At 43.7% G+C, this 122439-nt stretch overlaps 5 protein-coding genes across 7 annotated transcripts in view; 2 read left to right on the forward strand and 3 right to left on the reverse strand.

Moving 5' to 3' along the window:
* The window catches only part of znrf2b (zinc and ring finger 2b), a 97649-nt gene extending 94592 nt beyond the window's left edge, over positions 1 to 3057 (forward strand). For both annotated transcript variants that reach the window (XM_062539220.1, XM_062539221.1), the window contains exon 5: positions 1 to 3057. This exon is cut by the window's left edge and continues 2103 nt beyond it. The gene's annotated coding sequence lies outside the window, so the exon portion shown is untranslated.
* Positions 2939 to 11414, reverse strand: nod1 (nucleotide-binding oligomerization domain containing 1). The gene is made up of 12 exons (XM_062539219.1): positions 11205 to 11414; positions 10603 to 10827; positions 10205 to 10379; positions 8247 to 10050; positions 7190 to 7273; positions 6990 to 7073; positions 6703 to 6786; positions 6354 to 6437; positions 5330 to 5413; positions 4809 to 4892; positions 4193 to 4276; positions 2939 to 3549 (listed from the first exon to the last, which is right to left on the reverse strand). Exons 2-12 carry the CDS (start codon positions 10795 to 10797, stop codon positions 3477 to 3479), a joined length of 2835 nt encoding a protein of 944 aa, XP_062395203.1. The 5' UTR covers positions 10798 to 10827; positions 11205 to 11414; the 3' UTR covers positions 2939 to 3476.
* A 1848-nt stretch (positions 11415 to 13262) lies between these two features.
* Positions 13263 to 77388, forward strand: cep162 (centrosomal protein 162). 2 transcript variants are annotated; one of them, XM_062539216.1, is made up of 27 exons: positions 13263 to 13658; positions 14099 to 14204; positions 14658 to 14802; positions 18584 to 18754; positions 21339 to 21528; positions 23542 to 23612; positions 26278 to 26351; positions 26874 to 26904; positions 27903 to 28046; positions 28269 to 28466; positions 36753 to 36834; positions 38725 to 38983; positions 40481 to 40706; positions 41955 to 42097; positions 47409 to 47633; positions 49080 to 49217; positions 52938 to 53050; positions 53723 to 53828; positions 54640 to 54766; positions 55349 to 55512; positions 59445 to 59549; positions 66086 to 66367; positions 67355 to 68079; positions 73355 to 73496; positions 74181 to 74279; positions 74725 to 74859; positions 76720 to 77388. In XM_062539216.1, exons 2-27 carry the CDS (start codon positions 14145 to 14147, stop codon positions 76921 to 76923), a joined length of 4359 nt encoding a protein of 1452 aa, XP_062395200.1. In that variant the 5' UTR covers positions 13263 to 13658; positions 14099 to 14144; the 3' UTR covers positions 76924 to 77388. The 2 variants fall into 2 exon arrangements, with proteins under 2 accessions (XP_062395200.1, XP_062395202.1); XM_062539218.1 differs by having other exon boundaries at positions 13263 to 14204; positions 41958 to 42097.
* Positions 77389 to 79615: 2227 nt separating this feature from the next.
* mrap2a (melanocortin 2 receptor accessory protein 2a) lies at positions 79616 to 84937 on the reverse strand. Its single transcript, XM_062539751.1, has 4 exons — positions 84817 to 84937; positions 84289 to 84388; positions 80031 to 80492; positions 79616 to 79739 (listed from the first exon to the last, which is right to left on the reverse strand). Exons 1-4 carry the CDS (start codon positions 84935 to 84937, stop codon positions 79616 to 79618), a joined length of 807 nt encoding a protein of 268 aa, XP_062395735.1.
* Positions 84938 to 88400: 3463 nt separating this feature from the next.
* Positions 88401 to 119274, reverse strand: LOC134083091 (cytochrome b5 reductase 4). Its single transcript, XM_062539222.1, has 17 exons — positions 119121 to 119274; positions 115986 to 116104; positions 114177 to 114330; positions 108802 to 108902; positions 106480 to 106564; positions 105870 to 105905; positions 104147 to 104252; positions 103115 to 103172; positions 102678 to 102771; positions 102558 to 102590; positions 102046 to 102168; positions 101209 to 101349; positions 100702 to 100854; positions 97203 to 97353; positions 94798 to 94884; positions 89382 to 89543; positions 88401 to 88878 (listed from the first exon to the last, which is right to left on the reverse strand). Exons 1-17 carry the CDS (start codon positions 119251 to 119253, stop codon positions 88824 to 88826), a joined length of 1791 nt encoding a protein of 596 aa, XP_062395206.1. The 5' UTR covers positions 119254 to 119274; the 3' UTR covers positions 88401 to 88823.
* Between the last annotated feature and the right edge of the window lie 3165 nt (positions 119275 to 122439).

Raw genomic sequence — 122439 nt, forward strand, 5'->3', positions numbered from 1 at the left:
TCTGCCTGAAGATGTAAAGGACGTGTCAGAATGTAGATTTTGTTTTGGAAGAAATGGTTAAATCAATAAACAAACAACTCAATAATTACATTTATGTCACAGTTCAGATAGAACATCTGTTTATTATATGTTTAGCCCTGTGGGCATTCCAGGACCTCTGAGTAAGTGGTAAACCCCCTAATATAGGAGGAAGAACTCATAGGGTCCTTCTTTTAGGAGCTTTACGGTTTAGTCTGGGTTACATTCATTTAGCTGATGTATTTAGTGGGTCAGCTGAGTAACCTTGTCCAGGCCACTAAATCTTGTGCTTGGGGAACGCCTCTGAACTACAGTACACCACCAGGAGTCAGTATGGACGTTGGAATAAACATGTTCCTGCCCAGAGAAGGACATGCTGTGTTACGGAAAATCCCAGAGAGCCGCTGTTGAAGCCATGGCTGGCCGATGGGGTTTTCACAGTTTAGCTAAGAGCCCTCCCCGTCTGTAACATAAACGAGACAAATGGAACGGAAAGAAACCACTAAACCGAACCTCCCACACACTTTCCCTACGTGATGTGAATTTGTGACAGCAGGACCTAGTGTGTATGGGTGGACTGTGTGTATGTGTCAGCAGCATGGCATAGGTCAGCTCCCAGAGAAAGGGCACTTGCCTGCTGGCGGGGTCGGCCTGACAGCCCAGTGGCCAAGTGCAAATGACGGTCAGCTCTTTTGGAGGTCTGAGTCAAGTTTTTGGTTGCATGTATAAATCCCAACCGAAGGTGACAAAACAGTGCTACAGGTTTTCCTTCTGGAGGGCCACTGTAGCCCTCTGCCCCTACAGAGGCTCTAAACTAAAGCTTGTCTTCTGTGATGTCAGGAGTCAGGACAGGTACACTGCCTTTACGCAATTAGCCACAGGTAGAGACATCACCGGTGACCTGTCTGTCAGTCTGTGCTCTCCCTACCATGTGACCTATCCTGTCCTACCATGTGACCTATCCTGACCTATCCTGTCCTACCATGTGACCTATCTTGTCCTACCATGTGACCTATCCTGTCCTACCATGTGACCTATCCTGTCCTACCATGTGACCTATCCTGTCCTACCATGTGATCTATCATGTCTTTACCATGTGACCTATCCTGTCCTACCATGTGACCTATCCTGTCCTACCATGTGACCTATCTTGTCCTACCATGTCCCCTATCCTGTCCTAACAATTGTCTAGATTTTTTTCTGACAACAGAAACCACATATTGGATCTTTGAATACAATGGAGTTGAGTTGAACTGTCAATAGAATGTACATGTGTCCTCTTCCATGTTTTCACACAAACTAAAGCTGTGTCATATGTAATGTCAGCTTTCAGTCCTGAATTTTCAATGTCTCCCATGTTGTGTGTCTGTGCATAAGAGGCCATGTCTACTTTGATTATTTTTCATCAATGTTTTGAATATGATTTAATGCAGCCCCTTCTCCTGCAATTTAATCATAGGCAAAAAGGGCTTGTGCATTTCCTCCAAAAGGGTGCGAGAGCTTTCTGAAGATTCGCTGCTAACTTCGGTAGAAATGATCCCTCTCCAACCGTTTCATTAAAGGGCAAATTATGAGTGGTCCAACCAGCTACTGAGGAAATCCAACAAGAGCTTTGAATAGAATGTGACACTCACAATCAACCTGTGCTTATAATAAGAGGCATGTTGTCATTTGATTGTTTTTCTTGAGATTGTTATCGAGTGTGTATGTTTCTGGCTAGTAATGCTGATGTGGTTTATTGCTGATAATCAGCTGATCAAGTGGCTACTGCTGACGGGTGTAACCAACAGCCAATTCAGCCTAGGCAAAGTGTTTTACAGCCCTTAGATATTAATAATTAATAGAAAATAAACATTTTAGTGCCATAATATAGCAGCTATAACAGCTGCATATAGGTTTCTCTATGGAGAGATGAGCCAGAGAGCTGTGCAGAAAGAAGCACAATCAGAGATCTCCTGCAATGAATGTTCTCTTTTGTCACTTTTGAGACCCCCTGGTGCTCAATTAGGCCCAGATTTACCAAATATGTGTGCCAAGTTTGAGGAGGAGTAACCATTTCTGTCCATTTGTTTGTCTTAAATCTCACACTGTTGCTCCTTCAGACATATTAATATAAATTCGAATGGGCTTAAAGAGTAGGCTCAGTAGGCTACTCGCATGTAAATCCTATTCACAAGTTTTAACTAACTTATCTTAAAGCTATTCTACAGGGATACCCACTTCAAGTGGCATCAGATTAAATGATTCACAAATTGCCAGTTTGGCCAGGGCTGTGAAGGCTCTTCTCCCTATAGCATCTTCTCTGAGGCCCGTGATATTAACAAAACACAGCCCCCCCCCCCATCCCACACAATGCTCTCATCCCCCTCCCCCAACCTCCCCTGTAACCCCATTCCATCCCATCCCATCCCATCCCATGACCAGCATACCCTAATGGCCTTTTGAAGCTCAGTTTAGATGAGAGCACCTTTGTGCTAGACGTGAACTGAATATGTGACTAGAGTCAAATTAAACCTTGCTTTTGTGTGCGTGTGTGTTTATGACTGTTCCATGTGTATGTTTATGCTCCCGCGGTTTGTCTGTGGAAGACTGTGCTGGATCTGAGCCCAATTCAATCCAGTAGGATTGATGACTATCTACCAGTCTACCTGTTCAGTGCAGTTATCATTGCAATTCCCCACATAACTTCAGGTGTGACGATACTTGATGTGGTCAAGCTTGTGAGACTGGAGCCAGGCCTAGCAGCGTTTCAGGTTATGTTCAGGTGCGTTTGAATCATGCAGTGACTCTTGGGTGTTAAGAGTGTGGTTTGTAATGTAAGAGAGATGGATATTATTAAGTTTCTACTGGATGCACATACCCACCCCAAGGTACTCCAGAGACATGCCAAGATTATCATGGTTTTTCTGTTTGTTTGTTGGTTGGTTTGTTTGTTTGTTTGTTTTTTAATATTCAGATTTTTTGTCATAACATTCCATTCGTGTATAAAATTATGTACAGATATATGAAATTAAAAGAGCAAAATCTTTTGAAGCACAATTTTGAATCCTTATTATATACTGTATATATGTCTGGGTGTGTTTATTTTCATGACTGACATTTTTCACAGAATACTGGCAGAATAGCAGGAAAAACATGCTCCACTGGTAAGAGTAACAGAAAGATATAAAGCTAAAAGTGCAAAGTGCACAACAATGACGCAAGCACAAATGCAACACATCACTGAAGGCATGTTTGATTCAATTACACATCCAATCAATCAAGCTTTTCACATGTGTATCCAATCATAAAGTACATATTTAGCCTAGGACTAGGCTTAATCCGTGTACAGGAAGCCGACCCTACGAGCATACAAAAGTGTTTTCTTCACAGCATGAACTGATACTGTGGGCGAGGTGTGGTCAGCCGGCCTGCCCCTTTGCCAGTTGATCTCCGTGTGCTGATGTGGTCTGTGGTACTCAGCTGAAGCGAAGCCTTGGTTCAGCGACAAACTCTTTCTCTTCCTCCTCCGAGACCAGGTTTCCCTTCAGGCTGCATGAGATTTACAGGAAACATAAATTATTCACTAGGACAACTATCTACTCAGTCTAATTCAACTACAAGTTACAAGTGTAGTTATTAGTAGTTAATTACACAACTATCGAAGTAGTAGGAAGATGAATAGACAATAGGGACAAGGTTTTCACAATGTCAAGTAGTTCTACAATAGACTGGCTAAATCCATCCCAATCTGCCGGCTACTTGATTTTGTCCTGCTGCTCAGGCTGGAAACCTGCACATTTATCTTCCCTGCCTCCTGTCCACGTTTGCTGGAACCAATTGCAAACTGGCTTATCCACCAGGCGCACCCAGATCATTGGTCTGATTGGCTGAAGGACTTTCCAAACGTACAGAGTAATTTGAACTATGCCCATTGATCATTCCTCTTGTGCAGAAGAAATACAGTGCAGACTCCCCAGACAAATGTTCAATCTCAAAAGATTGAGCTTAGTCTGGTGATAGCCAGGTCAGTTCTACAAGGCTCTACAGTTATTTTATTAGAGATAACAGTGATAACACACATAAACTACCACATGATATATGGAATACCATAAGGACAACCTATGTCTTAATTGGGGCAAAACTTGACTGGTGAGCATTTAGTCTGTCACTGAAGTGTCAGTCAGATACTCACTTGATCTCCTTTAGAGTTGTGTTATGAGACAGGCCCTCTGCCAAGAGTCTGGCTCCGCTCACAGTGAACTGGTTATCAATTAACCTGTGGAATTTAAAATATGTAGCATAGTTTTTACTGTGAAGACAGATCTGGGCAAGGTTACAAAACAATTCTGCAGCATTGAAAGTGCCCAAGAGCCCGGTAGCCTCCATCATTCTCAAATGTCTCACAGGTCTACAGGCAATTTTCTCAACCTTGTGGCTTGGTTTTCACTCTGACATACACTATCAACTATAAGACCTTATATAAAGAGATGTCTGCCTTTCCTAATATTGTCCAGGGAATTAATTTTAAGCACAGGTGGACTCCAGGTGGTCTGTATACTTCTGTAAATGGAATAGTCTTTTATGTTTTAGAAATTCACAAAACACTCCAAACACTTGATTTTTTTTTGTTGTTTTTGTGTTGGAGCATTTGTGTGTAGATTGATGAGAAAACAAAAAAATCACCATTTTTAAGTCTGAAACATAACAAAATGTGGAAAACGTGAAGGGGTCCGAAAACTTTGTGGTTGCACAGTAGTAGGCTATGATTGAAAAGGTAGTCTTGAGTAGGGGGCTGTGAGAGTTCTTACATGACGTGAGTGAGTCCTTTGTTCATCTTGATGGCCTCTGAAAGATCAGATGCTGCTTCATCTGAAATGTTGTTCCCAATCAGCCTAGAAACAGAGAAACTGCACTCATGAGTTACAGTAGCTCTTGAGTTTTCAGTTCCATGGTCACAAGAACAACTTGGATACTCCAGAGAATATTTCTGTGTGAAACAGAAATCACACATCGCATATACTGCAAAAGTTACATCCTCATCGTGATCTGAATTGATGGGAAAGAACAGAAAATCCACATTGTAGAAGATATCACTCGGTGAAACAGTGAAAATGTACACCTTAGTATTGGAATTATAAGTCATACTAGTGCAGTGCCCCTTCAAACATGCTGTTCTTGTAGAAAACAGGGACAATCATTCCAGCTGTAAGCATTCAATAATGAATACTGAATATTATATTAGGCTACAACAATATAATAAATGTGCAGTGAAACAGAACAGATTTGAACCCTTTGCGTACACACACAAAATGAAAATGAAATCCCCTACCAGAAGATGTGAAGGCTGGAGTTCTCTGCCAGCATTTTAGCGATGCACCTCCCTCCTTGCCCAGTGATTCCATTAGCAGAGAGGCTACGAGGTGGAAGAAACACATTCATCTGACTGGGCACCAGACTTGTGGTTTTAGCAGAATCTGTCTGTGATCTTGCATAAGGTTGCCTTATCCTCCTCTTATTTAATGTTAAATACTGTACAAAGACAGTTCTCAGGTACCAACTGCAGACTAAATAAACTTGAGGCTTTTATCCCACTCACATTGTGTAGCTCTTGAGCAATCTTTGTGCAAGTATGATTGCTCACATATTCATGATCTCTAGACACTAAATCTACCCTGCTGAAGAAAAAAACAGCACCAGCTAGCTACTGTAATGGTGGTAGATGGGTTTTAGCTGGTTTTAGCTGGTTTTTCCTAGTTTTCTTCCAGCTCTGGCTGGTCTTTGCTGGTGTACCTGACTGGACCACAAGGTTCACATGATGACGACGAGACCATCTGAGGAAGCTGGTCAAGCTGGTGTGACTAGCTTGTCATGTGGGATACAGCTGATGTAAGATGGTCATGCTGGTGACCAGCCTGCTAAGCTTGACATTGTTGGTGTAAAATGGTCATGCTGGTTTATTTGAATGACCAACATAAGCTGGCATGGCCAGTTATCCCAGCAATTTACTGTAAGACCAGGAACTTCAGCTAAAAACCAAACGCTGAATTACCATCGTAAGCTGGGTAAACCAGTTGAAGTTATGTTTTTGAAACAGTTTTGCTGTTTGCATCATAGGGTGGTCAAACAAGCTGGTTAACAAGCTGGTCAACCAGCAAACCACTTTAAACTGATCAGGCTATTTTTTCGGCAGGATACACACTATACAATCAGTTACCTAGAAGACTCTATACAATCAACATTGTGACATTAAAACATCTAGCAGGACTCAAAGGGGCATAATAGCAAGTGTACTGACCAAGTGTTGCTCAGAGACATCTGAAAGCTGAATGAGAGCTTGAGGGGACAGCACTCACCTGAGGTTGGTTAGGCTTGTGTGATTCTTCAAAGCCTCAGCGAAGGCCTCTGCTCCCTCATCCCCAATGGTGTTTCCCCACATGCTGAAAACCAGGACACACTTAATAAACATGCACAATACACACATACAATTACGACCAAATCTCTTCATTAACGTACTGTATATGGACATGCATTGTTAGGATTACATAAACATGCCTATGGCATTATGCTATGATTTATTCAAATGCTTCGTTATGGTATTTAAAAATATAACAGCTAAAACATAATCACTCATTCACCCATTATTCTCATTCCAGTGTGAGCAGTATAAAAATAATAATTCAGTGATTGACAAAGATGCCTTACCCTACGTCAAATATGGACTTGCTCTTTTTTATCGCAGAGGCTAGGTACTTTCCACCGATGCCAGTGATTTTGTTGAGGCCAAGCCTTTGAGAGGTCATAATACAGGTTAATCCTACCAATCTTTCCATGTGCTTTTTAAAATGTGGAAGTGCAAGGAATCACAAACACGATTAAACAATCAAGTCAATTCAAACACAGCCAAATAAGACTCTATTCCACAGCACTAACAGGAGCTACAACATAATGGTTAAGTCATGTCATGAAGTATAAATGGCTGAAAAACCTACTTTACTGTATGGATCCGAGGACACTCCTCAATGATCTGGGCAATCAGCTTGGCACCTTTATCGGTTATTTGGTTTTTGTACAACCTATTAACGAGGAAAAGTAAATGTAAACAATCAGTGTTGATGTAAGTGTTGGGTCATAACAATGTAGTGACCTCTATGTTACACTTTTTAGACTGGCTACGTTCACGACGTCTCACCCCAGAACTTTGACTACTTTGTACCGAATCAGCTCCTCTGCAAGAACCTCAATGCTGCTGTCTGTGATCTGATTGACACACAGCCTAAAAAGGAAAAGAAAATACAAGTTCAAAAGTCATTTTTAATATGATTAGCATGTAAAGCTGAATAAAATATGCAATCATGTACATACATATATTAAAAAGGCCTAAACACAACACAACAATGCTACACCATTACCAGCCAATGCAAGCTAAAATATAAGTTCTTGAAGTTGCATGCACAAGAAAAACTGTTTTCTGCGCTATGGGGTGGTATTGAGTGCTGATTAAAATAAGCCATGACCAATGAGCCAAGCCAAAACCTACCATCAATATCATGTAAAGGTTTGCCACCAATGTTTTAAAACATGACACCTACCCTTTATAAAGCAGCATTAAGAAAAAACTAATTGGGTGTGCAATGTACATCAGACTGACAACAAATCCCCATTGGGGCTGAAAGATGAATCACAATTTGAATGAATGCAATAAGCAATTCTCAAAGATTGCAATTGTCCAGCTAGCAACCAGCTGCTCTGCATGCTAACTAACTCATCAGACGTGGCTATATTTGAAAATAATTCATATACATGTATGGTAATTAATTTTCATCTTTGGACATATTTTATGTTATCTTAATTAGTCTCATCGTCACGTTTTAAACGTATTAAGTAATTTCTGTTCTCGTTCCTATGGCCGAATTACAGTGATATCCTTTACCAGCATCACTCAAACCACAATCGCAATATCAGTCGCAATAATAGACATTCTGGTCACACTTCACTTGGATAATCCGCCCACAGACTATCTACAGATGTTCATATTATCAACAAACTACCTATTGACACTCTGTTAACTTCATTTTTTGGTTAACATTAAGATTAGGAGTTGGATTAGGTTTGGTCATGGATTTGTTGCTCAACAACAATTTCACATACTGAATTTGAATCTTAACAGATGGTCTGTCTTCGGGCAGACTATTCAAGTACAGTGTTAACCGATATCTCTCACAAATAGTTCTGTCCTAGTTCCTCACCGCACCACCGTCATTTTTCTGAAGCTTGGCCTCAGCTGCTTCACTCCATAGTCACTGATGTTATTGTTGTCCATGTCCACTCCAAGGCCCTTGCGGTGATGATGCAGCACAAAGTTGAGAGCGCTGCAGTCGGCTGAGTAGATGTTACAGAAGGCCAGCTTGAGGTGGTCTGCCGATATCCCCTTGGCAGTCAGACGAGCCACGTCCTCACTGTTTGTCTCAAAGATGCAGCGCACCATCCACAGGAAGTTGGACATGCCGTGAATCTTGGTTCCCTCCTTCTCCGACTTGAAGCGGGGAAGACTGCGCAGGTGCAGCTTCACACTGTTGGACAGGTAGGACTTGAGCACGGCTCGCTTCTTCTTCAGGGACAGCGGCGGCGCCAGATGCTCCAGCAGAGCCGTGTTTCGCTTTGACAGGAGGCCGCACAGGAACAGGTTGATGAACTGCAGATGCTCGTTGTTCTGAAAGGGATCCTTGTCTCTCGGACGAGACTTGCCCAGACAGGACACACATGGGAAGCGGTAACTCTTTCTGTACTCACACTGGGCGAAAAACTTCAGAATCTCTGTGGGCTCAGAGTTCTTGTCCAGCACCAAAGAAAAAGCAGCCAGGAAGGACTGCAAGGTAACGTGGAGAAACTCGAAGGTAGCTGGACTTCCACAGGCATCGTAATGGCTGACCGGCCTGAGGTACCCAATCTGCAAATCATCCTCCTCCAATCCGCAAGACATCACGTCCTCCTGCTGGAACACAAATCTGTTCTCCACCATGCCCAAGAGGGCCAGGCGGGCAAAGGCTGCCAACATACTGCTGCCCGTCTGGAAGGTGTCAGCCGTGCACCTGGTGCTCCTCTTCAGCAGGCCCGGAGGTGAGGAGCGACTGAGGAAGACCTCCGACAGAAGGAGAAAGACACTGGTGAGGGTCAAGCAGGAACCCGGCAGCTCAAAGTCGTCATACACCGACTGGAGGTGCTTGAAGCTCTTGAAGATAATCCAGCAGAACAGGGGGACTGAACAGAGGCCGCCAAGATGGGGACTCGCATCCAGCTGCACGGTGACCAGAGCCAAGTGCTCTCGGTCAGGGAAGTGCAGAGCTGTGTACCTCTGCAGGTGATCTGGAGAGAAGCCTCTGAGGACGACCCTCTTACGGATAACTTTGTTCTGCACCTCTGTGCCAGTGCGGGCTGTCAGCACCTTCAGGGAGCCTTTGAGCAGTTTGCCACACAACAGGTTCATGAGAACCAGCAGTGGGTGGGTCCTTTCCTCAGGCGAGACCACCTCTGGGACGTTTGACAGGTCAAAGTCGCTGTGGATCTCATCGTAGCCATCAAAGGTGAATATGACCGTCTCTGGGAATCTCAGGATGTAACGGAAAACCTCGTTATCGTGGTCCATGTCCGGGTAGCAGTTGTGCTTGAAAATTAGATCCTTCAGAGAGATCTCGTCTGTCTCCTTAAAAGCGCTGAACATTCGGCAGCGGAACTTGAAGAAGAACTTTGCGGTGGTGTTCAGCTCCCTTTTGGACCAGAGGTTCTGGAGCTTCTGCAGCATCATGGACTTGCCCACACCGGCATCTCCCGTGACAAAGATGGTCTCTGCGTCCTCGTTGAACACGCCATTGTCCCCTAACAGCTCGTCCAGGCTGTCCAGGTATCCCAGGCTCTCGTTGCGGTCGTTGAGGATCTCCATCTGGGTGTCCGTGTAGAGGTCCTCCAGCAGAGTCTCCTCTCGTTGGGAGTACGAGGTGATGAAGCGGGTGTCACAGCCCAGGTCATGCCTCAGCTTCTCACAGTACTTGCTTACTGAAATTAAACATATCTGTTATTGCAGTGAAGAGAGTCACAAAGGTTAATAAGTGTGGTCAATTATTACATAATTCAAATATAAATTGTCATTTTTTGTGATGTGAAAAACATCATATATATATATTACATTTACAGGAATTCCTCAACTTACTCGGGTCTGTATTAACCACTGGTATTTGCTGAACAAATTCCGAAGGTTTGTATTCGATGTCCTTGAACCAGGGTCTGAGGTCAATGTATGCATCATAGGCTTCATGGAGAATGTGGATGAAATATGAAGAGGCCTCCTCCCCTTTGCTCTGTACCAATTCCAAAATGTGACGCACCTGTGCACATCATAGAAGTTAACTTGCATGCAGAAGTGTCAGATAAGATAAAGAAGGCATTTTTTCCTATGCTTATTCACTTTTAAGGTTATGGATGGATCCCTATGCTATTTTCAACAAGGCATAATAATGGAAATGGATCTGGAATATAGACTGTAATTTCAGTGTAGGCTATGACATTGCAAGATATCCAGCAGTTGGAATACCCCTCATATAAGCCTACCTGGTCTGTTTTAGTGGTGCACCGCTGTATGATTTCGACATCCTCATTACAAACGAACCCGCTAGACAGGAGGTTGTCCAAGATACACTGGGTGTTTTTCACCTGGTCCACGAGCAGCTCCCGGTGTACAGTCAGAATTTTCAGAGCAGAAGATCCCGTGGGAGCACCATCATCGGAGCCCCGCCCATCAAACATGTCCCTTGTAGACTAGACTACTTCCCCGACCTGGAAATACGATTTCAAAGACAACGGATTTTTTGATACCACTCATGTGACCTACCAGTTACCACATGTTGTGTGATGAATGCTTTAAAGGAAATACTTTTAAATCATTGGTGTGGAGGAAAACGAGCTAAGTATGTAAAGGTCTTTACGGCCACTTTATTCTGACCAAGCTGTGACACAGAGTGGCCTGTTGCAGCTGTGTCTGTACACAAGAGATAGCCTACACGCAATCAATCAGACAAATCCGTAAATCTGTGTCATAACATTAGATTTTAATTAAGAGAAAACTTTAATAAACTCTAACACATTGCAACAAACGCGACCCATGCCTTCCATTAGCGAAAGGCTGATATTTTAGCGATAAAGGCAGAACCTACCTCGCATAAAATCACCGCAACAACGCAGACATTTAACAGCACACCAATTCACTCATTGTGATAACGTTTTGCCGAGCTTCAGTCGAGTAAAACGTCCAACAGTCTTGAATAAAGTCGGGTCAGAATAATTAGTCCAACTCCGGTCGCCCCCCAAAGGAAACGAAACTACGATGTGAGGAAGAAACAGAAACATTGTGAAATGTTAGGGAGTTAGCTCATCTTTTTGCCGTCACTCACATTGGTGTCACGCCCACTTCAGCAAGCAGCATGGCTCTCTCTCTCTCTCTCTCTCTCTCTCTCTCTCTCTCTCTCTCTCTCTCTCTCTCTCTCTGTGTGTGTGTGTGTGTGTGTGTGTGTGTGTGTGTGTGTGTGTGTGTGTGTGTGTGTCTGTGTGTCTGTGTGTCTGTGTGTGTGTGTGTGTGTGTGTGTGTGTATGTGAAATTAATATATCATGCTAGGGGGAAGATACTGTAGCCTATATGGCTGTGTGTGCATGTCATTTAATAAAATACATAATTTATCAAACGATTCAACAATTGAGTCACTAAAATATCAAAACATAAAGAGGTCATAACAAGTCTGTGAAGAGTACCTGCGCGTTTACTGCCTAGACTGCTGTTCATTTGAATGTGCTTGGCAGGCGAATGTCTGTGTCATCTCGGAAAGGTTGTCAACACTGCCACTTGGCGGCAGAGAGTTGCCATTTTTAAGGTGTTGTATAGATTTGTTGTTGTTTGTTTTTTGTTTTTTTCAGTCTCTCCTTTCTCCTTTCCTCTGCCACCCAATTGATATAGTAACACCAGCTGCTCCTGTCAATGACTTCACGTTAATCCACAGGATTTGAGCTGCTGTGGCTGACTCTAACTTGAACCTTGACCCCAGGGCTGGGGTAACCCCGGTGGCCCTAGATACATACGCCTACTCAAATCTATGCTGGTGGTGTTGGAACTGAAGTTGCATACCGAATGCTTGTCTCCAGCCTTTGAGTCAGCTTCTGCCAATGGATGTAAAAAAAGTGATGGACAACAATGTGTCATGCACTTTTAGAGGTAATGGAAAAAAGCCTTGATCAGTCAAATTGGCAAAATGGAAGGCATAGTTTGCAAAGTAGCTTGTGCTTTGCCTTTGAGCATCCACAGCCGACAGGAAATTGTCCAACTCCATGAAGAATTGACCATATTTGATTAAGCTGGTTTTTTTTTTAGTTAGATTTTTTTAGGCTTTGGCTGTTAGAGAGTAGACCATCAGAGCCCTACTACAACTACTAGGCTACTACTACTACTACTACTACTACTACTAGGCTACTAGGCTACTACTAGGCTTATTCCTTCTCCTACTACTATCAATAGGCCTAATAATGATACTAATGTGTAATGTCGTTATAATACAACACATATTAATTAACAACATTATTACAAACTAAACAGACCTGTGCAGAGAGAGAAAGTCTCACAAAACATAAACGTTGACCACTTTGGTGATTGCCACATTATCACTTTATCCCTAATTCTCGGCCTCTATGATAGGCCTCTGTCATTATCGTTCTACGTTCATCACTGTATCTCTATCATAATCAGATTTCATCATCACTTTATCATCGTCACTCTTTCACTTTATCACTACATCAGCATCACATTATCATTCTGTCATTGTCATCATCATATCTTTCTACCATTACTTTGTAACACTAAGCAACCACACTGGCACTGCCATCATCAAAACGTTTAGTGACTACTGAAAGCGAAAGTTTAAAAAAAGTTTAAAAAGTGTAAGACAAAGATTCAGCTATAGTCATGAAAACCGAGGAAAAGCTGTGCATGTTTTCCATGTATTGTGCCTTTACAGACAGTAAAAAGGCCTCTAACCATAACAACATCAGATGACATGTAGGGAGGGAGTAGTATCTTTTACTGTCTATGGTAGGGACGGATGTTGTGTACTTTCCCGGCACAGCTGTGACTTCTACGCAATCCATCAACAGCCAATCACGCTCTTGTTCTCGCTGACGCAGTTCAACCAATAAACATTCAGCTGTGTCCCGCTTTATGTCGCGGGAAAGGGAAACGCGTTCTGAAAGTGCAGTTAGATATTCTAGTTGTATGATTTTAAGAAACTGATAAAAGAGTGTTCATATCGACTGGTTTCATGAAAATCGCGATGAATATTGATAGTCTTTTTCTTCATTACATATTCGTTTCTCTATAAAGTAAGTTCGTAATATTTTGAAGTTGCAAACTTAACGTTAATGCTTTCTGAAGTTGACAGGCGTCAACCTGTAAATTAGTTAACGTCAATTTGTCGAGACCATGAAACCTAGCCTGCAAAATCAGTAAACTTAACGTCGGCTATGTTTACAACAGTTTGCATCAATAACATGCTAACTGTCAACATTAACCTTGGGTAACGATAACGTTACTCGAGGAGGTGAGGAACATAGAAGTGCAGCCTGCTAATGTAAGTGACTATATTAGCATTTACTAGTTCCCTAGCCACATTCGGTTTTATGTATTGACAGTCAAAGGTTTTATGCCTCAAAGAAGTGTAACATTATCGATAGCTTCCTCTTTTTCCCTTAGCTTCATTGACTACCATGACAACCAGGCGGGTACCATATCTAGCTACATAGCTAAGTAGCGTTATGCTAGTTGTGCTAACCATACACAGATGGCCAGCTTCCTAGCTAGCAGTCAATGCTAGTCTAATCCCATTTTCTAAGGGTTGGCACGGGCAGTTTAAACTAGGTTCCTTCTAAATCCTCGCTGGTGGGGGTACACGTCTGTAGCTAACCTATCCTGTTACCTGTGCTGCATAGCAACTGGTAGGTTTGGGCAGGCTCAGAGAAGTCCAGTTGATGTCTTGACTGTTTGAATTTACAGTTGGATAACTTTCACCAGGTAGGCAGGCAGGTACATGTAGGCAGTCTGTTTTCATCGGATCATCATGTCTCGTCGCTTGACCAAAGAAGAGTTGGACCTTCAGTTTGAACAGTTTCTGAAGGAGGTATGGCTTGACACACAAGACACAACAGTTGTGCTGCTGAATATTTTCAGATGTACTACATTTAGAGTCTTTAGATTTCAGATGCTGATTTTAGAGACGTGCTGTCTTCAAATAACCTGAGCTCACATTTGTTCTATAGCTAGGGGTGATGCATCGATGTCACTAGCCTTGCATACAAACTGGATGTGAACAACTACATGAAAATTACACTCCTGAGTTTTTACCCTGTCCTATGTAAATGTCGAGTGTTATTCATGGGTTTCATCAGGTCCCTTTCCACAGGTGTATAAAATCAAGCACATAGATTATGAATGCAGACTGCACAGTGCTGGATTAACCCACCTGTGGAAAGGGACCCGATGAAACTCATGAATACCCCTGTAGATGACGCCAACACATAGGAAACGACATAACTGTCTTACACCTGTCCTCTGTTATCTTTTTTCTCACCAGTCTGTGTCTGATGACTCTGTGGAGTTGGGCTCTAAGGTCCCCAGCGTGCTAGACAGCCTGGGCAAAGCACCACCACCACGGGCAGAGAGGCAGAAGGCTGCTCCTGCTCGGCCCTGGTGGCAGGATGACGACAATGATGATTTTGGTGAGTGTTGGACAGGAAATTATCCTCTCTGCATTCTCCCCATGAGCAGATGTAGAGCATGTCAGCTAATCAGGTTTATATGCACATGTATGAATTGAATACAATTGCATTATTTGCTTCATTGTACGTTCATTGTTTTATTTATTTAGATTACTGTTTTGTGGTTTTAATTTAATTCTGATTCTCAGCTTTATTGCTCAGAGTACTTTTATAGGTCATTCTTTGGCACAAGCTGGCAGCATCACAGACAACTCTAAACTCTGGGCCGTGTTGTTCAAGGTGCACACAAAAAAAACAAAAAACAAAATCAAAGGTGCATCAACATGTTTGCAGAAAATGAATTTTGATATCAGTTGATGTGCACTGTTTTATCACTGGATTTTAGGATATATGTGTATATATTACATTCTGACCTCCAGCCAGTACTATAGCAGGCTATTGTAAATTGAAGCTTTGTGGACTGGAAGATAGGTTACAGATTGACTGACAAGGTTTTGGTTGATTGACCATCAGTTAACTTTGAAACCTTACTTTGGATAGACACCCTGCATATCAAATATTGAAATAGTACATATACATCACATTACAATTTATCCATACCATGGTTGGTAGGTTGTTTTATCGGTTCATGGGCAGGACAGATATACGTATTATTATACAAGCTGTTCTTTTATTATAGTAATAAAACATTGAGCCTGCTCGCATCTATTTTTTCTCAATGGCAAGGCACCTTTGATTTGCACATCAAACACCATGGTGCACCTTTTGCTGCCCTGAAATGCCCTTATATGTGTGCCAAAGAATATTTGTTTTTGCCCAGGAGTGTAGTGGGGTGTAGTCTGAGTGTTTCTCCACTTGAGGGCACCATCAGAGAGAGAGAGAGAGAGAGAGAGAGAGAGAGAGAGAGAGAGAGAGAGAGAGAGAGAGAGAGAGAGAGAGAGAGAGAGAGAGAGAGAGAGAGAGAGAGAGAGAGAGAGAGAGAGAGAGAGAGAGAGAGAGAGAGAGAGAGAGAGAGAGAGAGAGAGAGAGAGAGAGAGAGAGAGAGAGAGAGAGAGAGAGAGAGAGAGAGAGAGATTTAATTTGTACTTTATTTGCCTCTTTCTTTTTGGTGGGTGAATGTTGTTTACTCCGCTTCCTCTTTTTTTTGCTTTTGAAGTACTTTAAAAATGGTTACCTCAGCTTCCATTTGAGAGCTTTCCTCCCCTCCATTTCCCTTCAATTTCTGTGAAATGTGCTCTCTCTCTCAACAACTGTGTCAGCTTTAGCAGTATACCATCTACTTTCTGTAGCGATGCAATTTTCTGCCACACAGGAACATAAGAGCAAATACACTACACTCACACACTCACTCCTAGATGAGTCACAGCTTGACCTGTGGTGAGGATTGATTTCCCATGGAGAAAATCTGGGATGATGCCTACTTACTGTATATCTAGACCACACGCATGCGCACATACACACACACACATACATACATACTTCACTTAGTTAGAGCGGCTGGTTTTGCTTGGGAGGTGTATTACCCTTGAAGAGAGCCATGCCTGCAGCCTAGTCTTCCTCGTTAGGAAGAACATAATGGGTGCCACCAGACCCACTGTAGCATCTGTGGCTTCACAGCCAGTTTGATCACTGCAGGGGTCGTCTTGGCCATAATCTACCTTGTCCCTTTTTTTTAGTCATCACAAGACATTTTGTCTCTCTTTTTCTCTTCTCTCTGTATTTTTTTCCCTGTGTGTGTCATTTTCTCTGCGGTTGTTCATAATCTTCTTCCTTCTATTGTGTCTCTCTGTCCGCCCTGCCTGTCATCGTGTCTCAGAGAAGCCTGTGAAGCGCAGGTTTCTGAAAACTCAAAAGCCCAGCATGGGGGAGATTCAGCTCAAGAGGAACCCAGCAGAGGGTATCCCATCCACCAACCCTCTCCCTCTGCTCCCACTTGTGAACCAGCCCTGTCAGCTCCCACAGACTATCCCTATGCGCCACCACTCCCCCCTGGCACGTAGTTTAGTGTGAACCGTCAGCCATAGTCCCTGCAAAGTGCCGCTTCTCACAAAGAATGGCCCATTTGCCACCTTTGGGTTGATGCTTTTATGCCCTTTGCACAGTGAAGTGAAATCATTCCCCCACTGGGTTGACTGATGTTTGCTGGCCGATATGAATTCATGTAGATAGTAGTTTATCTGAATAAATTAGCTTATTGAGTCCTCCTTTATAACATTAATGTGTAGTATTAGGTGTATGTAGGAGATAAGTTCGGTAGTTTAGAACCATTTCAGCTTTGCTTATGTACTTAGTGTTACCTACAGCCTAGAGCTGTAGTAGGCAAGGAAGCAGCCTACTCAGAAGTCAATTTTAGTATTTCACCCACTCAGTAGTTTTGTCATGCACTCTACTGAGGTGTTGCTGCTCTTTCCTCCCCCACCCACACAGTCTCTCTAAAAGCTCATTGCTGCCTGCTCACTAAGATGCTTTCTAACGCTCTCTCTCCTCTCTGTTTTTCCTTCACCCTGTTTCTCTACGTCCTCCTGCACTGGTTATTGCTCTCTTTGAAAGTGCTCACTAAGCCTGTCCCCAAACCACGCACCAGAGCCATGCGTCAGAGCCCCGGCCCCCCAGTGGGAACCCCCAGCCCTCCTCCCGAGTCCTCCCAAGAAGGTCCAGACAGGCCGGAGGCACCGGTGCCGTCCCCCAGTGGCTCCCTTAGCTCATCACAGCCAGCCAAGCCTGCGCTAGCCTCAAACTACAATTCCCAGAATGCATCAGCAGCACTGGCGAGTTCAATGCCCTCGGAGCACCGTTCCCAAACTCCATCAGCAGTCTCCAGTCCTGTGTCCTCTGAGAATAGCTCCTATAGTGCACCAAGACGCAGAAGCCACCAGGCTTCCCATGATTCCTCTGACAGAACGCCAGGATCTACAAACAGTTCTCCCAGACATTATGCCTCCCACAATGCATCTGAACAGGAGGCCCCGCCCTCTATCGCAGACACCTCCCATGATGCACTTGTGGAGAGCGGTGGTAGTGAGGGCAGTGATGGTGAGGGATAAAAGCTAAATTACAGTAGAACAGTTACAGTTGTGTTTCGTAGCATCCACAAATAAACATCTAGTTAACTTGTAGTGTAGTATACAGTGGTGTGAGTTAATTTTGGTTACTGTTTAGTTAGCCTACTTTATCTCTATTGTTGTTGGCTTGATTAGCAGTCGTTTTAGAGTGTTTACTGTACGTGTCTGCAGTTGAACCCTTTTTTGTTCTTTCTATGGTTTGTAATGTCATCTCTTTTTGTTATGGTTGTGATATTGGGCATAGATGTTTCTCTGGGGCTGAAAACATTTCTTCCAGTTCACATCATTTGATCGTCTGGGGTCCTCTTTGGAAAAAAGACCAAACATTGTGCTGTCTCTGGGGCTTGCTTGGTTCCTTTTATGTTATGCTTTGCTTTGTTTTTTGCCCTCTAATGAGAAACCCTTAGAGTTTCCACAGATTTTGTCCTCTGTCGCCGTCAGCCATTTTATGTCAAAGCAGCATTGTATGCTCTTTGAAGTTGTTTAGCTCTGCCAGTCACAGGCTTCCGAGTCAGTGTGTTTTTCACAGATGGGACACACCACAGTCTCCCTGCTCAGACAGCCTCTTTGTTTCTATCCATTAGTCTCACGCTTTCCCTCTAGCTCTCTCTTGTTTTCATATCCGATCTCTACACTCTTCCATAGAGATGTTCTCTGTGATGCTATAGACCCGATATATGTTCTCTGCTCTGGTGAGATTGTGTTCTCTGTTTTCACAGGTTTGTTGGGCTCTGGTAGAACATTCCGGAAGTCTCTGAGGAAGTCCCAGCCTATCCAGGAGGAGGATGAGGAGAAGCCTTCGAGACGAGCATCTGGAGATGAAGAAGAACTGGGAGCAGCAGAGAGGTCCGCAATCGGCTTCTTCAGCAGGGACAGCCTGGAACCTGATGGTGAGACATCTGTCTGGTCGTTCATTGTCCGTCCATCCATCCATCCATCCACCCATCCATCCACCTATCCATCCATCCATCCATCCATCCATCCACCTATCCATCCATCCATCCATCCATCCATCCATCCATCCATCCATCCATCCATCCATCCATCCATCCATCCATCCATCCATCCATCCATCCATCCATCCATCCATCCATCCATCCATCCATCCATCCATCCATCCCACCTTCATCTCTTGGCCACAGGATAGAAAGACACTGACAAATGTCCTGACCTGTTATTACAAATCACATAGAATGCAGTGGGATCCAAGAACTCCATAATGTGAAGCAGAGTCTGAGATCAATACTTTCATATAATGTGACACTTCACACAAGCATCTAGGCATAGTCTAAAAAGAAACACTTGAACACAGAAGAAGCATTTGGTTCAGTTAAAAAAGAATGAAAACTGGTTTGTTGTACTACTTTCTTTGAGCATACAAGGATGATGTTGGATGGTTGGGTTGATCTTAATTGATCTCATTGTTGCTAAACCTGAATTGGTTTCTGATTCTTTGCTTGCTAGCTTGCCAGCTCTTAATCATGGAATTCATTATGTTTACATCACTTGGCAAAATGAGAGAGACATTTTGTTTGCTCCTTAGCTTGCCTGTGTTTGCTCATTATGGAGCTAAATTATGGTAAAACATGCAAATCTTGTAGCAGTCATAATGAAAAAAGAAGAACTCAAAACTTTTTTTTAAAATGTATTTTTCATCATTTTGGGGTTGTAAGAAAGCTTTTGCAAAAATGAGTATGATTTACTAGGAAGCAGTATGTTCGTTTGGTGGGCTGTAAGTGGAATGGTGTTTTCACCCCAGGCTTTCATAGACAACCTCAGTGGCTTGATTTGTGCCCCATTTGCCTCATTTATTTAGAGTAATGAAATAAATTTAGAATTTATTTAATTGTGTAGTCCTGGCTATTGCAAAAGTTGTGCACAGGTCCATTCAGGGGCCACCTGCACTCTCCCCTGCTGCTATAATTCAGCCTGACCTTGACTCAAATCGCCAAGATTAATAAAGAGCACATGATGCCCCGGGTACACTCATTTGTACATCCTTTGAGCAGACATTTCGACTGTAGCCTGCATTAAAACGAAAATAGAATTGCCCTTTCTACCCCGTGTCATTCAAATGCCTCATTTTACTGTAAAGGCGCTCATTAGTCTGTAGGTCTTGAATGACAGCCTACCCCCATAAGCCCAATAGGCATAATAGATACTGTAGACCAACACTGAATTGCAGCCTACCCCCATAAGCCCAATAGGCATAGAGGCGAGAGGCTGTAGACTACCACTGAATTGCAGCCTACTCCATTAAATCCCGCGTGACTTGTGTTTCTGGCCACCTTTACCTCGGCTACCGTAATTTCACAACTATTAGCCGCGGCTTGGACATAGATTTTGCAAAATGTCTTCAGCCATGAGGTTAATATACAGGGGCAGTTAATATGGCATTAATAGGGTTTGGTTTCTTATAGCTCTCACACTGCCCTGCAGCTTATACATAATGCTTCTAATTTACGGGAAATTACTGTACTTAATTGGTGTTTTAATTTAACCTATTTCTGGCTGACTGTGTTGTTAGCTTTGACTTAACAAAGCCATGATGCTGTTGAAGAAGAGCCTGTTTATCACAGTAAGCACAACAAGTCTTGTTCCCTAACTTCCACGTTGCCTATCTCCACTCTCCACTCATACAACCTGACACAGCTGTGGCAAGAAGCACACCCATGCTGCATCTTCGACTGGATAGGACTCAGACAGTGATGTTTTAGAAAAACGAATTACTTTCATTTAAGCCATTATGTATATGGCCCAGATATAATTTAAAATACTGACCAATGGCAACCGCAAGCACCTGCTTATGTGGGATAAGCCTGCACACCACTGCGTTGTAAGAGTGTGCTCTTGAGTGCATGATTAATGGCTTAATAAAATGCTTTTGCTTTTCATCATCTCCACCAGAGAGGATATTTTTTTGGGGGGGTTATTTTGTCTGTCTGTCTGTGTGCAGGATTATGCCAGCACTACCCGTCTGATTTCTCGTGAAACTTGGAGGAAGTGGCGAAGGACGAGACAATTAAATTTCAGAATGATTCCTACTGGCATGTCAGCTTGGCCGATTTGGTTCAACTTCTACTAAAGTTATTTAATGAACTGTTTGTACTTGGCCCAGCTGCTTGTGGTTCTGTTATTCATGGCATTGTTGGAAGTACATGCTTGTGCTTGCATATTGCTCATTGCATATTACATCATGCTTTATGTATTCATTTCATTAACTTCTCTCATCTGCTTGTAGTTAATTATGTATTAATTCCTCTCCCCTGGTGTGTGTGTGTGTGTGTGTGTGTGTGTGTGTGTGTGTGTGTGTGTGTGTGTGTGTGTGTGTGTGTGTGTGTGTGTGTGTGTGTGTGTGTGTGTGTGTGTGTGTGTGTGTGTGTGTGTGTGTGTGTGTGTGTGTGTGTGTGTGTGTGTGTGTGTGTGTGTGTGTGTGTGTGTGTGTGCACACTGTGCACTGCTGTGCGGCCCCAGACTCGGTGATGGCGTCAGGCCCCGTGGACGTGGCGTCCCGCTCAGGGCTGGACACTCTGGAGGAGGAAGAGGAGGAGGAGAGGCGCCGCTTCTTCGCCCGCCTGGAGGGCGGCGCCAACTCCACCATCGACTACTCTCGCCTCAACCGTGAGCTGGAGTCAACCGGCTCCACCCTCACCACCCTGCTCAGGTACCTGGACAACACACACACACACACATGTTTCTTGTTTCTGTGCTTCAGTTCGGGCTGCCATAATTCACCAGTGAATAGTTGAAATGGGTTGACAAGGTTAAATGCATTTTTATTTTCCCTGTTGTTGTACGCTCGTGATCTTGCTATTATCTCTTTCCCTGTATAGATCCCTTGAAATCCTCCCACAGTCAAGGGAAAATGTCACCCTTGAACAATAGATTATGTAAATCTACTGTATAATGAAGCCTTTTGTTACAGTTTTGAATAGAAATGAGCTTGTAATGAATTGAAAACAGTTTACTGTATATGTGTGTTTGTATCCTGTGTGTGTGTGCAGGGCTGCACAGTGCGAGCAGGTCGTTGCAAATGCGACTAAAAATATGTTTGAAAAATATGTTATGTTAGTGCGAGTAGAAAAAATAAAATGTGCGCACACGTGCGAGTACCGATTTCAACCATTTCATTCGCATTTTGCGCCTAAAATGAATCCACACCAATTGGATCAAAGTATAGCCTAATACAATTTTCGCGCATCTGTATAGGCCTACAAATTTCAGAGTTGACAACTCTTACGCACCTGGCTGGACACTCACGCTTTCAGGATCAACCTCGCACTCTCACACACACGCAAGAAATGTCACTCCAAATCCATTCTTCTTTTTTTTAAAAATCTGTTCGTTATCAGTTGGTGACTATGTAGCGATTAACGGTGAAACGGTAAACCATGATAACAATGTTGACTATAACAATTACCGTGTTCATTTCAAATATTATTATTATCACGGTTGATAAACACGTGTGGAAACCGTGTGTTAAATTCCTCCCAGCTTCACCCGAGCCTGCATTTGACATAGGCCTGGTAGACTTCTATGAAACAAAAATGGTATCCTACTGATTCTGTTCTCTAAATGATGGATTTAACCACGATTCGGTGTAGGCTACACCTGCTTTAAAAAGGCGGAACATTTTCATTGCAAATGTGCGCTGTATCATATAGCCACTCTGCGTCTTTTTATGTAGGCTACGTTCACATTAAATCTAGGCTATTCCACTAACGTTATCAGGAGAATACCGTAGCCTAGCGTTTTATTTTGAGCACTGGTTGTCACTCATTGGATATAACAGATAGATACCAAAACTCCAAGACAAGTCATGGTAGAGTAAGTTAAGCACCCAGCCAATTAAACATGACCAAGGAAAAAGTGAACGGGACAACTCACAATGCCATGCCACGGTAGGCTACCTAAATCATAGAAGTTAACATTGCTGGACACTCATCTTTTCTATTACACCAGAAATATTTGTCTTTACCTTTGCTAGTTTTTTGAACATTCATGTTATTTAATGAAAACATGTATCCTTGAACTATGCGTGACTATTTTCCTAAAACTGAATGAAACTAAATAATTATGTTCACGTAGGCCTACGGTACTTCTTAAAGTGACAGGCACTCAATTAGACCTACACACCACCCCTGTAATATCATTAAAGACAAGTGTAATCAATATGAAGTAATCAAATTACTGAATATTTTAAGCTATAAGTAATTATGCAGATCCTAAAATGCTAAAAATTGTTAACAAAATGTATACAAATTCTGAATTCAAAATATGAAATAGAAACAAGACAAGCCATTTTCTGTGTGTGTGGAGGGTTTGAGCAGAGACTAGGATTGCCACTGCTGTGAATGATCTGTATCCTGCTTAAGGCAATAAGGTTTTCAAGGAAATTTCATAGTGCTCCTAAAATGTTTTCTGTGCTCCTAAATTTTTTCATTTAGGAGCACCTGTGTACAGCCCTGTGTGTGTGTATGTACATGTGTGTATGTGCCTGTGTCTGTATGCATGTGTTTGTCTGTGTGTGACGCATGTATTTTCTATTGTAGGGTGTTAAATATGTCCGTCATATCATATGTGTTCATATCTGGGTGTTTGTGAATGGGCTGTGACCTCAAACACAATGAGCTGGAAGAATGAGTCATCTCTCACGGATGCCCTTCTCTTTCTGCAGGAGGACAGAGGTTCCTGAAGATGTGAAAGACAAGGAAAGTAAACCCTCTGAACCTGAGAAAGTCTCCCCAGGTGACGCTCATTTCCTTTTTTTTTCTTTTTCACTTTTTCAATTTACACGCTCACTTATTCCATTTATATCGCTCTTTCTCTCACAAGCACACTCTCTTTCTCGCTCCTCCTTTCCTTCACAATTAGGCCGTGCTCACACCTGACATTTGTTTGAAGCTGACGGCGTCTGTTTTAGTCAATGAAGTAGACCATTTTTGAAACGGCAATTTGCTGGGGTTTTTTTGACAGCTAAGCAATTACGAGCTGCGTGCTGAGTGCTGAGGCATTCACACAAAAGCCAAAAATGGAGACTTGATATGGTGGAGAAACATGAAACATGACATGACAGTTGAACTGTATCACTATCATAAAACTAGACGTGCCCCTAATGTTTGTGATCAGTGAATGTGGTAGTGTAGTGGTTAAGGAGCTGGACTAGAATGCAGTAGCCTGAAAAGTTGTGGGTTCAATTCCCGGCTTCCACCATTGTGCCCTTGATCAAGGCACTTAACCCCACATTCCTCCGTGGACAGTGTAGTCCCTTGTAATATAGTTCACACATGTAAGTCACTTTGGATCTCAGTGTCTGCCAAATGAGCAATTGTAATGTATGTATGTGTTTCTTGCAGTCACTTTAGAAGATAGCTTGTTTCCTAGCTTGTTCGCGATGCTTCCACCATCAAATTACCATCAAATTGGCTTTGTAAAGGTGAAAATCTTTGTGGGCGGCGGGATGAGCAATTCACCTGACCCCTCACTGCTCCCCAAGCGTCGCTGTGGCAGGCAGCCCACTGCAGCTCACCTCACTGTGTGCTGTGTGTGTTTCACGTTCACGGATTGGGATAAATGCACCATGAGACTAGCCTGGCACGCCCTCCCAGTGACGCAACGCCTTCAGGCTTTTGCTGCTGGTCTGGTCAACTGCTCATTGAGAAGGATTTCTGAGTTCCCGAAATCTGCGGAACTGCCCCCTTTGGTCGAGAACCAATCAACTTTGAGCAGCTCCAACGGCTCTGGGTAGAGGCGTGTTCAAGGCAGAGGAAGGAGTGTTGTTATTGGTTTAAACTCGGCAAACCGCTTTCTGACATCTACCAGTAGCAAATCGAGGCACTTAAAGGAGGCGGGTCAACCAGCGTTTGAAAGAAACCATGTTAGCACAGGCTGTTGGTCAGACTAAAGTCTCGCAGAGCCTTTGAAAGTCGATGGTAATCAGGCTACCATGAGACCAGATTTCCCTCACAGGATCAAAAGGGTATACTGTACTTACTTATATATACTTTGCATACTTACACTGTATACTATACTTAGCTGTTCTGGAGACTAATGAACTTTATCTCCATGGAAAGGGGGGAAAAGGCATGAGTTTGAATTTCCTGGGAATGACCAAGGGAAGCAGAGGCATGTGAGTGCCTGTACACACCCTAGACCTATACTGGAGTTGAACATGCACAGTGGTGTCTCGTGAGGATCCAGTGCAGCAGTTGTACTGATGCTTTGAGTCTGTTAAAAGGCACAAACAGTCTAAAACCTTCCCCCATTGCATAGCTTTTTTACAGTACTGGGGGACCTCAAACAACAGGGCCCCATGTTGAAAATACTGTAGAGTTCTCCTTCTAATCCAGACTAGCTCACGTTAGTACAGCAGTAAAGAACCTCCTCAGCTGCTTCTAATCCAGACTAGCTCACGTTGGTAAAGCAATAAAGGACTTGTCAAAAAGACGGGAACACGGCCATGGACACAGCGAGGCTCATTCTCTCTCCTCTGTTTTTTTGCATGCACTCCTTCCTTATTTAACACACACACACACACACACACACACACACACACACACACACACACGCACACAGATACACACACACACACAGGCACATACAGTACAGGCACACACAGGCTAGAGTACTGTTCGCTTTTGTGAACACTCTGTCTCCCATGAGGACGTTGTATTGTACATACAGAAAAGCACACATAAATGCATACACACGCAAGCACGCACTCTTGTCACTGCTCTGCCACCCATCTTGCTTGGTTTCCTGTTGCCTTGAGTGAGCATGATGATTCACCCTGTTTCAACATTTCCATCGTGTGCCTATTGTGTGTGATTGCAGTGGAAGAAATCTCCCATTTATGGAGTATTAGTGGAGTGCCTGTTCAAACGTACAAATCCTTTAGAAAAACCTCAGCCCAATTACATGGCCTCAGATACAGTAGGTCTGCTTCAAAAACAAGATGATGGGGGGGAAAAACATTATTTCAGCTAAGCACATAATGATGCAGCATACATATAAAGTCTGCAGTTAGCAGAATTTAAGTGACATTCAAATGACTTGAGCTTTAAGGCTATATATTTAGTCTATTGAATAACTTCATGATTGTGGAATGATGCATCATATAAAATTTGGGACTCAAACAGGCTCTGGAAGCGTATAAGTGACATCATGCTCTGCCACTCGAATGTGGGCTCATCTCCTAGATGCTAGATTAGCATGGACAATTAATCTGTGTGTGTCATAAAGGCTAGCTGCAGGCAGAAGTGTGCCTTACCAGAACACAGTACGTGGATTTCCTGCAGGTGTTTTCCCAATCTGAGCGGTTCTGAGTAAAGTGAGTAATTCAGCGAGGACAGTGAAAGGTCAAACATGGCTGTCCAAGCTCTCCATTCTCATGTCATTCCCTCCCACCCCACAGGCGGCTCTGCTGACTACAGCGAGGACTTCGATGAGGACGAGGCCAGCGAGAGACAGAAGGAGCCACAGGAGCAGGTACAGAGCTGGATGAGGCTGATTGCACATCAGAAAGAGCTGCTGCGTCTCAGCTGATAATGCCAGTGGCACATCAGTCAATGCACTGAACATTTTTCTCCATTTCTTCATTTATTTATTTATGACTGTATCTCTCCTATTATCTTAGTGACGTCTTCCCCTTCTGTATTGACGTGCTGTGAGGTTGTTTCATGTTGTGCGCAGTAGCAAAGATTAAACTCCAGCCATTGCTATTCACTGGCCCGTGGTGTTGAGCCTCTGGTGCAGTGCAGCCTGTTGGGCTTAATTACCACTGCCATTGAAACAGATTCTGTGAAAGGTCAACGTGGGAGACAGGGGGGCAGCACTGCATGTTTATGATGCTCTAAAGTGTGTGTGTGTGTGTGTGTGTGTGTGTGTGTTGAGGGGAAAAGTGGAGATTTTACTAGATGTGGTTTACATTCTCTCTCTCTCTCTCTTTCTCTCCCCCCTCTCTTTCTTTCTCTCTCTCTCTCTCTCTCTCTCTCTCTCTCTCTCTTTCAGAGACCAGATAGGCCTGGCATGCTGGCTAAAGGTACATGCTCCTGCTTCTACTCATAATTGTGTATGACATGGGTCTGGCTGTGTGTGTGGATGAGCCCAATTTTGTTACAACGTGTTTGTGCGTTTGGGGTGTGTGTGTTTAACACTCATGCACGATTTAGCCGAGCTTCAGTTATATCTCGGCTAGATTTTTGGACTGGACTGCAGGATTGTCACTCTTATGAAGCCAATTTGATGGTAAACAAATGTGTAATAGTCAAGTCGTCCACCTAGCATAGATATACAGCACAGACGTAGTCACTTCTGAGAAAACCAGCTATGCAACTTCAAGAATAGTGGCTTGACAAATCTCGTGAGAATCGTGAAATATGACCTTGTCAGTAGATATAGCCCTTTGGAAATAGTTATTGCCTGTTGTTAACCCTTCACCTTCATAACAAAAGTATTTTCATTGTGTACAGGTGGGATAAGTCACGAGGAGTTTGGTAATTCAAAATCCCCACTCCCCATATTCCCATGGGAAATATCACACCATATGTAAACATAGTGACCATGTCCTGTTCCCCCTCAGTGTCATGGTAACGTAGTGACCGTGTGCTGTCCCCCCCCAGTGTCATGGTAGCAATGTCATGGTAACGTAGTGACCGTGTGCTGTCCCCTCAGTGTCATGGTAACCGTGTCATGGTAACGTAGTGACCGTGTGCTGTCCCCTCAGTGTCATGGTAGCAGTGTCATGGTAACGTATTGACCGTGTCCTGTCCCCCCTCAGTGTCATGGTAGCAGTGTCATGGTAACGTAGTGACCGTGTGCTGTCCCCTCAGTGTCATGGTAGCAGTGTCATGGCAACGTAGTGACCGTGTGCTGTTCCCTCAGTGTCATGGTAGCAGTGTCATGGCAACGTAGTGACCGTGTGCTGTTCCCTCAGTGTCATGGTAGCAGTGTCATGGCAACGTAGTGACCGTGTGCTGTTCCCTCAGTGTCATGGTAGCAGTGTCATGGCAACGTAGTGACCGTGTGCTGTTCCCTCAGTGTCGCTGCATGACTCACTGAACTCCACTGATGGAGCGCTGGCCCCTGCGGAGGCGTCTTCTGGTAGCAGCGAGGAGGAGGAGGAGGAGGAAGAGCGGGGCAAGAAGGAGGACGGTGAAGCCCACACTACTGAGGCCCCAGCAGGTCTGACACACACACACACACACACACACAGACACACACACCACCCCCTCCCAGTGGCCCCTGTCTGATGCTTCCAACACCTATCAGATGGAGAGTAGCTTCAGCTGTACCCTGTCTTCATCGCTTTCTTATTATCTATATATTTCTTTATCGTTCTCTCTCTCTCTCTCTCTCTCTCTCTCTCTCTCTCTCTCTCTCTCTCTCTCTCTCTCTCTCTCTCAGGTCAGTCGTATGGTCAGAGTGGGGCCAGTGAGGTGGAGGCCTTGCAGGAGGCGTACAGGCAGCTGAGCCGCTCAGCGGAGGAGTCGGAGGTCAGAGAGCAGAGGTCATCGTTGGCAGCAGGAGGCATCACCAGCCAAACCCTGTCTCCTGCAGGCCCCCTCACCTCCACACTCAAGCCTGCCTCCACCACCGAGTCAGGTAAGAGTGCTAATTAGTTGGCCCCAGCCGTGGCGTGACTGGCTGGGGCACCTGCACCGCACGCCGGCGAACCGGGTTCGATTCCCGCCCCGTGGTCCTTTCCGGATCCCACCCCAACGCTCTCTCCCACTCACTTCCTGTCTCTCTCAACTGTCCTATCATTAAAGGCATAAAAGCCCAAAAAATATACTTATAAAAAAGAGTGCTAATTGGTCTTTAATATACCCCCGTTTTCCAAAAGAGTGCTAGTAGCCTTTAATACACCCCCGTTTTCCAAAAGAGTGCTAGTAGTCTTTAAACCCCCGTTTCCAAAAGAGTGCTAGTAGTCTTTAAACCCCCGTTTCCAAAAGAGTGCTAGTAGCCTTTATACCACTGCTTGGTCAAATTTCCTATTGTGATGCGCTATTTGGAACATGCATTATTAGTGTGCTTGCAAAAGCACACTATTGTTCTTCCTATTATTATTATCAAATTTATTTATCTTGCAGAACATTTTCGTCTCCCTATCTTGTCCTAGGGATTTGGAGCTAGAGACGCCGTTCCACTTCTCACGCGTGCGTCCTGATGCGAGGATGGTGGCTTGTATAAAGCTTTTCGATACGCCTTGTCGTTCTCCCGTTATTCCAGTTTTTCCGGTCGATTTTTCCCCATAGGAATGAATGGAAAAGCGACTTTTGAGCGCTGATGCCCACACATTTTTCCACCTGTAGCCCAAACCGTAAGACATAAAGTCATGAAATTTGGTATGCTGATAGAGGAGACTACCCTGATTGACACCACCAGGTGTCATGCTCGCCACTCTCACGCTCTAGCGCCACCAACTGGTCAAAGATGGAAAACATGTTCATGCCCGTAACTTTTGATCCGTATGGCCGATATTGATAAAACTTATACCATTGGAATCCTCTGACTCAGCTGATTCCAACGCACCATGTGATGTAATTTTCCGCCATGATGGATTTTCCGCCATTTTGAATTTTGTTCAAAGTCAAAGTAAAGCTACCCTGGCCGCATAGTTTATCCGATCGTCATGAAACTTGGCACGCGTGATCTACAGACCAAGGTGGATCAACCGCCTTGATTTAGTCTTCATACGTCCAAGCGTTCGCCTGTGATAACCAATTAAATTCAGCGAGCGAAGCCGCCAAACAGGAAGTGCGCCTATCTTGGATATGCTGTGACGTATGAAAGCCATATTTGGTGGGATGACTTGAGACCCCATTCAAAGCACCCCCAATAAATTTGGTGTTATTTGGTCTGTCGATGGCTCTATAATTAGCAAAAACGTGAGTGTTGGTGAATGTATACTATTAATCGGAATAGCTCATCTTAAATTGCTTTAGGTCATGCCAAAAGGACATTTCAGAGTGATTTAAGATACAATGTTGATATTTAAAAAAAAAAAATTATTTATTGCCATTCTTGTAATAGGTACAGATGTGTGCGCCACAGCACAGCATCGTTCCAAGTCTGACGCATACAGTTCAACGACATCATGATTTCAAACCCAATATTGCTCATTCCTCGATTAACTGACAGGGATGATCAGCAACGTCACATAAATGGTGTAATTCTAGGCTTATCCGCATCGTTATCTCACCTTGAGACTGGGTAATTCTTAGAGATGCCATGGTCCCGAGGGACAAGTACGGACTTACTCGCTGTTCATTATAATGTGTGTTCAGTTGTTATATATAGTAGACAATCACACGATGTTTCTCAGTGACGGTGTGTTTTGGATCATTTGTATTGACCTGAGCATTCTGGGTATTTCACTCAGAGGATCATATGACACCCCCACAAAGCAGGCGAAATACCGGAAGTAGAGTGGTGTGCGTGAGGCAACGAGGATTTTAATTAGAATGTAGTCCTATGGAAGTCGCAGTTACACTTTCAACAGTAAGTGTGTTTAGACTTCGAATTTCGTCACATAATTTATATCATAGCCACCTAAGAGTTTACCAAAGATAACGTCGTTGTCCATTTCAATTTAATAAATGTTTCTGAATTTGGGGAGGTCTCTTTATGGAGGTTATGGGGTTATGTTTTCCATGTATTCCTGTAGGAAAAGGTTGTGGCTTACACTTTCATAAAGTTTGTATATTTACACTTCAAATTTCGTTACACCATTTATATCATAGCCACCCTAAGGCTTAACAAAAATAACAACGTAGTCCAATGTTATTTTAATGCATTTTTCGGAATTTGAGAGGTCTAGTTATGAGGGTAGGTTAGCTAACTGCAGTTCAAATGCTAATCGCGACTAGCATCGCTAGTTGGTTTTAACTTTACCGAGGCTGTTTATACTGAATTGCAACTGCTGTTATGAAGACAGTTTGGAGCCTGGCAGACGTGAAGGCAGTGAAAGGTAATGAAATGCATGGTCCAAGTAGCCTGGGAAGCCGTCTAGTTATGAGGGTAGGTTACCTAACTGCAGTTCAAATGCTAATCGCGACTAGCATCGCTAGTTGGTTTTAACTTTACAGAGGCTGTTTATACTGAATTGCAACTGCTGTTATGAAGACAGTTTGGAGCCTGGCAGACGTGAAGGCAGTGAAAGGTAATTAAATGCATGGTCCAAGTAGCCTGGAAAGCCAAACTATGTTAACTGTAGCCTAAGTTTAATATGGAACGAGTACGTGTTGCTGATATCATTTCGCAACTCATCGAGCTAGCAAGTCAAGCTAGTCTACATCAGGCAGTGCATAGATAATATTATTACACTCTTTTACAGTCAATGAAGCACCAAGTGAAAGTCAATGTTTGCTTTATATCCAGTGGCAGTGGTGCTGATGTCGTTTGAATAAGTACAGTAAACTTAGTCAGAAGATCTAAAAATATTTGCATTCATGCTAGCTGTATGGTCTATGTGCCACCTATGAATCCCCCTGTTGCAAGCTGCTGCCAAGTAGGCTGGTCATGTCTAAAGCGTGATTATTTTCAATAACTACTCCTCCTGATTGATTGTCATTGACACCGTCAGGGTATGGCTTACCAAGACAGGGAGAAAGTAAGCTGTGTATGGCAGGTGCGTGTGGTAGGCTAGGCAAGGCAGTGCTATTCCATGTAAACTGCAGTGGTGGACTGCGTGATCGCTGGTCAGGCCACCCCCAACCAGCAAAATGTGACGTGATATATATCTATATGTCTATATACTGTATCTATCTAGGATATCTGTATATATCTATGTATCTATCTATAATCTGCACTTTTTACTGCTGAACAGTGTCTTGCCCGTTTCTCTTTACTCCTCTCTCATGTCAATCTCAAGGGGGCTTGTTCAGTGGTCCCCAACGTGACGCAATAGAGTACATTGAGGGGGAAAGAAGAATCATTGCAAACCTCAAATCATTGCAACATCAAATAGGCCTACAATGGATAACAGTTTAGATGAGTAGTACCTAATGCAAATTTGTTTAATAATGCAAACCTTGCAATACGGCCTTTAACATATGTGATATTTTGGATACCCATTTCATTGCAGAGGATAGGGTAATTGTGTTTGAAGGGGACGTGACTTAACATAGGCTATAATTAACTATTTTTACGACTTGATTCAAAGCAAGGTCGGGGGCATATATTTTTTTTTTACAGTTAAGAGTTTTCCGACACTCAATGTGTCGCTACCATGGCAGGATTTTTCTGCTTGGCTTTCGTTATGAAGCTTGACTTGACCTGTCATCGATGCTGCCCCGTCAGTGCAAACTACGCATATCCCTGCTAACTTAACTGGAAAGCTATACTGGACGCGTAACTGAAGCGTTCCGTTCGCGACTCGTACAATTCATTTTAGATGACTGGTCCATCTCCCACATCTGTTATAGCTACTTTAATAGTGGAAGCTAATTCAACACTTCAGTTCTGCACCGGATGTAGCTCCCCTGTACGCTCATGATTTGTAAAGCAGGCAACAATTCTGTTACCCTGAACATCTAATCTCCGGTAGCATTGTCCAGTTCTTTGCCAAATAAAATGATCTGAAATCTCATCATCCACGTATCTCACGTTAGCGATCAACTGGCAAGGCCAACTGGTCAGTGGAGTTTTTCCATTTCTTATGCAGCATCTGGCCCTAGCATCACTTTAACCATTTGCAGGCTAGAATGAGCGACTCTGTTAAATTGTGTGGCTTTTTTAAATTTAGCAAACAAATCTGATAAACGAGCCACACGCACGATAGAAAGCATAGCATTCAGTGTCTTTGTTCTGGTGCAGCACATTCCGAGGTTCATGTGGAAGCGAATGCACTCTCTTTAAAAACATATCCATTGCGTGCACCTGCATTCTACCGTCTGCTGTCAATACAGAACAACAAACAAACAAACTTAATGTTAACGAAGTTGTTAACATTACGCCCTAAAGTAAAGTAAACTGTAGCCTATTGTTGTTTGTGCTGCAAAGAAAACTTGAATTGATATAATTGCAATATAATTATTATGGCCAATTTTTTTTTTTATGAAATGATATATCAAAGCAGGTAGAAGTAACTGTAGTCACTTGACATTTCTGAGGATTTACATATTTCCATCAGGGCAGTGGTATAGAAATTCTTCAGTGGAGGGACCACACTAGTTAATCACGCCATCAACACCTTCTTACCTTTTCTTCTGTTATTACTATTCTTTAACTTTATGGTAGAAAGTGAGTCCAGCAAATTGAGAACCTAGGATCCTGTTTATGTTTATGAATGTGACTCCAGTATATGTTGAGACATAAGAGTGGAAAAGGGGGTTACATTTATATAATGCAAATGATTATGTTAACAATGTCATCGAATATGTTGTACAAACAAGAAGAGCGAAATGGTAAACTTTTAAGAAATCATCATCCACATCATAGTATGATGCTGTGTGGGGTTATGGACTTGACAGTTTTGCATGGAATTGCCCATGCAGTATATACATATTTAAGCAATATAGCACGAGTGGGAGTGGGTTGTTGCTAGATATTCCCACGGGTGTTGTTCGGCCGTAGCCTCCGGCCTCGAGGCTACGGCCGAACAACACCCGTGGGAATATCCAACAACAACCCACGATCACGAGTGCTATATTGCTTTTATACAACAATTCTACCACTTCTTTTTTGCGCTAATTTCCCATTATCATGTAAACGTTTAAATCGCTAAAACTGTCTTGTTTGTAGAACTAACTTCTCTCCGCCACAAATTTCTACTTCATGCAGGACAAACTGCCGTTACTAGTTCTAAATGGATGGTTGCTATGGCCAAAGGCCAGTCGTTAGTTCTAAAAGCACGTTGCTATGGCCAAAAGCCAGTCGTTAGTTCTATCTCTCCCGTTGTCAAGCAATGTAGAATCTAGCCTAATAAACGTTAGCTCGCATTGCGTCTGGTTAGGACATGCTTTTAGCTTTGAAACATCACTATTTTACTTAGCCTACATGCCATCCAACTAGCTAATATCCACCTCCGTCATATTCTATGTTCTGAGCGTCTGTATTTCAGCTTGGATGCAACGTGACAGTTCGGTTTACACTTGACAATTTGACATTGTATCGCGGAGTGATTTATTATTAGCTGTGAAAAGTCCGAGTGGATTATCGTGGGATATCTCAACTCATGGAACGTCTCTCGGCCAATCAGAAACAAAGAAACCTCTTCATAGAACCCAATTGTTGTATAATAAGATTTGACACATTGCAGTTTTTTAATGGTGGGGTTATTTATAAATCAAAGAATTGTGGGTAGATGTGGGTGAACTGTGCAACATGCAATTTGTGGACATGAGGCAGACGTAACAGACAGATATTTGTGTTTGAGGGGGTGATGTGTATGTGTGTGTGTAAGTGTGTGTGTGTGTGTGTGTGTGTGTGTTTATGTGAAAGTCTTCGTTGCTGGTCAACTCAGCGACATGCAGTTTGTGGACAAGAGGCAGATGTAACGGACTGACGTTTCTCTTTGAAAGAGTTGTTTGTGTGTGTGTGTGTCTTTGTTGCCGGTGTACAGTATTTCTGAATATGAATGCTGTCTGGACAGGAAATGGCACAGCTTTTATCACATGCAACCAATCCAAAATCGATTTCATATTCAGAAACGTTAACCAGTAACAGCCTGGTTGCTTTGACATATCAAAACCAAATTTTATCCTATTACATCATTTGAACAGGTGAGTCGTCCTGTTTATTTTACCATCCATTTGAGGCTATAACACATTGCAACTTATTCAACAGTGAGTAAACTGCGGATGTTCCCGCATAACAGAATAGCTATAACATTAGGCTACTCGTATTTGTTCTAGAAACATGCCTAGTTCCTTAGGCTCCCTCCTTCCTTCAGTGGTTACGTGTTTCATGCTGGCTACACGTGAACAACTCATACTTAATTCAACACAAGGTCTACAGACCTTAGATTTCATTTTCATACATCAAAGCGTTAGCCCTTGACAGCCAATCAAATTCTATGTTGAAGCGTCCAAACAGGAAGTGAGGTCAAATCTCGGAGACGCTTTGAGGTATTGAGACCATATTTGGCGGCATGATTTTGGACACCATCCAAAGTAGCCTCAGTAAATGTGTTGTAATTTGGCCACTAGGGGGCGCCGCAATTAGCAAAAATGCATTTTGGCTCATATCTCTTTACGTCTTTGGGATGACATCTACATTTTTACATTGGAGGTGCTCTGGGCCATACCACTGATGAATCTAGGCAACTTGTCAGGTCAGTGTAAGAATTCGGCAATCGAGGGCAACGCCGCCAAACTCGAAGCAGCTTCGCGTCTTGGCCAAACTTTGTCGCTTTGACCTGAGGACAAGCGGTCGTGTCTCCTACCGGGCGCTGTCGTGGCGCGTCTGAGCAAGCACACTTCGCACTTTCCCACCGGGAAATGCATTCTAGTTTTTCTTTATTCCACTGCTCGGTTGAGTTCTCCATTGTCCTGCGTTCTATAAGGGTGTGCATTAACTTTAGATATATGCACGGCTATGAAGTAGTTCCATTGTTTTTGACCTTATCGCACTTGAATATTAATTCGCCAAACTCGTTGTGAAGTTTAAATGCACTGTCACGTTACATACAAGCTGTAAAATACAGACGTTCAGATCATAGTAACGTTTAGCATATGACAGAGGTGTCATTTAGCTAGTTAGGTGGCAGTAGGCTAAGAAAAATGGCAATCTTTCAAAGTTAACGTTCATCAGAATCCTGGGATGTGCCAGCTTGACAACGGGAGATTAGAACTAACGACTGGCTTTTGGCCATAGCAACCATCCATTTAGAACTAGTAACCGCAGTTTGAGAAATGAGTTGAAATGTGTCTGGGAAAAGTAGTTCTACAAACAATACAGTTCTAGCGATTAAAACATTTAAATTAGCACCGGAAACGAACACAACGCAATGGCAACAGTGGAATAAGCGGGATAATGGACTTCACGCCGTGCGGTTATTCAAAGTTAATGCACTTTTCTAGACGGAACGTCCCTCCGCTTCGCGTCGGGCCGTATCACCGTCTAGAACGTGCATTAACTTTGAATAACCGCACGGCGTGTCGTCCATTATCCCGTACATATACCGCACGGCTATGAAGTAGTTCCCTTCTTTTGGGCTTATTACACTTGAATATTAATTCGCCAATGTGAATATAACGGTAAAAACAGCAACGTTGTATCTAAGACAGCGGCAATATAAACGAAAATGATAGTAGCAGTGGTATAAGCGGGATAATCAACTCCGCGCCCTGTGCGTTTCTAGGAAAATAATGCACTTATCGAAGTGTAAAGTCCCCTCCGCCTGCGGCATCGGGTCCTTATTACCACTTCAAACGTGCATTATTTTCCTATAAACACACGGCACGTCGTTGATTATCCCTTACTTAATACACCCCCGTTTCCAAAAGAGTGCTAGTAGTCTTTAAACCCCCGTTTCCAAAAGAGTGCTAGTAGTCTTTAATACGCCCCGGTTTCCTAAAGAGTGCTAGTAGTCTTTAATACGCCCCGGTTTCCTAAAGAGTGCTAGTAGTCTTTAAACCCCCGGTTTCCAAAAGAGTGCTAGTAGTCTTTAATACTCCCCCGTTTCCAAAAGAGTTGGAACACTGTGGGAAATGTTAATAAAAATGCATTGCTATGATTCCAAATCTTGTAAACCCTACAGTATAATTGATTGCCAATAAGTGTCAGGTACACACACACACACACACACACACACACACACACACACACACACACACACACACACACACACACACACACACACACACGTATATGTTGTTGTAACCTACATTGGTAGAGTGAAGAGTAGAATGATGTCTTGATGTGATTGGCTATCCTGGGTTTCAGACCTGCCCACTGCTGAGGAGCTCATGCGCCCCATTGGTCCAGACTCCAGCTTCACCCGCGGCTTCTCTCTTCACCCAGTCAGGTACGACCTCCCCCTCAGGGCTGGATAGAGTGGCTCATTACACACTGAGAACTGAGGTGCATTCAAATGCGCAAAAACATAGGCCAACGTTTGCAAACAGTTTTCCGTTAGCCTGGAGTTTTCGGCGAATGTTTGCGAACAATCGATCTGAGGAGGTCGTTCTCCGGCGCAAACATACAGTGGAATTGGACGAAGGCAGCAATGCAATTGCCGTTAGAATGTTCAAAACCAAATCGTTCAAATATCACTGTTCGAAGAAAGCATGTTCACCACGAACGTTGGCCACTGTTGGCCAAGTTTGAATGCACCTCTGGTTGGAAAGGAATGGACTAATGGAAATGCTGTCCATTAGTAATCGGTAAAATCACTTCCATTTGAGACCGTAACAACACCATGTTGTGCTATGAAAGGTTGCCAAGTCTGTCCATTTCTGTCAATTACTGCTTAAAAAAAACCCATCAGTAGCAGTCATCTTTGCCAGGACATCTTGTTATTCTTTTGTTTTTAAATGTGATAGCTGGAAGCGTTTGCTGGAAGTAGAGGTCATATATGCTGCATTTCTTCACCATTCTAATGAGTAGTGTTCATTTATAGACACACACACACACACACACACACACACACACACACACACACACACACAACCCACACACACACACACACACACACACACACACACACACACATATATATTATAGCGCCATAAGCAGGATGTTGTCAATCAATGCTACATATCACCTTAAAAAAAATGTATTACCATTGGGACCAAGCTTTCTATATTTCTGCTGATTGTCAGTAATCATGTTATCTTGGTGTTGAGGGGAATATATTCCAAATGTTCAGAGTATCCATGATTTTGTATAGTACATTTTGGTTCTTGCTGTATCTGAGAGTATGTCTAAGTATGTTAGCTAGTGTTTTAGAGCTACCACTCAAGGTACGGTATTTGCTCAATTATTAAGTGAACTCCCTTGTTCTATTATTCCATTATTGTATTTATTTATTTATACAACAATTGGGTTCTATGAAGCTGTTTCTTTGTTTCTGATTGGCCGAGAGACGTTCCATGAGTTGAAATATCCCACGATAATCCACTCGGACTTTTCACAGCTAATAATAAATCACTCCGCGATACAATGTGAAGTTGTGAAGTGTAAAACGAACTGTGACGTTGCATCCAAGCTGAAATACAGACGCTCAGAACATAGAATATGACGGAGGTGGATATTAGCTAGTTGGATGGCATGTAGGCTAAGTAAAATAGTGATGTTTCAAAGCTAAAAGCATGTCCTAACCAGACGCAATGCGAGCTAACGTTTATTATCATTGCTTGACAACGGGAGAGATAGAACTAACGACTGGCTTTTGGCCATAGCAACGTGCTTTTAGAACTAACGACTGGCCTTTGGCCATAGCAACCATTTAGAACTAGTAATGGCAGTTTTTGTGGCGGAGAGAAGTAGTTCTACAAACAAGACAGTTTTAGCGATTTAAACGTTTACATTATAATGGGAAATTAGCGCAAAAAAACAAGTGGTAGAATTGTTGTATAAAAGCAATATAGCACTCGTGGTCGTGGGTTGTTGCTGGATATTCCCACGGGTGTTGTTGCCTGCGCCACTCGGCCTCCGGCCTCGAGGCTACGGCCGAACAACACCCGTGGGAATATCCAGCAACAACCCACTCCCACTCGTGCTATATTGCTTAATTATTTAGTGTAATGTCATTTTTCATTAAATGTACTGACTGTCTTGTCTTGTCTTGTTGTCTTGGCTATGTACTGTTTGTAATGTCTTGTCTTTGTTGTGTTCTTGGTGAAATCGAAGAACATTTTTCACTCATCTGTGGAAAATAAAGTTTTCGTATTGGTATTCCTCTGTTGTGCTGTAGTGAGGAGCAGCAGCAGCAGCAGGAGGAGGTGGTGAGGGAGCCACGAGAGAAGAGCCCAGCCAGGGGACGACCGCAGGACGAGGAGAAGGACGAGGAGGAGGAGGAGGAGGAGAAGGAGGAGGAGCGGCCGGTCTCGGCGACGTCACACCACAGGGGCATCGCCGAGGAGGTGCGCAGACTCATGGAGGAGCAGGAGGAGGAAAGGAAGACCTCCATACGACAACTCCCCAGCAGCAAGGCGAAGGCCCGGAAACGACAAGTACGAGACATATTAGAGAAATGGGAGCACTGGCGCAGAGAGAAGTGGAGAGGACGTGAACTGAATAAATTAATGATGAGAGATGCCCAAGGCAGTAGAGAGAGACCGTATGTGTGTCACACACACACACACACACACACACACACACACACACACACACACACACACACACACACACACACAGAATGACAATATGGCGGGGCTCATTCTTGTCAGGTCTAATGGGTCTGTTCATAATTCTTGTCTGAGGCGGCCCTCTGTAATTGCAGTGGGCAGACGGAGAGGATGGAGCGTGCTGTGCGGGGGCACCTGGAGGGGTCTCGGGGAGGGTGGTGGGGGGGGCACCTAATGAGGTGGTCTTTGTTCAGCGGAAATGAAAACCCAGGTGTCAGCGCTGACTGGAATACTGTAACAGGGGGTCCTTGAGGACCTCCTCTCTCTCCGTATGTGCTCCTGACTGCAGAGTCTGACTGCACACACACACACACACACACACACACACACAGAGAGAACTGCTACCCCCACCGCCGCGCACACACACACACACACACACACAGAGAACTGCTACTGTACCCCCACCACCGCACACACACACAGAGAGAACTGCTACCCCCCCCTCCGCACACACACACACACACACAGAGGTGACTGTGGACTCAGAAGGCTGGGTAACTGTGCCTGAGGGGGTGAGACTCAGACTGACTGCAACTAATGCTTTGCGTTTGACTTTCATTTCTTCTCCTCTGTGCACTTTGTGGGAGCGAGATTGAGCAGGCCTGTTTAATCTAGGCTTTAAACTGAGACTCCTTTGCTTCAGTCATTAAAGGGCTCAACAAGCCAACAGGCATTTTCTAGCCCCTGGCAACGCCCCCACAGCTTATCATTGGCCACCTCAGTCCTGGGTTTTTAAATTCAGCTTGAAAGTGTGCAGTCTTTGAAGAGAGTTGCTAATGCCCCCCCCCCCCCACATATACACACACACAAGCAGACTAAAACAATCTGTCATAGAAAGAGTTGTTTTTATGCCCGTTTGAAGTTCAGCAGCATGGCACAGGGTTTGCGGGTGGCAGGAGACGGTTTCATCTTTGAACGGATATGTTTAGTTTCTCTGAACTCTGTCTCTTCCACCCCTGATAATTGGCTTGCCTAGCCCGAATCAGATATTTACAGTACATTTATTGTATTACATTTACATATAGTTTATATTTTGGACCAGTTAGGTTTTGCACAGCAAAGTAAAGCGGTTCAGTACTCTCTTGATGTTAGATGTCTCTTATGTTTAAATTGATATCATGAAGGTTTGGTAGATGACCCACTCTCATTCGTTTTTCTTTCTTCGTGCCAATGTCTTCTCAGTGTGAATGTGTTTTCGTCATCCGTGTTGGAAGATTTGCAAAAAAGAGAGAGGACAACTATGAGCCTCTAACTACATAAATATGATATCCAGACTCCACTTCCGGTCACTAACTGATGTTTCAATTCCATGCTCATTCGCAGCCTGCTTGGCGGCCGACCATCTTCGCCCCCACCTCCGCCTCTGCACACAAGGCTCAGGTCCCAGCTGCCAAGCCCAGTCCGGCCCAGCCCGCCGCAAAGACCCCTGGGACGGTCCGCGTCGGACACGCGGCTAAACCTCCGTCTCCGCTTGTCCACAGGAAGCACCAGAATCAGGAGCAGCCTCCGAGCAGAATCCCCATTCTGGGACAAACGCAGACAATCACAGGTGCAGTTTGAACGGAACAGACGACGAGGGGGAGACCACGAGTACTGACGCAAACAAAGGTTGTGTCTGTCAGAAATAGATAATAATGGTGAGGCAGAGAGAGAGGGGGACAGATGCAGACAATCAAAGGTAGTTAATGAAGTTACTAAGGGTAATTATTACTGATTTCTACTATATATTTTCTACTAAGATTTTTTGTGAATGAAAGTATGAGAACTTTTTCAAAGGGGATAGACAAGTTCTGCTTTTGTTTTATTTATTTTTTTCTAATTTATTTATATACAGTATTTATTTGGGGGTTGTACATGTTCACTCACACACGAGAAAAAGTGTTTGTTATGGAAATGAATGATTGAACTATTTTCAAATGATGAAATGAAATGACACAATGAATTATATATTTTAAAAAAATATATGGTGAGGCAGAGAGAGAGAGAGGGAGACAGACACAAATAATCAAAGGTAGAGAAAGGCGAGAGCGAGGTACGAGAGAAGTGATCAGTGAGAGAGAATCGGGTAGAAAGGACAGGTGGTGTATGGTACTGGCTAGCATCAATAGAGCATGCGAGAGAAGTGATCAGTGAGAGAGAATCGGGGAGAAAGGACAGGTGGTGTATGGTACTGGCTAGCATCAATAGAGCATGCGAGAGAAGTGATCAGTGAGAGAGAATCGGGGAGAAAGGACAGGTGGTGTATGGTACTGGCTAGCATCAATAGAGCATGCGAGAGAAGTGATCAGTGAGAGAGAATCGGGGAGAAAGGACAGGTGGTGTATGGTACTGGCTAGCATCAATAGAGCATGCGAGAGAAGTGATCAGTGAGAGAGAATCGGGGAGAAAGGACAGGTGGTCTATGGTACTGGCTAGCATCAATAGAGCATGCGAGAGGAGTCATCAGTGAGAGAGCATCAGGGAGAAAAGACAGGTGGTGTACGGTACTGGCTCGCATCAATAGAGCATGCGAGAGGAGACGCACTTAGCAACAATCACCGACACAGCGATCTGATTAAAGGGCAGTAATGGAAGAGGCAGCCAGAGAGGTGTTTTCATTTAGCAGACCCATTATTGTACTTGCTAAAGGACGCTATTTTTGTGGTTGTGCTGTGAGGCTTTGACTGTTGAGCATGTGTCCAGAAGAAAGGCATGCATGCCCCTCGTATTACTCCACTCAGCTTCAAAGCATAGCCACTTAGCCATAGGTCATGTTTTGTTCAGGATGATGAACTGAAACGCTGTTTTTGTGTGTTAGCAGCAGACTCGGGGGCCAGCCTGCGTGTGAGCAGTGACCTGGTGGCCTCCGTGCAGTCGTTTGCATCCTTCCTCCAGCAGCAGATGGAGGCCAGCAGCAACAGCCTCAACGTGGACACTGGCCACACCCCAGCACTCCCAAAGGTAGCCACCGTCACACCCCAGCACTCCCAAAGGTAGCCACCGTCACACCCCAGCACTCCCAAAGGTAGCCACCGTCACACCCCAGCACTCCCAAAGGTAGCCACCGTCACACCCCCAGCACTTAAAATAGCACCTTCAAACAGAGACTTATTGGATTTCTTATCTTGTCGATATTACAACCCTTTTTAAAAAAAAATAATTTGTGCTGCATAGATAGATTGTACAGTAATGGAAGCCACATTTCTGATCTCCTGAGTACTATTGTCATGTGTAAAACGTTGTAGTCTGTAAAATGTTGTACAGTCTGACTGTAGTCTGTAGACGGGTACCATTATGTTGAAATGGTACCTGTGTAAAATGGGTTTTTCCACTGCATGATTTCAGCTCAACTCGACTCTATTCGCTTTTTTTGGTTTTCCATTTCCAGCGAAAACTAGTACCTGGTATCTGGTACCTGGTACTATTTTGGTATCACCTCCGTTGAAGTTCCGAGTGAGCTTAGTCTGTACCAAATGGTGACGTTAATGACATCACAGTTGTTTTCTTCAGTATTGCTATGGCAATCGGCTAGCTTATCTGGGTGCTTTGTTGCACTGGAAAACGAACAACCGGTATCAACATCGAGTAGAGTAGAGTGGAGTTGGGTCAAGCTGATGCCATGCACTGGAAAAGCTCCGTTGTCTGTATTAGTGACGGGTACTATTATCATGTGTAAAACTTTGTAGTCTGTATTTTTGATCAGTTAATATAGTTCACAGCCACATCAGAAGTGCACAAACTCAAAGGCATTGCTTTTTTTTTTGCTGTTTTCAAACCCAAAGGCATTTCATTTTTCTGTCCTCCTTTTTTTACATTTCTATTAGCTTTTGAAGCCTCCCGTCGCATCAGCAGCCTGATGAGAGCTAGCGCACTCGTGCATCCTCTGAGCCCTGAGGTTTTCTGTAAATGGCAGGTATTGGAAACCCATTCCCCAGCATGGCTGCAGGGGTGCTCATGTGGAAACGGGCATATAAATTACCATGAATCCCCTGACAGCGGACCGGCAGGCAGTCATCCGTATAGCAGGGTTTAGTCAAGGCATATTGGTATTTAATGCAGTCATCCGTATGGGTTTAGTCAAGGCATATGGGTATTTAATGCAGTCTGCTGCTCTCATCATGTACTGTATGTATCGGCTTGTTTAAAACACTTCGATTCGATGGAGACCAAATTACAGCTCCATCCCAGAGGTCATATCAGGATGCACCCAGCTGACTGAAAGCTGAGTTGGCATCAGCTTAAGTCATATTACATCAATAGCAACAGATTTAGTCATATTATGCAAATATGAATTGTAAGAAAAACACATGGTGTGGAAAAAGGATGATTCTTCGGTGAATGCAACTTCAATTTTTATTCCAATGAAGAGCAATCATGAAAGCAGGTGGGGTGTTTTTCCGGGCACCAATCTTGTAGAAGGAACCTGGAGCTTCTCAAATTGATGCCATAGCATAGAAGAACCTTTTTCAGTGCTTCAAAGGACCATCAAGGCAACAGTTCTTTAAAGAACCATTTAATGAATGGCATAATGGCATGCCATAATAGGCCTGGCCCATTATGATCTCACGCTCTGAAGAACCATTTCCAATTGATTTTGATTATCCATGGAGCGATCCAGAGATTTAAAGAGCTTTATTTTCTAGAATGTAGATCATGTTCCAAAGTGAAGTCCCTCCTACCCTCTAAATGTTGAGGAGTTCGGTTGCTCATACCAATCAGGTGTGGTCACCTTTTATTGTTCTTTAATTAAAACTCCCCTCTTGCCTGGTATGGGATGGTTCTTAGAGGCCTAGGCCCCAAACCAATTCTACACACGTTTGTGTTCCTTACACCACACAGTTTCTGGCCCCATGTTGTCTGAATGCCAGAGCAGCAAGAATAAGAGCACATTGGCCCGCAATTGTACTGTACATCATATCACCCTGAGGAATTGCATCTGACAGGATGAAATCTTACAGAATATAGTGGGCTAATCCCATCCCCCTCTAGCAAATTGAGTGTTTGTGCCTGTTAGCAGATGTGGCGCGATGATTAGCACTTTTCAGTCAGGATTTCTCGCTCAAACAATCAAATGTGGATTGCAAAGTTGGATAGAAAACCAGCTACTGTGTCCCTGCGGTGGTGACTGACAGCTGGACGAGCTGTACAGCTTTAAATAGAGCCGCTCTGGTAGGATATGCCTAAATAAAAAGAAATGGGGAAGTTTCTAAAGTTGGATGACCTTCAGAAGCCAATTTGTGTGTGACTTTAAGAGACTGCCCATGGATGTTGATGGAGGCAGCTGAGTAAGGAAGAAGGAGGAAGAGTAAACAACAATTAGTGGTGTTGGAGGGAGTCCTGCAGGGTGTGCAATTGCCTTTGAGATCGCTGGAAGCCAATCTAGTGAAATAATAGCCCTGGTTTACACTGACGACAAACAAACAAGTTCCAACCATGATATTTTGTTCTTGTACTTTAAGATGTTAAGACTTAGAAGTCTGGCATTCAGGACTGCAGTTGGATTGCTTTTGTAAATTCTGTAACCCTTTAGTTTTCAGTTTTTTTACAACCAGCCACCATCCTCTTTGCCAATAGCTGTTACTTAGCTATTGTATGTGGTAAAGTAAATCAGGCTATGGTATGCCATCGACGATACATCTGCCATGTGTGACTATGACTCAACCTGCCCAGGTTTTTATTTTTTATTTTCATTAGCTAGCTTGGCAAACCCCAAGTACTGCAGTCAGGGATACACAATCATGGCAGTGGTTATCAACTTATTGAATCAACTCATGGCGCCATCACAAACACAGAGAAGTCTGATCTGTCTGGGAGTCTTCTTATCCTTATGTTTGTCAAGGACTAAGATAAGACTTTCAAATCTACGATGCAGGCAGTAGGAACACAGTTGCAGTGGTCAAAGTCATAAAGGAAAGTTGATGTGACAAAACATGTGTTTGTGTCCTACAATGTTGGCACCTTAAATAAACTTCACATCTGAGTTGCTCCGGTGAACCTTTTTTCTTTACTACAGTTTGTCCTCTCCCGTTGACGCACCAGATCGTGATTTCAGGAGCGCGGGGGACTTTTGTTTTTTTCTACAGTATGTGTTTGTGTCCGTTACAAGGCTGATCAATATTGTGGCGAAACATGTGTATGTGTGCGTTATACAAGGCTTATCAATATCATGACCTATACATTGTAGAAAATGATCACAACTCTGTACTCCGTTCATTTAATGGGTTGCCTAGGTGTATCCCTATGGCTTATAAATCAATATCAGAGTGATTGTAAACCTCTTCCCTGCACAAGTCCTAGCAGGAATGGGGATGTCAGGGGCATTTTCCAAGATAATTGATTTATCAATAGGCAGTAGAGTGTGGATCGGGCCGATTTTTTTTTGTCCGCGACCGACCCGAGCCCGACAGCGCAGTGATCGAATCCGACCCGAACCCGACAAGCATTAAGATATTTGTGTCCGAGTCCGACCGGGCCCGACACAGTTCAATTCACACTATTTTCACAGTCATAGCCTACTATGACACACGTGGATATTGCTTGTGTGGAAAGTCTGATTCATTGTATCAATCAATTGAAAGACATTCGGAAACGTCGGCACATATAAGGGGAGCCATGAGCATGAAGTGCACACGTTTAACAAGAGGCCGGGCACAGTCCATCCAGTCTTCCATCTTAGCACGGCTCACAACTGCACTTACTGTAGCCTACGTGTTTCGTTGTCACATGCAATAGAAAAATCTTGCGCACAGGAGGAAATATGTTATGCTGTTAGGATCAGGAATCAGGATAATCTATTACAAACCTATCACAAAAACGAACATCAAGTGAAATAAGTTGTTTCTCATTTTACATTTCAAATGTCTTATCGCGCTGATGTGTCCGGGTCCGACCCGAGCCCGAACATAAATTCTAAATATTTGTCCGACTCTGACCGAACCCGTCGGGTTCCGACGGCTCCCGTCGGGCTTCGGTCGGGTTTCCATGCTCTAATAGGCAGCCCTCTCAACTCTACATCCACCACGAATAGACCCCCTCAGCAGTCATCTATTAATGGCATAAAAGCAGACAGTTACATCCGTTACTAACCTTTCCATGGCAACTCAAAGTTTCTACTTAGTAGTGCAGGCCCCCCCATTTCGCATTAAGTGTGACTGCAGAGCAAAAAGCCCTCGTTTCTATTTGAAGCAATGGAATTTTAGCTCAAGGCAAGGCTCTTAGCAGAAGTTTGATTAAGCCTAAGCAGAAGGGGTTTGATTCGGGAGCGGGATCTTGAGTAGTGCCGGCAGTAATCAGCTGGAATGGCTGTGTTAATTGCAGGATCATCCTCAGCGCTCTTGTAATGTCGATTGTGGCGGCTCTCCAAGAATCACAGCTGCCAGATGGTTGACACTGTGGAAACTGCCCTGAAATAAATCTGACGAAAAAATACTGTATAAAAACTAACTCCACTTCCCCATCGCCCATCCAGCATTGTACCATTATTATTATTACATTAAATTGCATGACGTTATTTGTCATGTAGCTAATGGTCTTATCCAGAGTGGCTTACAGCTAATTGCGGTTAGCCTTCCTCGGGGGGACAATGGTGGCATGTCCACTGTGTGTGCTGTTCACTGATAAGTCCTCATGTGTCTGCGCTGTGACACAAATTGCTTCTTGAGGACAAGATACAGTAGTTTTAATTAGCCTAGAAATGGTGGCATGTCCACTGTGTGTGCTGTTCACTGATAAGTCCTCATGTGTCTGCGCTGTGACACAAATTGCTTCTTGAGGACAAGATACAGTAGTTTTAATTAGCCTAGAAATCTAGATGCCCGGGGTAGTCTAGCAACTCTCTGTTTGACTTGGGAGCTGGGCTCAGGCAGAAACCACCTAACCAATCACATCGTGTATAGAGTCGTTGGGCGGGCTTAACATAATAATGACTGACATGCGATCAGAAGTTGCGACCGTTAAGCATCCTGCTACTTGAAAACAAGAAGATGATTAGTTTAGCCCTATCCTATTGCGTGAAGAGGGAACTTGAAAGACAACTGTTTATCCCACCCCTCCGATTGAGCCCTGCCTACGGTGAGTTCCCAGACCCTACATCTTTGATGTGGATCTGGCTGGTCAGGCTTTAACAATGTCTAAAGTCTAAAGTAAAGCCCCGAGTTTGAACTCCCAACCTTCTGTTCTGAAGTTCCACTTGGAAGGCCAGATCCCTAACCACCACCACTAGACCACCACCTACCCATCATCCTCACCTCTCTTCTCATCTTCTCATCTCTAGCCTTCAGGAGAGGCAGTGGATGGAGGCGGAGGAGGGGCTGGTGCCGGGGAGTCGGGGCCCGCCCTCGCGATGCCCACCGCTGGGGAGAGGAGCTCCGTGGAGCGGCTGAGGCTCCAGCTGGCCCAGAGGGAGAGGGAGCTGTACCTGAGGGAGCAGGAGCTGCTGGAGGAGCACGCCCGCCAGATCAGCAGCCTCAAGCAGGAGAACTACCTGCTGCACAGCAAGGTGAGACACACACACACACACACATGTGTATACACACACATACACACACACGCACATGTGCATACATGTACACATGCATGCACACGTGCATGCACATACACACAAACACACACACACACACACACACACACACACACACACACACACACACACACACACACACACACACACAGAGAGCACAGCGTTAGTTCAGGCAGGTCACGGAGTCTCGCTAGCTTCCCTGGATGGCCCAGCTGACTGTCAGTCTAACAGCTCAGCTGATTGGCCAGCTGAGTGCCAGCTGCTGCCATCCACCTCCTCCCCTTAACCCCCTCATACCTCTGACTTATCAATGTCTTGTCATTGCTGTTTGTGCTGTTCTCTACCCCATGGGGGGTCTATTGCTGCTCTCCCTGCCTTGGGCTCTCCATGTTTGCCACATCCATTACACATCCATTTTAAAGAGGTTTACTTGCTCTCTTACTCTGTACTGCCATTAAAGGCAAAGTCTTGATTCAGTTTAGCAGAAAATAATTGGAAATAGAGCTCCGTAGCCAAATTGCAAATGTCTCTCAAGTAATGTGTTGATTTGGCTGGGATTGTTTATGCTTTGGTCTGTCCTAATACGCTTGTGTTTGATGTGTTTTGCTCTTGCTGTGACAACAATATCTCCACCATACTAATGGGTTACACAAACACACACACACTCTCTCTTTTCCTTTCTTTCTCTTTCTCTCTCTTGTCTATCTCTCTACTAATCATGTCAGATGAACAAGTTGTGACGGTCTCTAATGCAGTTAATGACAACAGCAGCAGTTCATAGGCAGGGCATAGGATTATTAACAGATCTGTGTTTATACTGTCTTGGAGTCAGGGAATTTGTGTGAATGTGTGCTTATGTATTGCTTGTTTACTTGATTATTCAGCTTGTCATTTCAATCCATGGTTGTTTTTGTTTGGATTAGAAACTAAATAAATATTTAGTTATCTTGTTGTTCAAAGAACAAACCACGTTTCTGTTTAGATTCGCATACAGAACTCCACTATTGTTAGATCTTATGTGGATTGACACTGTTGAATGACTTATGTGGATTAACACTGTTAACTGCTATGCTCAGGTCAACACAGCTGATGCTTCAATATAGAAATAAGGGGTTAAGTGATCTGCCATTGATTGAATGAATACAATATATTATTTTGAGCCATCAGCAGTGAAAATTATCACCATGATTATTTGTGTGTCGGGGTTGGTAAAGACAGAAAGCCCACGCTGGCCTTTGATCTGGACTGCTTATCATTGTTGTTGTTGATGTTGATTATTGATTATTGTCTTTTATTCCAGGCTGTACCGTATTATTAAAGCATACCTCTTCTCTCTTTTTCTCTCTTGACCCCTTCTGTAACACTCTCTCCGACCCCTAGTTATTGCTCGTCTCTTCTTGTTAAACATCTGTGTTTCTCCCTCAGCTTCGACAAGCAGAGGAGGCGAGCCAGCCAGGAGTGCAGAGTCCAGGCCAGGCGGGGGACCGGGTGACCGAGGAGAAGCTTCGGCACCTGGAGAAGGAAGTGAGGGAGCAAGAGACCCTACTGCAAGGTTACCATCAGGTGACTGCATTTACAGACATTTTACATTACATTACATTTGGCTGACACTTTTTAACCAAAGCCACTTACAACATGATAAAACATTTTAGCTTTTAAGAGCACGTCTAACGACAAATAAAAAGACCACAATAAATGCATCAATGAGTGTAATAAGTGCATCAATGAGTGCAATTAGCTGTTTAGCTGACTGTTTAATTTAACTGTTTAAAAGCTACTCACAAACATAGGCTATGTAAGCTTATAAATGCAAATAGCATTTAAGCTGCAGTGCAAGATAGGAGACTTGAGTGAAACAGTAAATGCGTTTTTTATTGAAAAGGATTCTAGATCCTCACTTTGAACAGACAGGATATATGAAGGATGAGGGTTTATTATACAGTTGAAATTCAGTGAGGCTTTGCCCTCAACGAAGGGAATAGCACAGCCCTGTCAGAGTAGCCATATGTCAAAGTTTAATTGGTAATGCAAAAACACACTGTTCAGAGACTGGCATGGGCGTGATTCATGAATAAGAATGGGACCTGTTAGAAGCGCCGCTGACTCACCCGAAGACAGCGTGCGGCCATGAGAAGCAAACAGATGGAGGGTTTGTGTGTGTGTGTGTGTGTTTGTGTGTGTGTGTGTTTGTGTGTGTGTGTGTTTGTGTGTGTGTGTGCGTGTGTGCGTGTGTGCGTGTGTGCGTGCGTGCGTGCGTGCGTGCGTGCGTGCGTGCGTGCGTGCGTGCGTGCGTGCGTGCGTGCGTGCGAGAGAGTGCATGTGAGTGCACCCACTTCCAAATTCAATTAGGCTAACATTGGGATGTGTTGGACTGGGTTATTACACGGCGGCACGCACAGAAAAGAACAGGCTATGTACTAATTTATCTAACTCTAGGATATAAGGCAGTATAGCTACTTTTCCAAAAGGCAGCATATGTTTCTAAGAGACTTGACTAGCTAGCATCCATGGGTTTTAGCCTCCTTGCTAGGATGTGTTGGACTGGGTTATTACACGGCAGCACGCACAGAAAAGAACAGGCTATGTACTACTTTATCTAACTCTAGGATATAAGGCAGTATAGCTACTTTTCCAAAAGGCAGCATATGTTTCTAAGAGACTTGACTAGCTAGCATCCATGGGTTTTAGCCTCCTTGCTAGCATGCCAGCCTCTTGGGGGCAAATTAGAAGGGTTGAACCCGGCAAGTGCAAGGCTTAGTCGCCCAGTCAAAACTTTATGCATAGCCTAAATGCACCACAGTTTTTAAAAATAATGTCAGAATGTATGGTTTACTGCCTAAAAATCCAACATGGCTGCCATTTCAGTTATGCATACAGTAATTATCACATTATGTATTTCATTATGCTGAAAGATGCCCAATGTGTCACCCTTTTCAGCACCTCTGAGTTTGGAGGTATTAGTGTGTGTGTGTGTGTGTGTGTGTGTGTGTGTGTGTGTGTGTGTGTGTGTGTGTGTGTGTGTGTGTGTGTGTGTGTGTGTGTGTGTGTGTGTGTGTGTGTGTGTGTGTGTGTGTGTGTGTGTGTGTGTGTGTGTGTGTGTGTGTGTGTGTGTGTGTGTGTGTGTGTGTGTGTGTGTGTGTGTGTGTGTGTGTGTGTGTGTGTGTGTGTGTGGTATCGGGGGGGCGGAGTGCGACGCATTGCGCAGGAGGCCGTGAGATGAGCCTGGTGGACTCTCTGAGCTGTCAGCAGCTCTGCTGGAGCTGCACATGCCAGGGCCACGTGCTGCCAGCAGCATCTCCACCCTCCTCTCCTCTCCTCTCTCCACCCTCCTCTCCTCTCCTCTCCTCTCCTGTCCTCTCCTCTGCTGTCCTCTCCTCTCCACCCTCCTCTCCTCTCCTCTCCACCCTCCTCTCCTCTCCTCTGCTGTCCTCTCCTCTCCACCCTCCTCTCCTCTCCTCTCCTCTCCTCTCCTCTCCTCTCCTCTCCTCTCCTCTCCTCTCCTCTCCACCCTCCTCTCCTCTCCTCTCCTCTGCTGTCCTCTCCTCTCCACCCTCCGCTCCTCTCCTCTCCTCTGCTGTCCTCTCCTCTCCTCTCCTCTCCTCTCCACCCTCCTCTCCTCTCTCTGCTATGCTCTCCTATGCTCTCCTCTCCCCTCCTCTCCTCTCTTCTCTCCTCTTCTCCTCTCTGCTATGCTCTCCTTCCCTCTCTGTCCTCTCCTCTCCTGTCCTCTCTGCTCTGCTCTCTGCATCAGCCTTCTAATGGAGTCTCTCTCTCTCTCTCTCTCTCTCTCTCTCTCTCTCTCTCTCTCTCTCTCTAGATGTAGATGTGCCCGCTCATAGACACACTCTCTTTGCTTTCCTTCATCAACAGCTGTGTGGTGAAAGCTATCTTCTCTTTCTCTTTCTTTCCCACTATCGTCTTGTCTTCCTCTGTGTTTCTTTCTTTGTCTAATCTCTCTTTGCTTCTTTGTTTGCCTGTCATTCATGCGAGTCGTTCTTGCTGTTTTTCCCGGAGTAGCTCTCTCTTTTTGTTTTTCTATCCATTTGTCTCCCTCTAATAGTGTGCTGTCTCGCTCTCCCTCCCTTTCTATCACTCTCTCTGATATTCACACAGTAAATACCCCTGATATCTCGGAGCAGATAGATGAACTGAAGTTTTGTTTTTTCTCTCCTCTCCGCTCCGCCTGCAGTAGTAATTAATGAAAGCAGCCACGCTAAGGGGAATGTCAGCTGCTGGATCGAACTCACCGGGGATGCACTAACCAAGCAAACATGGGGTGACAGGAATGGAGATGGGGCTGCAGCTGCACTAACCATGCCAATATAGGGTGACAGGGATGGAAATTGATGTTGGCCCTGGCTTTCTGCCGTTGTCTATTTGTGTATCTGCTGCACCACTGAAGCCTGTCAACAGAGCCTGCACAGCAGTTGGTCACAGCAGATGAGTTTGCCTGGAAAAATAAAATACCTAATACAGTATATTGAATGTAGCTCTGTTAAAATGTTCAATTAATTACAGGGTTCAGACTTTTGCTTTTCATGTTTTTGTCTGCCCTCTTTTTCAAACCACCAAATATAATCCACTAAATTATGTGTCATTATCAATGATTTTCTCAGAAATAAAAGGATTGCTCTCATGGCAATGGAGCTTACTGGAAGTTGAGCTATGAGGACATATTCTTCATTGAAATCTAAAGTTTGAATCCAGTCCACAACAACATACTCTTCATGCTCATAAGGACGAAGATCGATGTACTGATCAGAGCCATGGCATGAATCACAAGTCCATCTAGCATAAACTCTTTGTGAATACTTCACTATCATCACACTCATTCCTAATGACGAGACTGGGTCTTCCACTGATAAACAGCAAAAAATCATATTGAAATAGATACAAACACAAATACAAACATTTATCTTTACACTGATGGCAAGATACAGATATCTGATATCCATTCAGATATGCCCTCCAACATAGTTTCTGTATGAGTCACAGTTGTCACAGAGTCACAGTTGTCTACAGTATGAATGGAAATGAGCACAGTGTAATGCTATTGCTACTTGTCTTATGGGCTCTCATTAGTGTGCTTAGTTCTGCTTTCTTACTCACTTCCCATTCTCAGCATGATAACTGACACTGTCTTCATGCTTAATTTCTGCACAAAGTCCACAAAGTGAAAATGAGTGTATTTGACTTCTCTCTCTCTGTGTGTGTGTGTGTGTGGCCGTGTGTGTGTGTGGCCGTGTGTGTGTGTGTGTGTGTGTGTGTGTGTGTGCTACGTAGGAAAATGAGAAGCTCTATCTGCAGGTGAAGGGCCTTCAGGCGCAGAACAAGCGTAATGAAGAGGCCATGTTCACAGAGAACCAGAGACTCCACCATGAGCTGGCCATTGCTAGGTGGGTGATGATGGAGTGCTGTTATAGATCTGGGCTGCTGAGTGGAAGCCAGAGTTGTGGGTTTAAGATAAATAAATAGATACATATAAAATATGAAATTAATTTGCTTTGGACAAAAGCCTGGGAACACCCATACAAACTTCTGGCAAGCTTGTGATTTGCTCTGCAGGTCCATCTGTCAAAGAAAGCATTGACAGGCAAATGTAATCGCTAATCTTCCTGATTGCTACACTTTTTAGACAGTCTGGTGAGAGTTTAATCTGCCAATGTAATTCCATCGCTAGTTACGCCCCTGTGGATGTACGTAGTCAGTCAATGAATCTTTTCCAGATCCACTTCCAATTACAATTGAGAAGTTCTGTGTGTTCCCAGTCTACAAAAGCGATGCTAAGAACTATAGACATAAATAGATACTGTATATCCCTCTCTCTCTCTGTCTCTCTCTCTCTTCAAATCACTTCACATTTGAACATACTGTATTACTGACACATTTTCCAAATGTCAATGATAAACCTGTAACATTGTATCATAATAATATGTATTCTAATATGAGTTTACCTTTTTCAGACATAAAGGCTGCTGACTCTGGCTGAAACAAGTTGACTTTGTTGTTTTTCAGTAAACAGTTGTGCTATGATTTGTGTAACACCCTCTCTGTGCTGTTTTTGAAAGGGATAAGCTGAGCAGGAGCAGTGTGCACAGGACGGTGGGAGTTGTAGGCACAAGTGAAGAAAACTACAATGTGGCAGAGCTGCTGGCACAAGTGAAAGCACTAGAGGTGGGTTGAACTGTATTCGGTTTTCAAGTCAATGCAATAATGGGCAGATAGTTCTCTTTGCAGGTCCAAACGGCTTTCAGACTCACTTGTCTTTTTTCCATAGACCGTAAAATAAGCTATTTTTTTCTGCTATTCTGAGTAGCCTTTAAGAAAATTGTCATCTTACTGCTCACTTGTTGCCTCAACCTAAGCTAATCCTATTTTTTGCGGAAGCCTGGACGTTACCCTTGAATATATCATCTGGCTGCACAGCTACAGTTACTTTGTTAAAGTTTATCAATTTTGTTTTACACTCGCTAAAGCGGAGATGATGATGGACCAGTTTTACAAGGTGCAAAAACCGTCTGGCTGCGCTAGTAAACGTCTTTTGACGAAAAAGGCTGTTGGGCCCGTGACGTCAGACTTCACAACCGAATAGGAGAGAGATGCTCTTTGTTGGATGTTGGTGGCTTCTACTTCCAGTCTGCCTTAAGGAGGTGGGATGCTGCTTCATGCACATTTGTGCATGTGTGTGGGACACAGATGAAGGATTATACTAGTAGGCCTCTTAAGCCCAATTCACACCAAAGATTCCCGACGCGACGAGACCCAGTTGCAGCGGTGTGAATTAGCAGAGCATTCAACATGTTTAATCACAGTTGCAAGGTTTTAGAACGTTGCGACTCGTCTCGTCTCGGCGCGCTCTGGAAAGAATTAATCACTATGCATGCATTTCTATACAGTCTAAAAACTTTGGGGTGTTTGTTTGTTTGTTTGTCTGTTTGTATGTATGTATGTATGTATGTGTGTGTGTGTCGGTGTATGTGTATAGAGAGCAGAAGCCAGACTTCAGGAGGAGGCTCGCAGACTGAGGCAGGAGAAGCAAGCCTTGCAGGTTGACCTGGATATGATGAAGAAGGAGAGAGACCTGGCCAAGATCCAGACTCTACACACTTCAGGTGAGATGGTGTTTGTGCGTGAAATAGTTTGTTTCAGTAAACAATGTTGGTTAAAAAATGTTGGTAAGACTACATTAATGTGTAACTCCGGCGAAAATACCTCAGGCTGTTTTTCTGAAGACATCTAATGAGCCGTATTTTTCATTGATCAAGCACTACAGAGCTTGCATTGGTATATGCTAGAGGCCAAAATCGCAAACAGTCGATTAGCTAAGGGCAATTTTTTAACCAGTGATATTGTTCAAAACAGCACCAAACGTTGTCAGTAGCTTGATCAGGGTCCCTACACATAAATCAAAGCACCAGCCTAGTTAGCGAACCCGTACTTAGTGAACGAAGTCGAGATCTGACATGACATAATCACCTTTCCTTTGAGAGGAACGGGTAGGGGGACAGTTGGTAAGTCTTTTGTTATAAACTGTTATAAACCAGCAATTCATTGAAGTGTGCGTGTGCGCGTGTGTGTGTGTGTGCGTGTGTGTGTGTGTGTGTGTGTGTGTGTGTGTGTGTTTCTTCCTTCCAACCACTGAATAAATTTGTAATTGTGTTTATATGTTTTGTGTGTGTGTGTGTGTATGGCAGGTGACCTTGGCTTTGAGATGAAGGTCCAGGAGCAGAGGCGTCAGGAGGAGGTGGCTGCCCTGAAGAAGCGGCTGCAGTGGTACGCTGAGAACCAGGAGCTGCTGGACCGAGACGCCGGCCGCCTGAGGGCAGCCACTGCCGAGGTCAAGGTCCTCACTGAACAGGTGAGCTGCAGCACTGTGCACAAGCCTCAAGGCACCTTGCAGGTTTTGTTTCAGCAGTGCTATATTAAGGACCATATTTGTTTATTTCTCACTTTCTTATTTGGAATGTGACCAGAGACCACAGGAAATGTGTAGATAGTAGGGCATTTAAATACACATAAAATGTAGTTTTGTTCTGATTCCAGTCCAATTTCAGTATCAATCTACCACTACTTATACCAATGTGTCAGTGTCCGAGTCAGAACCAGTACCAGTACCAGTAGCAACTGGCTCCAGCTACCCCCTTATGAGATAAGTCTTTATAAAACAGCAAAAACAACCAATTGAATTCGGTTAAGTCCGACGTCATGGGCCCAACTGCTTTTTTTGTGAAGACGTTTACTAGCGCAGCCAGATGGTTTTTGCAACTTGTAAACCTTGTTTCATCACCTCCGTTTTAGTGAGCGTAAAACAAAATCGCTGTGCACCTAGATGACATATTCGAGTGTAACATCCAGGCTTCCGCAAAAAAAAAAAAATGATTTGATGAGGTTGAGGCAACAAAGTGAGTAAGATGATAATTTTCTTAACGGCTACTCAGAATAGCGGGAAAAATTTGTTTAATTTAATGTCTATGGAGGCAGGAGTCTATGCAGAAAAACAAGCGAGTCTGAAAGCCGTTGGACCCGGAGAGAGATTTATTATGCCGTTATTACATCATCACTACAGAATAGATGTAGGAGATTAGAGCCTGAACTAGAAATGCACCTTTTTTGTTGTTGTTTATATTCCCTATGTCTTCTGGGTGGATTCTAATAAAGACAATGAGAAATAAACATAGTATATGAAGGATTAAGCAAAATATGTACAGTACGTCTGAACACGTTTCTTTTAAATGAGCATTTTGTGTTGGGCTTCTGCAGTATAGGGGATTGCCTACAAATCAGTATTTCAGATCAGGAAGGAGCTGGTATTTAGCCGTTTTTTTGAAGCGATATTATTTAATTAACGTGTGCTATGTGTGGAGAGCATTCACTCACCATCCTCATTTTCAACAGAAGTGGCTTTTAGAGGCTTTTGCATCTGGGCCATATGGTCATATGGTCATCATAACAAATCTAGTGGGTGCCTAACACTTGAACACAGTACTGTATAATAGAACCTCTCCATGCAGGGGAGAGCCAATAGAACCTCAGGCCTCGATAATGATGGTGGTGGAGATTATTATTATGGTGATTGTGGCGATGATGAGGTATAATTTATTAATTTAATTCAACAGTTGGGGCAGGTCAAACTTGATTAATTTCTGATTGGACAGGAGTCATGTAATGAGTGTGGGATTATCCTTGCACAACCTCACTGGGACTTTTCACAGCTAGTAATCTCCCTGCTAGAAGGTCAGCACTCCATTCCTTCACAGTGAGAGAGCAAAATTAGAGACAGTAACGTCATTTGACTGTTATAAACAATAGAGTGAGAGTAAATATTAACAGGTGAGTGAAAAAATGATATGCACAAATAGCAGCTCAGTTTGGCTGCAGAATGAGAGTATCTGTTGCTTGGCAATGCCTGTCTGAAAACGGAGGTTGGAACAATATCTTTGGGACAGAGAATGACTGAACAAAAATTGAATGAAATGGTCGAAAACCTATAACGACGTCTTCAAAATTAAGTTGATCAGTAGCAGTGTTTTTAGCAGTATGGGACATGTAGTCTTGGGGCTGTGCCTCAGCATTATGGGACATGTAGTCTTGGGGTTGTGCCTCAGCATTATGGGACATGTAGTCTTGGGGTTGTGCCTCTGGCTTTGTGCTAAATCACAGCCGTGGGCACGTCCTTTAGCAGTCCCTTTCTCACTTGATGTTGCTCAATTAGTGTTTTATTGTCTTGGTTATGAGGATGAGAGATGTTGTCAGTAGTGATGACCGAGATGAGATCTTTTTGCTCAACATACTAAAGGGTGGTGGTAGTGTTAGTGGCTAGGGGCTTGAGGGTTGTGGGTTCGATTTCCAACTGCCACCGTTGTGCCCTTGAGCAAGGCACTGAACCGCAACCCATAGTTGCTCCAGGGAGTCTGGGCCCTGCAGTTGTTATCTGTAAATCGTTTGGATAAAAGCATCAGCTCAGTTCTTAAACATAAACATAGGGGGAGCAAAGGAAAAAGAGGGAAAACATCAGAGCTACCAAACTAGGTTCATGTACTGGTCTCCTTCTACATTGAAAATAACACTTCCACAACAAGGTAAAGAAGGTTGACATCAAAATTCGTAAGTGCATATACCTCAAAATTAGTTAGGTAAGGGATAAGGGACGACACACCGTTCCGGTTATACAAAGTTAATGCACGTTCTAGACGGTAATACGGCCTGATGCCAAGCAGTAAAGTTTATGAAAGTTTATTTATTTTATGCAAATGTGTTCCGTGGGTAGCCCTAGTAACATATATATGGGTTGCTCCTAGTAGGCGTCCAGGAGGGGAAGAGTTAAACATACTGTACACATAAACGAAAGAGAAAGATTAAAAAATAACACTTCCAGAAGGTCAAGAGAGGTTGACATCAAAAGAAACATACACCGACCACTGCCATTACAGGGAAAGCAAACACATGATCTTTTTGCACTAATATACTGTAATGAGTGCTGTCCTTTGCCCTCTGTTGAGTTTGTGTTTGACCTGCATGTCAGATTGCTTTGATTGACAGAAGCATGTCCTGTATTTCCCTGCCTACTCGCCCTCTATGCTGAAATAACAGAGTTTGTTCGCTGCTCTGCCATGCCCCTGTGTTTTATCCTCAGTTAGCAGTCTCTGGGTACTCATGTGCATGTACACATGCTGCTGTCTGGTGGCAGAGTATGCCACTTGAGAATCAGAGATTTCTACCGAGAGCACAGAGCCAGTTGTTGTTTATGGTTGACCAGTTTGCTGCTATTTCACAATGTAGAGATTTTGAGATTTTGAAAGATGAACGAAAACAGCATTGTCTGAATGAAGAAGCAGTTGAATATAATATAAATGAAAAACTGCATGCGCTCAAACAGCAGCATATCTAAGTAATGTAACACTATGTTCTAGTGGAGAAACTGTAGGCGTTATTGGACTCGGTGTACACAATATCCTCTCAATGTAGAAATCCTATGCGTTAATGGACTCAGTGTACAATATCCTCTTGATATAGGAACCCTATGCGTTATTGGCTTTGTGCACCATATCCTCACATCCTCTTAATGGAGAAGCTATGCATTACTGGCTTTGTGTACCATATCCTCATCACACCCACACACACACACACTCACATTAGCATACTCAAGACACTCAAACATTGACACACAAACAACGTGTGCCTTCACACATGCACACACACATTTTCCTGTGGTTCCTGGTTAGTTTGTATAGCGTGCCTCAAAGGCGTTTCTTTCCACATTTAAACACTTGCTTGAAGTCCACAAAATGCAGTGTGGAGTTAGAGCTGTTCACTGAAGGCACACTGCAGATGGCTGGAATTTACCATGTAACCTAGCAACAGCATAATGCATACATCGAACCCAGAATTTGGAACAGTGGCTCGATACAACGGCATCAACCAGAAATGTAAATGAATAAATAGCAGAATTCTAGCTCTCAAGGTTTATTGTACTGTTGACTGCCCGCAGAGATATCCCCCTGGAATTAGGACCCTTTCTCTGTATCCGGCATCTCAACCAGCGTGCTCATAGAAACTGCTTTTTATGTCTTGACAGAAGTGATCTCATTCAGAGAGAGAGAGAGAGACACACTTAGCTGGTCTCAAGCACTTCTCAACTGTGACTCCTCAGTGATTTTTGTTTTTATTTACTGGAGGTATTTCAAAGACAATTGAGGAATGTCAATCAGAGAATCACATTCAGAAGGTGTGTGTGTGTGTGTGTGTGTTTAGGCCCGAGCTGATTAATTTACTTTTGTGTGTGTGTGTCAGGTGGACAGGCTGAAGACTCAGGTGGACAGCAGAGCCAGCCAGCAGCAGAGGAGGATTAAGGAGAGGGCGGCTGACGCCAGGAGGATCCTGGACCTGGAGCGACAGGTACACAGACTCGTCTCAGCGTTAGTTTAGACCTGGAGCGACAGGTACACAGACTCGTCTCAGCGTTAGTTCAGACCTGGAGCGACAGGTACACAGACTCATCTCAGCGTTAGTTTAGACCTGGAGCGACAGGTACACAGACTCGTCTCAGCGTTAGTTTAGACCTGGAGCGACAGGTACACAGACTCATCTCAGCGTTAGTTTAGACCTGGAGCGACAGGTATACCGACTTATCTCGGCGTTAGTTCGTTTTGAATTCTAGGGAACTTACTCGAAAGTTTAATCAAGCTCTCCAGTCGAGTTTTCCGAACTCCCAATGGAAGTTCATCCAAAGTCGGAGTCCCTGCTCGTATACTCCGGGTCAGTCTATCGATCCCGTCGTGAAAGTCATAGCTAACGTCCATCCTCCAACGTCAGAGTTGTACTGAAGCTGTGGACTCATTTGCAAAGTCCTCATTACTTTGTATTTATGTGAGGAGTCTCTTTTGTCATTATGGTGATTTAATATCACTTGACTGATTTGTTTCCCCCTTGAGTGGTGCTGTTTGCTGAGAGCTGATTTGAATCCAAATGAGGCTGGCGAAACCGCCTGCAGCATTGCCGCCACTGCCTTAATGCCTCATGGTTGCATCATCCAGTGTGGTGATCAGAGTTTAGTTACACTAACGTCATTCTTTTTTTTTGTACTTTTTTTTGTAAGTATGTTTTTGGCTTTTTACATGACAGGACCGTACTGAGTGACAGGAAGTGAGTGGGAAAGAGAGCAGGGTGGGATATGGAAAGTACCACGGGGCGGGAATCGAACCCGATGCAGTGCAGGTGCCCCAGCCAGTTGCACCACAGTTGGGGCCTAGCCCCAGGCTTGAGTATTCAGCCTTCTACTACCAAGCTAGCCTGGTGCTCCAGCCGCTAGCCTCAAACCATCTGAACTGCGACTTCCTTGGTACTACCAGGGTTACCAGAGGTACACTGGATCTGGCTGAGCAGATAAGTGAGCTTGAGAACTTTATAGTGTATCACTACGACAACATGAGTATATCACAGATGAGTGCTGCAAGGCCTCACAAACAGAAGAAGAAACAAGGTACCAAGTCACTGAAGATCACGGACAATGTTAAGCCGTCTCCACGTAAAAGGATACGCTCTGATGCTGAGAGGGATGAGGACTATCCAACAGATGTTAGACAATTAGTTTCACTGGCAATTAGTGAGGGGGACAGCACGATAACATTACAGTCCATCAACAAGAAACTTGACAAACTGGATATGTTGAACTCAATGATGGAGGAGATAAAGAGCCTCAAAGAGAGCTTAGAGTTCAGTCAAGAACAGATTTCAGAGTTGGTTAAAGATAATGCAGAGCTAAAGGGCAAGATGGAACTCATGGAAGCCAGGGTTGACACTATTGAAACAGAACACAAGAAATTAAAGGAATCACGTCTGCATGAACAGTGTCACTCTATGAGAGAAAACATTGTGTTTACTGGGATACCAGAGATGGAGGGTAAGGACTGCGAAACAGTCATTAGGGAGTTTATGTCAGACCAGCTTAACATGCCTAGTGAAACGGTTCAGGATATTACATTCTCACATGTGCACAGAATGGGTAGAACCTCAAAGGACAGACCCCGTGTAATACTGGCTCGTTTCGAATACTATCAGCATAAGGAGCTTGTCAAGAGGAGGGGCAGAGAGCTGAGGAACACCACCTTTGGCATGAATGACCAATTCCCTCCTGAGATACATGACAGGCGTAAAGTATTGTTCCCAATCATGAAAGAACATCGGAACCAAAACAGACACGTTGCCCTGGTAGTTGACAAATTATACATCAATAACCAACTGTTCAGAGACTCCAGCATTACTCCCTGGTTATTTTAATGTCATAATTCCAGTAAGCCTGTGTATTGGCATGCTTGACTTTAATGGCTAGTTCAAGCATTAATGGGTCTTGCTCCAAGCTGGATCTTCCTAAGGGCCTGGCATTGGCTCATTTAAACATCTGCAGCTTGAGGAATAAAACACATGAACTTTCAGCTCTAATGGACAATGGAATTCATGTCATGGCTATAACTGAAACTCATCTGGATAGCACGTTTGATGATTCATTGGTATCAATTGAAGGTTTTTCCATGTTCAGAAAAGACAGAAATAGATTTGGTGGGGGTGTGGCAATTTACGTGAAACATAATGTACCAGTAAAACTAAGATCTGATTTGATGAACGACAACATTGAGGCGTTGTGGTTGCAGGTGCATTTACCCCAAACCAGCCCAATACTGATTGGTTGTTGCTATAAACCACCCAACTCTAGAATAGAATATCTTAATGTAATTTGTGACATGTTTGACAGAGTTGCAGATGAAAATAGAGAAATGTACTGTCTAGGTGATTTTAATGTGAACTGGCTTGAAGATGGCTGCTCTATGAAGAAAAGATTGCTTTTTATGACCAATACTTGTCATCTGAGTCAAATAGTTTCTGTACCTACAGTACTAGGAGTGTTCTATATAGAGACGGAGTTCGTTCATCCTCCTGTATAGATCATATTTATACAAATGTGCCAGACATATGTTCCAAGGTATTGTTGTTGCCAGTTGGCTTCAGTGACCATGACTTGATTGCTGTATCCAGAAAGTCAAAAATCCCAAAAGCAAAATCAAAGATAATTTGTGCTAGGTCTTATAAGAATTTCAGTGACGAAGCTTTTTTAGAAGATATCAAGTATGCTCAATGGTCTAAAGTTTGTGATGAACATGATGCTGAAAAATCTTTAAGTATTTTCATGGATTTGTTTACACCTATTGTAAACAAACATGCACCACTTCGGAAATTCACTGTCAAGCCTAATGGAGCTCCCTGGATTGATAATGAGTTAAAGAAATTAATGACATCAAGAGATGAGGTTAAAAGATGTTATATTGCCTCTGGTTCAGTTAATGATAAAAGAGCATATTGTAAAATTAGAAATCAAGTCACGAAAGTGAACAGAGTAAAAAAGAAAGATTTTTATCGGCAAAGGATTGATAGAGCCCAACATGATAGCAAGAAATTATGGAAGGTGATGAATGACATTATGGGGAAGAGTACTAATACGTCAGCATCCTTTATTGAAACTGATAATGGTGTATTTATTTCTAAGCCTGGGGATATGTCGAATTACCTTAATAATTATTTTGTGGAAAAAGTGGGAAAATGAAGGGGGGGCTTATGTACAAATGTAAACAATGAATCATGTAGGCTCATTGATGATATCATAATGAGAGGCAAACATTGTACTTTTGAGTTCAACTTGGTTGAAATCAAGGAGGTTGAAACACTCTTAAGATCCATTGATAGAGACAACTCTGCTGGTACAGATAATATTGATGGTAAATTATTTAGAATAGCTGTTGATTATATAGCTCTTCCTGTCTGTCATATATTTAATTCTTGTCCATCAAATGGAACCTGTCCCAAACGATGGAAGGAAGGAAAGATTGTTCCTATACCAAAAGACCTAAAATCTACTTTCAGTGGTCCTAACTGTAGACCTATAACAATCCTACCTGTTCTGAGTAAAATTTTAGAAAGAATTGTATACAGTATAACCAAATCCATGATTATATGTCTAAAAATGATTTGATAAGTAATGCACAACATGCCTACAGAAAGGGTCATTCCACCTGCACAGCCTTGGTAAAAATGACAGATGATTGGTTAAGGGGGACTGACAATTCATTGTTATCTGGTGCTGTCATGTTGGACTTCAGTGCCGCTTTTGACCTTATTGACCATAAGTTGTTGATTGATAAACTTACACACTATGGTTTTGGACCTATGGCAATCTCTTGGTTTGAGAGTTACTTATCATTCAGAACTCAACAGGTTTTTTTTAATGGTACTATGTCCGATAGCATTACCACTCACTGTGGCTTGCCTCAAGGAAGTTGTTTGGGTCCGCTTTTATTTTCAATCTTTTCAAATGACCTACCTCTTGTTATTCAAGAATCCACAATGGTTTTATATGCTGATGATTCTACACTGTATCATTCTGCATCCACATGCTGTAAACTTAAATCTGTTCTGTCACAGGATCTGAATGCAGTAGTTAAGTGGGTCACAGCAAATAGACTTGTTTTAAACTTATCAAAAACTTTGAGCATTGTCTTTGGATCTCGGCATGGTCTAGCCAGTGAGCCTAGGCTTGATCTGCAGATTTCTGGTCAACCAGTCAAGCAGGAGAGTAAGTTAAAGCTTCTAGGACTGACCATTTGTAACAATCTAAACTGGACTCATCACGTTAGGCAGATAGCTGCCAAGATGAGTAGAACCATTGCTACAGTCCGGAAATGTGCCATCTATTTACCAGCTAATCTACGGAGACAGGTTGTTCAAACATTAGTCTTATGTCATCTTGACTACTGCTCTATAATCTGGGCCTCTGTCTCGAAGATTGACTTAAACAAACTCCAAATTGTACAAAACAGGGCTGCAAGACTTGCTCTTGATAGACCTTACAGATCTAATGTTGACAGAATGCACTCTGATCTGAAGTGGCCTAAAGTTCTTGATAGGTTATCCATTAGGTCCTTGATATTTATTAAGAATGTGATTTCCACTCGTGTTCCTAGAACTCTATCTAATGAAATAGGTTTCTGCTCTGATGCTCATTCATATGGGACTAGATCTGCAATAGCAGGACGAGTTTTACTTCCTCACTGTAGATCGAATGCAATGAAGAAAACAGCCTTCTATAGATCCTTGTCTTTATGGAATTCACTCCCTTTGCAAACTCGTGTTGTAACTGGACAGAAAGAATTCAAAAGGCTAATTAAATCATATTTCTATGCATGTTAGTTATGAACTCTAGACTCCCACTCACTGTATTGAATTGAGTTTTTATTTTGTGATCTAATGTCACTGTGACTATGAATGTATTTGAATGTACAATATGTGATTGATTATCTATTATTTTTATGCTCTGATTTTAATTGGACCCCAGGAAGACTAGTCTGCCGCTTCTGCGTCAACTAATGGGGATCCATAAATAACAATAAACAATAAACTAATGTCATTCTGACATTGAATTGGCATTTTGTGCTGTATTTTACCCTTGTTTGGGCCTTTCCTCTCTTGTTTGGGTGACTTTTTATTTACTTTGTTTATTATGCCTTTTTTAATTCATGTACAGAAATGTCCTGTATATTAGCCACTTTGTGTATAAGCCGCAGACAGTGTTTTATGCTTTATGTATTAAGTTAAAAGAAACAATACTATATGAATGTCCCCCGTGTACTAACCTCATAGCTGAAGAAAGTTTGCAAAATCAATGTATAAGCCGCAGCTAATAGTTGAGAGATTGCAGTATTCTGTCTTGGTAATTGTAAATGGTAGCATGAGACTATTCTCCAAATGTGATTGGATACCGTCTGTTTTCTGATAATGAACAACGGTTTGCTTTAGAAGCCCAGAGATGTATCGTGGTCTGACTGCCATACTGTACAGTAGACCTGTACAGTGCTAGATTGTTCAGCCAGAGACTAGAGTTCAGTGTCGGGTGGAACGACTGCGGTCTTCCTTCATCCATCCGAGTAAATTGATGACCACTGGCCACCGTTTCAGGAAAAACTACACAGGATTGAAATTCCGTTGGGTGGAAGCTGTGGTATTTATGGTCTGGATATAACCCGGGATATGAGTGACTGTCTTCATTGTGGGCTTGGGCTGGGGTCAGAAGGAACAGTGGTGTGAGTTTGACATTTTCAGCATACGTTCTGAAAGTTACAAACCACTCCATGACAGTGGGATGCAACACTGTGAGATTTTCAGCGTGGGAAGATTGTCTCTGTAAATATCACGCTCCCTACTCCATAGTGTTTCTCTGTAACACAGATATTAAAAGCACAGATTCTGGGACGTGGAAAATCATTTTCACAGTGCATTTTTATTATGGCTGGTTAATGATGATGTTCTTGAAGAGGGGTGAACATGTTTTGATATATTTCCCATCCATTCAGTTGCATGTTTTTTCAGTAGCGACGATAAGCCGATGTGCCTGCCACAGCATGATAACCATGGAGCTCCATACATGGCATGCCAACGATGCAGGGACATTATGCTGCCTGCGCCCCTGTGTGAGATTAATGATCTCATTATGAGGCTACGCTAACATCGCCTAGCTGCACCACCTCACACCTCCCCGTTCAGCTCCAGACTAAACAGCGCACATTTCACGGGGCTCGAGTGTTTGCTTCCCTCCTGAGAATCATTAAGTGGCGTTAGAGTGCGGCTCCAGGTCAGTAGGAATGTGAGCGATGCTCACACGTTGTTGTGTGTGTGTGTGCCTGATACAGGTGGTGGATGTGTGTGGGTTTGGACTCCACCGCTAGCCTTTTGTGTAGATCCGTTTTTATTGTGTGTGTGTAGGGTGCTTCAAATAAATTCATGATTAATTCCATAAATATCCTTATTGTGTGTGTGTGTGTGTGTGTGTGTGTGTGTGTGTGTGTGTGTGTGTGTGTGTGTGTGTGTGTGTGTGTGTGTGCGCGCGCCAGGTCAAGGAGATGGAGGAGATCTTGAGGCGTCGGCACCCTAACTCTCTCCCAGCCTTGATGTATGCGGCGGCGGCAGCAGAAGCGGCGACCGCAGCCGGCGTGGCGGAGGAGAAGAAGGAGAAGGGAAGTGAGGTCACGGAGCGCTCCCCAGCGTCGCCCTCGCCCAAGAGCAGCGTCCTGCTGCAGCGCCGCGTCCAGCGTCTGGAGGCCGAGCTGGAGAACCGGGACGAGGACGCCAAGCGCAGCCTCAGGGCCATCGAGCAGCAGTTCCACAGGCTCAAGGTGACTCACTCACTCACTCACTCACTCACACACACACACACACACACACACACACACACACACACACACACACACACACACACACAAAGATGTATTACGCACTACATGTATTTTCCAGGCATTATTTGGTACAGTAAACTCCATCCCTCAGGGCGGAGGTGTGTTCAAATCACAAACATAAACGAACATTTGCAAACTGGTTCCTGTTTGCTTTGAGTTTTTGGCTAAAAACAATAAATATAAAATACATGGAGAGTTGTTTATGATTGAGGGCAACATACCACCACACAGCTGGAGTCTGACATTGGCATGCTGCTGCATCCAGAGAGACTGTTGCTTTCAGCCAGACACAGCTTATACAGGCACTGGTGTTTCAGCCAGACCCAACTTATACAAGCACTGTTTTCACAGTTAGAAATAGCCGAGGTCTCAAAAAGCTGACATAACAGAACATAAATACAGAGAAGGTGATTCAGGCCACTCAGAAGTCTGCGACAAAAGGACTGCATACAGCAACACATCTAATATATGGCACAACAAATATGAATCACTGCAGTCCGTCCGAAGTAGTAATGTCCATGGTAATGTCTACCATCACACACCTGCTGCTTGAGTTCATCTGTAATAGGGCTCGGGCCTGTCTTGTCCTTGCCAGAGACTAAAAGCACTGGGTTTGACTTTGAGTAGAAGTTGGTTGGTTTGTGTTGGTGGTAAACAACGTTGTGCTGGGTGCAAAAATAAATCCAATGTCTCAAATGAGGTTGGTAAAGCAGGACAGCCATCACAACGATTTAGCATTTTAAATGAGTGGCTCTTTAATTTCAAACTTGCGTGGGAGCTGTATCCCTTGCCAAGTAACATGTCAGATTCACTTTGACTTTTATAGTGATGGTTTAATAATGAAATTCATCTCATGGCTGTGCTTTGATGTGTTTTATGAGCTGTGATTTATTCATGAGTACGTTCTTTGTTTGTGTTCATGCGTAGCTTCAGTATGAGCAGCGGATAGGCGAGTTGCAACAGCAGCTCTCCGAGAGACGCCAGACCTCCCAGAGGACTGGAGGAGCAGAGGAGGAGGAGGAGGAAGAGGAGGTGGTGTCGGCGCGTGTCCCCTCCCTTCAGGCGGAGGTGCGCAGGCTGAAGGAGGGGCAGACGCGGCGTGAGACGGCTCTGCAGGAGGAGGTGGCCAGTCTGCGGGAGCAGCTGGGAAAGGCCCAGGATCTTCATCATCCTCATCCTCATCCTCAGCGCAGCCCGGGCGCCTCCACCCAGAGGCACCAGCGGCAGACGGAGGAGGCGCAGGCGGCGCGCGTGGAGCGCCTCACGGGCGAGCTGGCCGCCAAGAGCCTCCGCCTGCAGGAGCTGAGCCGCACCGTGGAGCGCCTGCAGCGCGAGCGCCGCACCATGCTGTCGGGACGCTGGGCGGGGGGCAAAGGTCACGAGGCCAAAGGTAAGGGCGGAGCGGGAGTGGGAGCAGGAGCGCCCTGCGGCGCCGACGCCGCCACCAAGGCTACCATGACGACGGAGAGCTTCCCGGCCACGCAGGACGAGAAGGCGTACCAGCCGGCGGCGTTCGCGGACTCCCACATCTCGGAGGTGCAGGCGGAGAGCGACAGGCTGCGGGAGAGACTGGAGAAGCTGGAGCAGGAGACGCAGCACCAGAGAGAGGCCCTGCAGCAGGCTGCCGCCCACACACAGGCCGAACTCCAGAGGTTAGCACTGCACACAGCACCACGCTAGCTTAGCATTCATCCACTTAGTGGGACACACTTAATAACACAGGCTGAACTCCAGAGGTTAGCACTGCACACAACACCACGCTAGCTTAGCATTCATCCACTTAGTGGGACACACGTAATAACACAGGCCGAACTCCAGAGGTTAGCACTGCACACAACACCACGCTAGCTTAGCATTCATCCACTTAGATGGACACACGTAATAACACAGGCCGAACTCCAGAGGTTAGCACTGCACACAACACCACGCTAGCTTAGCATTCATCCACTTAGTGGGACACACTTAATAACACTGGCCGAACTCCAGAGGTTAGCACTGCACACAGCACCACGCTAGCTTAGCATTCATCCACTTAGTGGGACACACTTAATAACACAGGCGCTCTTGGCCCATGAACAGCGCTTAGTGGATCAAGTTTTCATAGAAATGACATTTGAATGCATATAGTCATTCGTACACTTACGCCTCCATATTTTAGTCCATTAACAACTATAACTACAGTGAGGAGCATATGTATTTGATACCATGCTAAAACAGGAATATAAAATCATCATTTGACAATTGATCTTAATGCCTTAATTAAAAAAAATGAGTAAAAATAAAACCGCCAAGGACACCAATTTTCTTTGTGATTGAAGAATGTTTCGTAAATAAATAAATGTTTTCCTTAAATGCTAAGGGAAGGAAGTATTTGACCCCCTATGTAACCCTATGGGAATTTAACACATAGGGTTAACATAGCCAGGCAGATTTTTATTTTTTAAAGGCCAGCTATTTCATGGACCCAGGATATTATGCATCCTGATAAAGTTCCCTTGGCCTTTGGAATTAAAATAGCCCCACATCATCATATACCCTTCACCATAGCTAGAGATTGGCATGGTCCTTTTTCCAATAGGCCTATTAGCCTGTTTGATTTGCATTGAGCTCAATGAGCATCAAACAGGCTAATAGGCCTACTGGAAAAAGCTCCATGCCAATCTCTAGATATGGTGAAGGGTATGTGATGATGTGGGGCTATTTTAATTCCAAAAGCCAAGGGAACTTTATCAGGATGCATAATATCCTGGATCCATGAAATAGCTGGCCTTTAAAAATAAAAAACTGCCTGCCCCTATGTTAACCCTATGTGCTTAATTCCCATAGGGTTACATAGGGGGTCAAATACTTCCTTCCCCCTAGCATTTAGGAAGAACATTTATTTATTTACGATACGTTCTTCAATCACAAAGAAAATTGGTGTCCTTAGCGGTTTTATTTTTACTCATTTTTTGAATTAAGGCAATAAGATCAATTGTCAAATGATGATTTTATATTCCTCTTTTTAGGCAACTTTAGCATGGTATCAAATACATTTTCTCCTCACTGTATATACACTATATACACTATATTGCCAAAATATGACGTCGGCCCACCCTTTGCATCTATAACAGCTTCAACTCTTATGGGAAGGCTTTCCAAAAGATTTAGGAGAGTGTTTATGGATTTTTTTTACCATTCTTCCTGAAGTGCATTTGCGAGGTTAGACACTGATGTTGGACGAGGTGACTGGTCCAAGTCTCTGCTCTAATTCATCCCAAAGGTGTTCTATTGAGTTGAGGTCAGGAGGCCTCTATGCAGGCCAGTCAAGTTCATCCACACCAAACTGTCATCCGTGTCTTTATGGACCTTGCTTTGTGCACTGGTGCACAGTCATGTTGGAACAGGAAGTGGCCATTCCCGAGCTAGGCTTGGCTCTTTAGTTCCAGTGAAATGAACACTGAATGCTTCAACATTATTGACCAAGAGATATTTGGACAATTCCATACTCCCAACTTTGTGGAAAAAGTTTGGATATTTACATTTTTTTTTTTCATTTAGGCATTAAGATCAGTTTCCAAAAGATGATTTTATACTCCTCTTTATGTTCAACTTAAGCATGTGTTCCGATACTTACGGAGGGCGCTGTATGTGGTTCTTCGTCTCAAGGCCTCGTTTGATTTTATTCCGTTTGAGTACTCGGTGGAGGCAGAAGTAGATCACAAAAAGAGCAAAGGAGAAACAAGAGTGCTCTGACCCAAGGATGAAGAGAGAGCGGCCAGAATGAATTAACACATGTGAAAAGATCTCAAGAAGAAAAGCATACGCAGTGAATTTGAAAAGATAGCTGGAACACATCTATGACCCATGCTGGCAGACAGGTTGAATGAGCTATGGTTACAGAAACAGAAATAGCCTGAATAGCCCTATTTATCAGAGACGGCTGTTTTTCTCTCTGCTGACGAGTGAAATTTAGTTATGTAATAAATGTTGTAGCAGTAACGAGTTGGAGAAAAGCCAGTAGTTGAACAATTTTGAGCTCGTGATTGAATCCAAAGTCGTAATTGCTATTTGGAAACGTGATGGTTCTATGCCACCTGAGGGTATGCAGCTGCCAAAAATGCCATGATTGAATTGATAGTTGATGAGATTTCATAAATTTAGTCAATTACATTATTAACTAGAAAAGCACTCAGAGAGTGTAAACCTCCGCCAAATGAACACATAACCGCCTCCTGCATCCAGTGATATGGATCACTCCCACTCGTTTCTTCCTTGGGTCATTTCAGACCTTCCCTCATCTGGGTGTTCCCATTGTGCCTTGCACGGTGATTTCATTCAGTGCTAAGGCAGTCTGGAAACTAACACCCAAATTTTCGCCTGATGTCGGCGACCAATCACAGAACAGGGGAGAAAGCGAGACCATGATGAGCTATGCACAGGCACATTTGATAGACATCCGTGGCGCCCAATGAACGGATCTGGGCATTTTTTCAAATACGAGAAAATGAACGTCTGGTTGCCAGACCACGTCTCATTTGAGAAGTGGTAGGCGCTAGCCAGGCTAGACCTTCCCTGAAGATTTCATCGAAATCCATCCATAACATTTTGAGTTATCTTGCAGGCAGGCAGACAGACAGACAGAATAATGCTGGGAATTGTTCGAGTTTAGGCTTGTGGTAGTGGTATCAGTTTAAGTCCAAGTACATTAGTTCATGGGTAAACAAAACAAAGCAGAACATCATCATTATCCCTCAGGCTCTCAAATCAAGTGCCATTCAGCAAGGCCGATGGGCTTACTCGAGTATCTTAGCTAGGGAGATTTAATCGTGACTTAAAATGAAGGTAATTAATCGCTGTCTAAAAGTAGCGCAGCAAGCAGTTTCACTGCGTTGAAGACTTAAGTCTCTCTAGCTATGTAAAGTAAGTTATATAATGTATAGGCTATTTACATTCTGACTGATATTTAAAAAGGCCCAGTAATGTCCAGCATTCTGTGTGATACGGCTGTGGGTGTGAGAGAGAGATCCTGAGGTAAAAGCTACGAAAAGGTGCTGTTGCTATGGATATGAAGGGTGTCTTGAAATGAGACTGCACAGGGTTTTAATATGCCAAATGGCTGTAATTATGAAATGATTAGTACCTGTAGCCCGTACTGTGAAATCAAGGTAGGTTTCTTAATCAAATCAAATTATCACCTTTTAGAGGTATGTTTTAGGGCATATCATTTGTGTTATCTATTTGAAATTGTATTTGTCAGGGCAGAGTGAATATAGTTATGCAAAGGGTCTTTTCTTTCTTGGCATCCAGGATTTTCAGTAGAACATTGTCAATTACGGTTGTTAGCGACCGTTAGTGCTACCTGGCTGTGTCACTTGTGTTTGTGTGGTTTTGCCATGCCTTTAGGTCGTCAGCTCACTAGTCTCCGATCAAAGCCTTATGTCACTTTAAGTTCGTAAATGAATTTCAGGGATTTGTATTTGCGTAGTGGTCCTGATAGATAGATAGATAGATAGATAGATAGATAGATAGATAGATAGATAGATACAGTACTTTATTGATCCCCAAGGGGAAATTCAAGGTCCCAGCAGCTTAAGACCACACACAACATACATTACAATGTAAACAGGAAAATACAAAGCAAATCAACAAATCAACATGACTAAAGGAGCAGTAAATACTATAGATAAGGATGTGCATGAATGTACTGAGGATTGGTACTGTGATCCAGTATGAGGTGTGTGTCCAGTTGGTAGTGCAAATAAGTCCAACAGTGCAACAGAGCAAGATTAAATTCTAGTGACCAGCAATAAATATGTACAGTACAAAGTAAGCATAGTAATAACAGTACTAGTATAAATATATAGACAATTAAAATAAACATAACATAGTAATATAAGAGTTATAGCAGCAGTGCAAGGATAGTTAGATATGGGTGCAGACATTAGTCATTGGTCAAATATATGGACAAAAAGAGAGGGTAGACATATAAGCCATGCCATGTAAGTATATAAGAGGGTGGAGGTGCAGATATACTATGCAAAGTCCAACTCTCCTTTTCCCTTCAGTGAAGCATTGTTCAGTTGTATGGCCCTGGGTACAAATGACTTCCTCAGTCTGTCCGTTGTGCATGTCATGGAGTGTACAGGTAGTCTCCAGCTGATCAAGCTCTTCTGCTGTAGAGTGTGTAGTACTAATGACTTGGCTTAAAAAAACAAACAAACAAACACACACACACAAAATAGAAACTATAGAAACGAAGGTCTATAATTATCTGTGCTGGGGCGGTGGCGGTGGGTGGGTGGCAGGCTGCTGAGACGTTAAGGGCCGTGGTGTGCAGCTCCAGTCGATGGAGTGAGGCGCAGTGGGAGAACACTCTCACTCTCGCGCTGCAGCCATCGGCTCCACTCTGCTGCGCCAGGGGCACGTGGCCTGGAAGAAAATGAGATTTTTTGGAAGGACGGACGCTGAAGAGCAGGGCTTTGGACCAGAATTTGAAAGGGACTCTGTGAATTATGCCAGAGCTTTAGGGGACACTGGCGATCAATGGAGCCACTGAGTGTTATTGATCCATTGGCGAGGGTGGTACGGCTTTCTGCCGCATTGCATTGGACGGAAGGAGATTAATTTATGTGCAAACTTGTGGTTCTAAAAACACCATAATAAACCATACACTTTGTATTTTGTCACCCAGCAATGGCTGTATGACAAATAAGACATTGTTTGTTTGTAATAGTAATAACTTGTTTTGCCCTATAATTAACTTTTTTGATACAATAATATACAGTTTTAGTATACAATGTCTGAATTTTGAATGATCTAAAACTGCAAATTTCACTGTGACTACAAGTCTTAGTACAATCCTCCCAATGGAAGTAAACATTACATTTGTTGCAGTAAGTCTTGTCTGTTGTTTGAAGTCATCTTCCTATTCTCTCCCTGTGGCAGGGTCAAGGAGCACAGTGCCCAGCAGCTGGCCTTAGTCTCTGCTGACCACCAGAGGGAGCTGGAGAGACTACGCACCCGCCATGCCCTGGAGCACTCCACCTCCAAGGTGGCCGAACTGACCAATCAGGTCAGCTCTCAGGAGGTGAGTCCCTTGGAACCAGTTCAAAGGTGAAGTCTGGTAGGATCCAGCTCCCTAGGAGCTCAGCCCAGGCTGTAAAGACGGCTAGCCAATCAGAGAGCCTAGCTACACGGTCACATCCTCCTCCACAGTGCTAATATCAGCTACTGTGTTGCTACTAGCTACGTGTTTTAAAGACAACAAAAGAATTGCAGAATTCTCAACCTTATGTTGAGATGAAGGAATTTGCATCCCAGCAGGAATCTGCTTTTTGTCGCTTTCAAAGCAACACTGATGTTTATCTGTGGTTGGGAGGCACAGTAGTTCACAGCCTGGGAACTGATAATGGCCGGGTTTCCCAGATTTGTTAAGTGCTAAGAACGTTAAGGAGCGTTCTTAGAATGTTCTTAGGGCGCTCCTAAGAAGTTCTTAGCACTTAAGAGCTTCTTAACGAATTTGGGAAACCCAGCCAATAAAGAAGACCGAACAAGCAGCGATCCAGCAGCTTCCTCTCTCTTCGTCTGTGCTGTTTAATCGCTGGCTGCAGTGGTTGAGGAGGTGGTTGAATAGCTGAAAACGTGTAGGTGGGTTTTCAGCAGGTGGGCAGTTCACATGGGGGCACGTTCCATGGATATCTTAGGGATGGTAATTGTGTGTGTGTGTGTGTGTGTGTGTGTGTGTGTGTGTGTGTGTGTGTGTGTGTGTCAGATCATGGTGCGTCATCTGCGTGATCAGCTGAAGGAGCTGCAGGGTACCAAGGAGGCGTTGACTGTGTCCAAACTCCGAGAGGACACTCTTCAGAGTCAGGTGAGGTCCCCTCCTCTGCCCTTGATCCTCAGACAGCCGTGGCAGACGTCGTTCAGCAGCGATGTCTTTAACATTTTAAAGGGGCCCTTCAGTTCCTCCTCTCTATGGCTGAAGTCCCTCCCTGTTATTTTGAGCTCTCCATCATCTGCTCTGCTCTTTCTCACTGACACACAAACACACACACACACACACACTACTCCTTTCCACTGAAAGATGTGAGGCCCTGCTGTGCTCAGTGGAAAGCATATTAAATATTTGTCCTTTGGCAGACTAATCTGTGCACTTGACAAATAAGAACAAAGCTACAGCTTTCTCTGCTACAGCTTCTGCGTCTCTGACATTAAAATTGATTTTGAAATATTATCATTTGGTTGTGTAAGAATTTGTAGCTGTTGCTCTGTATGTCTTAAGTTTTTATACTGTGTGTGTGTGTGTGTGTGTGTAGCTGACGAGGTTGCTAGAGGAGCTGAAGCAGGCCAAAGAGGCGCACAGTCCAGAGCTACGTCACTTCACCAGTCTGGAGCGCAAGATCCACAGCATGGAGCTCCGCTACACAGAGAGAGAGAAGGAACTGCAGCAGGTACACACACACACACACACACACACACACACATGGAACACATTGGGATGATGAGATCGGTAAAAAAGAGACTTGAAGAGATGAAGAGTGGTCGTTTAAACTGCAGCAGGTGTAGAGTGTTTTCCTTCAGAGACTCCATTACCATTACCAATTTCCTGTTCACGCCCACACCATAAGAAGACCCTGGGGATCCCCACGAAGCTTAACTACTAGATAATGCAGAGACACTGCTGTCTGAGGAGAGATCTTCACGGGGGGTTAATCTGACAGGAGAGAACCATGTGGACACACACTGTGACAAAATAAAGGCAGACCTTTCAGTAAGAGCAGGGTACAAGCTATTTCAATACAACAACGGAGAACATGACTTCATCCTCCATTCATCATAAATTATCATCATCATCGTGTCCATTCATCCTTAATCATTGTCATCATTACCCTCGTCATCATCATCATCACTATCATCATCATATCCTTCCATTCTCTTGTAATGTTAGCTGAATACAGACCATGTGTGGCTCTGTATTAACTACAGTTCAAGTCAATGGAAGAGTGCCATTGTGATCGTAATGGTGTGTTCAAGTCAATGGAATGGAAGAGTGCCATTGTGATTGCAATGGTGTGTTCAAGTCAATGGAATGGAAGAGTGCCATTGTGATTGCAATGGTGCGTTCAAGTCAATGGAAGAGTGCCATTGTAATGGTACGTTCAAGTCAATGGAGGAATGCCATTGTGATCGTAATGGTACGCTCAAGTCAATGCAGGAGTGCCATTGTGATCCTAATGGTGTGTTATTAAGACAACCCGAATCCTACACAACACCTAAAAGTAAATCTGTGGAGGTTCAAGTAAGGTTCAAGTAAGGTTCATCTTGGGAGCATTGACCTGTAACAGGACAGAGGACACGGAGCACAGCTGCTGAAGTACACAATCACACAGAGACTGGTATTGGAATGGAAAACATGATGAGAGAGGGAGAGAGAGACAGAGAGAGAGAGAGAGAGAAAGAAAGAGAGAGACTTCTTCAGTCTAGTTTCCTGATGGGCAGACTACAGTTCAAAGCTTGATCTGACTGTTACAAAAAAACAAAGAAGAATGAAGAACTGATTTTGATCCTGTCAGCGTATGTTGTAGAAACATCACTACATTAGCCATTATAATGTGAAGATTGCTAGTGTTAAGGTAGGACTTGAATGGATTTAGTTTTGTTTTGTTAGTTTTAATTTTGTTCAGTTATGTGAAGAACGCAAGGTTAATTGATGTTGGCACATGTGCCCTTGTTGCTAGGGAATGTGTAGATTAGAATGTTAATAAAAGACAGCTGTCTTGTACAGCAGACAGTAAAATAAAAAATGGAAATGTGAATCTCTTGTAACATTGAGGGGAAGAACTCAATCACCAATTGAGCATGTCTTAATATAGTCTTGTGTTGAAGTTAAACTAATCAGTGAAGTGTGTGTGTATGTGTGTGTCTCTGTCTGTCTGTCTGTCTGTCTGTCTGTCTGTCTGTCTCTCTGCCTGTCTGTGTGTGTGTGTGTGTGTGTGTGTGTGTGTGTGTGTGTCTGTCTGTCTCTCTGTGTGTGTGTGTGTCTGTGTCTCTGTCTGTGTCTGTGTCTGTGTGTGTCTGTGTCTGTCTGTCTGTCTCTGTGTGTGTGTGTGTGTGTCTGTCTCTGTGTGTGTGTGTGTGTGTGTGTGTGTGTCTATGTCTCTGTGTGTGTGTGTGTGTGTGTGTGTCTGTCTGTCTCTCTGTGTGTGTGTGTGTCTATGTCTCTGTGTGTGTGTGTGTGTGTGTCTATGTCTCTGTGTGTGTGTGTGTGTGTCTATGTCTCTGTGTGTGTGTCTGTGTGTGTGTGTCTCCAGGTGATTGCTGAGACGCGCGTGGCGACGCAGGCGGAGCTGCAGGGTGAGCTGGAGCGCTGGAGGCAGTTGGCTCAGAGCCGCAGCCGTGAGCTGGACGCCTTCCGCCTGGAGCTGGACGCCATCCTGGACGTGCTGCGGGAGCTGCAGAGGCAGGGGGTGGTCATCCCGGCCCCCGAGCGCACGCGCATACCCTGGACCAGATGACCGCTATCATCCCCGGCACACCCACATACCCTGGACCAGATGACCGCTATCATCCCCGGCACACCCACATACCCTGGACCAGATGACCGCTATCATCCCCGGCACACCCACATACCCTGGACCAGATGACCGCTATCATCCCCGGCACACCCACATACCCTGGACCAGATGACCGCTATCATCCCCGGCACACCCACATACCCTGGACCAGATGACCGCTATCATGGAGACGGATGGAGGGGGTGACGGTGGCGCTCACGGCTGCCCCAGAATGCTCCTCTCCTCTCCTCTCCATCCTAGACATCTTGCTGTGTCTTGTCAAATGCCCCTCCAAACCTCACAGGGGTAGGACAGTTAGGGTAGGGAGGGATTTATTTTTTTTTCCCCAGAGCGCAGTTTTGCCCTCTACTGCGCCTCCTTTTCTGGGAGAGATTGTGTGTGTGTGTGTGTGTGTGTGTGTGTGTGTGTGTGTGTGTGTGTGTGTGTGTGTGTGTGTGTGTGTGTGTGTGTGTGTGTGTGTGTGTGTGTGTGTGTGTGTGTGTGTGTGTGTGTGTGTGTGTGTGTGTGTGTGTGTGTGTGTGTGTGTGTGTGTGTGTGTGTGTGTGTGTGTGTGTGTGTGTGTGTGTGTGTGTGTGTGTGTGTGTGTGTGTGTGTACGCGCCCTGCTCCATCCCCTCCACACACTCGTGGCCAGAGATGATGTGGAGTGCAGAACACATTCTGCCACTTGGCATCGCAGGAGGTGTGAGTGTGAGTGTAGCACCATGGCTGACTGATCTAATCTCCGCGCCAAGCAACACCAACAGCAGGAGGACAAGCCAACTCGTACACAAGCTGTGTATGTGTGTGTATGTGTGTACTGTGCACGGGTACATTAAGTGTGTGAGGCTTGAGAGTCTGATGAAGACACACTCTTCTCAGGTTTGATTTTGCGACGTTCCAGCACAATCAACAAGACGACAGCAATTGCATTTGCAAGTCCAATGAGGACTTGGTTTTTGTATTTGTGCGTTGATAGAGATAGAAAAGTTTGATTTATTTATAAGGGAAATCAAGTGGTTTTAATACAAAAAGGCAGAATAAATAGCATTCTTTTTTTTATTTTAAATCTGTGTATATGTCTGTAGCTTTTGTACAAAAAAATACTACAATTTCAGCTTCGTTCCTCTTATTATTAAATTTCATTGCCTCCTCCCCATCCTTGCCTAATTTAAATGCCCCTACAAAGCCGAGACCATCTCTTTCACTCAGGGCAAATTGTAATGCTGCACTAGGGCCGTTCTATGTATTGGATAACCCATGAGAAAGCTTTCAGCAGGCACACACATTCATAAATAGAGGAACATCAGAGAGACAGAGCTTCCTTAATGAACACTTATTGGTGTATGCTTTTTTTCCCCTTCGCTCCAAAGTACGAGAGATTTCAGTTCATTGAAAAGCACTGCTACAACGTGGCTGCCTTTTTGATGTCTGCTTGCTCCTGCGGGGTAAAGACAGTGAGACTCATTACCCGACAAACACTGTGCACAGTTGCTGCAGGATGAAGGGCGATTATGTTGTGTTCCTTGTCCTAAGGGGACAGCATGTCGAAGATGGGGCGGTCTAGAATTGGCCCGCAAAGCCCAAGGAGAGCTCGTAGTTCTCTCCCTTTTAGAAACCTAATGGACACATGAGAAAGCTGCGTGACGTTCAGTTCAGACCACGTCTCATAGTGTGCATCAGTGTGTTTGGCGCGGAGGAAAACAAACACAAGAACACAAACACAAGGTTGGCTGTGATCCATAAATAAGTAGTTTGTGATTTCTTCCTCTCAGTGCATGCTTCCATTATACATGATCCTCCTCTTTTTGGGTGATGTTATTTCACTCCTGCTTTTTCTGTTCTTCAGTCAAGGCCTGCTGCTGCACCACCAAGATCGACGGCAGAACGGAGCATGCACTAGCCCAGCTTGACTGTTGAACCACATGAAATGTGCTCGATGGTGTTTTGAGCCCCCAACGTCGTCTTCCAGGCAGCGCTGCCACTGTTGACTTAAAGGCAGTTAATCCTACCCCTAACCCTAGCGCCTTCCAGGCAGCGCTGCCTTAAAGACGACGGGGGCAAGCCGTGGTGTACTGGTTAGGGCTTCGGGCTTGGAACCGGAGGGTTGCCGGTTCGATCCCCGACCAGTCCACCACGGCTGAAGTGCCCTTGAGCAAGGCACCTAATGGTTACATTGGGTTAAATGCAGAGAAACTAATTAACCTCACGGGATCAAAAAAAGTATATATTCTATTCTATTCTAAGACAACATTGGGGGCTCAAAACACCAAGAACACAAAATGCACAGTCGGGCTACTGTAAGAGCAGCTGGTGCTGAGACAACATGTACATTTCCTCTTGCATCAAGGTGTGCTGGGATGATCTGGGATGATTAGCATTCCCGGTTGAACATTATATACTTTCCATAAGGTCTTCCAAAAAGCACTTCCCAAATTGTCCGTCGGATTGCAGCCGGGCCAGTTGTATTTCTGACTGCCTGATCTTTTACACCAAAAACCAAAGAGTGAGGGGGAACAAGGATGACTGCTACAGAACATAGAATCCACTTTTGCAGTGCCCTTTCCACCAATTACCTTGAGCCCCTTACATGTCTGGCCTTCCTCTAATCTGCTCTTGGGAGAGCCAGCGAGTGGAACTACCCCCGTCTCCCCTCAGTGCGTCTCAGAGCAGACGGAGGCCCAGTGCGGCGTGGGTCTGCAGAGCTCTCCGCACATCAAAACGCCGCGGCGGCGGCGGCCCATCAGGACTAATACGCTGCTGCTGCTACTGCTGCTGCTGCACAGAGGCGGGAGACGGAGCACACTTAAGCATCCGCTCAGTTCCACTCCAGCCAAGATTCCAAACTCAAAAGGCCTGACACTGAGCGCGGTTTCAGTGGTGGAGGTGGGTGGGTGGGGGATGAATGGCAAAACTGCGAGCCAGCTCTCAGGCGCCCACAAGTACTCTTTTCTTTTCTTTTTTTTTTTTTAAAAGGCCATACCTCAGTCCACTAGTCTGTCCAGTCAATCCATGCTGAAAGCGGGAGTCCGAGCGCTAGCCACTAGCCACTAGCCACTAGCCCGCTACTCCAGCGTGTGGTCGCCGCGGGCGCCGTTCGGACCCCTGTCCTCCCTGTCCAGGATCAGAGGGGGGTCCACGAGCAGGAGGTCGTCGTCCCCCAGCGTCGAGCTCAGCTCGCTGTTGACGAAGTTGGGGATGTTGAAGTGCGCCAGGAACGTCGACGGGTCTCTCTCGGGGAGCGGCGCCCCGTTGACCCACGCCTCCTGCACCAGCCCCGCAAGCTGACCGCCGATGGCGGAGGGCCGGCCGCCGCCGCTGCCTCTGACCCCGCCGGGGTGCGCGGTGGCGCCGCTGGAGCGCCCGTTGGCGGCCTGCTGGTCCTCGTTGATGTAGCAGTGGAAGAGCGAGCGCGACTCGTCCAGCAGGGGGCGTGAGACGCCGGGCGGGCTGCCCTGGTGTTCGGACAGATGGCCCATGTCCTCGCCACAGCTGGTCAGACACGCGCGCTTCTCACACTGCTCGGAATTCCTGCGGAGAGAAACGGGACAGGAACAGTGACGTTCTTTTGGGCTTCTCTAGAGTTTAGACGGTCCCATTTAAAACAAAAACGTTGGTCCAGCCAGGTCTGGCCTTATTCATGATCGAATAGTGCATGATTACTGATTCAGAGCACAATGTGACATTTGGCTGTCGGACTATACCGTCCCATTTAGACCAAAAACGTTGGTCCAGCCAGGGCCGGTCTCTGCGGTCACAGAAGACCAGTGCTAGGTAGCACGAACGCTCCGAAGCATCCAGCCCCTGACACAGAGACACAGAGCTGTTAATTATGCTCATTAATTAGTGAGCATAGCAGCCAACTACTACTGGCCATATAAGGTGGCCTTCTTCATAAGGTTTGTTCTTTTGCCTTTATTTTTGATATTCTATACACAACTCTGCAAAGAGATGGTATGCCCATAATAGATAGGATAACATAACATAAACATCAATATGAATAATGTTATTTATTAAGTGTACCTGAGTGGGTGTTTTATTTCTACAGAAAGCCAGCCCCAGGGACTGGGAGCACCACATATCTCCACATAAAACGTTCGCTCACATTGTTGCTGCCACACATGATGGAGGGGAGAAGTCTACTTTATAGCTGAGACAGCAGTGATAACCGGGGAAGCCAGAGCACATACTGTATCATCTGATCATCAGCACTAGCAGAATGCATGACATGAGTGAACTGTCTGGAGAAAGACTCCATTTCAAAGTACTCCTGCTGACTTGCGTTTACAATTACATATCTTCACTTGGATGATTTTTTATCCAGAGCAGTTTATGTTAAGTGAGGAACAAGATACAAGCTTATATTGCAATAAGAGACCGCACGCAACGATAACTGCATTTTACAATTTTACAAAGAGTGTGTGGTGGGAGATTTAGGAAAGATGAAGACGTTGTTCACCATTGTATTGATTAGCGCCCCTATATAGGGGGCTAGTATTGATTGTTTGTATTACATTGTTCCAAATATCTTTACAGCTCTGCTTCTACGGACAGGAGCTGCAGCACACAGAATGGCCACTGCTCATCTCCTCATGAATATGGATATGTACAGTGTTGGATGTACATCGCTCTGAGTTATTCATTACCGCATTTGCATAATCTGATATTCATGCAGGGGTCTCCCAAAGGTACATTCAGCTGTGGGTTCATCAGTGTTGAGGGAGCTCTTTAAAAAGTACAGCTTTGGCTGCCAATTACTTCACACTGGAAGCTAAGCTAACCTTGAGGCAAATCTACTTCGGTTGCTGGTTCTTGGCAACAATATCGCAGTAGAGAGTACTAAAGGTACTAAAGCTTTTATGGCTCACAAATAAAAACTTACTGTAGCATTTGATTTGGTGAAGCTCATCAGCATCATGAATGCATATTAACCAACATGTCCGAACAGGAAAACCATGACAGGTTTTCTCAATTGTTTACACACAAATACTGGAACTTGAGACAGTGCCCACAACATGTAACTCATGCACCAACCAACGCCCTGAACCCATTCTAAACTAAACTACAACTTCTGCTTTACACTCAAATTGCAGTTCTAAAACACACTTTTTTTTAAAATACTACACACAATTCTCTGCATTTCATTTTCAATTTTAATGAAGAACTGATGCCCTGATGAAGGCCAATATGGCCGCAACGCATAGGCCCATGTGCTTTTAATCCAGTGTTTGCCATGTATTATTGAAGGCTTTTTATATTTCCTAAAAATCTCGGAGTGCCTCTGCAAATCTTTTTTTTGCTTTTGGATTCTCACCTTACCCGTAGCAGAAGAGCACCTGAGTACTATTTTATAAACTCCTGAGTGCCCTAAGCCCTTTTGTGTTTTTTGAAGAAAATCTCTTGTTTTCACAAGGAACACACTGCCATTCAAAGTTAATGGCCCTACTATGCACACTGACTCATCATCACATGGGCACCTAGCTGAAAAAACCAGCCTGACCAGCTAAAGGTGGTTTGCTGGTTGACCAGCTTGTTAACCAGCTTGTTTGACCACCCTTTGATGGTTAACCAGCTAGACCAGCAAAACTCTCGCGAAAACACACCTTCAGCTGGTTTACCCAGTTTATGATGGTAATTCAGCTGGTTTTGATTGTCGTACCACCTTAAGCTGGTCATTTTAGTTGGTGTTGCTGGTCTACATTGCTGGTTTTTACTGGCCACGCCAGCTTATGTTGGTCATTCTAGAAAACCAGCTTGACCATCTTTGTCAAGCTGGACAGGCTGGTCACCAGCATGACCATCTTAAACCAGCTGTATCCCAAACGACAGGCTGGTCACACCAGCACGACCAGCTTCCTCAGATGGTCACGCCAGCATGTCTAGCTGGTGGCCTAACCAGCTACACCAGCAAAGACCAGCAATAAGAACTGTGTTTTGGGCAAAGACCAGCTAAAACCAGCTACCAGCCTAAGCTGGTTTCTTGCTGTTTTTTTCAGCAGGGCTGTCATACAGTTTTAGTAGCAATCAGAGCTTTAGCTTTAGTTGGATGTGTTCTGAGTATAAAAACAACATTCTCAAATATTTTACAACACACTTATGTACTGTCGTAATACGTGCAACACTGACTGATGAGCAAAATCAGTCCTCAATCCTTGGCCATTAAGAAGTGTTTTCCTTTCATCATAGTGTTCTGCATTGAGCACATCAGTGTTCAACGGGTTCTTACAAACCATCTCATGAATAGATATTTATATGTGTCATTTGAAAACGAAATACTATTTTGAGAATAAATAACATTGAGTGTTCTGAGAGTATGAGGCATGTTTTCAGTAAATGTGTGCAAACAATCGAGAAACGAAATCGAATTATACTATGACCTAGGCCTATATTCATTAATCCTTTTCTGTGCGACTTCATCTGTTTTCTGATGATCAGGCCCCCTCATTCCACCTATTCTAACCTGATCTTGTCTGCCATCCAAGTGATTGCTTGAATTGCACGCATAACAACAACAACAACATTTAATTTATTAGTCTCCATTACAGGCAGAGCAGTGTGTCCTGCAGACAGGAGGCGGCTCATAATATTCACTCTGAGGAGCCAACTGAACTATACACTACAATCCAATGACTAGGTAATTGAAACCTGTTGAGAGCATTTTGTAAATGCAAGTTACTGTCTGTTGTAAGCCTTATTCATGATCGAATAGTGCATGATTATTGATTCAGACCACAGTGTGGCATTTGGCTGTTGGACTGCTGGCTGGTGGAGCACCACAGGGTCTGCTGTGAGGGTAGAGATAAGGTCTGCTGGGTGTCTGCTGCTACACCTCCTGAATGCTAACTGCCCACTCACTGGGCATGTGTGGTTGCTACCTGGCGCTTTTATATATATATATATATTTAATTTAGCACCAGTCAGTGTGGTAGGCCTATATATAGGCAGTCATGGTGTGGCATATTAAACTATGAGCCAAGTTGCATGAAGAAGAGCTTGCTGCAAGAATTAATGAGCATGGCAGCCAACCATTCAGCAAATCTGCTCAGGTAAGATCAATGATTACATTGTAACACTGTTCATTTAATGAATCACTGGTCAGCTACCCAAAGAATGAAGATGAGGTGGTTAAACTGTGTGAGTACAGAGACTGTGTGTGTGTGTGTGTGTGTGTGTGTGTGTGTGTGTGTGTGTGTGTGTGTGTGTGTGTGTGTGTGTGTGTGTGTGTGTGTGTGTGTGTGTGTGTGTGTGTGTGTGTGTGTGTGTGTGTGTGTGTGTGTGTGTGTGTGTGTGTGTGTGTGTGTGTGTGTGTGTGTGTGTGTGTGCTTACTCTGGGTGTGGAGCTCCAGTCTTGGTCAGCAAGGTGAGGACAAAAAACATGAAGAGCACAAACACTGCCAGGCCCACCCAAAATCCGATCACAATGGAGTCTGCAGTAATACATAGCACACAGCATCCTTCAGTGCAAACAGTGCAGGGTTTGGAGATCCATAAGTGCACTTCAACACACACTGGAACCAGTGACTGAAGCGTTGAAGCATAGGTCAACTAAAATGTTTTTTTTTTTTCTTCTTTCTTTTTTTTTGAGATTTCACATATGGCTTAACTCACTTCAAATCTCAGTATCAAAATAAAAATAGTATTCGTATTTTCTTCATCATGACTTTAACCTTACTCTTCTTTAAAAGACAGGCAGGCAAGGTAGCCTATTTATGTTTGTTATTTTTGTAGCCTATATGCTGTTCAGATCTACACTATTTTCTTGCAGTTGTAATATTGTAAGTGGGTAAAATACTTAACAGTACATAACGCTGAACTCTGCAAGAAAACAAAGAGAAAGGACAGATAATCTACTCACATCGATGCGCTTTTAGTCCCTCGAACGACACGGGCTCGTCATCCTCGTAATATTCATATCTCCATTCATAATCTTCGCGGGGGCTTGTATTGCTGATGTTGTTTGATGGCAATGCCGACATCTTCGTTATAGCGAATTACCCCACCAAATCATGCAGGGAAGCCAAGCATCAATAAGGAAACGAACTCCATAGGAAAAAAAAAAACATTGATCTTTCTCAGACAGGCTTAAGACCTGCCTTATAGTCAATCCACTCAACTACTACTACTAAAAAAAAACTTCACGGGCAGGTGCAATTACTCAAAAAAGCGCTACTTACCCTTGGTGATAGTGTAGCCTACTGTGGAAATGATCTTATCCACTTATTTTTATATAGAACATGTATTTCAGCATCAGTGGCGTCAGAGAGGTTCACCCATTTACTGTAGAATGACGGGGGTTCCCCATCACCATCCTGCGTGCGCGCGTAAACACAGACACACCTCAAATGAGACCTAGAGCCAGTGCGCACTTCTCTCCCTCTCCGACCGGCAGCTCCGGGTTGGCTTCTGTAGGAGGAGCCTCCGTACTGCCAAATGGATAGACCTTTAGTAATAATCAAATTTCCGGACTTATGAATAGTAGCCTACGATATAGGGAGCAATGATTTCAGAGCACCTGCGTAACGTTCAGGAATCGTTTACTTTCTTAGTGCGAGAGATAAAAAAAATGGGATGAATAAACAGTTGGGCTACTCAAACAAGCAGTAAAGCTAATGAGCAGATGTACACAAATTCTGCGTATTTTGAGAAGTACGTCTTAAACTGCTAGGCCTATAACAAAACTAGACTTTCTGAAATTCTGAGTGCTACTTTTGGATAGACCTTCAACCAATCAGACCAACAATCCAGGTGCGCCTTTTGGATAAGCTAGTTGGTGATTGGACACAACAAACGCGGATAGGAAGCAGAAGAGATAGATGCACACATTTCTAGCCTGATGAGATTACAGAAATTCCATGATGTGCATTAGTATTGTCACAATTCCGCAATACAATACTACGAAGTCATATTTTCATGTAGGTTTAATTTAATACACGATGGCAAATAATTACAGACTGCAGATAGGGATTGCTGCTGCATATCATATTTTGAATTTATTATTTATAAAGTAAAGCCAAGAGAACACTGTACTGGACATCATGTGTGCACAATACTGTGCGCTGAATAAAGAAACATAAAACCATTAACAAAAATATCCTTGTCAAGTGTACATCAGGTTCAAGCATGGGGGAAGTCAGACTTCCCAAGAATACAAGTCATAAAACCTACAATAGATTTTCAGACTGGCACAACAGCGCTTCATTTTATAAGCGCTATTTCCCGAACATGGTTATTTTACCATTGCACCGTCGGCCTAATGCATCCAGGCTTTGCGTCATCCTGGCAGTAACAACAGTAGGACTAGATGATTACCACAGCTATAAAAGTTGTTGCCAAGATTACACAGATATTCGATAGGCAGACTACCACATACCCAGGGGGCAAAACCCCCTATTTTAGGGAAATCAGACATGGGCTGCTGTAAAAGGTTGTCATACAAAAATAAAATCTAGGGTGTCCCAGGATCACAACCTGGGTGGCCAACCCGGTCAATAAGCTGCTGTTTGTGTTTTATCACCCTCTTTATGCCCCATTATAAGTCTATGTACGAATATATTATGGGGTGAATAGGGTAAACATTTTAACAAATAGATATTCCCACAAAAATTCCTCAGATGATTACTCACTGTAAGATAATACTTTTTTGTATTGCAAGTTTTCTGAAATACTTTATACATTCATGTAGATGAACCATTATCTAATGAAATATGCAAAATGTGCATACATTTATAGCCTTGGACTTGGGGGCCTTAAAGTGCACCTCTATCAACCCAACAAACTTTTTGTGAAAGATCTGGCTATGCTGAATATAAAAATTAATGTCAACATGGGACAATTTTGGGTTACACTAACCTAAAGCTACATGGGTGTTCATTGAGAATCAATGCATTACAATACAATGCAAATACTATAGAGAGATGCATTGTCCAATGTTGTGGAAGAAGGTGAGACTCGTCATAGCACATACTAAATCATATCTACAGGGTGTAAGATCCTAGAAAATATATAGGTTAGGCTCAGCCTAGGCTGTTTCTTACTGTATTTACCCATAAGGTACAGGCCAAACATTGATAATTTGGCTATTGCGTACATTTAAGTGTATGATGCCTCATTTACATACTTGTACATGATATTTTTTAAATAACTTGCAATACAAAAAAGTATTGCCTTAATGTAAATAATCATCTGAGGAATTTTTGTAGGGATATCTATTTGTTAACATTTTTACCCTATTCACCCCATAATTTATTCATCCATAGACTTATAATGGGGCATAAAAAGGGCGATAACACACAAACAGCAGCTTATTGACCGGGTTGGCCACCCAGGTTGTGATCCTGGGACATCCTAGATTTTATTTTTGCATGACAACCTTTTACAGCAGCCCATGTCTGTAAAACCCCCTTTGCCCCCTGGGTAACAGTTGCATCAGATCAGAGAGATATTTTTGTTTCGTTTTTTTAGCTTGAACCAGACTTTGGCAGTAACAGTCATGTTCGTGAGGGACACTAAAAGGTGCCATTCATTCTGACTTCACACTTGAGGGATTTGAGCAGGTGTTTTTTTTTTTCCTCCAGGTGTGTAAATCTGTTCCGAGCCACTTCACTGGTCCCCAGCGGTCACCTGCTCTGTGTCCCCTGGGTCTCCGTGACCCTCGTTGTGCGTATTGAACAGTGAGCAGTAGACATATGACTCCAGATGCAGGCCAGTGAGACCCTTACTGTGCATATTGAACAGTGAGCAGTTAACAGTAGACATAGGACTCCAGACAAACCAGAGAAATCAGCAACCCCCTCAGCAGGCCACTTTATGAGGCTCCATTGACAGCCCTCTGCAGTGCAGCCTGGCTACAGAGCGGGCGGAGCGGAGTGGCACGGTGGTCTCCATCGCTCACTCGCTCTCCGGCCAGATAGCGCCAGTCGTCCCTCCCTCCCCTGACAGTCTGTCAATGACTCTGGAGCAGCGAACACACACATACTGAAAGGGTATGTGTTTATGAAAGTCAGTTCAAGAGAAGGGGTGTGTGTGTGTGTGTGTGTGTGTGTGTGTGTGTGTGTGTGTGTGTGTCAGTGTGTGTGTGTGTGTGTGTGTGTGTGTGTGTGTGTGTCAGTGTGTGTGCGTGTGTGTGTGTGTGTGTATAGCAGGGGTTAGTGAGTGAGAGAGAGGGAGGGGGGGGGGGGGGGGGGGGGGCGAGAGACAGAGCTTCCTGTCTCATCTGTCTTGTGCAGGTGCCAGATAAAAAATGAAAAATAAAATAAAAATAAATAAAAAAAGAATGAAATACCCGTGGAAAAAAACAGACATCTCTGCCTCAGCCTTTTACTCTTTTATGAATGGAGATGTCAGTAAGTTGGGAGGGGGGGGACAAAAGCCAAGTAGAACGATCACCCCCCCCACCCCCCCCCCCCCCCATCACCTCCCTTCCAAGAACTCATCCCTGGGAAGATGGCAAAATAGAATGCAATAAATATGTACAATCATATATGTGTCAACGTGTGAATCTTTGAGGAGGAGACTGGAGCAGGCAGGAGGGGAGGCAGCGCAGTGCTGTAGGAGAATGCTAACCACAGACAGACAGACAGACATAGAGAAAGAGGAGCTCCCTAGTTGTCATGGGGTTGAGAGCTTTTTCTTTCTTTCTTTCTTTCTGCTGTTTCTACCCTCTTCAAAGGTCTTTCTCTCTTTCTCTCTCTCGTGCCTCTTGATTGCTGGGCTGTGGAAGTCTGTGATTTGGAGAAAGACGTCGAGACTGAAGTAGCAGATGCTATGTTGCTGTGTGAAGCTCCATTTCACCGTTTTGTGCATAGTCCAAAAAACAAAAACAAACACACACACACACACAGAAGGATGTAGACAAATCATGTCTCAGCCCTGGAAGGCATGGATTTCTTCGTCACTGAAGCCCAGGTCTTTTATCAACCTAGCAAGCGAGAGAAAGAGAGATTGAAGTGAGAGAACGAGATTGAAGAGAGAAAAGAGAAAGGGGGATGAGATGGAAAAAGCAGAGGGAGAAGATAAAGTCACTTAACTGGTTCAGACAACCTAACTGGATAAGATCTTCTCATGCAGAATAGTGCCGAGGGGCTGTTTTCACTGAACAGAACCAGAGGGTCTCACATTCAGGAGACACACACCTGTCCACACCTCACTGAACTACTATACGGATGCAGTGAACAGATCTCATGTCCGCCTCCGTTACCACCTTTTTCTTAAACTATTTACTCTTCATGTCCACTATTTTAATGATCATATTCTATAAATTGCTTAAAAAAAAAAAAAAAAAACCCAATAACATTGTAAGAAAAAACATTAGCTAAATACAATCAGCACTTAACTTAGCAGCATTGTGAAACTGCCTTCACTGGTAGAGGACGTAGTTAAACGTGTTGGTGTGCGTGTAAAAGAGGGAATGCGCTCACTCACCCCAGCGCTAGATCAGTGAAGGCTGTGGGTCCACACACACAGACCAGGCATTTGGAGCCCTCGGGACGAACCAGGAAGTCAGTGAGCATGGAGGCCTGGACACGCCCTCTCCGCCCTGTCCACGAATCAGAGGGATCCGAGAGCACATACTCCACCTCGAACCTGGAGAAAACAGGAACACGGGGGTGAGAACCATATAGAGATAGAACAGGAACACAGGGTGGTGAGAACCATATAGAGATAGAACAGGAACAAATGGGGGGAGAACCATTTAGAGACAGAACAGAAACACAGGGTGGTGAGAACCATATACAGTCAGTGCCCTCCAAAAGTATTGGAACACATGCTTCAAGTTAAATATAAAATCATCTTTTGGAAATGTATCTCCAGTGCCTTAAATGAAACAATGAGGAACTATTCAACCTTTAAGGACATTAATTTTCTTTGTGAATGAATAATGTGTTGTAAATAAATAAATGTGTCCCATAAGTATTGGAACGCCCATGTTAAATTCCCATAGATGCACCATGCACCCTGATAAAGTCCCCTTGGCCTTTGGAATTCAAATAACCCCATGTCAACACTATACCCTTAACATACTAAGAGTTTGGCATGCTTTATGTCAGTTATTAGCTGTTAGCTAATTAGCTGGTTTCATTCTCATTGAGCTCAATGCAATTCAAACAAGCTAATTAGCTTGCAGCTAATGAGTGCACAGTGCACAAGCTCACAGTGTTTGATCAGTGCTGCAGATTGGACACTTTACCCTAATAGCAATTGCGACCCATACTTCCTATCCCACTACTTGCACTGCCGCTACAGGTTGCAGGAGTGAACTTACACACTTTAGTGCACATTTCAGGAGATACTGTATACATTGAAGCAGAAATGTATATCTGCAAGCAAACTATGAGCAAAAGAAGTGTAATAAAGACAGCCACAAGTCTGTCCTTCACCCCTTCTCCTGTGCAAACACAAACAAACTCCACTCCCCCACATACAGCCACAATAAAAACTCTCATTCACACAGCACTGAGCTACTGTATGCCCAGCTGAATGTCATCGCTACAGGCGGGTGGATAGCCCACCCCCAGTGCCCCCCCTTCTCTATCTAATAAGCTTCTGCAGGGCCACTGGGCCACATTCCTCCAGACACACATACACACGCACGCGCACACACACACACACACACACACACACACACACACACACACACACACACACACACACACACACACACACACACACACACACACACACACACACACACACACACACACACACACACACACACACACACACACACACACACACACACACACACACACACACTTTAAGGGTTCAGACCTTGGGACATTCTTCCGGAAACTAATTAATAGAGTCTATGGATTGGGGATGTGGTGAATCGCTAGCAGCGTACAGATCCAAGGCTGAGGGCAGAGAGCGACAGAGTGAATTGATCCTACAACAAATCTATGTGAGAGGGAAGTGACGGTGTGTGTGTGAGTGTGTGTGTGTGCGCGTGTCTACTCATGCTGGACATAACCATAATACTTTTAAAATAATAAACAAAAATAAAATAAATAAAATAAAAAAATCCCTCTCCTCGCAATAGGAAAGCACTACAATCAATCATATTCTTGTTTTCAAGTAGCAGGATGAGGAATTCACTCTTAACGGTCGCAACTATGTTAAGTCTGCTTACCGACTCTAGTTCTATACACGATGTGATTGGCCCTCTAGTTCTATACAGGATGTGATTGGCCCTATAGAAGTTTAATTTTTTTCCAGCTTTTCCAGCACAGGACTTATGTGCATTTGTTTCTTAGTTCCAGTAGGAAGCCTAGCTGCTAGCCTGGCTAAAGACTTAAACACCTGGCTTTTTCTTGTATTTGATCGAACACCCAGATCCGTTTATTGGGCACCATGGATGTCTATCAAATGTGTCTGTGCGTAGCTCAAAGGCTAGCTCAGGGGTGTCAAACTCATTTTCACCGAGGGCCACATCAGCACAATGGTTGCCCTCAAAGGGCCAGATGTAACCATAAGATTTGTAGCACCAGCCACAAAACCTTTAGCATCGGTATAAAACTTCCCTAAAATCGAGAAGAGCAAAAGGTATCAGCATGACATGTTCTTTTTATTATTGTTATGTTTGTAAAAACCTCTGTCAGTTCCATACAGTTTGACTTTTCAATGAGGGTCACTGGTCAGTCAGGAAGAAGTCATGCCATGGATTTTTTTTTTTTAGATTCGAGTATATTCAACTTAACTGTCATTGCACAAGCGAAATACCAGTAACGAAATGCAGTTTTACATCTAGCCAGAGATGCAAACAAACTGACATGTCAAAAAGTGCATCACTACACCGTTCTATTCACATACAGTAGAAGCGAACGGTCCCGGTGGACTTTTTCTTTGAAGTTGAAAGGTGTTGTGTGGATTCTACGTTGCTCGTTTTGAACCGAAATGAAAATGCAAAGCAACAGGATTACAACAAACTTCTAGCCTACCTATGCTTGCCTGATCTGAATGCACCTTTTCTAGGTCGGAATTGGCTCACTTTTGGCCAAACAATCATTTGCTCGATTAGCAAGGTTTAGAAGCTGGATTTTTTTTGGATAGGACTACACACAATTCTGTATGCTTTTTAAACGTAGATGTAAACGTATCACGTAGTTTACAACTACCAATTGAAATCAAAGTAACTTACATCGATTCCCCTCTCAAAGAACCACACGCACTTCAAACAATCATGCGTTTCACAGGCAGGCTAAACCGAGCGCGTAATTTATTTAGATAGATAGATAGATAGATAGATACTTTATTGATCCCCAAGGGGAAATTCAAGAAGGCGCTCCGTTCGCTAAAATAGTTTAGAATTAGAGGTGGGCATAGATTAATTTTGTTAATCTAGATTAATCTCACTGTAATCTTGAAATTAATCTAGATTAATCTAGATTAATTTTAGGTGCACCAGCGCAAAATTTAGGTGCACCGACATTTTTCATTGCATCGCCTTTAACGCTAAAAGGTCACCTTTTTATTGCTGTCCTTTCATATAATGATTTTTTAACAACAAAAAGTCTAGAAAAAGCTTGAAACACAATAAAAGATTTTTGTCTTTACAAAATTATTTATATAAGCCTATTCTACATACTGAAATGTCTGATATTCATGACAGCACACTTTATGCATATTGCAGCCTACTATTCATATTACAACTCTGCCTCTTTAATTCAGCTGTCTGCTTGAAACCTCAAAATGTAAACAAAGCCTAGCATAGTTGGCTAGTTTATCATAGTTTACTAGTTGGACTGCTCAGTTTCCCCACGTGTGTTTACTGTAAGTTTCAATGTGGGCTAATACTTTTTCTCCTTTCGAGTTTTGGAGTTGGAAAACATTGCTATTGAGATTATCATCCAACTCATGCAAGAGTGACTTGAATGTAAGAGTTTTAATCAACTTTCTGCAGCAATGATGCTAACCGGAATTTATATTAATTTAGCTAACGTCTTCTATATGCATCATTGCTTTCACGATAGTGAATGTTTTATTTGGATTAAATGTGCATGTCGAGGGGCGGGTCGCGACTCGCGAGTGTCCATTGAGCGCGCACGGGAGAGTGAGGGAGAGGGAGAGGGAGAGCAAGAGAAAGCGGGCCAAGGAGATGGGGGTTACTTCTACTAGGAATGAGCGATCAGGTGCCGATTCGGGAGGGGTCTGAGCTTATCGTCCATGTTGGGAGGATGTATCATTGGTTACTGTTTGGTAAAGTTGCACGCATAGTCTACAATGACAACTTGTGAAAGAAAGCAGCCGAGCAGCGTCAGGTGCACCAGTGCGACCTAGACTTTTTTCAGGCGCACTCTTAAACATTGGCGTTCGCGCTAAGATATCAAGGTGAAAGTGATCATAGCTTGCGTGGTATAGACCCAGCTCCCAGCCCAACTTTGAGAATAGATTAACGCCGATATTTTTTTTATCGCCCGATAAGAGTTGCACGATAACGCAGCACGTTAACGCCGATAACGGCCCACCACTATTTAGAATACTGGTCTATTTTGTTTTCACACGTTCGCGTTGCTATCACATCCGATGTAGCCAGTTACACTGATCATAGAGGAAGGTGGTTGATGTTGCCTCCCTGTCAGTCTCACGTGCGTGCATTGTATTGCAGTGTATTGCCTATACGCAAAAACTGTATCAGACCTTTAAAGCTCTCGCGGGCCACATAGGCTACTGTATCAGACCCTGTAAGCTCTCGCGGGCCATATGAAATGATGTGGCGGGCCGCATTTGGCCCGCGGGCCTTGAGTTTGACACCTGTGGGCTAGCTAGTCGTGTCAATTAGCCTATACCAGATGACATATGCAGAGTGTTTTAATACTTTAACATAACATTTGATAAATTAACCTTACATTTTTTCAGTTGTGATAGGTGTGTAGATTTGAACAAAAGCTTAACCAAAATACAAGCTTCAGTGTGTGGCTTAGATGTTGTCATCGTCTTGCTACATACAGTATCAGCTCCATATACCACTAACTAATCTGCTCCATACACCACTAACTAATCTGCTCCATACACCACTAATTAATCTGCTCCATACACCATTAACTAATTTGCTCCATATAACACTAATCTGCTCCATATACCACAAACTAATCTGCTCCATACACCACTAACTCATCTGCTCCATATACCACTAACTAATCTGCTCCATATAACACTAATCTGCTCCATATACCACTAACTAATCTGCTCCATACACCACTAACTAATCAGCTCCATACACCACTAACTAATCTGCTCCATACACCACTAACTAATCTGCTCCATATACCACTAACTCATCTGCTCCATATACCACTAACTAATCTGCTCCATATACCACTAACTAATCTGCTCCATACACCACTAAATAATCTGCTCCATACACCACTAACTAATCAGCTCCATACACCACTAACTAATCTGCTCCATACACCACTAACTAATCAGCTCCATACACCACTAACTAATCTGCTCCATACACCACTAACTAATCTGCTCCATACACCACTAACTAATCTGCTCCATACACCACTAAATAATCTGCTCCATACACCACTAACTAATCTGCTCCATACACCACTAAATAATCTGCTCCATACACCACTAAATAATCTGCTCCATACACCACTAACTAATCAGCTCCATATACACATCCTCAGGTGAACTACAGTGATTTGGCTGCCTGCAGTCAATACCTCTTTGGCAAAGCAACACAAATCTATTTACAGAATAGCAAATAAAATACAATTCAGAGAGCTTTAACAATGAGTTTTGCAGGAATAAATACAGGAGACACGTACCCTATGACTCATATCCATGCACACACACACCACACACACACACACACACACACAAAACCCACCTGGGGTCTTCGGCAGCCAGTTGGTCTAATAGCGAGTGCCAGAGGATGTCTCTCTCCTGACGGTTGAAAAACATCAGCTGGGTTTTCCTGTGGATCACATGCATAATTGAAGTTATTTTATTTTGTGTTGCCGGGGGGCCAAAATTTGGCCGCACACTTGTTGTTGTCATAGCAACAACAGTGCCACTGTCCAGTAAAATGCCAACCTGATAGTCGTTTCACGAAGCCAAAGCCTAAGGACTTGCCCACCCGTAATGATCCACAACATGGGCGGCTATGGACAAATAACAGCATGCCTGCAGTCTGGCTGGCTGACACCACGCTAAATGACACAGCTTGTGTTAAGGCACACCGCTGGCAAACATATTCACACGGCTTATAATGGAGGATGTGGTGACAGGGGACTATAATGAGAGGGGGGAAAGAAAGAAAAACGCTGAGCACTGAAGAAATGCCTCGGACTGCTGGGATAAAAGACCTACGCAAATGCCAGGCTTCAAAAAGACCTCACTTTTAATCGCTAGTCCTCTGCACACAGACACACAGACAGAGCTTTGTTTTCCCCCAGCAGACATGTAAGCTCATTTGGTAACTACTAGTGTCATGTTTACTAATGTTTGGTGATGACACAATCCTGAGATGCCCTCTAAGTGTCTGTAACAGTTCACTAAAGGGTATCAACAGAGCTTAGAGCGTAGGGCTTAGTCAAGATGTCTGAAAAGTGTCTTTGGAGAACGCGCCCGTCACGTCGTCAGCCAATATCCGTCTCAATGCTTTACATGCAATACAGAAATGAAAGGGACTTTGATTCCCACTGCAGCAAAGCTATTGACCTCTCCTGGCATGTCTGCGTGTCTACTGTGGCACAGGCCAAAGAAGAGAGGAACTTCTCTGCTGCACTGTCTATAGCTTTTAAATCTCCTTTGCACCATAGTGGAACCGAATCAGAATCAGCAAAACTTTATTATCTGACATGTCAGAAAATTGTCTTCAGCTTGATTCAACATCAACAACAGCACACAGACAGGCTAAACACAAAGAAACAGCAGACTTGAAATAGTGGAAAGTGACTAGTGCAATCAATCAATACAGTGTAATAAATAAAGAATCCCTAATGCAATGACCATCTAAAAGAAGGAAGGAGAGGAGGGGGGGGGGCAGTAAGGGGTTGTCATTGTTTATTTAATATTTTGATGGCAGTGGGAATAGATGAGTTTCTGCAAGTGTTTTTCCTGAAGGAGGGGACTCAGGAGGAACTCCTCTGCAGAACTCTGAACAGCGCTGGCTAATGACAAGTGGAGGGAATTCTGATCCTAATTAGCTAGGTCTGCATGGTGCTTTTAAAAGGGATGGTTTGGAGTCATTTCCCAGAAGCGTTTTTTTCCCCTTTGGTCGAACATTGGACGACTTGGCACTATCAGCTAATGGCTTGGTGCAGGTGCTAATGGAACCAACGATGGATCTCGTAAATTACCCCACTACCACTACCGCTGTGTCGACGTAACTCACCTGTCCACACACACACACACCTGACGTCATGATGTGTGAGTGACATTGGCGCAGTGGTAGTGGTAGCAGCAGAGAGTAGAAGCCATCAAGCATGTGCTATTTATGTAGATAAACTCCTGGTGTACTTACAAACTTTGCAATGCCTCCTTTTATGAGTAGAGACCCTAATTATACCACTCTACTGTAATTTCCCAACTATTAGCCGCGGCTTATGCACTGATTTGCAAAAATTGTTCAGCTATGAGGTTAAAACATTGGAGCAGTTAATATGGTATGGTTTTGTTTCTTTTAACTTGCATTAAAACACTGTCCAGCAGCTAATACACAATGTGGCTAATACACTGGAAATTACTGTAGAGGTTTGGTACCATTCCGTGCGTTATTAGTGGCGTAATTCACGAGACAAATCGTTGGTTCCATTAGCGCCTGCACTTAGTGATTCCGACGACCGATATTCCAGCAAGGACATCCTGCATTATACCACTGCTTGGTCAAATGTCCTATTGTGATGCACTGTTTGGAACGTGCATTATTTTTCTATATACCGCACGGCTATGAAGTAGTTCCCTACTTTTGGGCTCATTACACTTGAATATTAATTCGCCAAACTCAATGTAATGGTAAAAACAACAACGTTCTATCTAAGACAGCGGCAATATAAACGAAAGTGATCGTAGCAGTGGTATAAGCGGGATAATCAACTCCGCGCCGTGCACTTATAGGAAAATAATGCACTTATCGAAGTGTAAAGTCCCCTCCGCCTGCAGCGTCGGGTCCTTATTACCACTTCGAACGTGCATTATTTTCCTATAAACGCACGGCGCGTCGTTGATTATCCCTTACTTAGTCGCGTCGGAAGAGGGTTGGTAAACGCCGATGAGCGGGCGCTGTCTCACCTGAGTGTGGGCAGGTCGGTCAGGGCCGCGTGGATGAGTCGTGCCATGGGAGTGAAGCCCGTGCCCGCCGCCAGCAGGTACAGATGGGTGATGCCACGCAGGACGCGCAGGCTGAAGGGACCCTCAGGGCTGCTCACCGCCAGGGCGTCACCTAGCAGGACCAGCACACACACACACACACACACACTTATGAGGACAGGGTGTCGCCTAGCAGGACCAGCACACACACACACACACACACACACACACACACACACTTATGAGGACAGGGTGTCACCTAGCAGGACCAGCACACACACACACACACTTATGAGGACAGGGTGTCGCCTAGCAGGACCAGCACACACACACACACACACACACTTATGAGGACAGGGTGTCACCTAGCAGGACCAGCACACACACACACACACTTATGAGGACAGGGTGTCACCTAGCAGGACCAGCACACACACACGTAAGGGATAACGGCCGACGAGGTGACCGGTTCGATGGAAATAATGGCTAGGTGGAGGTCTAGAACTCCGGCGACGTGCGAAGCACGGAGACGGAGTTACCTCCGCCGTGCCATTATTTCCATCGAACCGGTCGACCTCGAAGGCCGTTATCCCGCTTATCTCCCGTTTGCATTCATAACCTGTATATTTAGAACATAGTTTTATTCCACCGTTGCGTCCGTTAACATCGCTAAAACTGTCTTGACTATGGGACTACTTTCCGCCACATATCAACTTTCTACTTGCAGGACAAAACTGCCGTTACTAGTTCTAAAATGGATGGTTGCTATGGCCAAAGGCCAGTCGTTAGTTCTAAATGGCTGGTTGCTACGGCCAAAAGCCAGTCGTTAGTTCTATCTCTCCCGTTGTCAAGCGGCCATATCCCAGGATTCTGATTAACTTTAACTTTGAAAGATCGCTACTTTTATAGTCTACATGGCATCCAACTAGCTACAATCCACCTCCGTCATATGCTACAATGTTACTATGGTTCTGCACGTCTGTATTTCAGCTTGGATGCTACGTGACAGTTCATTTAAACTTCGCAACGAGTTTGGCGAATTAATATTAAGTGTGTTACGGGAACTACTTCAAAGGTAGCAGGTTATACGAAGTTAATGGCCACCCCATCAGCCAATCAGAGAAGAGAATTCCATTGTTGAGGGAGATAAACACACTTATGAGGACAGGGTGTCACCTAGCAGGACCAGCACACACACACACACACTTATGAGGACAGGGTGTCACCTAGCAGGACCAGCACACACACACACACACTTATGAGGACAGGGTGTCACCTAGCAGGACCAGCACACACACACACACACACACACACACACACACACACACACACACACACACACACACACACACTGCCCGCTGACCTCCCGGTCTGCAGGCCACACTGGTGCTGGTCAGGGTTGTGTTTCGTCGGATGTGTCACACCTTTCCTCTGGGAGGGGGAACAATAGAACCCCCCCCCCCCCCCCCCCCCTTCACACACACACACACACACACACACACACACACGATTTATTCTATCTGCTCCTTGAAGGCTAAATATTTGAAGGGTCAAGCAGACGTGATGGTCAGAGCCTGTGCTCTCTGCTCACAATAAAATGATCTTTAAGCGGAGCACTCCAAGTCTCCAAGAAAGAGCAAATTCCAGTGTTTCAATGTCACAACGACTTCAACCACTTACTCATGAAATTAGGAGTCTGGGACAGAGAGAGAGAGAGAAAAAATAAACGAAAAAGCCAGTAGGTAATGTTTTGTACAGGATTTGTCCTTTCAGTCTGACTAAACTTAGAAACTAATTACACAATCCATCTTGGCTACTTGGCAATCTCCTGTCCCATAATTGATGCATCGCCTTTAGCCCTGGTGCAAGAGCAGATCAACAGAGTGGACGGGAGAGAGAGAGAGAGAGGGAGAGAGGGAGAGAGAGGGAGGGAGAGGGAGAGAGAAGACGTTTAATCATCATCTTCAAAAGCCAATGAGACCTCTGACGGGCAGGTTACCCTGGGAATGTAAGTGACTCATTCAGTGTTCTGTATGCGGAGACAATTCACTTCCTCCATAATCAATGGCACTGGCTGGATCAGACATGAATGGCACTGGCTAGATCAGACATGATGGCTGTACACGCATATGATACAAGGACATCAGACCAGATCTCCACTCCTCAAACAGAGCGCATGGCCTGAATGGGACAGACGACCTCCTATCCTGAGCCAATTCATAGAATAGTTCTGAAATCATCAGAAGATAAATATATGGACAGTCCTTCATGTACTGTAATTTCCCATCTAGTAGCCGTGGCTGATACATTGATTTTGCTAAATTTCTTCAGCTATGAGGTTAGTATATGGCAGTTAATGTGGTATCAATATGGTTTTATTTCTTTTAACTTGCATGAAACTCTGTGCTGTGGCTTATTCACGGGTTTCATCAGGTCTATTTCCACAGGTGTATAAAATGAAGCACCTAGATTATGAATGCAGACTGCATGATGCTCGATTAACCCACCTGTTGAGAGGGACCTGATGAAACCCATAAAACACGAGGCTAACACACAGGAAATTACTGTACAGTGTATAAGCCGCAGGACAGTGTTTTATGCAAGTTAAAAGAAACAAAACCATATTAACTGCCCCCCTCATAGCGGAGGAAATTTAGCAAAATCAATGTATAAGCCTCGGCTAATAGTCAGGAAATAACTGTAGTGTCTCCAGTAGCCCCTCTTTTCCTTTTGTTAGACACAATGGTCCTGCAGAGAAATGCACCAAAATAATCTCTAATACGCTAATTTCTTTTCCGGCGGAGCCAGGTGTGTTTGAACCTATTTTTTACAGTCTATGGTTTGAACCTGCCACTATTGCTATGTAATTAGTGTTTACACGGATCCGGTTGGGTTGTTGCTCCGCCGTAAAAGAAATGAGCGTATTAGAGCCTTTCGTGCATAGAGCCCATTAGCTCAAGGAGACCCATGGAGCGAGCATAAGGAAGGAGACCCATGGAGCGAGCGCAAGGGAGGAGACCCATGGAGCTAGCTAGCGCAAGGGAGGAGACCCATGGAGGAGACCCATGGAGGAGACCATATGGAGCTAGCGCAGCAGACCCATGGGCAAGGAACGCCTTCTTAGGATGCAGTGGACGAACAGATAGGAAGTAGCCCAACCAGCTGCGCCGAATGAATTTCAAATTCATTTTTTGGCTGTAATTCATAGTATATGGCAGGGCTTTTCAATTAAAAATGAAGCTGGGCCATATTTCCAAAGCAAGACATTGAGCTGGGCCGGACATATGCTGAACAAACCTGCTCTGGCCTTTTAGCCGCTGGCTCTGTGCAAAAAGGTTTCCAATTAGAGGTGCTTTTCTCTTTCAATGCCTCCGAATAACAGCTGAATTATGTGCGCAGACACACACGCAGGTGCACTCTCACACAAAACCAAACACACACACACGCAATGAAGGCTAACGCAACCACGCAGCCCACTTACCTATTCTGAGGCCGTCCACATGGGAGCTGAGCAGGCCATCTGGGTACACCTTGATCATGAGGAAGAGCCTGTGAGCGCTGTCTCCCTCGGCGGCTGGGCAGTCAGGCAGCAGGGTGTGGTCCACTGGGGTGTAGGGCTTCACCACATCACTGTCTGTTGGGAGGGGGGAGGGGGAGGGGGGCAGGGGGACAGCGTGAGGACATGCTGGGTCACACTACTGCAGTGAATAACCTGAGGATGGGGGGATTCGACTTGACGTAGCCATCTAAAGACGACTGCAAACGTGATCATGTCTGAGATTCTGATACGTTTTCAACCATGCCGTATGCACAGTGGGGGTTTGAAAACGCACCAGAATCTCAGAAACAATCACGTTTTGCAGGCGTCTTAAGACGGCTACGTCAAGTCGAATCCCCTCTATTGTTGTGTCATCTCATATCCTGCTGTGGTCACTTCGCCCACTGACATCAGTTCCTGTCGGGCGGTACTCGGGGGGCGGCTGCTTACCTTGGACCGAGGCACGGAGGTAGACGTGTCTGCCCACGGGCACCTGCATGTGTGTCCCAGGGGGCAGCTGTAAACAGAAGAGCCTGGTGTCGTGCGTCACCTCCGTCTTGGCGAGGAGCACACACTTGCGGTAGCGGATCTCTGCGTTTAGGAGGAAGAGGAGAAATCACACATAGAGAATAACAACCGGAGGCATCTACACCAGATGAGTAATAATAATAATGGCGTACTGTATGTATGTAGGGGCTGGAGGGTTAAGGGGCAGTGTATGTGTGTGGGGGAAGTGTGCATTTGTAGGGAGGGGGTGGGGGGAGTGTGCTGTGTGTGTGTGTGTGTGTGTGGGGCACAACGTGCACAACGACACAAACACACTGTGACAAACAGCAGCCTGCTCAAGATATCCGAGGCTGGACAATAACACCAATCAGAGGGAACACATTCTGCAGTCTGTCTGCATCCACGAAGAAGCATCTGAGCGCAATAGCACCCTGTGGATGTCTTCCCAGCGCACGCTCACACTCATTGCGGATGGAGAATTGATTTCTATGCTTGTTTCTGTCCCCTTGTGATCAGCTCTGAAAGTCGGGACTGTCAGCATTTCACATTATCAAGCACAGCTCTGAACACTGAAGAGGGTGATGGCTAAGTGTGTGTGTGTGTGTGTGTGTGTGTGTGTGTGTGTGTGTGTGTGTGTGTGTGTGTGTGTGTGTGTGTGTGTGTGTGTGTGTGTGTGTGTGTGTATGTGTATGTGTGTGTGTGTGTGTGTGTGTGTGTGTGTATGTACTGTATGTGTGTGTGTGTGTGTGTGTGTGTGTGTGTACAGGAGGACTGACTCACCGCGGTCTTTTTGGCGCTCAAAGGTATTATGGGCGTCCAGATGTTCCCCCAGCTCTGACCACTTAGCCTTGTCCTTCTTCCACAACACCACCTGAATCTTCCCCACCGCACTGGCTGTGTGAACTAACACACACACACACACACACACACACACACAGTCTTTTTTAAGCTTGTTCAAAAAAGACAGAACAATATGCTGAAAGGTCCTTGCCAGAAGCCTTTCACTCTCTCCATTCCACTCTACCACCACACATACACACACACATACTCTCTCTCTCTCTCAAAAATGTGTTTGGTACTATGGAGACCGAATCTATGAGCCTGAAGCTGTCCAAGGCTACATTTACATCGGCAGGCATTGATGCACAGTTCCTATTGTCCCATATTCCTTTTTGGACTACCTGTTTACATCTACGTTTGAGAGGCTCATATCAGCACACACACACACACACACACACACACACACACACACACACACACACACACACGTACTTGTATCTCTTATTACTTACTGCCAACACGCTCCTCCACTTCTTGTGGGAGACCTGCCAACAATAAAGAGTTCAATTAGAGCTCCAGTTCTGTGTGTGTGTGTGTACATGTATGTGTGTGTGTGTGTTCGGGGTACTCACGCCAATGCAGGAGATAAGACATCTTTCCCAGAACAACCTCAATCCGTAGAGCACCATTTATCAGGTCTACAACGGCACTGCCGGACGCAGGAATCTGAGACAAGGAGAGAGGGAGAACAACGTAGAGAAAGAGAGGATGAAAGAAAGGCAAGAACGAAATAAGGAAAGAAAGAAAGACAAGGGCACACACATAGACAGACAGATGAGGATGAGTGAGAAATAGGATGGAGAGAACCTAATGAACTGCCATGGGGAGGATGTGTGCCAGTGTGTGCCTCTCTCTGTGTGTGTGTGTGTGTGTGTGTGTGTGTGTGTCTGTAGCTGCGAGATGAATGGCCGTGTCTGAACGCGTTTGTGAATCCTAAGTGAGTAGCTAGATAGCACCTGACACTCCAGCAGGCTAATACTGAAGCCATTCAAATACATGAGCCACTTACCTTTCTCTTGGTGTAGACCACAATATTAACCGTGGTGTCTGTCTGAAACCAGTCGTACCTGCCACACACAAGGACAATCTTTTAAGCTGTGATATTCATTAATGCCAAACTGGGGCCGATGCTAAAATGCATGGAAAACATTGCAAACCCCACACGGAATACTGCTTGCAGCTTGCTAACATGCTAACAGGTGTCATTTGGTGATCTAGATGGTAATGTCATGCTATGGAGGCTTAGCTATCATTTGTGTGCTCTTCCCTGGAGAATAGAACTACCGTAATTTCCCGACTATCAGCCGCGGCTTATACATTGATTTTGCAAAATTTCTTCCGCTATGAGGTTAATACAGGGGGGCAGTTAATACAGTGTTAATATGGTTTTGTTTCTTTAAACTTGCATAAAATACTGTCCTGCGGCTTATACTCAATGCGGCTTATATGCGGGAAATTACTGTACACTGGGGCCTTCCTGAATGGCCGGTGTTGTGTGTTCATCTGTCCTCATACGAACAGACCATCTAGATGAATGAGAAGATGATGCCTAAACTAGTCGCCTGATAAAAGCATACCTCAGAATGTGGCAGACTGTTACATACTGTAGGGGCGCAGGCTAGGGATGGTTAGACCGGTCGAGGTAACTGTTTTTGTTCAACGACATACTGTCGCAAGAAACGTCACAATAAACAAATATTACTGTCATTTCACACCATTTTATAAAACAAGTACAAGGTCTCTCTCCACTTGTGTCAGATTAAATTGATCTACAGTAATTTCCCGCATATAAGCCGCATTGTGTATAAGCCGCAGGACAGTGTTTTATGCAAATTAAAAGAAACAAAACTATATTAATACCATATTAACTGTCCCCATGTATTAACCTCATAGCTGAAGAAATATTGCAAAATCAATGTATAAGCCGCGGCTAATAGTCGGGAAATTACGGTAGTGGAGGAGAAAAATGGGTGGGGCGGACAGACGGGTGGAGGAGAGACACCTGACCAAAGTGTCTATCCATCCTCTGATCTCTACCTACCGAGGCCTCGTGTCTTTGGGTGGAGGAGGCGCAGCAGTGGGAAATGGAGGAGGCGCAGCAGTGGGAAATGGAGGAGGAGGAGCAGGAGAAGGTGGTGGAGCCAGACCTATGAGAGAGAGAGAGAGATTATTATGTTATTATTATTAACATGTTATTCTTGTAGCTTTGGCAACAATGACTTGACACATTCATGCCAATAAAGCAATATTTGATTTGATTTGATTTGATTTGAGAGAGAGAGAGAGAGAGAGAGAGAGGCAGACTGAGAGAGTGAAAAGAACTAACAAAACCCTCAATCAATATGTGCAAAATGTGCAAAAGAGTAAACAGAACAGAATTTGCAACACCGTAACACCATACATTTTTCAAAACAGAGACAGACAGACAGAGAGAGATAAAGAGCAGGAGAACGAGATGAGCACATTTTTTAATATATACTTATACAGAAAGAGAGAGAGAGAGAGAGAGAGAGAGAGAGAGAATTCTATTTTACCATCCTCATCCATCTATCCTGCTAATAGTTCCTGTTCCTTGACCAGGTTAGTGCAGCATGACAGCACTCTCCATGCTTTGATACAGCGCCAATGAAGCAGAGACAGAGACAAAGCAGGGAAGGACACGGAGGGAAATGGAGCCACACACACACACACACACACTCCTACTGACAAGTCTCCTATAGAAACATGTACATCACTCACATACAGATGATTAATCACCTCATGAGGGATGCGTGCACACACTCTGACAGCACAGCGCTGGGATAAATGGTTTGCGAGAATATTGACAACGGACTTGAATGAAATGTAATGAATTAACAATAAAATGGTATTTGCACTCTGCACACAGCTGTATGCACCCACTGCTCTCAGTGACTATACTGATGAATTCTTCATTGAACGCATGGCAATCCGTAGGCCTAGATCACCATAAACAGCAGAATATGAGGATGTAAAGCAAGTCTCTGTGCAATACATGGTTCCCCAGTAATCCGGTTTGGAAAATGCCACACATTCTTCTTGCAAGGTCTCCGATTCAGGGGCGAAATTAAAATGTAGTCTAAAGTAAACTACACATTTGTGTAAATTGCGTAGCCATAGAGTATCCCACCATCATGGCTCTTATATGGCCAGATCCCAGACGATCCCACTGACATAGATATGAGTATATATTTCTGCCTGGATGCTTCACATTAATGCAATAAACAATGCAATAAATTAATTCATTAATGTAAAGGCTGACATAAGACATATGCAAATATAATCACATAAGACTTTCCAAGACTTGGGCAGCCCAGACTGTCCCGAAATAGGAAGATATAGAATCTATAGATCATGGCCATTACATTGCAATTAGATTAAGCAGCTGAACTACACAGGTGACTACTTCTGCATAAATTCATGGAGTGCTGAAATGTAGTCTACACTATTTTGACTATTTCTGAACTGTGAAACAAATGTGCTTGGTGGTTGTGAACTGCAGTATCATCAAAACTATTCCACCTGTGGCTAAAATGCTGCAGTGCAAAATAGTTTAGGCTACAGCAGAAATATTTTCATCCATAGTCTAAACTCTGATTTCTTTTTTTTTTTTTCAAAGTGCACCCATTCAAAATACACACTCACACTCACACTCACACTCACACTCACACTCACACTCACACTCACACTCACACTCACACACACTCACAGCAGTGAAATAATGGAGCTCTGCTCTCCCCACATACCATTTACTTGGGTCTTTTCCTCCTTCGTGGACGGAGCTGCACAACACAAAAACACAACGGGAGAGAAATCAATACACCATCAGCGCTGATCTAACACACACAGCAGGCTCACGCCGGACATTAGCGGCCACACACTCAGTGGCATGGCCCCAGTCTTCAACACACACACTCAATATGGAGTGGAATGAGCATGTGTGTGTGATAGGAGCATGATGAGTGTGTGTGTGTGTGTGTGTGTGTGTGTGTGTGTGTGTGTGTGTGTGTGTGTGTGTGTGTGTGTCCGGTGTGTCCGGTGTGAGAGTGTGTGAGATAGGAGCATGATGATTGTGTAATGTGTGTCCCATAGGGATAGGAATGTGATGAGAGAGAGAGAGAGAAAGAAAGAAAGAAAGAAATAAAGAAGGAAAGAAAGAAAGAAAGAAAGAAAGAAAGAAAGAAAGAAAGGCTGTGTCCCACAGTGTGAGTGAGGTGTGTGTATGTATGTTTCCCATGGAGTGGATGATTGTGTATGTGTGTTTCCCATGGAGTGGATGAGTGTGTGTGTGTGTGTGTGTGTGTGTGTGTGTGAGGTCCATGGGGTCGAGAGCAACACACATGCTGCGAATCTCACCTTTGATTCCAACGCTGACCTTAGTGGCCATCCTGCCCACCAGACACTCCTTCAGCATCGACTCATAGTTCACCCAGCGGTGCACCTGAGAGATGGAGGGAGAGAGAGAGGGAGAAAAGAGAGAGAGAGAGAGAGAGAAAGAGACATTTTCAGAGAGAGAGAAAGAGAGACATTTTCAGAAAGAGAGAGGCAGAGAGAAAGAAAGCGAGCGAGAGAGAGAGAGGATGTTTGTATACTGTAGAGGGAAGACTCATATACGCATGTATATACAGTACATACTCTATGTATATACAGTCTATGTGCTTTCTCTCTATACCAACATCCTCTACAAATGCACACAATAGGAAAACATGAAGGCAGAGCTGTGACATGTTGCGTCATCCATGATTTAGCAATTACTATTAATAAATACTAGATTACATTTAGATTACATACTAGTTAGTTTACATCTTACTACAATATCAATTTGAGGGTAAAGTTCACATATTCTATTATTTCAGAGTCTAATTAAGTATAGTGAAGAATTTCATGATGACCAGGAGGTTTTTTTTTTTTTTTTATGTTTGCTTTGGACAACAATCATGTTTGCCCCCTAGACCACATGCTAAGATGCAACTGTTATTATGCTGTAATATCAGTACCACAAAAAAACAGCAAGCAAACAAACTTTAAAGTGATGCATTATAGAAAATGCTTCACAAGCACCTGGTGATGAAACTTCGAAATCTTTTTGTGGTGCCACCTTATTGGAGACATCCAGTTTGTTATGAATAAAATCCTTGCCTTGTGTCTGTCTTTAGTGCTGAACAATACAGTTACAGTAAATATGCTTAATTAAACGTTTAACATAAAGCTTCTGTGGGAATGGTTTGAGAGGGCTGCTTCATCCTTTAATTAAAAACCTTGGATAAGCCTTGAATCAAAGAACCAGGGAGAAATAGCCTTGAGAGAGAGAGAGAGAGAGAGAGAGAGAGAGACTCTGGTGACAGATGAGGACAAATGAAATGAGACCGTCAATCAAACTAGAGAGAAAATATGAGAACTGGTGACCATCAGGCAACGAGCTTACAAAACTGATGTCCTCTCACTCTCCTTCTTTCTTTCTCTCTCTCTCTCTCTCTCTCCTTCTCCCTCTCCCTCTCCTTCTCCTTCCATTTTTTTTGGTCAGGTGTTGATGACCGCAGGTGTTCAGATGCCCACAGGTGATCACAGGTGTTGAGGCGCTTCTGTAGGCCCAGTTGTTCAACACAACCTAACAAGCCTGAAGGCATCGACACTTCCTCTCTCGCCACAGCAGCCATCGGAGGCAGCATCCTGTGAAGGCCAGCACTGATTAGGTGACGGGGACACTAGGACATACGCCTGGTGGCGCAGGAGAATGGGACGCGCTCACCACGGAGCCGAGGGGCCAAGCGACAGGAAACCACCATTGACGCGTTATATCATCAGTAACCCGATTAATAAATCTCCATCCACTCACACGCACACAAGGATGTTACAATGTTACCCGTGGACACCTCAACAACTACCAATACGGTGCATATAATAAAAACAACGAATACTTATTAGTAATAATTAGTAATCCTATTGTTGAATCTATCCACGCATGCACACAATAACGTCACCTGCGAACACCTCAACAGATAATAAAGTGTGCAGTATGGACAAAGTATTATGAATTTCACCTTTGGCTAAGTCCCGCCCATCGAACGCAGATGGGCCAATGACAGTGCAGTAGCTCCGCACAAGTCTGTCAACTTCACCTTACGGCTCCATTGAAATGCATTGGGAGACGTTGACAGTGGCTCTACTTACGGTTATTTACCGACATATTTCTCATTGTCTAGCAAAGACGCAGTCACAGACGATAAAAACTTAAAATTTCTGTGCACATTGTGTCCACCTGCACTGAAAAAACAAGTTCGTAGGAATAATTATTGAAGTAATTTGAAAAACAAGTTCAGATTCTCATTAAAATGAACTGAACATTGAACTAGTTCAAAATCAAAAATGGTGAACTATGAACATGAACAGTTCACTTGTGTGAACTGAACTTTGAACTAGTTATTGAAAAGTGTGAACGTGCACAACACTTTTAATTAGTGACCTGATCGATGATTCTCTCGACTCACTCAAAGGTGCATGCAGACATAATCTGTGTGAACACCTCAACAACTGCTAATACAGTGTCTATGTGATAAGAAAATGCATTAAAAATGTATATTATAAGTGTAAGAAAACGATAATTTAGATGACTGACATCCAGGATGTGGCTCCCAGAGGTGTTGTGTGCTGGGTGGGCAGTAGGTGTTGGGAGCTTACCTGGTCAAACAGGTCAGTGCCGTCGATACCCGCCGCCCGCATCAGCTCCTCCTCACCTCCAGGATGGAAGTCCATGTATGCGGTGATATTATACACCATACCTGACACACACACACACACACACACACTTTCAGTTTCACAGACTTTATAATTCAATATTCATTCAATTGACAAGCGAGACACATACGACTGAAATTCAGCACCCAAAACCAGGCAGCAACATATCCTCCTTTATCTGGCATATTTCAAACTGTCTTTAAATTAAGTAGGCGGAGAACCACTGAGCCACACCAGCACTGAATCAAAAAAAAAAGGGCAGATAAGAAACAGAATTCTCATCTAGCCACATCTAGTCCTCTGGGAGGGACAACCAGCACCAAGCCCAAAGGCACTAAGCTGCACAGAGACCCCAATCATCCAAACTGGCAAAAAGGTTACGCGTCCTCATGACAACAAAGAGCGGACAATGCAGTTCGTCTGCCGTGACATTTCAGTCACTCTCGACGTGATAGGAGCAGAGCCACAGGTGACGCACTGTAGTCTATTCTGCTCGTACTGTAGGATCTATTTCTGGCATCTCCTCCGTTCTGTGCAGCGCGCCGCTCTCAAGCATGCCACTTGGTTTTGCCAGTAATGGAGAGAGTGTGTTAATGGCCGACATTTCCAGTGTGTCAAAAGGCAGACAGAAAAACAGGCACATTAAACAAGGACTGGTTTGGTTTCCAGGGTGCAGAGCGTCCATAACTCAAGGGTGTGAGACTAGCGCCCTCTGCTGGGAGACAAGTGTAGGCCACTTGCTATCACTGGTTGGTAATGCCAGCAACAGGGCAGGGCTGAGGTGTGTACCAACACAATATTGACAAACCTGGGTAAGTTAACTCAGAGTAAGTGGTAAACCTCCTAATAGAAGAGCTGTATGGCTTTATTCCCCTATTAAAACAAGGCCATAGGGCTCTTGTTGTAGGAGGTTTACCACTTACTCAGAGTTAACTTATCCAGGTTTATCACTAAACCACGTACTTGGAATACCCCCCAGAAAGGTTCTCAGAGCAGAGATAGACCATGCAAGTTTCATTCAGCACATGGCCATAGGTGACACCAGAGGAAATCATAAATCATTTTATTTAGTGATTTTTCCACTCCTCCGAGCATACAATGTGCGACACACCACACACACCACACACACCACACACACCACACACACCACACACACCACACACACCACACACACCACACACACACACACACACACACACACACACACACAATGGTGGAGGCTGCCTTGCAAGGCGCCATCCTGCACATTGGGAGTAATTTTCCGGTGACTGGTTCCTTGTGTTCTGATTGGGTGATCACTACAAGTTAAATCATCAGCAGCGGGCAACATCAAATAATGATAATATATATATAAAAAAACTGTAGGCAATATATCAGTGGAAAAAAGCCTGAGCACTGGTCGGAAGGGGCCAACACTGCCTGGCCAAATCAAAAAGTTGTTTATCATTCCCTTACCATAACAGGACATTAATGACATACAATCTATACTGTATCATCATTAGGGTTGGGTATCGTTTGAATTTGAACGATTCCGATTCCGATTTCGATTCCTTGTTTCGATTCCGGTTCCTAACGATTCTCGATTCCGATTCTTGTAAAAGGCAGGGTAAAAAAAGTTTGGATATTTTGAATGAGCTAGCTAACCAACGGTCTTTCTGAATGACATTTACTATACATTTCTCACAGGGCTGTTTTCAACTACAATATAAATCGTCTTCTTGTTGCCTCATCTCGGTTATGCAAACACCTTCTTTGTTGGTGTTTAGCGGCTTCTTCTTCCAGTTCACGGACTGGGAATCGATACTAGGAATTGAAATTTAAACTTTTGAACGATTCCGGGAGAATTGGAAAGCTAGTCCCGGTTCCCATCGATTCTCGATTCTCGATACCCAACCCTAATCATCATCCGTCATCATCATAATCATCATCATCTATAAATCTACTTACAGGATGGTCCGGGCTGCACCAGGCTATTTTTTTTATGCAATTCTGTTTGGAGCCTTGGCTGTCTACAGAGACTTACTTTACAGTGTACGAAGGGCACAGGCAGCTAGTGGATAATGAGAATGTTTGCTGTATGTGACCACAAAAAGCTTACAAACCGCTTAGAGCACTTTTGAAAAAGGATTACAAAGCGCTGCAATTCTCTGTGTTTATGCTAGTTGTGTAATGTAAGTACAATTGAAGAAAAGTGGGCTTTTTGCTGCCCTTCAACCATGCAACACCAAACAAGACTGCTCATTTGTATACAGGCTTCTAGTCTCTTTTGCATGTGGTGTCCAAATCCCCTCATTATGTCTGTATACAAGGACAACCCTCATAATGTTCCCTTCAAAGCCTGTGTAAATTGAACAAGGTTTTACAGCACGGCCTTGTTTCAGTGAGCTACAGTGCCACTCCCTTGTATTACTGGCCACTAGAATCCTTTGGAGGTGAAAAAATAAACATCCTAAATAGGTGGCGCAGTGTTCATTGTCTGGCGTGACATCCACCTCTAATGGATATGCATTACTGCCGGCAAGGGACCTGGGGGGCTTCTGACAGGTGTCCTGTTCATCATCGTGCCTCTAGCCCTCCGGGGAAATGAGAGCCGGGAACAAACAGTGCCTGTCTGCCTATGGGCGCATAATCTTATTTTTTACCTGATTAATTCAATTAGGTAGCAAATGGGCGCAGCGCACCCAGAGAACACGCACTGGCACAGACCTGCTAATGAATGGAGCTGCACAGTAGTGGTGCAGAGGATATTAAAACATGCTGCTGGGGAGAGCAGAGAGGAGGAAACGGAGTAAAACAGACAGACGATGGGAGGGACAGAGGGGGGGGGGGGGGGGATAAGTCAGTGGGTGCGTAAGTAATAGGGTCAATACCAGTCATACTGGAAGTCATTTAATTTACTGTTTTTGTCTTGTCATGTCAGGGAAAACTGAGAGCAGAAGTGAAATGGTCAAAGTTGAATCATCAATTGATCTTTGTTTTGATTGATTAATTGATAGTTTAATCAAGCCTTTGCAGTTAACAATGATCTTCTGAAAAGGCTCGCAACAATAAAGTACTGTTTATGAGAGGCACGAAGGGGAGAGGGGACTTCATCTTCATTCATTACTGAAAAAGCCCTTGCCCTACTGATATCCCTGTCAGAACTGTAGCCTACAGCTCCGATATGCTGCAATCAGATCAACAATGAGTAAAAATCCAATGTTGGGAGCCAAATATATTCAGAGAAGAAATAGGAGAGTGTCAAAGAAATGTGTCACAATTGCTGGCACCAATAGAAAATTATACAAAATGTAACAGAAGCATTCCCTCATTTATATTAAACTTCTGTAAGTTACTCAGAGTGCTTACAGAAGTATTTTATGACTTTCTCTTTCACCAAGGTAATGTAAACAAAGTGACACTAACTTCCCTGGTAATTGTTTAACATGGGAAAGACGAGAGAAAACACTAAATATAGATTAAAGTAAAGTGCACTGACATTTGTTGATTGAAATTGCACACACTGGAAGTCATTTAATTTACTGTTTTTGTCTTGTCATGTCAGGGACAACTGAGAACAGAAGTGAAATGGTCAAAGTTGAATCATAAATTGATCTTTGTTTTGATTGATTAATTGATCTTTTAATCAACCCTTTGCAGTTAACAATGATCTTCTGAAAAGGCTCATGAGGGCATCGCAACATTAAAGTACTGTTTTTGAGAGGGACGAAGGGGAGAGGGGACTGGATCTTCATTCATTACTGAGAAAGCCCTTGCCCTACTGATATCCCTGCCAGTACTGTAGCCTACAATCAGACAATGAGTAAAAATCCAATGTTGAAGGGAGCCTAATATATTCAGAGAAGAAACAGGAGAGTCTCACAAAGAAATATGTCACCCACAATTACTGGCACCAATAGAAAATTGTATGTACAAAATGTAACAGAAGCATTGCCTCATTTATATTAAACTATAGAAGATCGTTGAAGACCAGTAACCACTTGGTGAGCTGCACATTTTTAAAAACGAACGTTTAGGGGTGTTTTAAGGACAGAATAGTCCATGCACAAAGCGAGCAATGTTAAAGCCATACAGAGCTCCATTCTAAAGCTGCCAAATTCCACAAACAGGCTCCATCATCGAAATTTCGGTGTCTAACACTCGTTTTCATACTAGGCAATACAGAAAACGGGCTTAAAGTGTAAAATACCGGAGAAATGTAAATGAGCGGAAGTACGAAGTCAGATGGGGCCAGGCTAATACTGCAATGCATCTTGGGCACTTGTTGGGCATCTAATTCGGAGAGAACTGCACGTATGCAAAGCTTCACAACACCAGCCTCGCTCCAGCTGCGAGATCTCAACACATGACTGGCACAATGTATTCACAACATACAGTACCACATGACTGGCACAATGCATTCACAACATACAGTACCACATGACTGGCACAATGTATTCACAACATACAGTAACACATGACTGGCACAATGCATTCACAACATACAGTACCACATGACTGGCACAATGTATTCACAACATACAGTAACACGTGACTGGCACAATGTATTCACAACATACAGTACCACGTGATTGGCACAATGCATTCACAACATACAGTACCACGTGACTGGCACAATGCATTCACAACATACAGTATCACGTGACTGGCACAATGCATTCACAACATACAGTACCACGTGACTGGCACAATGCATTCACAACATACAGTACCACGTGACTGGCACAATGTATTCACAACATACAGTACCACGTGACTGGCACAATGTATTCACAACATACAGTACCACATGACTGGCACAATGCATTCACAACATACAGTACCACGTGACTGGCACAATGCATTCACAACATACAGTACCACGTGACTGGCACAATGTATCCACACGTCAACTTTTGGCGGCGGAAGGGGCAGTATATGTGTAGACGACTGCCATGTTGATGTTATGAACTAACCCCATGCACTTCCATGGGAGATTCTTTGAGTGCTGAGTCTTCTCATTAGAAAGCCTCTGCCTTCAACATCAGTAATAAAAGCAATAGAATAGGCCTAGACGACACAACTTAATATTGTTAAAAAAAAATTGATATCAAATGTGTATTCTATTACAGTCAGATTTAAATTCCGTTTTCCAAATGGGGTATTATAAATTGGATAAAGAACAGAACACTGGATGTGCTCTAACTACTGAGCACAGTGGCTATCATAATAAACCTATGACAGGATACAGGATATCTGTAATACAGTATTATGCTTAGATCATTATGTCAGAGGGTGTGAAACTGAAGTCTACTGGTCAATCCTGTGGTTCATGTTACCTCTGATGCATGTCCAGCAGTCATTCTTTTTGTTGTGTTTCCGTAACTCCTCCTCTGTGACATCAATAAGACGGCCCCTTAGCCCTGTCATGTCACGGCCACTTTTGGTCAGTCTGATCCAATCCATCAGACTGTGGCCTGGCTTCAAGGCCACCTACACAAACACACACATTTTTTTATTAATTTATTTTCAGAAAACCTGGGGCCCGTTGCACAAAAGCAGAATTAAGATATCCGGGATAAGTTACTGAGCTGCGATCACTGAATCCAAAACAAGAGCATACCGGCTTAATTGGTTGCACAAAGACCAATCCAGGATAAGCAGACACGGATTCATCAAGCCAGGTGTAAGTTATCCGGTATGTGTGCGCGTTCTCGTTTCTCCCCAAATAACTCACGGTAGGGATAAAAAAGACGCGAAAAATAGCGTCTTGCACACAAAGTGAGTAACCGCTTTTGATATAGACTAACAACGAGGTAAAGTTTTACTTTTTTGGATGGGGGATCATGATTATTTCTGTTACGCCTACATAGCGGGAGTAGGTGTGGCAGATCAACTGAATGCAAATTTACGTATGCACCCACGTGTGTGAGAGCTTCCTTGTCTCGGCACGCAACGTCATTTGGAAGCGTTTTGCACCGCAAAGATGCACAAAGTATCTTAATTTGTCTTAAAAGCCGAATTAGTTCAAAACACCTTCGAAAAATGTCCCCTCCACTTCCAATCAACTACTACAGCAGCCTATTCATCAAACATCTGTCTAAAAAGAAGCAAACAACGAGTAGGCTATGTTATTAATTATAAGGCCACCATAATTTAAATGACATCCATATGGTATTAGGCAGACATTCTGCTGTGTTTTGCGAGTAAATGCATGTTGCAAATAATATATAAATGGAATCTACAGCTCTTTAAAAAATCATGTGGAGGTCTCATTTGAATGACAGCTAGCTGAACCAATCGATTATGTAATTACCATTAGAATCAACTTATCTTGGCTGTGAGCCTGGTCAGGAGCAGGCTAGCTCCACAGAATAAATCGCCATGGTAACTTATACCATAACATATCCTGCTGCCCCCTATCCCGCTTTTGTGCAACTGGATCACGGATAAATTGAGCCAGGATAACCAAGATATCCCGGGTTAATCCCTTATCCTAGCTTTGTGCAATAGGCCCCAGGTTACGTTTTCTAACACAACATCCAACGATAAGGTAATACATTATTCTGTGCATTCATAGGCTTGGAGACTTCTCATTTTATGTTGACTCTGACTGTAAAAAAACAATAAAACTATTTGGACAAAGCACCAGACAATTGAATGCTTCTCTCACCAATCAACACTAGGGGTTGAAATTAAAGTCTATGATGGTACGAACCACATTCCTTCTCAAATCAAGGAGGGTGTAGGCTATCGGGGCTCAGTGGAGTCAGTGATGTTACTCTTGGCCGTCAAAAAGTAGCCTACTGTTTTTCTCCAGAGCGTCTACACTGAAAAAAGTCAATGAAGCCACTACCCATTCAAGGCTGTTTCACAACATAGGCTACGCAACCCCTCCTCAAGTGAGGAAACAGTGACTCATAAACACACTTACGTGAACTAACATCAATTCATGAAGGAGTTTCATATTCATATATTAATATGAATCCCTATTTCATATTCATTGTCATATTCTTCCAACTCCAACATGTTAACATGAACAAGGGCTGGTCCGATTTGCGAGAAAAAAAGTGGCTTAATTTAGGTGACATAGTGAATACTAGCGTAAGTTCGTTCACTTATCGTGCCCATATTTCAAGAGTACCTACCTTATTCCGAGACTGTCCTGATGGTGCCACACGTTGTTGGGAGCCAACAGCGGGGAAGGACTGAGACGGGACATTCAGCATCTCGACTCTTCTAAAACAACCCAAAGTTTGAAGAAATCCTGACAGCGGAGAGACGCTACCGTTAGTAAGATAGCAGACTGGTGTTCAGCTGTGTTTACCAACACCGTTTACGACATATTATACGCGGAAGTATCATATCCGTGGTAAGGTAACGACTTTTGCCGAAGTCTGATCATTTCCTTTTTACGTCACCTTCTATAAGGTTAACATTACCCAACAAACTCACTAGGCTACTGGTTGGAAACTAGTTTGCTAACGTTAGCTACACTTGACAGGATTCGTTAGCTATGTTTCTAGCAAGTTCACAAAACAAATAACCTACAACAACCAGTTGTAAGAACGCTCTACATTTACTACATACAAAATTAAAGTATGTCGTTGCCTGGCAAAGTAGTATTAATTAAGAGTGCCACAAAGATGCCTTAGAATCCCAAAGCTGCAGATTTCAACATGTTGTCGCTCAGTGAACGACGACATACTGATGCGACGTTTACGAGGATAGAAAACTTACGCTACAGCGACCTCTAGTGAATGAAATTACATATTGCAAATGGAGTTTGATGGCCACGCAGAATATCTCTGGAAAAGTAGGCTACTACCTGCTAGAGTATAAAGGTTTATTAATTTGTTGTTAAGTCTTTTTTTGTAAAACACTAGTAGCTGACTTTGCATTGTGTCCATATGATAGACAAGACATCCTTTGCAAACTGGTATAGGCCTAAAGGACAAGGCGACCAGGGTGTTTATTTTGTTAGATGGGGGAAGATCAAATTGTGCATCGAATGCAAACTTAAACTGATAAAGAGACCTGAAAGCCTGTTTAGGTCACGAGGCCACTGCTGCCGTGTAAAGTCTCAGACCGGTCAAATATCCTCATAACCTTATTAACACAACAGGCTGAAAAACTAGGCCTATATGCAGAATGTTGAATGGCGCTCAGTAATTTCTTTGCCTCCTGTCAACATAGTGTGCAGACTATTTCATCTGAAGAGAGGGGCAGAATAAATCATAAAGACATAGAAAATAAGAAACGTCCAGGTGTGGGCCATCTATATGAGACCAATATAAAAGTTTCCGACCATATAGTCGGACTCTCCCATTCTACGTAAACTTGAAAAGAGTCAAATATTCCGCTCGCCACACATTAATAGCCTACACTTCGCTTTGCAGGTGGAAACCATCTGTGATGGCTACAGCAAGATGCATCGCAAACCCAGGCTGCTCTTGTGACATGCGGTGTCCATAAATTGCTCGTTATTTTGGTCTCTGTGCTGTCTGGAAAAAATGCTCCACTTCGCTCTCGAGTAGCCTAGCTATCCCTCTGCGCCCGCTAAGATGAATATCACACCTTTGAAGTGATGTGATTTATTTGGTTATCAGAATCGCACCGACAGGCGAACGATGGACTTTACATCATATTTCGCTTCATTAATCACGCGCAACAGCTGCGAGAAAAAACATGTCCAATTCTAACCATAGGCTATATAAATGGAACTATGTGTTCATCCCATGGAGATTATATAGCCTATTATTTTTTCGCAAAATGTTGCCACTTTATTAAAGTTTGGATAGGCCAACCATCACGTCACAAGTTCTGGAGAAAAGAGGTGCACTCGACATGTCAAGTCGGCTGCAAACGCATGCAGTCGAAACGTAATTTGAGTCATATGCAGTGCATGCTGGTTAGACGTGTTGTTCGACTTGAAGAAAAGTTGTGATCATGTCACAAAAATGCGACCATGTCACGTCACTCAAAACTCGCGGGATGAAGACACCTGCAGTCGAATCCTGCATTTGCCTTTTCGTGCATGCAACTGGCTGTATCCCGCCCCATGACGTCAGTTCAAGGACTTGATAGGTCCGTTTGGAACAGGTTTGGAAGGAATCTCCCCATGACGATTATGACAGGGGTCTCGTTCTGCCTGCTTACCAAAGATTCTATAGCGGAGCAAGATGGATGCAGTTAACACTTTAGGATCAGCACAGCCAGCTGTCTGGGATGACACCTGAGCTTGTCAAAAGTGATCCATCTTGTTCTGTTGCAGAATCTTTGCCCCTTACGTTAGAAGGTACTAAAATTAACAGATATGGAAGGGATACCCTCTTATTTGTGATTTCTGGAACAGCGGTAGGCTAGCCTACTGAAAAGGTTTTGATATTCTGCTATTTTATGCTGTTGGTTACATATACACACGGAAAACACTTGATATTTAATTAATGTGCTACAATGCAGGCCTGTAACTGTATGATAACAGTGGTTTATTTAAACTACTTCATATCACTTTATTTCGTCAGTCATCATGCTCATTTTAATGAGTAACAATGAAAGTTAAATACTGTATTTAATGCACACAAATTCCGCGATATCTCCCGCGAGGTCTCACGCGAATCACGTCTGTCAAATTTGCAAAATCGTGTTCGGGACCATCTGCACCTAAAACTTTCGCCCCTCCCGGTGACACTCAAGCTCTCGTTGACGTATGCAGTCAGCCGAAGTCAGCCGTTTCCGAACTCGAATGCACCTAATGTCAAGCCGTCGTTGTTTTGTCGGTGACTTGATAGATGTTCATAGACCTATGTGTAACTCAATTTCTAATATAATTCATGTATAACTCACAGTCAACAGCATTTGTCAGTGTTAGTAAAACTATGTTAAGGCTGAACTATGTCGATGATTCTCTCATCCTCACTTTAAGAAAACGTATTCCTTGCGCATTATGGCGCATTGAAGTCACAGTTGGTTCACAAAATAAAAGGCCCAAGTGTCATTAAAAATGAACACAAATAAGCAGTAGGCCTAGGCCTACTAGTCCAACAGATTTGATTGCACTGGCACCCACTATCTACTAGTCTATCTGAAATTCAGAAATCTATGTTAGCCTCAAATTACCCATGATTCAATATTTTAGATTGACAAAACGACCCGCAAAATCAGCCCGCTGTTTGACGAAAGGAGACCGACAGGAGAGTTTATATTGGTGAACCGTCTTGACAGTGAGCGAAAACACCAGACGTTTTGACTGCAACGACTATGTTTTGATTGCAAAAATCTACCTGACATAAAATTGCTGAGGAAAGAAACGGCGCGCGTCAGAGAGCTTCCTCTGCTGTCAGCCTCGTCTTCATCATCTTCCTCGTCATCGTCCTCATCTTGTTCTTCACTTTCTTGTTTTCTTCTTTTGAACATCCCGGCATCGGCAGATCAGTTTCACCGTTCCTTTCCCATACCTAACCTGTTCACACATTGGCTATTTGAACTTGCGTAGGCTATGTCCTTAATTGGACCAACTCGCCCCACAACAAGCAGTTGAGATAAGAAACCCACAGTGAATACCATGAGGGCATGCTAGTAGGATTGCTTTAATCTTCTTTCTTCGATCCCCCCCTTCGTTTACTTCACTAGCCTAAATCTTCACCTGCAACTTCAAAATAAAAGTAGGCCAAGTGAAGCGCGCTATCAATTCGGCGAAAACTATAAAGCCTAGCTATTTCTTGACTTTGCTTCATTCATTAAATAGGCTATTTTAAAAAATGTCACTGTGTATTATGTGGATTCAGTGAAGCAGTCGGCCTACTTTAGGCTACTTATGTTTTCGTGTATTAAAAATGTCCAACTGAAAGAGGAGAGTGATCTTGTCATTCACACTTTGTGCTGCAAAAGTCATAATTTTCTCTACAATTTTGCCAATTTAACTTATTTGAATAGGCTATCATAAGAGATGATTTGCTTGTATAGGCCTATCCCTATTTATCTCTTGTGCAACATTTCTAATGATTAATGTTAATATTGTTAGCCTATTGTAGTTTTTCTCAGTCGCTTCAATACATTTATCAGATCAGATCATTTCTTTGAACACGTTGCAAATGTTTTGGCACATCCATGCAAATTATAACAATTCTCTGCTGAATAGTCTCACCCCCTCAACATTTAGGCATTAGTTCATAGCATAAGTCTTAACATGCAGAATGGATGAACACGTTGTCATATTAGAATTTGTGGCCCAAAAGACAGGAATGTCAGGAGGTGTGGGAAGACTGCACTGTAATTACAGCACTGCAGTTTTCCCTATAAGGAGATCCTGTGTCTTATGGTCACATGTCCACTTGTTTTATTTTTTCCCTTTGTATTGCAGTATGCAGAGCTGTCTTTTCCTTTCTGTATCACAAATTAATGACATGGTCTGTCAACAAATTATTAACCTACAATATACAAAAATTGTCATTGTCAAACATTTTAGCCATAGTCTACTTTGCATCCCTCCGGAGTATACTGTACACTGTTATACTGACAACACGATTAAGCCATTTGACTGTGACATTTTATCCGTATAATGACACAAGGACTTGTCATTCTGATGCATTGACATGTTCATTAACACAGATATTTAGTTTTGAGAGATGAACTAAGGATTTTAAGTAAGAAGTTGGCTTTTACATCGTGTTTTGCCATTAAATGTTTTGAGAAATGCCCTTATTGTTTTGCAAATCTCAAGGAGTATTCGAGAAATGTAGGGCCTACCAAAGCGACTGAGAAAAACTAATATTGTTCATGAAGTCAGTTTAATCCAATTCCATCTTTATTTCAGTCTCACAGGAGGGTCCATCAATAATAATAAAAAACAAGATAAATAAAATCATATGAAAGTATAGTCTACTGTCTGAAAAAATGAAAGCCATGATGGCTTCAATAACTCAGTTGCTTATTTCTATAGTTGTATATAAATCACAGAATTAATATAAATAATTTAAAGAGATGCTGACAATTATAGGCATAGCCTGTGTCTCTTCCACGGCTTGGAAATACACATGGTGAAGGTTAGGTACGCTTGCTCTGTACAGCTGGAAGAAAATAAATTTCTATTAAATGAAAGATCCACAAAAACGTTAAGCCATAAGTGCCATTAATGTCAAATGTATTGCCGTCAATCATGTTGTTTCACAAGGTAAGAGGATTACGGACCAACACATGGTGCAAGATCAGATGTGTCTTTATAGGCCTATGAGATGGTCTTGAGCCAGTCCGCTGTAGGCTAAATAAGAAAGACAAAGAGAAACAGACCAATCGACCGTAGATCACTTTGAAGTTATAGTCTTAGGATTGTAAGGAGAGATAGAAATAATCACATTTGTCGTTTGCACATGTGAGATGCATGTTTTATTTTCAACCAAAAACGTAGTTTGATGCTGTTAGTGGTAATTCAAGAAAATGTATGGGTATTGTTATGTCATTGGTAAAAGTGAAAAACATATACAGAAGTTAAAATACATTTACATAATTTAACACACTGGATAAACCATTCTTGACACAGTTGTCTTTCTAAATGCAATGTTCTGATTTGTAAAGATATATACAGAATGTATATGCATGTATAAAATGTATATCAAATGGACAAAATGAGCCTTCAAAAGTTTTATCTACCTGCAATCGTGAACATTTACAGTATTTTGATGAAATATTTCCATAACAATTAAACTCTCAAGTGCTATTGCTAAAATAAGTGAAGAAATGTAATAGGGTATATTGATGTCAGCGATCTCTGGTGTACAGTACACTCACTTGTAGATGAGGTATAAATGCACATATGTCAAAACCTATAAAGGCTTTTTCAGTTAACAAACAGTGTGCCTTTGTAAGACTCATACATAGTATAACTATTGAGTTGAATTTTTAGTCTTACCAAATCTATAAGTTATGGGTATCCTTGATACCAAAGAGCACCTGTTCTAGAAAGTGAAGAAGCACTCCTGACCACCAACCTGTTTGAGACCAGAGTTTTCAATGTATTTGTAGGTTTAAACAGTCTTCAGTAAGCAATGGCTTTCACTCTCTTTAAGCAATGCATGGCTATTCCTAAGTCCTGAATAAGAAACCAACTTGCTTGCTCATGACTAAAACAAAGATGTGTAATATTTAGCACCACACAATCATACATCCACACGATACCTTTTGGCCATTGCAATTCTCGAAGGAACTTGGCACACATGAGGCAGTCCAGTCCAGTCTGTCCTCCTTGTGGTTCCCCGATGGTGGGAGGTGAGCTATCAAATGCTATGAGGGCAGGGATATCCTCCTCTATCTTCAGACCCAGCTCTTGTTACCGTACTCCCTTAATTTGACCATGACCCTTAACTTCATTCCTGCTATGGGTTTTATTTATTCAATTTATTTGGTAGGGACAATGCATTTTTCATGGACATCAATATAAATCCAAATGTTAGCATGTCTGCGAATTTTCATTCGTTTCATAATTTTCATTATATGTGTACAATGTATGTCTCTTGATTATCTTACGGAAATATCCTACTGTCTTTTTGATTATGTATTACCTATTTTTATTTAATACTTTTGATTATTATTACTTATTTATTTTAT

The sequence above is a fragment of the Sardina pilchardus genome, chromosome 6, assembly GCF_963854185.1.
Source record: "Sardina pilchardus chromosome 6, fSarPil1.1, whole genome shotgun sequence".
Taxonomy (NCBI): domain Eukaryota; kingdom Metazoa; phylum Chordata; class Actinopteri; order Clupeiformes; family Clupeidae; genus Sardina; species Sardina pilchardus.

What these genes read in the sequence shown, in the direction of transcription:
- cep162 (XM_062539216.1), top strand. Translation starts at nt 14,145, where the DNA reads ATGTCTCGTCGCTTGACCAAAGAAGAGTTGGACCTTCAGTTTGAACAG. An exon ending in ACCCTCACCACCCTGCTCAG is followed by an intron (nt 21,529 to 23,541) that starts GTACCTGGACAA and finishes CTCTTTCTGCAG; the next exon opens with GAGGACAGAGGTTCCTGAAG. An exon ending in GCCTGGCATGCTGGCTAAAG is followed by an intron (nt 26,905 to 27,902) that starts GTACATGCTCCT and finishes CTGTTCCCTCAG; the next exon opens with TGTCGCTGCATGACTCACTG.
- LOC134083091 (XM_062539222.1), bottom strand. Translation starts at nt 119,253, where the DNA reads ATGTTCAAAAGAAGAAAACAAGAAAGTGAAGAACAAGATGAGGACGAT. An exon ending in AGTGGAGGAGCGTGTTGGCA is followed by an intron (nt 102,169 to 102,557) that starts GTAAGTAATAAG and finishes TGTGTGTGTTAG; the next exon opens with TTCACACAGCCAGTGCGGTG. An exon ending in CTGGCTGCCGAAGACCCCAG is followed by an intron (nt 89,544 to 94,797) that starts GTGGGTTTTGTG and finishes TGTTTTCTCCAG; the next exon opens with GTTCGAGGTGGAGTATGTGC.
- mrap2a (XM_062539751.1), bottom strand. Translation starts at nt 84,937, where the DNA reads ATGTCGGCATTGCCATCAAACAACATCAGCAATACAAGCCCCCGCGAA. An exon ending in GGGACTAAAAGCGCATCGAT is followed by an intron (nt 84,389 to 84,816) that starts GTGAGTAGATTA and finishes GTATTACTGCAG; the next exon opens with ACTCCATTGTGATCGGATTT. An exon ending in CGCGGCGACCACACGCTGGA is followed by an intron (nt 79,740 to 80,030) that starts GTAGCGGGCTAG and finishes GCCTCTGTGCAG; the next exon opens with CAGCAGCAGTAGCAGCAGCA.
- nod1 (XM_062539219.1), bottom strand. Translation starts at nt 10,797, where the DNA reads ATGTTTGATGGGCGGGGCTCCGATGATGGTGCTCCCACGGGATCTTCT. An exon ending in AAAGTAGTCAAAGTTCTGGG is followed by an intron (nt 7,074 to 7,189) that starts GTGAGACGTCGT and finishes CCTCGTTAATAG; the next exon opens with GTTGTACAAAAACCAAATAA. An exon ending in CCTCGGATCCATACAGTAAA is followed by an intron (nt 6,787 to 6,989) that starts GTAGGTTTTTCA and finishes GACCTCTCAAAG; the next exon opens with GCTTGGCCTCAACAAAATCA.